The 144179-nt window shown below is 37.1% G+C and overlaps 1 protein-coding gene across 1 annotated transcript; it reads right to left on the reverse strand.

The window, feature by feature from the left end:
• Positions 1–18402: 18402 nt before the first annotated feature.
• Positions 18403–117938, reverse strand: FGF10 (fibroblast growth factor 10). The gene is made up of 3 exons (XM_055422083.2): positions 116785–117938; positions 25628–25731; positions 18403–21375 (listed from the first exon to the last, which is right to left on the reverse strand). Exons 1-3 carry the CDS (start codon positions 117107–117109, stop codon positions 21178–21180), a joined length of 627 nt encoding a protein of 208 aa, XP_055278058.2. The 5' UTR covers positions 117110–117938; the 3' UTR covers positions 18403–21177.
• Positions 117939–144179: the final 26241 nt, after the last annotated feature.

The raw sequence follows: 144179 nt of genomic DNA on the forward strand, positions 1-144179 counted from the left end.
ATGGGATTTATTCAGATAGTAAATATATAATATCTATTGTCTTCTCGGACTTTGTGGATGTTAAAGCATCTGAAGATTATCTTCAAAATGTAAATTCAAAATATCAGCATTCTACACAATTTTTATGTAATCAAACAATAGTGAGGAAAGGTAATATACTATAATATGATTGCATGAAAAAGGGAAGGAAGAAGTGATTGCAAGAATCTACCACAGGGATTTAATGTAAATATTTTAAAAATAATTTTTTGGTATGTAGAAATTAAATGGACCCAGAACATGAAAAATGCATTGTGATAGAGGAATTAATAATAGAAAGTACTGCATATTTGAAAATGTGGAGGCGACATTATTCATGGCACTTTCAGATTGTTGCTCAGTCGCTCAGATGTATCCTGCTGTTTGCGACTCCATGGACTGCAGGATGCTAGGCTTCCCTGTCCTTCACCATCTCCCAGAGCTTGCTCAAACTCATATCCATTGAGTCAGTGATGCCATCCAACCATCTGATCCTCTGTCATTCCTTTCTCCTCCTGCCTTTAATCTTTCCCAGCATCAGGGTCTTTTTCAATGAGTCAGCTTGTCACATCAGGTGAATAGTGGCCAAAGTATTGGCGTTTGAGCTTCAGCATCAGTCCTTCCAATGAATATTTAGGACTGATTTCCTTTAGGATTGACTGGTTTGATTTCCTTGCAGTCCAAGGGACTCAAAAGTCTTCTTCAACACCACAGTTTGAAAGCATCAATTCTTTGGTGCTCAGCCTTCTTTATGTTCCAAATCTCACATTAATACATGATGACTGGAAAAACTATAGCTTTGACTATATGGGCATTTGTCGGCCAAGTAACGTCTCTGGTTTTAATACGCTGTCTAGGTTTGTCATTGCTTTTCTTCCAATTAAAAGAGTAAGCGTCTTCTAATTTCATAGCTGCAGTTACTTTCCACATTGATTTTGGAGCCCAAGAAAATAAACTCTATCACTATTTCCATTGTTTCTCCATCTATTTGCCATGAAGTGATGGAACAAGATACCATGATTTTAGTTTTTTGGATGTTGAGTTTTAAGCCAGCTTTTTCACTCTTTCATCTCCATCAAGAGGATCTTTAGTTCCTCTTCGCTTTCTGCCATTAAGTGAGTCGCTCAGTCATGTCCGACTCTTTGAGACCCCATGGATGGTAGCCTACCCAGCTCCTCCGTCCATGGGATTTTCCAGGCAAGAGTACTGGAGTGGGTTGCTATTTCCTTCTCTGTGGGATCTTCCCAACCCAGGGATCAAACCCCGGTCTCCTGCATTGCAGGCAGACACTTTACCATCTGAGCCACCAGGGAAGCCCTTCTGCCATTAGGGTGGTGTCATTTGCATATCTGAGATTATTGACATTTCTCCCAGCAATCTTGACTCCAGCTTGTGCTTACTTCATCCAGCCTGGCATTTCACTGAGGTACTCTGCGTATAAGTTAAATAAGCAGGGTGACAATATACAGCTTTGACGTACCCTTCTCCCAATTTTGAACCTGGTGTAAGAGGCAAGTTTGGCTTGCTGCATTTTATACTCCAAGGGGCACCTTCAGAAACCTGAAATAAGTTCATTAGGGCTAGGATCTATGTTTTGTTTAACAGGACATTAAGGATGATTCCATGCAGATATAGAGCAGAATATTATGACTGATTTATATTTTGATTTATAAATATTTGTGTGATCACAGACTACATATTTCTTAAATAACAATTAGTAAATTAATTTTAAATTGCTTATCAAAATTTAAGAAGTTTAAGAGTAAGCTTGTGTTATCTGGGCATTTTTTTAGTTAGAAACAAATATTTTTATAGATCCAGTATAAATGATAAGGAAAACTGAAGTTAAATAAGAAACATATTCTACTTTGTTTTTACTGAATCATTTATTAATACAACCTTAAAAGATTCATAGCAACATTTTCCAAATAATGTTAGTTTGGCTTTCAAAATTCTTGGTTCCCTAAGAAAAATAGATTTTGCTGTAACACTATTCACTGTTTGATAGAATTCACATAATGCTGTTTGACTCTTCATTTATTCGCTAGTTTAAGAAATAGTTGTTAAGGACAGACCTTGTGTCAAGAATGACCTATATACATAGGAACTGCTGATCTGTATGAATAATTGTGGAAATAATTTAATAAATAATTTTCCATGATTATTAATGGTAACAACGAGTTACCATAAATGGTAACAATGAGTTACCAAGACACAGATAGGTTGTTAAAAATATTTTTTTAACGTTCTGCAAATACGAAGTTGGTGAGGGTATGTTGTGATGAGAACACTATGGGAATGTAATTATTACCATAGTGTGAAAACCAATTAAGTAGTAAATGTTCATTTCCCAGCAATTTTGCTCCTAGGTGTGTGTATACTGGAAGATATGTTTACAGGAGCCAAAGACCGAAATAAGTAAACAAATAAAACCAAGTCCTTTACTACTAGAATAAACAAATAGTGATATCTTCATAAAACTATACAACAATGGATATGAATTAACTGTGGCCAATTTATCAACATGGATCAATCTCAAACCGAAATTTGGGGGAAAAAGTAAAAAAGTACATACAATTTGGTTCCTTTCATAGATCAAAAGTAAGCTTAACTACACAATAAGTTGCTTGGAGATACATTTATATGTGGTGAAACTATTGGGAAAAATGAGGCCCTGATTATCCCAACATTCCCTTAGATTTTTTCTCTTCCTTTCTTTGGTGGTACTGTTATTCTTTTTGCCTTTCTTCTTTCTTTTCCTCTAATAATAGCCTGTTCAAATCTTACTTGTTTTTAATATCCTTTCACTATATTCCAGAATCTATCCAGACTTTTCTGTAATAAGTCGTTATATAATTATTTATCACATTATATCTTTTGCAAGATTGTCTTGTTGCCTATGGTTTATTTATTATTTTTATTGCTACTGCCTCAAAGACAGAGATCATAAGGCCTTAATTTTGATTGCCTCAGAGCCTTTAGCAAAGGATAGAGAATATATACAAATGCTGATACACTTTTTATTGAATTATATTTTGACTGAAAGTCACTTATAAAATTATAAACCTTTAAAGAAAGTCTCATAATGAAATTACAAGTGGGAAGAATTCTTTGTTGTGTGTCTTCAAAATTTAAAATATAAAGAGAATTATATCAGAGGTAAAGGTATGAAAGTTAAAATAGTGAAGATGGAATTAAGAAAAAGTATTCACAGTGTATGTGTCTATGCATATGAGCATGACTTGTTAGAACTAAGTATAGAAATTTGACATTTGTTATCTTTATTCTGAAATATTTATAAAAATAATTTAAAACCACGTATCCATCTATTAAAACTAGATAATATAACATGTAATTTTACTTAATTGGCCACTTGTAAATTCTACAGTATGCTAATATTTTAAAAACAAATACATTTTCAAGGTTTCACTGTCCATCTTATTTCTCTGAGGGCACCCTACTTTGTAAATGCTTCTGACCATTGGACAAAAGGCACTGTGGAAGGTTGACAGGGTCTGTTAGATATTAGGAAAGCTCAGTTTCTGTTTTACTTTTTCATTTAGAAGATATACCACACAGATAATTTTGTGGCGTGTATGCCCACTTTTGAGAGCCTTTGAATCACTAATCTAGTGATTGTCAATGGAAGATGGGGAGAGGAGGAATCACCCAAGAAAAATTTTCAGAGTTGATATGCACATACCCCACCACTCCCCTTGGTGAGAATTGTGATAGTAGATTGTAATGGTCTTTTACTCATATACAGAGAAAAAGAAAGTTCCATAAGTGTAAAGATAATTATCTATCTAGACCTGAAGATTATAAAATACAGTAATTCCCCCCAAAGAATATACTTTTTCTGTATTCCTTCAATTCCATTTCTTCTTCTCTCACTTATTATAGACTTTTGAAAAAATCTTGCAAAATTATATGTAGTCTATAATTCCAATACTTGAGAAGAAATATCCACATGAAAAGACTTGGGAAAAATAATATCAAAATATGAAAGTGCTATGTCATAAAATTATGAATTTTGCCTATTATGAACTTTTTGTTATAACTGTAAAGTCAGGCTGCCAACATCTGATACCCTCCATTACTTAATTTCTCAGAGCCTCCGTTTCATTCCCTCTAAAACAAATGAGTTGAACTAGTTGATCTTTAAGGTATTCCAGTGTTATCATTACAGTAAGTTGTATGTGTCTGAAAAATTTAGGGGCCCAATTTTTCATTTGAAACAAACACTGGTCAAAAAAATAAAAAAACTTTCAGGTGTTCTCAGAATTCTTCTGATTTTGTATTTACTGAGCTAGGAGTTTGCATGTATTATTTCCAATCTTTATAACACTATTCAAGAACAGAATTACAACCCCTCTTTTATTATAAGTTAATTGACATTCAGTTCAGTTCAGTCATTCAGTCGTGTCCAACTCTCTGCGACCCCAAGGACTACAGCACACCAGGCTTCCCTGTCCATCACCAACTCCCAGAGCCTACTCAAACTCATGTTCATTGAGTCGGTGATGCCACCCAGCCATCCCATCCTCTGTCATCTTCTTCTCCTCGCACCCTCAATCTTTCCCAGCATCAGGGTCTTTTCAAGTGAGTCAGTTCTTCTCATTACATGGCCAAAGTATTAGAGTTTCAGCTTCAGCATCAGTCCATCCCATGAATATTCAGGACTGATTTCCTTTAGGATGGAATGGTTGGATCTCCTTGCTTTCCACAGGACTCTCAAGAGTCTTCAACACCACAGTTCAAAAGCATCAATTCTTCAGCACTCAGTTTTCTTTATAGTCAAACTCTCACATCCATACATGAAAAACCGTATCTTTGACTAGATTGACCTTTGTTGGCAAAGTAATGTCTCTGCTTTTTGATATGCTGTCTAGGTCATAGCTTTTCTTCCAAGGAGCAAGTGTCTTTTAATTTCATGGCTGCAGTCACCATCTACAGTGATTTTGGAGCCCCCCCCCCCAAAAAAAGAAGTCTGTCACTGTTTCCATTGTTTCCCCATCTATTTGCCATGAAGTGATGGGACCAGATGCCATGATCTTAGTTTTCTGAATGTTGAGCGTCAAGCTAACTTTTCACTGTCCTCTCTCACTTTCATCAAGAGGTTCTTTAGTTCTTCTTCGCTTTCTGTCATAAAGGTACTGTCATCTGCATATCTGAGGTTATTGATATTTCTCCCTGCAATCTTGATTCCAGCTTGTGCTTCATCCAGCTTGGCATTTCACATGATGTTCTCTGCATATAAGTTAAATAAGCAGGGTGACAATATGCAGTCTTAACATACTCCTTTCCCAAATTGGAACCAGTTTGTTGTCCCATGTCTGGCTCTAAATGTTGCTTCTTGACCTGCATACAGATTTCTCAGGAGGCAGGTAAGGTGATCTGGTATTCCCATCACTTGAAGAATTTTCCACAATTTGTTGTGATCCATACAGTCAAAGGCTTTGGCATAGTCAGTAAAGCAGAAGTAGATGTTTTTCATCTTGACGTTGAATTCAGCTAATAAATGACTGAGCAGGGATTTGAGTATAGGTATGGCAGACTCTAATGTTTATATTCTCTCTACTACTTTGAGATTGTTGAGGTTAGTTCTTTAATTATGTGTATGTGGTCAGTTGTGTCTGATTCTTTGCAACTCCATGGATTAAGCCTACCGGGCTCCTCTATCCATGGAAGTTCCCAGGCAAGAATACTGGAGTGGATTGCCAGTACTCCAAGGGATCTTCCCAACCCATGGATTTAACCTGAGACTCTTTCATCTCCTGCATTGGTAGGTGGGTTCTTTACCATTGCACCACCTGGAAAGTTCTTTAACAAGCCTGTAAAATAGATTATGAAAAACTGTATTCTCTTACTTTATTTTGGATGTGTGTGTTGGGGGCTAATGATGAGAAGAGGCAAAAAATGGTAATGATTTGCATCACTGTGCAGTATACAATTACATTACTGAAAGGAATGAAAGATAGTTCTTTCTCAAACTTGGCTACCAAGTTTGGTTTTAGGCTGACCTGCATACAAGTAACATGAAAAATATTTCCTACAGGTGTTTTTATTTTCCTGTATCTTTGTAAACTATTGTGTATGTATGTATACTCTCATATGTATTTGTTTTTGGATCTGTAATTCTACATCAGTTCAGTTCAGTTCAGTTCAGTCGCTCAGTCGTCTCTGACTCTTCGCAACCCCATGAATCACAGCACACCAGGCCTCCCTGTCCATCACCAACTCCCGGAGTTCACTCAAACTCATGTCCACAGAGTCAGTGATGCCATCCAGCCATCTCATTCTCTGTCGTCCCCTTCTCCTCCCGCCCCCAACCTTTCCCAACATCAGGGTCTTTTCCAGTGAATCAACTCGTCGCATGAGGTGGCCAAAGTATCAGCCTTAGCATCAGTCCTTCCAATGAACACCCAGGATTGATCTCCTCTAGAATGGACTGGTTGGATCTCCTTGCAGTCCAAGGGACTCTCAAGAGTCTTCTCCAGCACCACAGTTCAAAAGCATCAATTCTTCGACGATCAGCCTTCTTCATACATGACCTTCTTCTCACATCCATACATGACCACGGCAAAAACCATAGCCTTGACTAGACGGACCTTTGTTGGCAAAGTAATGTCTCTGCTTTTCAATATACTATCCAGGTTGGTCATAACTTTCCTTCCAAGGAGTAAGCGTCTTTTAATTTCATGGCTGCAGTCAGCATCTGCAGTGATTTTGGAGCCCCCAAAAATAAAATCTGTCACTGTCTCCACTGTTTTTCCATCTATTTCCCATGAAGTAATTCTACATAGGTGGCAATAAATATGTTGCATATTTCATGCTCAATTAAAAAGAAATCTTACATGACTCCATGTATTATGAAAAGATAGACATCTGTCCCCTATTTAATTATGTCCATCCTGATTATGTTAAACATGTTCTGGCCCCTGTTAAGAAAATCTTCTAAATATACATGAAGAAAAACCTTGTTAAAAGTGAATTGTCAGCAAGGACAAAGGAATTAAACAAAGAAATTCTAAGGAAAGCTTAACAGAGAAATATCTCAAATCTGAATTCTTAGACTGAATAAAATAATAAACTTTCCCCTTCACCTCTCATGACTAATCCATACCAAAATGCAAATGTAACTTGAAACCAATTGTTTTGGAGGCTTCAGAAGTTTGGTTAATTTTTCCTTCCTGTTACTTTTCACTTAGAAACACCTTTTGGCTTCTGGAATCTGACTGGAAATAGGAGGGGAAATGCCAAAATTCTATGGGGAAGGCTTGTTTTTTGGGGTAATTTAGACCTGACTTGAGGAAGTTAACTTTTGTTATAAATTTTATGTTAAAAAACTGTGAAATTTCCAGGGGGTTGAAAAAATGCAGGAATTGCAGATAATAAAACAAAATTTCGATAATAATGCAAAAGTAGGAAATTGTCAGAAGTTTCATGAGGGTGAAGGGTGCAGTTTAAGCTTTAAATCTTAAAGCTTGGGTTCTCCCCTTTGTTTACCATTAATTCTGCTATTGTTTTCAAACTTTTCCTCTGAATTTTCCCAACTTAAAAATACGAAGCAGGAAGATCTCTTCATGCCCAATCATTAAGGATATACAAGAATTTTAAGGGTGTACAAATACTTTTTTCATTCCATCAGCAAATATTTGCTTGCCATCTACAAAAATGAGGGTATGTCCCAGTTTGCCTGGGACTATTCCTGAGACTTATGCCTATGGTCCAGGTATAATTGTTTATAATGTCCTTTTCAATTTCAAACACTTTTTGGTTTGGATGAAAAATATATAATGTAAAGTCATCCTATGTAAGTAAGATAGGTGGATCTAGACGTAAATAGAGATATCATTGGCTATCCATATTAAAGAGAATAAAATTTTATCCATATTTGACACTAGAAATATATTCCATATGAACTGAAAATCTAAATATGAAAGAAATCTTCACAATTATTAAAAATAATTACGAGAAAAGCTTCACAGTATTGAGGGGGGTGAATTTCTTTAAAATGACATGAAACCACAAACCACATTAAAATTTAAAAAAAAAATTTCTTTTGAAGAAACTTTAGAGAGCAACTTGACAATATGTGTAGAAGTTCAGAGATGCTCAAACCCACCTCCAGATACACAATGAAGAGATCTTTTGACCTTGTGCTCTAAGGGACATGTATGGCAATAGTTTGAAGATGGATAAATATGTTGTGGTATTTTCATAAAATGGAATGCCATATAGCAAATAAAACAAAAATACCAAATAAAACAAATATACCAAATAAAATTTTGCACACAATTGTATAGGAGAGGGATATTTGCTGGTAAACTTTGCACAAAATTGCATAGGAGGGGGATATTTGCCTTTTGAAATTGACTTGGTCACTTGTTTCTATTAATACATCTGCATCCCAAGGTTGCTGAAGACAAATGCACATCTCATGAAACATTATTTTTGTGAAAGTGAGAAAAAAGGGGCGTTGTATACGTTTTTATTTTAAGATCTATTAGCAAACTCAGAATCAAGAAAAAAACTCTGCCTATAGCAAGTAGTATTTTAGCCACCCAAGGATATCTTAGATATAACAAAGAGTGAGGTCTTCAAAAAATTCAAGGGCACATATTAGAACTTAAAACATTGCCAAAATTGTTAGCTTATTCTATGTTGAACTCATTAAGCAGTATAAAAATATAGTAGTTCATAAAATATTTTAGAGCCTCCATAAAAGAAACATTGCACATATAAGGTGAATTAAATATATACTAAGTTTTCTCGGATCAAACTGTGAGTTGTACCATGTGACTACATCTAAGACTCGTTTTAATCTAAGTTTATTTTTACATCAAAAGGCTTTGTAATCCCTATGTCTATTTCTGGCTTTTGCTTATTGAAATATTTCCTCTAATCCATTAAATGAATAAATCCATTAAACTAATATTTACCCTTGGTCTCATGGAGGGTTGTGTATTTCCACTGGGCTTGAGGAGCCTTTCGATTTTTCATCTTTGGTTTCACTACTGGCCGCTGTAACTTTACCTCAGTGTTAAAACTGCCTAAAGGAATTTCAGTCCTGAAGCAAATCATTTGCTTCGTGAAATTGGCAATTTGAATTTGAGGAACCAATCCAAGGCCTAAAACTCAAGGATCTGGGTCAGTATCTAAGGTGAAGGGGAGTGGTGGTCTTGTTCTTTGTCAGTTCTCATTTTGCTTCTTCATCTCTGAGCTGAATATCTGTGTCATGTGTCCCCTTGTTCCTCCTTTGACCTCTTTTCCTGCCCCACAGATGGTTGGGTGGTAGAGTTAATGGGAGGGCCTTGGGGCAGGGATGATGGTGATGAGGATTTTAGTAGAATAATTAAGGACTTATTTCACTCTATTCTCATTGAAATACTTCATATTTCAATGAGAATTGGATTATATTGCTGATACTATGAATGGTTCTTTTTGAGACCAATTTGAATAATTTCCTTAAACATGTCTTCCATAGCAATAACCATACTTTGCATGTTATTCTGTATTTCTTCAGAGGCGTGCAGGGTATGCTCATCAGAATATAAATATAAACTGACAAATACCAACATGCTAAATAACAGTGTGGAGTGCCCTTTGACTTGCGAGAAGCGCTGTACCTCATTTCTTTGACTGGCTTTTGCTGTGTGGTAATTGTTACGGAAACATCTGGTTACTGTCACATATTTTAGTATCCGATCTCATTGCATGACATTTTGTTCTGTGACATTTAGTTCCCACTTGGGACTTGGAACTGGAAACCTAAAATTAAGTTTCATTTCCAACATAATAATAGGGAATTGTCCTGGGTAATGATGTTTGAGGTTACCAGTAATGGAATTTCAACATAGCATATTGGAAAAAATAATAGTAAATTGTTATCAGTGATTTTCTTTACAAAGATACAAATGCTTACACATGTCCAGAAACTGTTTGGAGGGGCTGCTCTGAAAATTTTCTTAGTATTGAGGCTATAATCCTTGGCTTTTTGAACTCATAGTAAATAGAAATGAACTCTCTTATGGTAAGGTTCATATACCTACATATCTATATATGGACTTTTTTTTTTCTTACTGTAAGGAAACATTTAGAAATATTCTTTTTGAAGTGTTTGAGTGTATTTTTCTAAGCTTTAGGTTTTCCACAACAGAATTGTGTCTATCATCCTTTCTTTCTGCTGGTTCTTTCATAAAATAAAAAGACTTTTGACAAATGCCCATTTTGCCTCTTCTCAATTTTGGCAATTCGCTTAGTACCCATGTGCCTCTAGTTCATACCCTGGACTTGATGTGAAACCCGTTCTTATGTTCCTATGCTGTTGGCTCAAGCTGGTTCTAAACTTTGCTGCTTCCCTCCTCAATTTGTTCCTTGTAAGTGTTGTGTGTCCTTCACTATTGGACTTACTAAACTCACATGTTATTTAAGTTAAACTGATGCAACCATATTTCAGAAGAAGGGGTAGCTGGTTTGTTGATAGTTTTGTCAAATAGTCTATACCTTGAAAACAAACAAAATGCACTGACAGATATTTTAGATCTGGTGGCAGAAAAAATAGACTCTGTGATGGAGAATTGCATGTAGGGAGTTCATTGGGGCGTGTTCATGGGGCATCTTTGAGAGGTGAAGGAAGCAGGGTTAGCCAGAGGGGAAAAATGTTGATCTGAGATGAAGTCACAACAAATGTTTCAGCTGATGACCTCATTGAATTATTCCAAATTGAGCAAGAGGACAAGATTTTTATATTTGCATAGAGCTGTCATTGAATGTGGCTGCCACAGTGGGGGCAGGCAACTTGCTTTCAGCAGCTGGGGAATGAGTGCCTAGGTACTGAGAAAGGGTTCGTGGCAGTGCACCACTCATTCACTGTGCAGGTTCTAAAAGCTGAATTGTCTTGGAAAGATGATAGGCATATTTTCCCTCATTTCCCAATTATTTGCAAAAGTATTAAGAATTTATCAGGAGATAAGTGACTACACAGTGCAGAATATGTATGATATTCTTATGTTTGTGTGTGTGTGTGTGTGTGTGTGCATACCCTGTTCCCTAACGTTTAAGAGCTATTACTTTCACTTTCTATGAAAATGAGGCTTTGATGGGGGAAAATACTGAAATATTGCTAAGCTATTGCTAATACTTTGGCCACCTGATGTGAAGAGCCGACTCAATGGAAAAGACCCTGATGCTGGGAAAGATTGAAGGCAGGAGGAGAAGGGGATGACAGAGGACGTGATGGCTGGATGGCATCACTGACTCAATGGACATGAGTTTGAGCAAGTCCTGGGAGATGATGAAGGACAGGGAAGCCTGGCATGCTGCAGTCCATGGGGTCGCAAAGAGTCAGACACAAACTAAACAACAACATTGCCATACTAAGATATATATGACTTTTCTAGACACTTATGCTCACAGTATGTATTCTTACTTCCAAATATTTTAATACATCAGTCCTTCTTGATTCTTAAACCAAACTTCCCACAGACAGTCTCATCTCCAAAACTGAATTAAGACAGCTATGTCCATGCTTAAGTTATCTTGGCCTCCTTTGTTCTGATTCCTCGGATAGCCCATCTTTCCAGAGGAGAAAATTGTGATTTAAAATCAAAGTACCTCCTCATGAGCTTGCCCAGGGCCCGGTAATCCACGGTGCTGAGAGAAGCAAGATTTTGGTGTACATTGATGGTCCAGTCAGTGGTCAGAAAACAGTTTTCTGGGAAGAAAAAAATAATACTCAAACCAAACCTGAAGTCCATGTAGTGAAGTCATCTCTTGAGTAAACGTAGAGATCTTGAAGGTGACACAAACATTTTTTAACACACAAGGAAATTTTTTACAAATGTTCACGATTGACCAACAAGAGGGCAGAAAATCAACATATACTGAGTATTTATGACTTGCCAGTCATTATACAAAACAATTAACTAATATAGTAGTATTCAATTCTTACTATTGTCCCAAGTGTATGAATAATTATCCACATTTTTTGTTCATTCATTTTTATCTTAAATGAGGTAACTTTTGTACATTGATAGAAAGTGGCAGAGCCAGGATTAAAAAACTGATCTCTTTGATTCAAAAGTACCTGCTATTCCCTCCTAAAAAGTATCTATGAAGAGAGATGTGTCATTTAAAATAAAACACCTTAGAATTTCATTTCTGAAAATAATTGAAAAATAATATTGGGCTGTAAATGGTGTGGTTCTGATTTTAATTTTTTTAAAAATTTTGGTAACATGCCAATGTAATAGAGGGAAGCCCTGGAGTATAGGAAATGGCAATCCACTACAGTATTCTTTCCTGGAGAATCCCCATGTTCAGAGGAGCCTGGTGGGCTTCAGGCCATGGGGTTGCAGAGTCAGACACGACTGAAGTGACTGAGCACAATAGAGGGAAGAGTAATTTTGGAATCAGGAGACTTTCTTTCATTTCCTGGCAGTCAGCTCTGATAAAGAAAATTAACTTCGACTTTATCACTTATAAAATTAGGATGTAAAAGTAGTATGTAAATGTAGAATTTAAACTAAGTTACTACAGTCAATCCCTTCACAAAGCTTGAGCAAATCAGAACTATGATGTGTCCCAGAACCGATCTGTGATGTTTTGAATGTTAAGTACTTCTGTGGTTACATGAATCACTGGGTTAGCACTGGGTTATCCCATAGTGATTTTATCTCTGTAGCAGATGTCTATTTTGTTGAAGGCTGTTAGCTCCTTGCTTGTTTGTTTACTAGTTGTACAAAAGAAGACAGAAGTTCACTTGGTAAAGAAAGCAGGATAAAATACTGAGCTCTGTAGAAATCCTGGATATTATTGGCTCCAGTGGTAAGAGAGCAGAGAAGGGAGGATAAACAAGTGAAAGAAGGATTGGCAAATGTGACTGTAGTTACAAAACATCCTTGTTGTTTTTTGGTGCATAACACAAATAGTCCATTGTTTTATACATCATTGGTTCTAGAGATGGATTTACTAAGATTTTTGGAAATGGGATCCCTTTTACCCATCAATCTTGTAGTTGCATACAAGTAGGATGACAAGAACAAATTCAGTCATGGATTTGGATTCAAAAGTTGATTCTGCAGTTCTACCGGGAAGATTAAGATTTAAAAATGGAAGCTAAGATTATAAATTAGTATGCATCTAGGTAACAACCTCTGGTGTAAACTGCTAGGATAGCATGAAACAGAGTCACTTGGAACAAAACATGCTCTGGAAGGAAGTAGGATCTGGATAAGAGAACAGCTGATTTCTAAGGTGAAGAATGTCATTAATATAAATATAGTCTCCTGAACTGAACTGAACTGAATGTTCTATTCTGAAGTGAGCAATATTCCATATTCCTTTATATATAGAAATTTTGATATATTAGCCAATTCCATTATTTAATAGTCATATCTCCTTTAGAGTTTAATTCCAGTTTTTTTGAAATAAATATAATTATGCAGTTGTTAACTCATAAAATTTGTTATAAATTATCAGGAATTAATGGAGACTAGCATAAATAGGTTTATATTTGTATGTACTAGTTTTTTATTGTCCATTTAGTTAGAGGGTGTCCAGATTTAAATAATAAGAACTCCCAGTAGAATATCTATTCATCATTATAGTTTTGGCCTACATCAGACTCATCTAAATTGCATATTGAGACTTAAATCAGATATAGTTATTTGATTTCTGTCATATCTGGGGTAATTGAGCAAACAATAAAATACATTTTTGGAGAAAACTGTGACATGATTCTGGGGTTATTACAAAAATCTACGGGTTAAGTAAAGATTTACTAAGAAAAACTATATGTTGGATTTTGTGGTGATATGACTTAGGAATTTGCTGTTTTGTTGTGATGTGAAGGTTAGAGTCAAACAATTCTGTTGTATTGTTATGATTCCCATATGTGCCTGAGCACCTCCTAAACTTGAGCTCTATGGGTCTTAAGTTCAGACTGTGTTAGTTTCCTCTGGCTACCATAACAAAGTACCACCATCCTGGTGTATTAAACAACAGAAATTCATTGTCTCACTGTGCTGAAGACTAGAAGTCTGAAATCAGGTACTGGCAGAGTTGATTCCTTCTGAGGTACATGAGAGAGAATAGCTTCTATGACTTCTTCACAAAAATTGGTGTTTCTTGACTTGTAGACTCATCACCCCAGACTCTGCCTTCATGTTCATATTGTGTTCTCTCTGTGTGTGTGTCTGTGTTCAAGTTTCCTGTTTTTATTAGGATAAAAGTCATATTGGGTTAGGTGTCCACCTTAGTCTAGATTGACTTCATCTCGACCAATCATATTTGCAAGGACTCTGCTTCCTAATAAAGCCACATTCTAAGATACAGGGACTTCAACCCTTCTTAGGGCCTATGTTTAAATTTTATTTTCATTTTTTTCCCAGTGGTAGGAATGAACAACTCAGATTTCTCAGGACTATTAATTTTTCACTAGGGAATGTTTGTAAGCATGAAAGAAATGTAACTTAAAAAACATAGAGGAATATAACAATAATTTCAGGTACTCTATATTAATTGCCTCCAATAATCTCTACTAATTTTACTGTAGAATCTATACTCATTTGATACAGTTGAAGTAGGTATTAAAGTCCATACTTTGTGAGTCATAAACTGCTGCAGTTGAAATGTTGTGATTTGACTGTTTTTTTAGGAGATCCTGGAGGTCGGAAAGCAGAACTTTCCTAGGGTAGGATGAGGAGGAAGGATGGCAGATACTGACTTTAAAATACTAGTATTTAAAAAATAATAATACTTAATTTCATTTGTTTTCTTTAAGAGGGTAAGCTTGCATTGTAAAATGCATTTTATTTCAAATTTTCAATTTATCAGAAAAGCAAGTAAGATGTTTGCATATTTATTTGCAATACCATTTGTCAGTGTTTCTCTTTCATTTTTCCCAGTTGGAAATCTCCCCAATAAACAGACATTTTTATATCATTTTTATAGTTATTGGCTAAATATCATTGTGTAACATAATGATCATGTCTCTGAAAAAAAAAAAGGTAGCTGAAAAGTCTAGTGTTTTGGAGAAGGAAATGACAACCCACTCCAGTACCCTTGCCTGGAAAATCCCATGGAGAGAGAAGCATGGTAGGCAACAGTACCTGACTTCATTTTCACTTTTTATTCACTTAAAGTGTAATTTTTACTGCTTTTGCCCTTCACTTTATAAATTTAAAATAAAGATACTTGATTAAAAAAAAAAGTCTACTGTTTAAATACCAGAACTTAAAATATTTATGATGTTGAGTTGACAAGTGACCCCTCACCTAAATGCCTCATGTAGCCATAAAAAAGTCTTTTTTTGATTTATAATATCTCATGAAATACTGATTTTAATTTTCTGCTCCTTGAAAGACCTCTCCAAGAATATTTTCATTGTCAGCATCTTAAATTGACCCAGAAATGATCATTAAATAATTTAAAAAATTGTAAGACTATCTAGGCGTTTAAGATTTGTATAAGGTAATTAAAACCAAATTTTAGGAGGATTAAGACCCTACCATAGTTGGTTATTCTACAACTAGGGTCACTGCCTGGGCTTCCCTGGTGGCTCAGAGGTTAAAGCGTCTGCCTCCAATGAGGGAGACCAGGGTTCGATCGCTGGGTCGGGAAGATCCCCTGGAGAAGGAAACAGTAACCCACTCCAGTATTCTTGCCTGGAGAATCCCATGGACGGAGAAGCCTGGTAGGCTACAGTCCGAGGGGTCCCATAGAGTCGGACACGACTGAGCGACGGAACGGAACGGAACGGAGGGTCACTGCCTAAGTTGTACAAAGGCATATGTTAAGTTTACAGTTGTAATAAGGAACATGAAGTGAATTGAAGTTGCTCAGTCGTGTCCCACTCTTTGCGACCCTGTGGACTGTAGCCTACCAGGCTCCTCCGTCCGCGGGATTCTCCAGGCAAGATTTCTGGAGTGGGTTTTGAATGTTTTAATTCTTCATTTGCTTCATATGGCTTTTCTCTTTGTGTATGGAATTGTTACTCTTATCAGCACAGCCACTATCCGACTCTTTGCGACCTCGTGGACTGTGGCCTACCGGGCTTCTCCGTCCATGGGATTCTCCAGGCAAGAATACTGGAGTGGGTTACCATTTCCTTCTCCAGGGGATCTTCCCGACCCAGGGATCGAACCCGGGTCTCCATCATTGGAGGCAGACACTTTAACCTCTGAACCACCAGGGAACCCCCATCATGGAAGAGGCACATGCAAATATTCAGTATTAGTCACTTAGAAATGAGACCAGTTCCTCTGATCTCATTAATTTGATCATGATTATTCCATTTTAACGTGGCGTTTGTAAAGGTGTTTTCAGTAGGTTGTGCACTTGCAAGGGCATTTTGTGTTTTATTATTTTCTAATCATGCGACGAGTTGACTCAACTGGAAAAGACTCTGATGCTGGGAGGGATTGCGGGCAGGAGGAGACGGGGACGACAGAGAATGAGATGGCTGGATGGCATCACCAACTCGATGGACATGAGTTTGAGTGAACTCCGGGAGTTGGTGATGGACAGAGAGACCTGGCGTGCTGTGATTCATGGGGTCGCAAAGAGTCAGACACGACTGAGCGACTGAACTGAACTGAACTGAACTGAATCAACAACAGAAAAGAAAAATTCATGTTATAAAGCTTTCTTTTCTCTTATATTGAATATACATAAAGCCTAATGAGAGATACAGAACAGGTTTTTACTTTTGTCCTTTTTTATTTTACAGTTTTTGAAAATTGAATGACATTTGAGTTTCAGATTTTCCTCTTCACATTGATATATTTGAAAATACTAGTACATACTCTTCGGATAAATGTAAAGAAATATTTCTCATGTTATGCTGTTGTAATATAGACTGACACTTAGTATGAGAATGACGTTTTGACTCAGTGCAAACTTGGGTTCATCTCAATGACCAGTTGCAGAATTATGGTGAGCATGCCTGTATTCAGGACCCTATTCTTGGCTTTGATACAAAAAAAAAAAAAAAAAAAGACTGCTATTTCTACCTTTTAAAAAATGCCTTTAAAAATCTTGAGATCTCTCTGATTTGAAGAAAAAGATTAAGCCTAGTTAGTATTAGCAAAAAATGCAAGATTAAGCTAGTAGTCTCATTTAGGTAGAGGTGGCTGAGAATTGTTTTGCTTTTGCATGTGCCCAGCACCACCCTTTTCTGGTACACCATTTTTCACCAGTTCCAGTAGTATGGGCTGCCAAAATCCACACCATGGAGCTCTGAGTCATGTGACTACAGCTTGGCCAATCATAGTGCCCATATGCCTTGTCCTACTGATTGCTCTAAAGGTTCCTACCTCACCCAAACTTGGCATACCTTGGATACTTCCATTTTGGAATCTTGAGAAAAAGAGATTTGGGATTTGGGGTCTTTACAATTAGAAAGAAATAAAATGGAGACAGGCAGTAGTCAAGCAAATAAAGCCAATCAGAGGTAAGAGGAAATGAGTGTCTAGGAGGAAGAGGACTTAAGTTGCTTCATTTCTCAGTTCTGGTGGAACAAAATTGCCCTTTTGTTTCCAGTATCTTTCCAAAATACCCCGTTTTCCCCCTTAATTCTTACTTTAAGTTAAAAAGAGTCCTGTCTAGTGAAACTGACAAGAATCCTTAATTACAAAACTTAGATAAGCTAAAATCTTCACTGATAAGGCAAAGGCAATTTTAATTTTTGCTGAATGATCATAAAACCTGAATTAAGAAACATCCAAATTATATTTAAATGGTGTCCATAACCTTGCTTGGAGCTTCCCTGGTGGCTCAAATGGTAAAGAATCTGCCTGCAATGTGGGAGATCAGGGTTCAATCCCCAGATCAGAAGGATATCCTGGAGAAGGGAATGGCAACCCACTCCAGTATTCTTGCCTGGAGAATTCCATGGACAGAGAAGCCTGGTGGGCTACAGTTCATGGGGTCACAAAAAGCCAGACACAACTGAGAGACTAACACACACACACACGCATACACACACATACACACAACCTTGCTTGGATCCTGACCCCAACTTGCAATATTATGTATTTTTCTCTCTCTACTTTTCAAATCAAACTCATTGGCTTACTCCATCCCCTTGAAATCAGATTTTGCAGGCTCCTGGCTTTCCTCCAAAAGTCTTTCATTGTTTCACAAGCCATCCTTGTTTTCAATTCATCCTTCTTTATCCACTGTGTAAACTAGGTGGACCTGAATACTTAGAAAAAATCGAAAAGCATTTGGTTGTTATTAGAGTAAGGATAGCTGACTCACACATGTAAAGCATTAAAGAAACCTTACAAATGTTTAAGTGACTTTTTTTCTGTTGTTGTTTGGGGCTGTGGGGCATTTAACCACATCCTGCCAAGCACACAACACGTGAGCGTCTCTCTTAATTACCAGGTATAGTTTCAGGCTAATAAAACAAACAAGGACAATATTTTTATTTTCTTTACCCAGTATTTTTATTGATTTATTTAAATGTAACATACTATACACTGTTCAGCCTTTTGGGAGGTAGGAGGAGGGAGGGAATCTATATCTTTATGAGGAGTCTCCTTGAAATCGACACTCAGATGGATACACATTTGTGGCTGATGCCCCTGGACATTGTAGCCAGGGCTCACACTTCCTACACAGGCAGAGCTACCAAAATCATGATTAAAAAAAAAATACAAAACATTCAGGACTGGAGCCGCTTTTCCTTCAGTAGCACAATCCAGCTGCGAGGGGGACAAGAATTCTATCTCAATATCAAGAAAAGATGCCATTTTAAATGCAGGAGAATCTCATTACTCTTTACCAAACTGTTTCTGTCTTTTTTTCTGTCCATGTGTGTATTCTGGGGGTGAGGCAGGGGAGAGGTAAAGGAGATGTTTTCTATTTTTGGCTTCTGCAAGCTTTGATACATTTTGCTAGAAGCTGTTTTAGTGTTTTGAGTACTATGATGATGACTGTTTACACATAGTCTCTTGGTAATCTAAATGACTATGTGAAATATGAATCCAGTTTGTGCGTTATTTGCTGTTACCATGGTCATCTAATACTATATTTGTCTCACCAAACATTTAATTTTGGTTGCGGGTGGTCCATGTTCATGTGTCAGGTGCAATTATTATTTTAAAATAAAAAAACAAAGATAATCTAGTTCTCATAGGAATGCATTACAGTATAGCTTTCAGACTCAGTTACCAATTAAATTTTAACATACAGATTCCAACCACAAAATTAAACATTTTTAGAATCCCATTTGTCAAAAAGCAAGTTGGAAGCCAAGTACCATAAAATGCAAGTTTAGCCATAAGCCAAAACATTCCGCCTCAAATGCATTTCCTTTGAAATCCCAACTTTTTTAAGGAATGAGAAAAATATGATCTTTAATGGAATAACTTTACGGGAAAGTTTCTTAATATAATTTTCAATAACAGATTAACTGGAAGTGATTAAGCATTGACACAATTAAGTTATTTGAGAGGATGATAAAACACCAGACTTTCTAGAGCTTAAACTTTAGTAAAAAGACACATTTAGTAAGTCTTTCCTTTGTACCAAAATACTGTGTCAAATAATAAAAATAAACAGACCTTTTCAAAACAAGAAATATTAAGATAAAACTGCAGTATCAATATAATCTTATAGTTATCACTTAAAGTATTTAGAACAAATAGTATTTTTCTACACTTTTAAAAATCACTATAGACACTGCAAATAAGGTTTAAGTATTTATTTAGTGGAATACAATGTGGTGATGACTGGTATGCTTTTCTGTACTGTTTCCTATACCTGCTCTAACAAAATGAATTTCAATAAGGTTACATTATGGAACCTTCCAAAGCTCTTTAAATTTACAGAAAATAAGTTTTATTTGGTTTTGTAAAGACTAGATCGTACCATGTGAACAAATATCAGCATATAGTTACACATATACCAGGATATATTTGCTCAGTTTAAGCCCCTGTGGGGGAGGGGGGTTGCACTTCATGCCAAATTCCTTGATAGTTCCTATGGGGGAGATGCACTATGTGAGACTTGTAAAGTGTTCTTATACAGGCAGACAGCTTCTTCATCATTTACCACTGTGACATATGGCAAAAAATCATTAGTAAATAACCAGCCTATGCTACTAAAATGTAATTGACAATTAATTTTCTTTCTTTTACTATACTTTTGGAGGCCCACTGATTGATTAAAAGAGAAGAATTTGGTTTTTTGGTCTCTTGCTTAGGAAAGGAAGCCTTAGGAGTGATGTATGTTTTTAAATGATGGCAGATATCTCTCACTCAGGCCATGTCGTCATATTGTCATGTTTATTGTTGATGGTTCTTATGGCAGAAGTGCAGATTAAGTCAACAGACAGCACATGGGGCACTCACATTCTTTTCCCAATTTTATCTCCTATTCTTGAAGTGTTTGCCAAGTTTCAAAAACACTTTGTCATGAATATGTGTGTGGTGTGCGAAAGAAAAAGAAAAGGTAAAATAGAGCAGCTGCTGAGGACACTCTTTAAAACCCCAAAGATATTTAACATCCTATTAAATAAATAACTTAGAAGGAAATAGAAAAGGATGAAGGCAGAATGCACAAGCATACCATTACTATTTGGTTAGAACAGTTTTACACTACCATGTTTATATTTTTTAATCCTATCCAATTCTTCCATGACGTCACGCGCAAAGCTCCTTTGGTTGTGCATATGATATGACCCAAGTGCTTTCCAGTAAATGCCTGCATGTCTTACTGCTCATTGAATCATTAGGCTTGAATGAGCAATGAAAGTCTTTGAAATGAGTTCGTATTCCATAAATAACTTTCCCGAAGATCATTCAACAGATTGTTCCTTGTCCTTTAAGTTCTATCTCAGAGGATAAAAACAAAAACATAAACAAAAACTTATCCCCAAAACTCAGCCACAATATTGTTCACTTGGGAATAAATTCCATCCATTTGATCTGCTTATACTGTGATCACAAGGCAGGACACAGAACTAATTAAGAGAACATCATATGTCAGTAGAGAGTACAAAAACCTTCAAAGGCTTCCTTTCTTTCAAGCAAGCAGACATTTGCAATGTGTCTTTGCCTTGTGAAGTACTGTCTTCATAAAGAATACCAACTATGCCTCATAAAGAGCCTTTGGTTATACTGCATCTGCAAACACTGCCTTCTTCTATGAGTGTACCACCATTGGAAGAAAATGAGCTGAGGTGTTTTTCCTTCGTGTTTTCTGTCCTCTTCTAGGAGCTCCTTTTCCATTCAATGCCACATACATTTGCCTCCCATTGTGCTGCCAGTTAAAAGATGCATAGGTATTGTATCCGTTTTCCTCTATCCTCTCCTTCAGCTTACAGTCATTATTAAATTCTTTCTGCAAGGGAAAAAGAAAATCTTTTATTCCTGTGGTGATGACACTTGATTCCATTTTACACAAAGCATCCAGAGAACTTCACTTCCTGGGTTTTATTTGCTTTTGTTATCTGTACATAAGTTGTGTGCTTATACAAAACATCAACATCAGAAGAGTAAAACAAAAGGACAAAACATTCTACATTAGAAGGCACATGATTTACTTTAGTCGATCATCATAACCACATTTGGGGCCCTTTTAAGGAGCTGATGTGCTTTGAATATGACATGTTTAAGTGCCTAGAATGATTATTAAGAAACAAGCATTCTAGTAACAATGCTTATGATGAACGAATAATAAAGAATGTTATTATCATCCTTTTTTTTTCAGAGTAATAATTGTGGTTACATGGGAAAAACAGAATTACAGGGAAAAGGTGGGCTTATCAAGTTTGCAAATTTTATTTACCTATAAATCCACAGTAAATATACATACATTGTTAAGAAAGCAGATCTTAAAACAAAACCATAATAGCTCTAGATAAATAAGAGACCCTGGGAGTGAGGGATATAATTCTCTTTTCCAAATACCAGATTTCTCAATTTTGTAAATTATTCACAATTTTCCATAACTTGGAATTTTGACCAATTTTACTCTGTGGTTTAGGAATAGTTGAACAGTAGGACATGAGACAACCTTGCTTTGTGAATTCTTGTGTCAGAGAAACTACAAATCTGGTGACTAGCACAGCTTATATAGTATAAGTCTAAAGACTTGGACCCTGAGAAATTCCACTTTATAGCCATAGTCCTTTGGCTTCATTTCAAATGGCAAAGTTTTTTAAGGGGATCTTTTGTGACAAAGATTGATATCTCATTCATTTTACAATTTCATTGTAGAAATCCAAATGTTCTCTCAGGAGTGAATAGCAAAAAGGAGATACCTTACTAATCTCAAAACTCTGACTTCAGAAGTATTCCTTTTCCTTTATATCCAAACTAAAGCAGTTAAAAAGGAACTGGGGCTTTTTTTCTTCCGGGTCTATCTTCTCTACGGAAACCAAGGGCATCTATATCTACATCTATATGGAAACTATAGGCATCTTTCGGGTGAAACCTCTTCTGTGCAGTTCAGTATTTCTCATTTCAGGACTTTTGGAAAATTTGACTATGTGTATATTTAAATAATTCAGGTTTCTGCAGACTAGATCCTAATTGTGAACATCATCAGCACCATAATGAGCAGGTATAGTTTAATGTTATCAGTTTAAGCTTTGTTTTCTGGAATCTATCCTCTATGCTTCTCCTCTATGAAGAATATTTAAATGTAATGTTCAAGTGATGACTTATTTGGCTGAAAGTAAGAAGAAAAGGTAAATTATTTAAGGTAATGATTTTAACATAACAAAAAATTATCCATTAGAGATGATCTGAATACTTAATTTGAGTTTATTTTTTCTCTTAATTCATCCTAGTCTGTCTGAAACTATATGGATTTAAAAGCAAAGAAGATTTTTTTTACATGAGCAATTATATTTTTTCAATAAAGAAAGTATAGTTTAGAGACTATGGAAGAATTTATATTGAAATGGAGCTATATATAAAAAAGTATGAATGGATGCTAAATTTACTTTTCCTTAAAAATTAATTTATAGAGAAATGTTTCTGAAAGTGAATTACGCTTGTATCAGACTCCTCATTTCTGGTGTTTAGACCTTCGAATATTTAGACCATTGGTCAAATTTTTCTGTCAGAATCTCTGGAGGAGTCCTAGGAATCTATAGCGTTTAGGTGAATAATAAATATTAAAGGTTTTTAAAAAAATCTAATCTAGAGCAAGATCTCAAAAGTAGAGTTTTGATAGTTTAAGAAAGATTTTTAAATTTTCTCAGGATTACCTGGGAAATTTCTTCAGTTTTTAAACCATGCCCTAAACGCGCTTATTCTATATAATTCAGTTTTATAAACTATCAGTATTTACCTAAGTCCATCAGTCAGGAGAAAACTCGATATACAATATAATACAATAGACACATTGAACAGAAGGCAAATAATGAAAATATAAGGGGGACATATGTTTCCCAAAAGGGAATCAAGGAAAGTATTTAAGAGAATAGAATTTATAGAGTTGGTTTAATCAATCACTTTGGGCTTTTACCTAATTGCTATTTTCAAGAAGGCTATGGAATCAGTGGAAATTATCTGGAAAAAAATACAGAGGGATTACAAGAGTTGTCACTTGATGAAAAGTGAAAATGAAAGTTAGTTGTTCAGTCATGTCTGACACTTTGCAACCTCAGGGACTGTCGCCCGCCAGGCTCTTCTGTCCATACAGAATTATATAGAACGTGTACTCATGAATAATTTTGGTAGCTCCTAGTCCTATTCTGCCCTGAATAAAACACTGAATTTTAGTAGATTTTTAATTTAGTTTTGAACAAGCCATACTTTTTTACTCTTCCTGGTGATAATGCAAAATAGAAAAAACAGTCCACAATGGTTAGAGAAAGAGCTCATTTCTGAGACAGGCTAAAAGTGGAGTGTGTTAGCTGTGATGAGTTGAACTACTTGGAGAGGTAGTTAGGTTTGTGCATTGTACTATCTGTTTATTGTATGGTTCCAAGTGCTGAAAAAATCAAACCTTGTCCTCTCAAATTTCACAATCTACTCTGAGAAGACAGTTAACAACAAGCACATTATTGAGAGAAATATTGATAAACGCTATTGGAGATCATTAAAAGGGTATGATGTGATAGAAAGCAACTGGGCATCTATGTTAGAAATAGAGAATGAAATAAGTCATAGGCCTTAGAGCTCAAGAAGAGGCATAGACTCAGGGCATGACTGTGCTGGAACAGAAGAAAAAGTGGGGGAATGGAAGGAAAAGTACTAAATATTTTTTTATTTGAGAGTTATCCATTTTTCCTTTATGTCACCTTTTAAAAGAAGTATACTTTATCAGTTAAAAATCATTTCAATCTTTTATTGTAATTAAAAATTTTATATTTCTCTCTCAATCTAAATTTTTATTAGGTTTTACTTCAAAGCATTGGTTTTGACTGTGTATTAGTATGTCTTCAAAGAATATACACCTGGACCTCTTGCTCAGTAATTCTGATATAGTAGATTAAGGAGGGAAGGGGGCTCTGCATGTTTATTGAAAAGAAAAATAAGAATATCTCCAAAGTGGTTATGCTATGAACTCCCAAATGGAGCCTCATTTTTAAATGGTCCATTAGTCTTCTAGGTTCAGTAGTAGAGCTACATACAATGGAAAAATTAAACTAAAATTTTTCTGACCCATTCACCCAAAAAGCATTTACTGTAATCAAAGAAATTGACCCAACGTATGCCTGATTCTCCAATGATAAGTGGGTTTTACAGGAATGAAATACAAAGCTATTGTATATCCAGAACAATGACAGAACTAATTTCCAATGATTCTCAAACTGTGGGTACCAATTGGTAAAACTTGGAAACTCATTAGAAATGTAAAGTCTTACAGACTTAACTGAATCAGAAAATCTGGGAATGTGTTTTAACAAATCTACCAGGTGATTCTGACACTCAAGTTTGAGAGCTCCTGGCCCTAGGCAGGTACTGCAGTCATCCTTATACTAATCAACAAAATAAGTTTATTTACACATTTTAAAGTGATATTCCCTGATACTTGCTATGGACCACAGGGGTGTATGTACACAAAGCACTGGCTGGGTATCAGCTCCATCAGTAAATTAATAATTATTGTTCAGATAAATAAAATTCTGAAGTTGATTGAACAGCACAGAAAATTATGAATTTCTTGATTATCTTTCCATTTCATATTTTAACAGAATACAAAACACTTATGCCCCTGTTTTACCTCTTGCTATAACACACAAACATACATAGCATGTGGTTTTCTGCTCAATTCAAGATCTTTATTTTCAATGATTCTTCAAGTTGTCTGCAGCAACCATGGCAATTTGGCCAAATGCTTCCGTGAGAGTCTGACTCGTTAGCTCAGAACATTCAGAATGTTAGCATTCAAAACTTTGACTGATATGAATGCCAGCAACTGCCTGTGTGGCAGACTAATGAGTGAACGACAGAGGAGATTATAGAGTTGGAAGAGCTGCCTTGCCAGCCCTTGAAACTCTTGGTGACCAGCCCTCTGTGCTTCTATTTATTAGCAGTAGAATGATAACAAAGCTATTTAATGTCTGGGGAAACATTGCAAAACTATGGTAATAATTTACTGAACTGGATTTTTCAATTAAAAGCAGAATACTTACTGAGCCATAGAGTTTCCCCTTCTTGTTCATGGCTAAATAATAGTTGCTGTTAATGGCTTTCACAGCAACAACTCCGATTTCCACTGAAGTTATCTCCAGGATACCTAAAACATACAATTTAAAAAGGCTGAGCTTAAAGAGTCACAGATACTTAATTGAAAGAAATAAAGGTCAGAAGAAGCTATTGTTCATTTTTAATGGTTCCAAAATAAAAAAGATGGGGTGGGGAGGAGTGGGAAACACACCTTTTCCACTGTGCCTAAAAACACAGTCACTATATGGGAAAAAAAAATAGTCTTTAAATGAATTCCCCTGCATTTTACTCTGAGCATATAGGGGAAAATATTGTTTTAATTAAAATACTTCCTTTGCTAACTCTGCATTTTCAACCCTATAAATATTGAAACAACTCTACTCATCTTAGCCTAGATTTCACAAAAAAATTATCAGAGCACACATCTGTACTATGGTATTAAACTAAATCTACAGCATATGTCAATAATATGTCAGATTTACTTCAATCTGTAAAAACACTGGTAAACTATTTCTTCTTTGTAGGACTCAGATAAACTAAATCTCTTGGCTGCATTTAACTGATAAATTTATTTTTGGCAAATGTGTTGACATTCTAAAATACAGAGAGACTAATCCCAATGTCCATATTGTCTTTAAAATAGCAGAATTACTAGTCTGGGTTGGGAAGGAATCCATCAATACTTTTGAAAGTTTTAGTTTCTGTTTTTCTTAGAAAGAATAAAAAACTAAGGGAACTGGGAATTGATAGATAAGAGATCTTTTCTCCGAATACACAAGTTTTGGTTAGTGCATCTAAAGATAGTTTTCTCTGAAAAGTTGGTAGCTAAACTATCTACTTAAAATGCCACTCTAGCTTAGGTAAAGAGACCTCAGGTACTATACCTGCTTCTTATTTTTGAACTCTTGGGAAAGCTGTCTCAGGGAAGAGAAGTACACTGTGATGAGCAAAGGCCTCTGAATCCAGACTGCATTTGAAGCCTGGTTTTGCACTTATCAGTGAATGGCACCAGGAGAAGTCAGTGAACTGCCTATGTCTCAATTCCATTTGTAAAATGAGCAGCATATTAGTACCTCCTTTCTAGTTTTATGAGGATTAAATGAGAGTACATATAAAACAATTAGAAATTGCCTAGAGCTCAGTGCCTTCTTAATTATTATGAGAGGAAAGTTTTCCTCTAACAGAGTTTGAAACTTCTTCTTCAACAGGCTATGTAAATCCTGAGTAAGACACACAAATTCCCACTGGCTTAGCCCATAAAATCAGAAAGCTGATACAAGTTAGCATTTATCCTGTACTTCCTATCATTAGAAACACCATCCTAAATGTGGTCAACATATTGTGTGCTTATACTTTTCCCAAAAGGATAGAGTGTCCTTTAGACACGGACACCTTTTTTTCTTTCTTCACATGCTGACAAGCCATGTTATGCCCCAAAGCAAAGTTGACATCACTAGAGAGACTTGGGCCAGACTACTTGCTGTAGACCATTCTGTTCTTATATCCTATAGGAAGCCGGTGACCTAACACAGCACACCTCCTCATTAATAGAGTAAGACAGATCTCTTTTGGCAAGCTCAAACAAGGAAAAAGTGTGACAAGTGAGGGAGACAGTATCTGTACTTCTGTTTTGTTTTATTGAAGTGTAGTTGATTTACAATATCATGTTATTTTCAAGTATTCAGCAGAGCGATTCATATACATATGGTGTTGCAAAGAGTCAGATACGACTTAGCAACTGAACAACAACAATATATATGCATACATATGTGTGTGTGTTTCAGATTCTTTTCCATTATAGGTTATTGTGGGCTTCCCTGGTAAGCCAGGCAGTAAAGAATCTGCCTGCAATGCAGGAGACCTGGGTTTGGGAAGATCCCCTGGAGAAGGAAATAACTACACATGTACATGTGTGTTTTTCAGTTTCTTTTCCATTATAGGTTATTACAAGATATTAAATCAGTATCTGTATTTTTTATATCCCATTCCTTATGCTAGTAGTTGTCCTCAAGGGACAAACATACATTTATTTGCAAATGCTAAAAAGCACTTTTTTCTACTTTATTTAATTTTCACAGTGGTCATCTAAGGAGGCTGGATTATTCTCAATTACATATGAAAAACTGGATGATGATAATGAGGTTTTATAACTTACACACAAGGTGAGAAAGTGACATAGGTCAATTATGAGGGACCCAACACCTATGTTGGGCTTCCCTGGTGGCTCAGAGGTTAAAGCGTCTGCCTGGAATGTAGGAGACCCGGGTTCGATCCCTGGGTCAGGAAGATGCCCTGGAGAAGGAACCCACTCCAGTACTCTTGCTTGGAAAATCCCATGGAGGGAGGAGCCTGGTGGGCTACAGTCCATGGGGTCGCAAAGAGTCGGACACGACTGAGCGGCGTCACTTTCAATACCTATGTCCTCTCACGTTCAGGTTGTTTTCGTTTGTCTCTGACTGTGTTGCCTCTCCATCATATTTCTTGCTTCTTTCCTGTTTCCACAAGGGAATTCTGCTGGAAAACCAACTGACAAAATGACTCATCAAGATAACAGTCTTTAACAACTTAATAATGTGCTTTTCCTCCCAAGGATTTGGCATGCCATGGAGGATGATGTCTGAGTCTTAGGGAAGGAAATCTAATATGCTTTATTTATGTCACAAGCAGAGGCTATAGAACAAGGCAATGATAGGAATCTGGGGCAAATATTTAGGCTGCTATTTGTTTTACCTGCCAAAAAGGGCAAGTAAGTACTATTAGTAAATTATATGATAAGCCCTATGTATGCTTTTTAACTGGAAATTGTTGGAATGAAAAAGGTTGATTTCAGCAAAGAATTAAAGATTTTTAAATGAGAACCAGTAGAATTAAACTATAGTAACAGACTGAGTTGGCAAAAGCAAAAATGTTCTGGTGAAATAAATATTGGCAAATCCTCGACTGATTATTTCTGAGAGGGCACTGCACATGGTAGATTGTATTTATGCTCACAAACTCTTGAGTTTCTCTCTGTTTTGCACAAAATAGGAACACAATATTCAAAGAATTTATCAATCAGCTAACCATTTTTCTTACTCTATAATCAGTTAGGGCTAGCTTGAAAAGCTTCAGTATGCTTCAAAATACAAAGAGGAAGACCTGGATGATTTAAGTTCTTTTGAGTTTAAAATAAACTTTTGGATACATCATATATCAGTAAGTCAGAATTCCATAATTTTGTGGGTAAAGGACAGTTCAGTTCAGTTGCTCAGTCGTGTTCAACTCTTTGTGACCCCATGGACTGCAGCACGCCAAGCTTCCCTGTCCACCACCAATTCCCGGAGTTTACCCAAACTCATGTCCATTGAGTTGGTGATGCCATCCAACCATCTCATCCTCTGTTGTCCCCTTCTCCTCCCACCTTCAATCTTTCCCAGCATCAGGGTCTTTTCAAATGAGTCAGTTCTTTGCATCAGGTGGCCAAAGTATTGGAGCTGCAGCTTCAGCATTAGTCCTTCCAAAGAATATTCAGGACTGATCTCCTTTAGGATGGACTGGTTGGATCTCCTTGCAGTCCAAGGGACTCTCAAGAGTCTTCTCCAACACCATAGTTCAAAAGCATCAATTCTTCGGTGCTCAGCTTTCTTTATAGTCCAACTCTCACATCCATACATGACTACTGGAAAAACCATAGCTTTGACTAGATGGACCTTTGTGGGCAAAGTAGTGTCTCTGCTTTTTAATATGCTGTCTAGGTTGATCATTACTTTTCTTCCAAGGAGCAAACTTATTTTAATCTCATGGCTGCAGTCACCATCTGCAGTGCTTTTGGAGCCCCCCAAAATAAAGTCTGTCACTGTTATTGTTTCCCCATCTATTTGCCATGGAGTGATGGGACCAGATGCCATGATCTTAGTTTTCTGAATGTTGAGCTTTAAGTCAACTTTTCACTCTCTTTCACTTTCATCAAGAGGCTCTTTAGTTCTTCTTCACTTTCTGCCATAAGGGTGGTGTCATCTGCATATCTGAAGTTATTGATATTTCTCCTAGCAATCTTGATTCCAGCTTGTGCTTAAAGGACAATGACTCGTTATGAATTTCTTTGAATGTGCGAGTGACTTCCTAAACTTTCAAGTCTAAAGGTCTTGTCTATTTTTTTTTAAGAAAGAATCTCTCCCATGTTCTCTGTTCTTTGTTAAGGATGATCAAGTTTGCCTACAAAATACTTTTGGAAAGTATGTTTCAGAGTTGTTGCATTAATAACTTATAGTTCTACTTGTGTATGTTTTAATGCAAAATTGAATGCCAATTGGACAGCCTCCTACGGAAAGTGAGAAACAAGGCAGGAAGTTGTAAGAAGTAAGGGTGGGGAGTTGTCAGAGTCAAGGTATCAACCATCTTGTACTGACTCTAAGGATTCTGGCAAATGGGAAATGTTTTATCTAAAAATATGTAACAGTTTAAAGAACATATTAGAAAAAGCTAATTTTAAAGCAAACTCCTTTAAGTAAATAATAGCAACATATGGTTTGAGTGATATGTGAAATCTTAATAAAGTTTGATAGTCTAATAATAGTTATTGTGACAAAAAAATTAGCTCCTGTTAATTGGCAAATTCTACCTAATGATGCAGCATCATTGTAGTAATGGGGAGGATTTTGAAAACTGATGAACTACAAATGGAAATAATCTGGACATCATAATTTCCATGCAAATCATTTTTTTTTTAATTTAGGGCAAGAGTTATGTTTTGATGAATCACTGAGTTGTCAATCTCAGGATGCAGCCATTCAGAAACATTATTCCCAGTTTCTGTCTCTCATCCATCTCCAGAAAAGAAGCATCTAACCTGTTTTTTCTCCAGCAATTACACTGGACCAAGATTACTCTTTTTGGTCCATGAGAATAAGCAAGCTATTGGCCTAGATGGTAACTTTCTCCTTAAATAACTTTTCATGGATATAACAGGAAAAGGAAAGTAAAAGTGATTTATTAATAACAGAATGGATATAAACAAGGGGGCAGTGAAATGCAAAAAATGGATGCAAAATCTGATTATCCTCTCCTGGATAAACAGAACTTGCATATATAAATCAATCCCGGAGATTATTTGAGTAAATTAATTCTGCTAGAATGTTCAGTTCAGTTCAGTCTCTCAGTCTTGTCTGACTCTTTGCAACCCCATGGACTGTATCACGCCAGGCTTCCCTGTCCATCACTAACTCCTGGAGCTTGCTCAAACTCATGTCCATTGAGTTGGTGATGCCATCCAACCATCTTATCCTCTGCTAGCATGTACTAAGCACCCATGTGCAGGACTTGTGATAGCTGTCACTATGGAGGATGAAAAGACAGATGAGAAACAATCTTTACCTGCAAGGAGCTTTAAAACTGGTTAGGATAAAGACAGGAAAAATTTAAGTAATTACAAGACAAAATAAAAATGTTAAGTGCTCTATTAGAGATAAAATATGCTGCCATGGTTTTTAGTAAAGAAGTCATCCTGAAGAAGATGGTTGGTATTTGAGATAAACCTTTCGGGGGTAGGATTTTAATAGGTGGGAACTGAGAAGTTGAGGGGAACATTTTAGGGGGAGAAAAGTGAATGAGTGATGAAAGGCATGGAGGAGCAGAAAGAGCTCAGTGCGTACCTGAGCCGCTGTGGGTGCTCCCCACTGATTGCACTTTGTGGGGGACACTCAGTACATGTAAAAGTTCTGCTTGACTAGAAGTGATGCTCTCCTGGATGAGGAATGGGCTTTTCAAAAAATGATTTGTGAAACGTGGAAGCAGCTCAATAAATGTCAGAGACTTATGAATTCAGAATTAGTCATGTATAATTTTTTTCTAAACATTTTAACACAAAATAGGTCATAATGCTGTATATGTAGTTTGATAGTTTTAGTCAATGTGCTGAAAACATGTCATGATTAGTATGTTACACAAATCCCATCCTCTCTAAACTAAATCTGTCTCTTTCTTTCCCATAAATTGTTCAGTGGCCCAGACAGATCTATTATATCCTACTGCAGAAAGACCTATAGACCTCCTTGGCTTGATACCACATTTATACTGTATATCTCTGAGATTATGAGCCATACCCAATAGCATGGGCCGAACTGGCTCCAAATATGGTATTCAGTTTAGGATCAGTTTGGGTCTATCTCCTTAACTGTGTATCTTACTCAAAGAATCATAGCAGTCATAGTGATCTTTTTTTAAAAAAATTATTAGAAAAGTATATAGTTCATAATATATATTTAATATGTATTTATTGAATGAACAAATAAATCGTAAGTGGTTAGTCCAGTACTGGCTGAGTAGAGTAAAACTGGGTATTTATAAAATATATTTTTTCTTTGACAGTAATCTTTGTGAAATCTTGAGATGAATTAGTAATTCCATATCCAAATAAAAAGAAAATAAAAGTTAGAGGATGTGCCAAAATGTATGCTTCAAAGGAAAAATTGGAGAATTATAAAATATAAATGTTTAATATTACTTTTAGGCAAATTATAACAAAGTCAACAATAAAGGTTGTTTTATCTATTTAGATACTTTTCTCCATATTCTAGCAAACACTCGATTATGAGATTTCAAAAGTATTTTAGAGAAGCGTACCATTTAGTATGCACAAAGGAATTTACTTCCATATAGAATAATTTTCTTGATAACTAGTTTTCTTGATAACTTTATTTAAAAAAAACTTGGCCCCTATATTTTCATGTTCTTTCATTTCCTTCTTCATATTTGGAGATTGTGTGTGTGTGTGTATGCGTGCGTGCTCAGTCTTGTCTGATTCTTTGAGACCCCGTGGACTGTAGCCCATCAGGCTCCTCTTCCGTGGGATTCTCTAGGCAAGAATATTGGAGTGGGTAGCCATGCCCTTCTCCAGGGGATCTTTCTGACCCAGGGACTGAACCTGCGTCTCTTATGTCTCCCGCATTGGCAGGCAGGTTCTTGACCACTAGTGCCACGCCAGGCAGTGAACACTGGATAGATATTTACTGTCTGCTGAGTCAGAATGGTGCCAAGTTAACTAGTTTTTACACCTGTAGCTCTAAAACTTGAGGATATACACCAGAATCATTTGGAAGTCTTGTTTAAACACAGATGTTTTGGATTTTTGATTTGGTGGATCTGGGGTAGGACCAGAAAATTTAAATTTCTAGCAATTTCCCAGGCAGTGCTGATTTTGCTGGTTCCAGGACCACACGGTGTTCTATATACTCAGAGACAGAACAGGACTCTGATATATATATTTAAAAAAAAGCATTGATAGAAACACATGCAGAGAAACAAAACTTCAAAATAATGGCAAAAACTTAACATCAAAGCAAACTGTTAAAGAATGTGGAAAGAAGTACTGGGTTTTTCTTTTGCTTGTTTTTGATCAGTGTTGGATTCAATGTCTGCATAAGTGAGATAATGTGGATTTACAATTTACAAACAAATATAGTATACTGTTGCCTGTGGTCAGTTTTTTGAAGACTTATAATAACGTTATTAGCAGAATCTTTACTTTCTTCTCCTCAATAAGTGTTTGGAATGCTGGTGGAGACTTAAGTGCCTTCAACTATTCCTAAAGAAGTATTTTATAGGCATTTTCATAGGGTGATTATGTTGACATTGGACACTCTTAGAATTAAATGATTGTATTGTTCCCTTAAAATTGTGTTGATGGCCATGAAATTGTTACAGATCTGTAGGGATCCCCTTTATTTCCTATCCTCTAGAATAACCTCACTACCTTTAAAGGGATGATACCAGAGTGGGCTGCTCATTGATCTAAAGCTGGTCCACCTTGTACTATTATAGACTCTGGCTGCCTTTTCAGCATAATGCAATAGAGGTATTTAGTTTCTTTATCAGCCACAGTTCTTTCAGATATCCTTGACATTCTTTTAGAATTGCAGACAGAAACAGGACCTACATTAGCAGGAAATCCTTACCATCCCTATATAATATAATGAGATATACCTTTGCCAATTTGCTACAACACACAATGACCTTTTAGATTCTCAACTGGTACTTCAAGTCAGAGGCTAAACTCAGTGACTAGCTTGGTCTGACTGATGAGTATGGTGGCAAATTCTAAAACTTTTCTCAATTTAAAGCTATATTTTAATTGACTTATGCTGTAATTTAACCACTGTCACTGACCTAACATTAAAAGTATCAGAAACAATACAATCTAGATACTTTATTCCCTAGTTATAAATAAATGTTAAAGTGTGTTAAAGATTCATCTCATTATGGTATTTTTATTACAAATAAAACATGACTCTGAAGTTTTCCATATTGATCATAAATCAATAAATATTTGCAGATGACCATCTAATGTGGCTCTTCATGACACTGTGCTAGATCAATAGATTTAGTAAACTTAATATTTTCTAAGTTTTTCCCTCTCTAGCAGAGTTTTTTTGGTTGTTCTTTTAACTATTGAACTGCATCAGGACATAGATAATTATTAATATTTTGTGTTTTCAGATATTACCTTCTGTGTTCTTAGGGTAGATCTATAATGAGATAAATTATGTGTTTCTAAGGATAAGAATTTATTTGAAATTCCTGAGTATTGTCCATAGTAAGTACTGATATAAATTAAACTAATTTTCAATATGAGGAAAAATAGTAAGCCTAGTAAGCCTAATTTTGTGTGAAATAAAGACCTAGAAAAACTTGTGGGCCCCTTGCTCTACTTCCAACTGCCAGTAATCCTGGAAAAAGAACGCTGGAAATACTTACATGTTTGAGTCATTTGCTGTGACCCAAGATAATTGACACTGGATCCCATTTTACAATGGAATAAATGGTGGGAAATAGCATAAAACCAAGAGTTTATGAAAGGGAGGCTGAAGATACTCTCAGGAAAATCCAGCACAATTCATTTGATTGGTAGGTAATAAGTCCATAATAAGGCAAAGAGTAAATATGGAAAATATTTCTTCTTGAAAGGTAAACTTTATTTCTCTGTCAGAAAAAATATATATAAAGTTTTATAAGGCTATTTATTTTTTATTTTTTCCCCATTTCCTTTAGTAAACTAATTCTTCAAAAAAAATTCTAAAGTGCTAGAATTCCTGATTTCTTGCCTGGGCATCCAATCACACCCTACTTTGGCCGTACTCTATTGTGTCTCCTACATTTCACATTTGGGGGAAAAGCCTGAGGGAAACCTCATGTGGATTATGTCTCTTCACTGAGCACTGGAGGGAAGGAAAGTCTGTCATTCTGTGTAGAAATGTTGGTCTAAACACCAACCATATGAAAATAAAGGTCAATCACTGCAATCTTACTGCTGCTGGATAAATCTACGGACAATGTAAAATAATACTAGAAACATGTTATGTACTAGAAAAGGCCAGCCAACTCCCTAAGTTAGATCTATTACAATAAGGAGGCTTTGATAAGCATATCAAATGTGATATTCCCTTCTCCCACCTCCCAGATGAATCATCATAGATTATTTTGAGAAATATTTTTGGTTCAAACAAAACTTCTGATTAGTTTAAAGATTTTAAAGCTTCAAAATTGGCTAAAATTACTAAATAAGAAAGCATCATGTCATTTAATTTTGTGAAGAAAGTTCAGGTCATTTAAGGCTTAAGAAAAAGCTAGGTCTTAGTAAATTGTAGAGTCAGAGAAGAGCTTGATGAAATCTAGAGATTGTCTGGTTTATCTCTTTCCCTCTGTAATAGATGACACCAGGGGACCTAGGGATATCCAGAGACTTATCCAAGCACCTCTAAAAGATTACTTAGAGCCTGAAATAAATAGTTAGTACATGTTCTTTCTACTACAACATGAGGCTCCTATAAACATTTAAAAACTGTTGGCAGCCAGGCAAAAGTTTTCTATCTACTTAATGTTTTATAGACTAATTTATCTTGCTCATTACACAGAAACAATTCATTCTAGTTGAGCTTGAACACTGCATTTTATTTATAAAGAAAAAATTTAAAAGCCGACATAAAGGATTAGAGGAATTGTTCCATGACATATTTTGCTAAATGATCACCATGTCAATATAGGTAATTACTCTAAAGTTATTCCTATAAAATGTCTATCACATTTACTAAATTTAAATAATTTTCTTTAATACAGCTAAATGTAATATCTAAATATCTTTTTCCCTCAATTTAACGAAAAGAATAAAATGGGTTAGTAGAGCACATCTTAATGTTGGATTTCTAGTAAGAAATAGTCTTACTTGATGCATCGAAGTGTTCACAAATTTCAGTTCAGTTCAGTCGCTCAGTCGTGTCCGACTCTTTGCGACCCCATGAACCACAGCACGCCAGGACTCCCTGTCCATCACCAACTCCCGGAGTTCACTCAAACTCATGTCCATCGAGTTGGTGATGCCATCCAGCCATCTCATTCTCTGTCGTCCCCGTCTCCTCTTACCCCCAATCCCTTCTAGCATCACAGTCTTTTCCCGGGAGTCAACTCGTCGCATGAGGTGGCCAAAGGATTGGAGTTTTAACTTTGGCATCAGCCCCTCCAATGAACACCCAGGATTGATCTCCTTTAGAATGGACTGTTTGGATCTCCTTGCAATCCAAGGGACTCTCAAGAGTCTTCTCCAGCACCACAGTTCAAAAGCATCAATTCTTTGGCGATCAGCTTTCTTCACAGTCCAACTCTCACATCCATACATGACCACGGGAAAAACCATAGCCTTGACTAGACGGACCTTGGTTGGCAAAGTAATGTCTCTGCTTTTTAATATGCTATCTAGGCTGGTCATAACTTTCCTTCCAAGGAGCAAGCGTCTTTTAATTTCATGGCTGCAATCAGCATCCGCAGTGATTTTGGAGCCCAAAAAAATAAAGTCTGACACTGTTTCCACTGTTTCCCCATCTATTCCCCATGAAGTGATGGGACCAGATGCCATGATCTTTGTTTTCTGAATGTTGAGCTTCAAGCCAACCTTTTCACTCTCCTCTTTCACTTTCATCAAGAGGCCTTTGAGTTCCTCTTCACTTTCTGCCATAAGGGTGGTGTCGTCTGCATATCTGAGGTTACTGATATTTCTCCCCCGGCAATCCTGATTCCAGCTTGTGCTTCTTCCAGCCTAGCGTTCCTCATGATGTACTCTGCATATAAGTTAAATAAGCAGGGTGACAATATACAACCTTGACGTACTCCTTTTCCTATTTGGTACCAGTCTGTTGTTCCATGTCCAGTTCTAACTGTTGCTTCCTGACCTGCATACAGATTTCTCAAGAGGCAGGTCAGGTGGTCTGGTATTCCCATCTCTTTCAGAATGTTCCACAGTTTATTGTGATCCACACAGTCAAAGGCTTTGGCATAGTCAATGAAGCAGAAATAGATGTTTTTCTGGAACTCTTGCTTTCTCCATGATCCAGTGGATGTTGGCAATTTGATCTCTGGTGCCTCTGCCTTTTCTAAAACCTGCTTGAATATCTGGAAGTTCACGATTCACATATTGCTGAAGTCTAGTTTGGAGAATTTTGAGCATGACTTTACTAGCGTGTGAGATGAGTGCAACTGTGCGGTAGTTTGAGCATTCTTTGGCATTCCCTTTCTTTGGGATTGGAATGAAGACTGACCTTTTCCAGTCCTGTGGCCATTGCTGAGTTTTCCAAATTTGCTGGCATATTGAGTGCAGCACTTTCACAGCATCATCTTTCAGGATTTGAAATAGCTCAACTGGAATTCCATCACCTCCACTAGCTTTGTTCATAGTGATGCTTTCTAAGGCCCACTTGACTTCACATTCCAAGACGTCTGGTTCCAGGTGAGTGATCACGCTAAGAATAAATAGCTTTGAGTAGCTTAAGCTATTTACTGTACAACAAGTGTAGAGTTCAAGCTCATGGCTCACTTTGAACATGTATTTTGTAAATTAATAAAGCTTTTGCATGATATGGAATAGTATATAATGTTTCTTTATTCTTTCAAAGTTTCCTCCCATAGTTACTTAGATAGTGGATAGTTATAATACTAAGAAATACAAACATGACTAGTATGTACACTTTTATTTGATTATGCAAAAAACATTTTACCTATTTATATATACCTGTCGAATTGAAACATTGATTCATTTGTGATATATAAAATTATGTATTTCTGTAACTCGTCATATTGCAATAAAGAATTCTGGCTTCTGCTGAAAAGGGAAAGTTTAATCAAGATACTCAGGGAAGATCATGGTTCTCTGGACTTTGACCAAAAGGATTGTTTTTTTTCTGGTCATGTACTAAGGTGGTGGTGGTGGTGGTTTAGTTACCAAGTCATGTGCAACTCTTGTGACCCCATGGACTGTAGCCTGCCAGGCTCCTCTGTCCATGGGGTTCTCCAGGCAAGAATACTGGAGTGGGTTACTAATTCCTTCTCCATGTACTAAGGTAGAAGTGATTTTATCTCCAAAGTTCATGAAAATACCCTGTTATTTTCCACACAACTGGCAAAGAAAACAGGTCTCTCTCTGGTTGGAAATAGAGGAAGACAGCGTCACACATTCATTTCTAGTCACTGGTAATGCACACAGCCAGTATTTTGCAAAGTACATTGGAAGGAATACTTTCATATAAATCAATACAAGGGAATTCCTTGGTACTTAAAAAGAGTATTTTGAGACAGCATAAAAATAAAAATGAGCATTAAAGTCAGACACAACATGGGAAAAGCAATATTGGGCTAGAAAGAGATGTTTTAAGAACAGATATACCTTAACCATGTTGAGGAGTAGATTATTACTCCTTTAGTGAGATGCATCTGATAATTGATATTAAAACCCAACATATATCCTTTCTTATTCTTTGTGTTTATACATGGAAAATGAAATATGTAAGGTTTTTTAAACTCTACTTTTATTGTTTCACTGTCTTAAGTTAACAGGCTATCTATAAAGGTATTACTAGACAGGATAAATTTTACCTGACACATGATTTATGTTTTCCCATGGTTGACAAAGACCAGGGATTATCTTAATATATATCTTATTTCAAAACCAATTCTTAAATTGGTTTAAAATAGTATACTTTTGAGAAGGAACACACACCCTTTAAATGAAAACACTATCTGATCCAAGTTTGAAAGTGAAAACTGTCAGATAAGAGAACATTAAATGTAGGTGCTGGCCCCAAATAAGCAGCAGGACCTTGTAAGAGAGTTTTAAAAAATGTCGAGAGGCAAATAAGTGAACTAATATATAATGTTTGTATGTATAATATATATGCATTTCAGACAAGTGTTGTTTCATAATCATCTTGATGCAAGTCTTAGTAAACCGTTCTGAATGAAGCACACTGAATGTTCAGTATTAAGTGCAGATGATAGATTATAACTACTATATACTTAAGTTTTCATGCATATAAGATATGCTTTCTTGTATCCAGATTACAGGAGACAAAAAAAGAAAATAAAGACTAAAAGTTAATAGAGAAAAACCACAGAATTAAAATTATTGTACTGACTTGATTTTCTGTATCTTGCATTAAAATACATATCCAAACCACGCTAATTGCAAGTAGCTCATTTTATTCAATTGAATTTTATCCCAAATTGTTAAAATCTTTAAAAAATTGGAAAAATTATTCAAATAAAAGTTAACTTAAACTTCTTTGTAAGGACTTCCCTGGTGGTCCAATGGTTAAGACTCTGCATTGCCGATGCAGGGGGCACGGATTCAATCTCTGGTCAGGGAACTAAGATTCCACATGCTGCAAGGTGTGGCCAAAAACTTGAAAAAAATAAATTATGGGTACATTTAAAAAAAAAAACTTTCTTTGTAGTATCCTTCAGTTCAGCTAGATGAAATTCCATATATTATAGTTTGAAGAACTGTTTCTACTTGATGTTTATTTGCTGAAATTTGAAAGCATATTCCCCAAAATAAAGACTTATGATATTATTTAATTCATATACTCAATTGCAAGGAAGCATTTGAATGGATTTGCTCAATTCTGACTAGCTTGTTTTGTCAAATAATTATTAAATTCAACAGAAATAAAATAATTTATAAAATGTAAGGTAAAATTTTAGTGCATGGATATAGGTAGAGAAAAAACAGACGCTTAAAAAGACAATACAAATTTGAAAATAATTAAGTCAAATTGTCATCAGATTGGCAAAAACACATTTAGGTAAACTGGTTGGTTGTTATTTAGCAAGACAGGTTAATAAATTACTGGAAACATCTATAAAGAATGATCAACATTCAACATTTTCATACCATTTAAATTCTATTGTAAATGTTTCTTCTCCCACTAATTCAAGGTCAGAAAAAATAACATGATTGTAATATAATTTGATTTAGAACAAACACTTAAATATTTCACTGTATATTATTCTTGAGAAAAATTCAAAGTAAACCTTGTTTATTTGTTTTCATATAAGAATTTTTATAAATCATGTCCAAATAGATGTCAAACTTAGAGTCATGATTTATGAGGGCATATATTTGATGCTTCCATATTTTACCAAAACAGACTCAGAAATTCAAGTGCCATGAGATGATACATATTTCATAGTAACTGTTATTTAATAGATAAATGAATAGAAACTTATATCTATTTTATATAAATAAACCAGTTAGAAAAACAATTTTTTAAATTTCAAAAAGCTAAAAACTAGCCATGCCCTTAAAACGCTTGAAAATTTTGATTAAACTATGGCAGACCATGGAAATGGAACTCAGGATTAGAACTCTCAGGAAATTTTCACGTATGGATAGGTTACAGTCATCACGGAACTGAACTTATTTCTTTATGCATTTTGATACAAGGACTAGGCATGTCAAGAAGTTCAGTATGCAGATGAGAACTATGGTGAAGAAAGAGAAGAGTGCCTTTGGCTGGAGGTAGAAAGAGCTTTAGCTTGCCCTTAATTTTTTGAAAGCGTGACTCTTCTATTTCTCCAAATGGGCCACATCTGTACTGCTAGCACCTAGTCCATAGCAGGTATCAGACATATAATCATGGAAAAAATTAGTAATTTATCTGAAGCAACTCACGTGCAAAGTACCAATCTCAACTTTGGCAAACATTTTTCTCTTGAAAGAGGAAAAGAAAGTTCTTCTCCATTGGCAGGTATTCTCTCTTTGAGTATGCCAACTCTCCATAGGTTAAACAGTGGGGTAAAATCACAGGCCAGTTCATCTTCACCTTCCATGGCAGGAATAGAGAGGAACACACCATCCTCTGCATCCCAACATCCTGCCCCAATTTGTCTTCTCACCTCAGCATGGTCTCTATCCCGGAGACTGATTCCTCACATTATTTTTGGATGCACATTCAACAAAGTAAGGCACAGGTACCTTGAGGGACTAATTACCACATGTAATCCTATGAAAATCACATCGACAAGTATTTGATGTTTTCTGTGTATGTATGAACATGTATGATGTTCTGTGTATGTATGAACATGTATGTATGAACATAAAAAAAGAACCACTGTCAAGAGTAAAATGGAATCCGAAGCCTAAATTCTTCTGCTCAATCTTTTCTTACTAAATTTTATTTGCTTCAATCACAGCAAAGCCAAAGATTTCTCTGTTGTCTTTCCCTTCATAGGTGTACAATCATGGGAACCTTTTTAAAAGCTAAAAAAAAGACGTCCCTTTACCACAAAGTCCAGTATCTCAGTCCATAACCTGGATGTTTTTTTGCCTCAAAAACTTGGTCAAGGATGTTAAGGTAATGAGGTTTGCTGCAAATGTCCAAATATAAACAATTGCTTGCTGACTCTACAACCCTGAGTGTTTTCATCTTGAGTGCTTAACAGCCTTCTGGCTGGCGTGATAGGAGATCCTATCTTTATTCTTCCAGCCAACAAAAAGCCGTCTCATCCCTCTTTGCTTCTCAGTCAACACTTGAAGTCTGGAGAGTTTGACAAAGTCTTTATGTTGAGAGTTAAAAGCTACTGAGAAGAGTACAACCATTTCATGCCCTTCCTCTTTCATCACCATCAGCTCCTCTTTTTATTGTTTCTGTAACCTGCCAGTTGACAAAAACAGCCGTTAATAATTATGTTTGTGGTACTAGGCTATGTGATCTAATTGCATAGACTTGTGCCACATGTCTTGTCCTGTTATACAAACTTGATTTTCAAAATGAGAGTTTCAGAGACATTTTCTTAGCTGTCTTTCCACTCACAAACTTCAAGGGATATACACACTATGATGTTAAATGGCTATCCTTGAAAATTATTTTCACGTTTTTTTTCTTTCACCTTCATTCAACCCCTCCAAAAATACTGGCAACCCTGTAGAGTGAGCAGTGTACTATTCTTTGGAATCTGATATTTTTCTTTTTTCAATTGCCCTTGCTAGCTAACTACTATGTATGGTAATCACATGAAAAGTCAGAGATATTTTTGACCTTTAAATTGAAGCAAAATATTTACACACTAACATTTTTGGTAGACAAGATTTTCTGGCAAATTTATTATAGGCAGAAAAAAAAATATTATATATATATATATATATATATCAGTTACTTGCTTTGCAAGATATTTTTTCAGACAGATTCTTTAGATTTCATTTATTTCTTACTACAACCTGAAAATTTCACCGATGTTAACAAATAATTTTTAAAAGTCTAAAAAGGAAAAAAAAACACATAAGGAAAATTATTTCCAGTAGATTTTTATCCAGAATAACTTGACATAATTGAGGAACTGATATTATTGATGAAGATTTTGTTCTCACTGTTGGCAAATAAGTGCACTGGATTGATTTCTTATATGATTTGGACCATATCTAATTTTCATTGTTTGTTGAAGCAGATCTCTTCCTAAATGACTGACACATTTTGATCATTGGCTTTTAGCTTGATATCACTGTCCTCTACTTTGATACTACCAATCTAAACCAATACCCATAACCAATGATAATTCAAATGAAAAATATCACAAAGTGAGCATGTGCGCAATATCAGAAACATTTGCTTTGACATTTATGGCTCAGACCTTCTAAGTAGTTCTGGCAAACTTACCATCTAGTAGTCTCCAACACAAAACAGCTGTTTTAGGTGGCAAAATCTTGTCAAGTTAAAGCACCCAACCCCTAAGAATAAATAATTGGCAAGATCTTGTTCCAATTCATCTTTAGTCTCTACTGAATCTGGACAAACAACTGTAAATTTGTGCCAAATTCTTCTCCCTAAACTGGGCAGCCTGGCTTCCCACGGAGACATAGAGTTTCAGAGCATTAGTGTCCCCAGGGTAACTGCTGGTACAAAGCTAGTCCAGGATAAGCCACATTAGTAGCAGTTTCCTCTTGTCATTCTTAAGTTGTTTTTTTATATTTATGAGCTCATCCATAGGAGTTAAATGTTTCGCATTTTTTTGCTCCTTCAATATTTATCTGATACTTATTAAAAAATGTAAGGTGCTTCACCCTTTAGTAAACAACTTTTCAACATTTCCCAGAATATTGGATTTTCAAAAGAAAGTTGGCTAAAAAAACATTATAAACAAGGTGAAAGCAGACACTGGTAGTTGATACTTCTCTTTCTCAACATATGGCTTATGTTACAACTGAACATGTTCCCAGCTTTTATTTCTGAGAGCTGTGAAGTTGACTGCTTATAAGGTCTCACTGCCTAATTAATCTTTACTTAAAATTCACCTAAGTAAGTCTAACATGGATAGGAAGTTGGTTTCTGTTAGTTGTTCCACCTTTCACCCTACCACACATCTGGGAAATATTCAGTTAAAGATCAGATCCAAGCCTTTTGGCATTAAGTACCTCAAAACATTAAGATATCACCAGCAATTTGCCTCTGCTTCAGAAAATTAAAAGCATATTTGAGATATAAACATGAGTATGCTACTAATATTACTGGCAATAATTGAAGGCTATTATTTAATTATAATGTGAAAAAGGATATTCTCAGATAAAATAGGTAAAGTAAGTGCAAATGGTAATATTAACCTCCTAAAATAATTGCATATATATTTTAATATGAATACTAAAATATAGTCTATTAAATGTTACTGATTTTATTAATGGTTTTTGTACTATGAATGGTAGAGAAAATACATATCCTATACAAGTAGTATATAATTTGTTTATTCCTTAGGAAAATCAATATTACAATTTAAGTTGTTTAAATTGCAGATTATGGATACTAGCTCACTTGATCAGACATCATCTTTCTTTTGCTAAGATAATTTCCTTTTCAGTTTAAAATGGGAAGAACAAAACCTACTGTTCCAATCTTAGCAGCTATGTTTTGGAGTCATATTCTGGATAATTTAAGTGAACTTGTGGGTAACTCTCATAAACAATTATGACAAAGTTATAACAGTTGATTATGACATCATTTGTATACTGTTGCTAAAAGTAAGAGAAGAGATGAGTAAATAAGGATTCTTAAACATTTATTTGGGAGCTAGATTTAAATTTCTTTGACAAGGCTGAAATTGAATAAGATTGGAGATTACTTAAAAAATGTATGCTGTTATTTTTGGAGCACTTTAATTGCTACGGTTACTCCACTGAAACTTTGCTTCACCACGTTTTCTATCCTGGAACTTTGCTCAAAAACTTAACCTTTGTCTAAGAAACTGCTTGTTTTATATCCATCAACATTCAACTGCTTATGAATAATTATTTTAATGTGATGTTGGTTTTTATTAAATAACTGCAGCAACAAGTTAGAGAAAGAAAAAAGGGAGAGGAAATTGAAAATGTGGCTCTTTGTGCCTTAAATTGGAGATTCAGAAATTCTTCTCATGCAATTTCCATGTTTAGCTCAATGTTTTCTAAAAAAGCTATGACATTTAAAGCATTCTTTTAAAGGTCATTTTGAAGACATGTGAGACTGAGGGTGTTGTATGTGCAATTAGGGTTCCTCTTTCTGTAAAGCCTTTCCAGCTTATTAGATGAATGAGGATCCACCAGTTCAGTTTTCATCACCTTCTGTATCTCTGGGTCTGACATAATGTTGTTGATCCTATTTTGCATGCAAAAAAACATATGGAATTGACAATTAAAAACAGTTAGCAACTAAGCTATTATAACATACATAACTAAAGACCACCAAGGGTAGAAATCATGCTAGCATCACACTAAAAAGAATGTGAAACTGTGCCATGAATATTACAGTTACTCAGTACTTAGTGAGTGGTTGACATTTACATGTGGACATTTACATGTGGACACTTACAGAACTGGAGCTGGAGACATCTATGCTGCGTTCTGATGGTAGTACAACTGAACATAAATAACCGAAGAAGAAAAAAAGACAAGTGCCTCCACTGCTATCCCCTCCCTCTAAAGAAAACGACAGCAATGTTAAACCCATCATCTGGGTACAGCACAAGTATGAACTTCATTTTACCATGGAATACTACAGAGATATGTTTTGCATCTCGTTAAAATCTTGTTTTACTCTTGGTAGGGAGTCTGTTGGTAATAGTTCCAGATTTGGTTTGGCAAATTGTGAGCTGTATGAATTTGAAAGAAGCAGTTAACCTCTTGGAGTATCCTTCCTCATCTGTAAAGAGGTGGCCCCAGAGGTGATTATCAAAGCCTTTTCCTGGTTTACAGTTCTATAATCTATGAAAGAGAGCCAATGTTACAATTTTGGATTTGGCACCTGATTTTATACTATGCTAGTGTCATGGAACTGCTTATTTCGTTGATCTCACATGTTGAACTTCTCTGTGGAACCTGGTTTGACTTGGTTGTTTTTCCTTTAAAGGAACTAGGCATACTACCCCTTTGGCAACTGCAGGTAGTTAAACTTTTAATTATACTTGGGGAAATACATGCAGTGCCTAGTGGTGTGCATGTCTTACTGCCCTCTAGTGGGTGAAACCATATCTTCCCTAGGCTACCCACAAGATAGGCTAAAGAAAGAGCAGTTCAAGCTTTATGTAAATCACCTGAGGCTGGGTGCCAACTTCTGCATTACAAACTCCCAAGTGATTTCAATGCTGCCAGTCCTAGAACTACACTCTGAGTAGCAAGAGTTTAAGTGATTAGTGTCCTTTGGCACATACTTGGTTGAAGTAAGGAAGGAAGTATGTTTCTAGTTAGTTAGAAGAGAAAGAAGGACAAGGAAAAGGAGGCAGAAAGAGAAGGGCAGGAAGATAAGGAAAAAGGATGAAATCAGTCCACCAGACTGAAAGGTCTCATGTGGCAAAGCCACACTGCTCTTGATCTGGCCATCTCTAGGAAGTTTCTAAGTCTTAATATGATATTATATGCATTTGGGTGTACATAGTCTCCCTTCTAATATTTTATTGTATTTAGGTTAATTAGCAGATAGGCCTATTAAAAAAACTAGAACTAGTGGAACTTCAGTCAGGATTTTCAATTCTATAATTATGTGAAAACACACATTAAAGTCAGTCTAGACAGAAAATAGTCACCATATTTGTGTAATTTATTACAGAAGTAAGCTGTATTGATGGAACAATGAGTACATATGGGCAGATGAACTAAACTCTTGCATAGTGGGATTTCTTTCCAGAAAGCAAAGTGGTCTAAGTTTAGCAGCAAAAAACTACTTACATTTAAAGCACAGTGCTAGGTACTAAGAGTACAGACCTGGAATCAGAGAGACAACAATGGTGTTTTGTCCAAAAGTTCATTTCATAGAGAGGAAGAAAGAAAATGAATATGTAACTATGATAAAGTTAAAACTCATAGCTCCAACTTATAGGGTATCCCCTTGTACTGGACCCTACGTTTAGAACACTGTGGTCATAAACATTGATGGCTCCATTATAGATCATGGTATACACAAGGGAAGCTAAAATTGAAATAGCTTAGCATTAAGGTGCAAACTGTTATATGACATCAAACATGCAGATGCAGACCCTTAAGCACTAAGTGATGTTGTGTTTTATTGGTTTTCAAAATGTTAACTAACAGACTCCCTCTGTGTGATTTGATTTCCATATTGTCAACAGCTGCCTCTTGACTCTTTTAGCAATGGAAGGAGATAATGCTGAGGCTGCCAGTTTGAATAATAAAAGCTGTGTGTTGGATTCCACTATCTCTATGTTTGTGTTCTATGTGTGGGGCGCGTTATTGTTGGGAGAGGAAGGAGCTGGCAGGAGGAGGGAAGGCACAGCCCGACACTCTCATCTTTGTTTCAGCTCTGGTTTCCCACTCCATCAGAGCTTTCCTTCTCTTACAATAATTCTTCTGGGTCTCACTTTTTTTCAGAAACTAATGGTCAGCTGGTACAAAAGGTGATTCTCATCTCTCTTGCTCTTTCAACTAGGGAATGTGGCCCAAAGCAGATGGTAAACTCCATTAAAGCTAAATACCAAAAGGGCACTATTTCCTTTCAATAATAGTAAATGTTACTTCCAGTTTTTTTTTAACCAATATCTTGCTTTCAGTAAACCTCAGTTGCTCGAAACTTTGTGATGCTCTAAATCATTTTTCTGAATGAAGACATAAATGCCTTATTGTTATATTTACAACTTCAGTCTTTCCATCTTCACCCATTTTAACTTGTTATCCTTGTGTTCTAGAGTGAGAATCCATTTGAAAGATACTGCTTCCACTGGCCTTTCTTCAAGTGTGTTGGAATATTCCTAGGCCACCTCTATAAAAATTTCTTGAAACCCAGCAAGAACAGAAGTTTTCTCCCAATTCATTAAAAAGGAATGCCTGTCACTGCCTCACCCCAACTACAAAGGGGAATGTGGTCATTTCATACAAAATGAACTGAATTCAGTAATGTGCTTATCAATAGACATGTTATTAGAGGTCATATTAAACAATGTTAATAATTTGGATTACACAGAATGACATAATAGTTAAATGAATTATCTGACTTCACACAACTGATGGTTAGCACAACTGAAATTCCAATGCAGATTTTTTTCAATCCCAGCTAAAATCTTTTCCACCAGCTTAAGAAAACAAAGGTGCTCTGCAAGGTAGCTACCATCTGAAGTGGCAATGCCAGGCAAACAGGAGTGCTAATGCCTGGTATTGCTTAGTTGATTAGAAAATAAAGATACGGTCATAATCAAACCAGAGAAAGCTCAGTGGAAATTGATCATAAACACTGAGGGTAAATAACTGTTTGTGAGGAAAATCACTATAGCAAAGGGGACCTTTCCTCACTTGAATCATTCTCACTTCAACATTCCCCCCGTTAACAGCAGAAGATTTTTAATCATATAACATTGTATTTGGTTTAATTTAATCTCTTTCACATAGTTCCAGACTCAGAATTTAACTTCAACATAAAGAATAATGAATAGCAAAGGGATAAGTTAAAGATCGAAATAGCTTGTATTTTTCTTACCATAAGTTATAAGAATATACCCATAGGTGGGAATATGTAGATCACAGCATGATAAGAATTTTTTACAACAATGGTCACTCACCAGAGTTACTTAGGCATCTTAATAAGAGGAAATTACCTACTCTATTTTCTCTTTAAGTAAGTGCTATCCCACTGGAAGAGTTTCCAGATTTCTTTTTGGATCAAGAAGTGTCAAAAATAACAATTGTAAAGCCTCCATTTGGCTGCATCTCCAATCCTGTTCATAGGTAGTGTTCTCCTTACTATATATCTTAGCACATAATAAAAACTCTTTTTATATTAAGGATACTTATATCCTTAATAATATACTTATTATATTTATATCAAAATAAGATTTAAACAAAGGTCTTCTTGGGAATTTTACTGGGAAGAAACATTCAGATTTTATGATCCCAGAGCTACAGGCTAAATATAACTTTTGGCATGCTAAATTCATTCAGTGATCTACATCTTGAACATCATTAATAGAAATCAATGAAGTTCTATTTAGGTCACTATTTTAATTCATTGCATAACACAAGCTAAGCATGCAAAACAAATCCTCTATACAAATTTACATTGCAGTTAAGTTATATGTTTATACTTTGCCTGTATGTTTAGTTTTAATTTACTGTTTTCTTCCCTATTTGCATATTGAAAGAGGACATAGTGTGAAAATGGAAAAAATTCTATAAATAAACACTATAGAATATTCTATATTACTTATGCATACCAACTTAAGAACTCATATAACTGTTCACACTCTTGAATACTGTCAGAATATAATGAATATTAATAGTGATGAATGACTTCAACACTAAAAATGACCCTCAAATGTCCTTAGGACCTATATTATTCATCACCTGATTCAAACTGAGGAAAGGTTCTATTTTTAATAAAATACTACCACTACTACCACTGCTACTGTAAAACAATTTCTCCAATCCTAAAAATGGCTCTAAGATCTGACGGTTATACTTGTGAAAGTTATTAAATATTCTAAAACATGTTAACCAATTTTGTATTAATTCAAATTTATTTTGCAATATATATATATATATATCTGATGCTGAAATATGATGAAGAAACACAAAGCTACCATTGAATCATAAATAAAATACTAATTAGCTGATTTCAATAGTATAGTACAAGAAGATGCCATTATGATCAAGTGAGAGTTATTTAGCAATTCAAATATAGTTTGATATTAGGTAAACTAAACCTGCCTGGAATAACAGGCAAATTTGACCTTGGAGTACATGATGAAGTAGGGCAAAGATTAATAGAGTTTTGCCAAGAGAACGCACTGGTCATAGCAAACACCCTCTTCCAACAACACAAGAAAAGACTCTACACATGGACATCACCAGATGGCCAACACCAAAATCAGATTGATTATATTCTTTGCAGCCAAAGATGGAGAAGCTCTATACAGTCAGCAAGAACAAGACTGGGAGCTGACTGTGGCTCAGATCATGAACTCCTTATTGCCAAATTCAGACTTAAATTGGAGAAATATCAATAACCTCAGATATGCAGATGACACCACCCTTATGGCAGAAAGTGAAGAAGAACTAAAGAGCCTCTTGATGAAAGTGAAAGGGGAGAGTGAAAAAGTTGGCTTAAAGCTCAACATTCAGAAAACTAAGATCATGGCATCCAGTTCCATCACTTCATGGCAAATAGATGTGGAAACAGTGTCAGACTTTATTTTTTTGGCCTCCAAAATCAGTGCAGATGGTGACTGCAGCCATGAAATTAAAAGACACTTGCTCCTTGGAAGGAAAGTTATGACCAACCTAGACAACATATTAAAAAGCAGAGACATTACTTTGCCAACAAAGGTCTGTCTAGTCAAGGCTATGGTTTTTCCAGTAGTCATGTATGGGTATGAGAGTTGGACTATAAAGAAAGCTGAGCGCAGAAGAATTGATGCTTTTAAACTGTGGTGTTGGAGAGGACTCTTGAGAGTCCCTTGGACTGCAAGGAGATCCAACCAGTCCATCCTAAAGGAGATCAGTCCTGGGTGTTCATTGGAAGGACTGATGTTGAAGCTGAAACTCCAATACTTTGGTCACCTGATGTGAAGAGTTGACTTATTGGAAAAGATCCTAATGCTGGGAAAGATTGAGGGCAGGAGGAAAAGGGGATGAAAGAGGATGAGATGGTTGAATGGCATCACTGACTCAATCGACATGAATTTGGGTAAACTCTGGGAGCTGATGATGGACAAGGAGGCCTGGCGTGCTGCGGTTCATGGGGTCTCAAAGAGTCAGACACAGCTGAGTGACTGAACTGAACTGAAACTAAACCTGTTGACAGAACTAGTATTTACCATTAACTGAGAAGTTCAGGTCAATGCAACACAGCAAAATTAAACAAAGATTAGAAGGATATGTATTGAAAAGAGTAAACATCATCACTACCTTTGAATGATAGGATTAGCTAACTTAAACAACGAAACCTACTGAAGATCTTCATAGTTCTTTAATTTGGATCATTATAAAATATTTATAATTGATAGTTTTTAAATATTCCAGCCACTATTCAAAAAGAAAATGAAAATAATCCCTTTGTAAAATCATAAGAAATAAAAAACAAGAAATAATCATAAGAGACATATGCAGAATCTATAAGAAAAAACAAAATTGTTGGGAGGTATAAAAGATGAGTATTAAAGATAGAAATATTGTAAACATTTCAGTTTTTCATTTATTATTTTTTTAAATTTTATACAATTTAACTACAATTTCAATGTTTTAATTTAGCTAAGTGGTCTTATACTTCATTAGGAAAAATAAATAATTAAAAATAGTCAAATATTACCTTTAAATATATAATTTTGAGGAGAAAATTTTATTTTCAAATAAAATATATTTTATAGATATAATACTTTTCAAAATGTAAGTAGTACAGTGAAATTGATGGATGGAATAAATGGCTTAAACACTAACTATTGTATGTATAAAAATTTCCTCTAAGAAGAGGAGACATGGACTTCCATTCAGAAACTTGGCAGGACCCTTTAACACTCTTCTATTTGCTCAAGAAGATGTCAGTTCTCCTAACTCTTCAAATTGTTAATTCTTGTTCTGCCCTCAACTAGCTGGATTCACTAGTGGCCTCCCACTGAGGCTGAATACTCTTGAATTATGGCAACTCAATATCTGTCAAAAGCTTGTATAAGAGTATCACTGGTTATGAGGGATATGAAAAACACTCTTAGAAACATTTTTAAAACTATACTTGAATTAAACAAAAGCCATTGGCTTGAAAATAGCAAGTTAATATAACAAATTTTTTTTTGAGTATTGTTCTGTTTATTATAAAGATATAGTAAAAATGTATTTCAGCACAGTACACAATTTCTTCTTATTGGTTTCATTGGGCAGATAATTTGTTATTTTTTAAAAAATTTGTGATGTTTAAGGTAATTAGTTTTTTTAATATCTGTGAATTCTGAATTCCCTAACACACTAAGCTTGTCTCACTAACTTGATAAACCTAAGGGGCACAACTTATGGTCTACTCTTTGCATAGGTATAACATCTGAAGGCAGAAAATTTGTGTTAACTCAACCTTGAATCCTAAAGGAGATCAGTCCTGAGTGTTCATTGGAAGGACTGATGTTGAAGCTGAAACTCCATTACGTTGGCCACCTGATGCAAAGAACTGACACATTGGAAAAGACCCTGCTGCTGGGAAAGACTGAAGATGGGAGGAGAAGGGGACGACAGAGGATGAGATGGTTGGATGGCATCACCAACTCAATGAAGATGAGCTTGAGTAAACTCCGGGAGTTGGTGATGGACAGGGAGGCCTGGCGTGCTGCAGTCCATGGGGTCTCAAAGAGTCAGACATGACTGAATAACTGAACTGAACTGATTCTTGACTCTATGATTTCATTTTTTTTTCTTTGCTTCATTTTATTCTTTTTGACATTTTTTATCCTTTATATTTCTTAGTAAATAATTTGAAATGACACAGTATAAAGAAAAGTAACAGTATATCAAATATAGTTTGCAATTAAGATAGTATATAAATTAGAAATGGACTCATTACATTTCTAATAGATAATTAGATAATTACCAACTTGGTAATTACTGATTTGGACAAAAAAAAGAGTGATTGGATCTTTTTATCTTAAATCAATAATAAACTCCAAGTTAATGAAATATTACCTATGCAAAACAATATTATAATATAATCAGAAGTTAAATTATAGGAAAATAGTCTAATCTCAGGTTATGAGAAACATAAAATACATGGACAAACTCTCAAATTGAAAATTCTGAATTTGAATATTAAAAATTAATGATACTCTACATCAAAATACATAATAAAAATAAAAGATTGTTTAAAACAGAACATTTTCTACCACACATTTGACAAGGGAATTAATCTAAATCTTTTAAGCACTCACAAAAATTGGTGAAAAAATAATAAACTAAAACAACAGAAAATTGAGAAAATGACATAAAAATACAACTTGAAAAAAAATACAGGTTTTAGGCAGTGGGCTTCCCAGGAGGTTCGGTGGTAAAGAAGCCACCTGCAATGCAGGAAATGTGAGTTCAATCCCTGGGTTGGAAAGATTCCCTGGAGAAGGAAATAGCAACCCACTCCAGTACTCTTGCCTGGAAGATCCCATGGACACAGGAGCCTGGTTGGCTACAGTCCATACGATTGCAAAAGAGTCAGACACAACTTAAGGACTAAACAACAATTAGTGAAATAAATCCAAATTAAAACAAGATAAAATACTTTGCTTATCAAATGAGCTAAGATGAAAAACTATGATGATAGCCAGTATTGATGTGGATTTGGTGAAACTGCTGTTTGGCCTGTGTGTGTGTGTGCTTAGTCGTTCAGTTGTGTCTGACTCTGAGACCCCACAGACTGTAGCCCGCCAGGTTCCTCTGTCCATGGGGATTCTCCAGGCAAGAACACTGGAGTGGGTTGCTATGCCTGTAAATTGGAACATTTTTAAAACAAGCAGCTTACTAGAATAACCTTCAACCTTTTCCTTTAACCAAATAATTTTAGTTTTAGAAATCTATGCTGAAGTAATGATTACAGTTGCCAAAATCAGATTTATGTGTTAAATATACATTGAAATTATTATATAACACTGACAAACTGGAAACAATCTAAATGTCCAACTAAAAGTGTTCATTAAGTCATTTTTCTAACTTAAAAGGATGTGTTTTATTTCCACTGGCAATCGTAGAAAATGTCAGAAAAATGTTAGGGATACCATTACTTACTGATTTGAGGAATTGCTAATAATGTACTCTTTAAATATGGTACTATATGATCACAGTTCTATAAAAATGGTAATTTGACATATAACATATACATCAGAAAGGAGGAAGATAATCTAAAATAACTGATTATCTGAGTGATGGCCTTATTGGTGATTTTTATTTTTCTTTATAATCTGTATTTTCTACAACCAGTATTTACAATAATGTAAAGTAATTAGCCTCCAATTAAAATAAATAAATTAATAAAAAACCTTTTTTTCCCAAGCATAAAATCAATTTTCAGAAAAGATGACTTAATAAAGTAGAGGGATACTAAAAGAAACAGAAATTATGAAGTTCCATGTAGACCTTGTAGAGTTCCTGCAGTGACAGGAGCTCCTGTCTGCCTTTAGAGGAGATACGGACCTTCACAGGAAGGCAGGGCACAGATACCATACAGGCTGACAAAAGCTTCGGTCCAGCATGCTTAGCTTCCTAAGGCTTTGACCTGTTTAAAAGATCAGCAGAGCTTCCCCTTTGCTTTCCCTCACTACAGCACAAGTTCAAAGAAACATTTGTTATGAAGAGGCTAAATTGCAACAAAACCTCTCTCTAGTTTTGAATTACAATGTAAAGTTTATCCATAACTTTATTTATCAGAAATGCTCCAACAGCTGAGTTAGAGCACCCTATTAATTTTCATTAGCCACTTGTAATTTATGTGTTCTGTTTCAAGTATGAAAGACAAATAATAGAGACATTTTATTGTTCTTCTGTGAGGAATGCAAGAAGATAACATAGAGAATTAATGTAGAAAGGAAAGATATATTTAGGTTGAGATTATCTAACCAGCTACTTAATAATAAAGCATGTTAAAAACATCAATTAGAATTTGGATAGATGTTCACGTAAAGCCAAATTAATGAATCTAATTTCCTGTTTTTTAGGACCAAGTATATTTAACTTTGAAAAGCCTCTTTCTGTTTACTATTTTTCTTTCAAAAAGTGACCCAAGAAAACAATAAATATGATTTAAATATGGAATTTTTGAAAATTTCCAAAATATCTAAAGTCTCAAAACTGAGATTAAAATCCAAGCACATAGAACATTTAAAAAATTAAACATTTTTATTTGAAGCCTGTACGTCTAAGAGTCTACATGTTGCAAAGTGGTGATCAGAATAGATAAATCGTTTTAGAATTTAGTAATACAAGTAAATGTAGATTGGCCCACCCTTCAAATATGTAACACATAATTTGAGTACTGTTTAACTTAAATGTACAAATCATTCTGTCCTTAAAATATATTAAATAAATGTGAGGGTGGGGAAAATAGAAAAACAAAACACAAAATAAAAGTTTCATATAAAGCATTCTATTAGGAAAAGTATCTTTTTATATGAATGGCTCTTGCTGTGCTCCAGCAAGAGAATTTTCCATATTGTGTATTTGCAAATGATCTAAAATGCAGTGATAACCTACTATAAACACTCTATATGTGAAACTGTAACTTACTAGGCCCATGCTGAGAAATTTCACTTATTTCTTCCTTTTACACTTTGAAATTCACTGAAAGGTGGCCTTTTATCTGAAAGGCCTCCTCTGATCAATTGACCCCTATCTTTAACACCGTGTTTTCTGCTCTTTGCTCTTCAGCATCCCACTTTCTCACTTTGACTGCATTCTCCTCCTCTTCAGTTCAGTTCAGTTCAGTTCAGTCGCTCAGTCGTGTCCGACTCTTTGCGACCCCATGAATCATAGCACGCCAGGCCTCCCTGTCCATCACCAACTCCCAGAGTTCACTCAAACTCATGTCCATCAAGTTGGTGACTTTGACTGCATTCTCCCCCTCTTGCATACTACTTATTATTTTGAACAGAAGATTCCACTTCCAGTCATCTGCTCCTATTCTTTTTACTCTCCTAGCAACACCTATCTTTGCCTCTGAAGACTCAGGTCTCCATTCTTACACACTCTTTAAAATAAGGTCAAATTTTTTCATTTCCCTTACCTTTACATGTCTTTCTCCACTATTTGGTTGATAGGACAGAAAATGGTTAAGAAATCAGAATTCAAGGGAAACTGGAAGTAAGAAGTTTTAGACTGTAGTCAGACCTTTGCCCCAGTTCACCAATTGCTGGTCTTGTGAAAGTAACCATAAAATTTTCCACTTTACACACATTCCTTGTGGCTCAGCTGGTAAAGAATCCACCTGCAATGCAGGAGACTTGGGTTCAACCCCTGGGTTGGGAAGGGAAAGGCTACCCACTCCAGTATTCTGGCCTAGAGAATTCCAGGGACTGTATAGTCCATGGGGTCACAAACAGTTGGGCACGACTGAGCAACTTTCACTTTCACCACTTCATACAATTAAGGAAGAGTGGCAATAAAGATGAGAAGGATATCTTAAAAATGACAGTAGCAGTTTGAGACCTATTTTGTAGGTGGCTGGAAAAAGCAGAAGTATGCATGAACACAGAATTGGAAGGTGACATGAGAGTGATCCAAAGAACAGGAAAGACATACCTTAGATTAGTTTCTTTTCCAATTTCATCAAGGGTTACCTGAGGGTTATAAACTTGAGTAAGATTTATTAACCTTTGAGGTCTACTCTCTATCCATACGGTGCTCATCTTTTAGGTTGGTAATCTCCTTTAACTTAAAAAAAAAAAAAACATGCCCCATTCACCTAATATCAAAATATTATGAAACAATAAAATTTTGAAAGTTTAAGAACATATCATATACAGGCATTAAGACAAGGAATGTTAACCCCAGGACACAGTTTCTTTATCACACTGGCAATAGGTATTAACTTTTGTCAATGTGATAGTTTTTCTTTTCATTATTCTAACAATATTAACATATTGACTGCTAGCCTATAGAATTTATAACTGGAGAGTATCATAAACATGAAATTCATTTAGGCTCCAAATGAATTAGCTGTCCTGTGTGTCCTAAATGGAATAGCTGTCCTGTTTCTATGATTTAGGATCTACCATCTTGAGTAAATTCAAAAGTACAGAAAAGAAAACAGAATTAGAATACTAAATAAACAAATTTAGTATTCTCCCTTACTGAAAAGGGAAAAGAAGATTTGGAAGTCAAAGGCAGAATCAGCCCAGGAAGAAGAAAACGTACTTCTGTATATAAATCCTAGAAGTTAATATGAGACTCATCCAAATGGGTATATGATGATCTGAAATATATTGTCCATCTAACATGAGAAAAATTTATTCTAAACAATTCTTCCTTTGCTCTTATTTTTCAGCACATCTGGGTTCTGTATGATCTCTAAGGTTTCAGAGCAAAAGTTTGTACCTAAGTTCCAGGTGAAATAAATGGCAATAAATGCTTATTAATATGATTGTTTTTGTTGTTTAGTTGCTAAGTTGTGTCTGACTCTTTTGCAACCCATGGACTGCCAGGTTCCTAGGTCCATGGGATTTCCCAAGCAAGAATACTGGAGTGGGTTGCCATTTCCTACTCCAGGGCTCTTCTTGACCCAGGGATCAAACCTATTTCTTCTGCATTGGCAGGTGGACTCTTTACCACTGAGCTACCAGGAAGCCCTTATTAATATCATAACTATTATGTAATATATGTAAAACATAACTATTATGTTTTATAATGAAAGGTATCAATACTTTTTTCTATTTATATTATACAGATTCATTGAACACGTGTTCTTGGAAATTTAATATATGTAATATTAGGCTAGATTAAAATTAAAATTAATTGGATTTAGCTTTTTTTGCCTGGAGAATCCCAAGGACGGGGGAGCCTGGTGGGCTTCCCTCTGCGGGGTCACACAGAGTCGGACACGACTGAAGTGACTTAGCAGCAGCAGCAGCAGCAGCTTTTTTTTAGAAAGAAGCAAGAATTAAAAAAAAAAAAACAAACGATATCACTCAGTTCTACTTCATTAGGTTATGGATCTGATTTACCAAATAAGTGAAAGATCAACAACATAGTTCATCATTTTACATATCTAGGTAGGTATATGAATTAATAACACAACATTTAGCAGAGTTTATAACTAAATAAATTATTTTAAAACTCAAGATTTTGGACAAAACAGTGAAAGCTCTATGATGTCCACATTACAGACCAACCCTATACTATAAGAGAAGAGATTTCATACCATTATTAGAAGACCTAAATCAATGAGGGAACTGTTAGCATTGCTCAGTACAGTCTGTATTATGGAGGACTAGTTACAGAAACCATTGTGGATGCTGAAATCTGCAGATGCTCAAGTCCCATAGTTGGCCCTGACAGTTGGGGGCGATTGTCCTGCCATTATAGGACCCCAAAAGAAGAATAGAAACAAGTGTGAATATGACCTGTAGTGACTGGGGGGAAATCATGGGATAGGGGATTGAACACAGAAATTAAAATCAGATAGACCTGTCTGCTTTTTATTATTTTGGGTGATATTAAACAACCCTACAACAGGGTGTACAGAAGAGAAAAAATTATTGAATGTATGCAAAGTGTTCCACAAATACTGGATATTCTGATTTCAATATTATAACTGATCCGGTGAAAGTGAAACTATTAGTCGCTCAGTTGTGTCCCACTTGTTGCAACCCCATGAACTGTAGCCCACCAAGCTCCTCTGTCCATGAGATTTTTCAGGCAGGAATACTGGAATGGGCAGACATTCTCTTCTCCAGGGGATCTTCCCAACCTAGGGATCAGATCCAGGTCTCCTGCATTGCAGGCAGATTATTTACCATCTGAGCCACTGGGGAAACTGATTCAGTAGGTTTTGCAAAATTACCATTTGGTGATGACAAAGGCAGATCTGCGAAGGCAGCATGGTCTAACATAGACTTTAAAAACTAGGTATGCAGAAGACAAACTTCAGAAGCATTCTCTCAGCAAAGAGAAGACAAAGGACAGAGTGCAGGACCAGCAATAGAGATCTACATACACATATAATTTGGTAGACAAACCAGAATGGATAATTAAGACAGAGTTGAGGAAAATTTTCCTAAAGATCAAAGCCCAGATTAAAAATGCTTACCATGTTCTGGAAGAAAAAAAATGATAACAAACATATAACTATACTTGTCTAAACAAAATGTGTTAGTAGCAAAAATGAAGTACAAGTGGTTTGAGCACTATAAGAAAAGAACAATGACAAACAGATTTTCTGCAAGAAAACAAAATCAGGCCTCCTTTAAATTTTTTTTCTGGAACACAAAATACTGAAAGATGATGGAGTAATACCTATGGAGATGTAAGGAAAATAATTCTATTTTATTTAAGAAGTATAGCCAGGAAAGTTGTCTTTCATGTATAAAAGTATTATATTCTTAGAGATGCAACATTTCAGACAAGAGAACACTTATGCATTCTTCCTTTAAAAGCATTGCTTGAAAATACAGTATTAATAAAACTAACTCAGGAGAAGAAATTTAATACCTCCTGAAACTATAAATGAACCTCAATAAGTCATGCAACTAAATAAACAATCAATAAATCAAAATAAATGTTAAAAAAAAAGAAAAACTAGGTATGTATTTCTTGAAAGTGAAAGTTGCTCAGTCATGTCTGACTCTTTGTGATCCCATGTACTATACAGTCCATGGAATTCTCCAGACCAGAATACTGGAGTGGGGGCTGTTCTCTTCTCCAGGGGATCTTCCCAACCCAAGAAATGAACACAGGTCTCCTACAGTGAAGGTGGATTTTTTACGAACAAAGCCAGTGGAGGTGATGGAATTCCAGCTGAGATATTTCAGATATTAAAAGATGATGCTGTGAAAGTGCTACACTCAACAAATCAGTAAATCTGGAAAACTCAGCAGTGGCTACAGAACTGGAAAAGGTCAGTTTTCATTCCAGTCCCAAAGAAAGGCAATGCCAAAGAATGTTCAAACTACCGCACAGTTGCACTCATCTCACATGCTAGCAAAGTAATGCCCCAAATTCTCCAAGCTAGGTTTCAACAGTACCTGAATCAAGAAATTCTAGATGTTCAAGCTGGATTTAGAAAAGACAGAGGAACCAGAAATCAAATTGTCAACATCCACTGAATTATTGAAAAATCAAGAGAATTCCAGAAAAAAATCTGCTTCATTGATTATGCTAAAGCCTTTGACTGTGTGGATCACAACACACTGTGGAAACTTCTAAAAGAGATGGAAATATTAGACCACCTTACCTGCCTCCTGAGAAAACTGTATGCAGGTCAAGAAGCAACAGTTAGAACCAGACATGGAACAAGGACTGGTTACAAATTGGGAAAGGAGTACATCAAGGTTGTATGTTGTCACCCTGCTTATTTAGCTTATATGCAGAGTATATCATGTGAAATGCAAGGCTGGATGAAGCACAAACTGGAATCAAGACTGCTGGGAGAAATATCAATAACCTCAGATATGCAGATGACACCATCCTCATGGCAGAAAGCAAAGAGGAACAGGATACAAAGAAATGGAAATCATATTCTAGCATATAGATCTTTTAATTCACCACTGTAATTCACTGAACAGTGTATTGGGCACATTCTGGCAAAGGATAAAAGAATTTGTGAAAAGTTCATAAATATTAGATATAGATGTCCATCTGTTATGTATAGTGAAAGTCACTCAGTCAAGTCCAACTCTTTGTGACCCCGTGGACTATAGAGCCCATGGAATTCTCCAGGCCAGAATATTGGAGTGGGTAACCTTTCCCTTCTCCAGGGGATCTGCCCAACCCAGGGATCAACTCAGGTTTTCTGCATTGCAGGCAGATTCTTTACCAGCTGAGTTTTCAGGAAGTAATATATAGGATGCCAAGTAAATTCCAAGTAAATTGCATAAGCAAAAACTTCACTAGGAATTCAAGAGAATGAGAATTTTGGATTAGGAAGCTTATGGAATGTTTTATGGGAAAAACAGAATCCATTATTCAGAGTATTTACTGATTGCCAGCTAAGTCAAACATTCTTGCAAAACACAGGCAGAAGGAGGGAGGCAAAGGACCCCTAAGGTAAAGGAAATGAAAATATTATGAAATTCTTTACTACCTCACACAGGTTAAAGTTCGTCTACATTTTTTTCAAATATCAATTATATACTTTGAGATATTTCAAGGATGTTAGGTTAGGGACTGTTTCTTCTTAGAGGAGTTCAATGATGTCTGCAAACTTAATGACATCACTTTTTATTTTCTAAGAGTAAAATTGCTGCTGTGTACAGATAAATCAAGGCAAGGCTATGATCAAGGAATCAGAGGTGGAAAGATACAAATCCAGACCTAGGGACAAACAGGACGAGCTAAGTTGGGTGGTCAGAAATCTGGACAGAGAGCAAAGGGACAGCCAAAGAGAACAATGAGAGAGGTGAGCATGAAAACACAGGAAAGGTCTGAGGCTCAGGCAAGTGGCTTTCTCAGCCTAAGTACGTCAATACATTCCATTGTCATAGTCCAGCTTTGAGGCTTAACCAAACTTCATCCCTGCATGGTGATAAATTCAGGCAAATATGACAACATGTCCAATTTAAGACAAACCATTAACAGAACAGCATTTGGAACAATTGTACTTCACACTAGATTTGCTATAAAACTACAGGATATATGATTGGAAAAATTTAAAAATATGACATGAATGGTTTTTGTTTCTTAATAAAACAGTAAAAATGACAGATTTAGGGTAAAAGTTCATTTTTTTTTTCTTTTTAACAAAATTAGAATTTTATAGGTTTTCTTTCTTTTTTTTTTTAAGTGACTCCCATTCCTGACTGACTTCTGCTTCTAGGGACAAATATTTTGTATTTTCAATACTTAGGATTGAGAGATTGCAAGTTTTCCTCTAAGCTTTTCTTTGAAGCATTTGCTAATAATAACAGTAAGTTTCAGCATTGTTCTGATTTTATGGTATGTACTGGGTCAGTGGTTTCTAAGGGTCAGTAAAGGAAAGGAAGTTTTTGGACTTTCAAAGGATTTCATTTGAAAAATAACTTTTTGAATTTGGATAAAAGCACTCACATACTCCTAGCAACTTCCCTGATTCAGGCTACAGCAGTATATATAATTATATAATTATTTATTGACTTCTTTTCATACTGTATATAGTTTTGTCTGTTTAGTTGCTAAGTTGTGTCCAAATCTTTTGCTACCCCATGGACTGCAGCCCACGAGTTTCCTCTGAACATGGGATTTTCTAGGCAAGAGTACTGGAGTTGTTTCCTTCTCCAGGGGATCTTCACCCAGGGATAGAACCCACATCTCTTGTGTGCCTCCTGTGTTTGCAGGCAGATTCTTTACCACTAAGCCACCTGGGAAGTCCTGACTTCCCTCCAATATGTGTGCCTAAAGTATTTCGGTTTTTATGGTCAATGATCACATTCCACATTGTCTATAACTTGAAAAAGCCTCATATCTAATGGATATACACTATTTTTCAAATACTTGTGGGTATTTTGCAGTGGTAAAAATTTATTTTAAAGCATACCTACTAGCTTTCCATCATTAGGTAGTTATAAGATTTCATGTGGGAGTCCAAAAATATTTTATCCTTAAATATAGTCTGCAAATGATAAAAGGTTGTGAATTACAATATATTATTTGATTATTGAAAATTAATTAATGAGAAAATGAGAAAATTTGAAGATATTTTGGAGAAAATAAGCAAAGTTAAAATGAACTAAGATTATATTGTCTGAGAACATTAGATTTCAACCAGATATTTTTGTTTGTTTGCTGTTGTTTAGTCACTAAGTAAGTGGAGAGTCGGACACGACTGAGCGACTGAACTGAACTGAATGCCCAAGTGTTTTGCAACCCCATGGACTGTAGCCCGCCAGGCTTCTCTGTCCATGGGATTCTCCAGGCAAGAATACTGGAGTGGGTTGCCATTTCCTTCTTCAGAGGATCTTCCTGACCCAGGGATCGAACCCAGATCTCCCGCATTGCCGGCAGACGCTTTAACCTCTGAGCCACCAGGGAAGCCCTAGATTCCATGCCGCTAAATCCCAGTGGTCTCTTCTAGGTTCACCCTCATTTGCATTAGAAATAACTGTTCTTCCACACTTCTAGAAACAATTTCACACTTGTCTTCCAAGAACTCACTCCTGGATTTTTCTTCTATCTTTTTGGCACTCTTTCTAAGTCATTGGTGTAGCTTCTCCCCTTGCTTTACTGAATACGGAGATAACTGGGTTGACTTTGGACTTAGACCCAGCCAGGTATTCTATGCCATCTCCTTGGGGATCTCTCAGCTTCATGACTTTAAGTTCGGTACATGTGATAATGATGCCCAAACATACTTCTCCAGTGCTGACTTCTTTCCTAAGCTCATAAACCTCTAACTACTTGCCAGATGCTCTTAAATTTTAATAGTGATCTGAATATCTCCAAAATTAAACAAACAATTTTTCCACCCAAAGCTGTTCCTTGCTCCCACAGATTTCTTCATCTCAGTACAAAGCAATACCAATCACTCTCTCTCATCTCTTCACCTTCTGCCCCCATTTACTGTCAAGCACAAAGAATTGTTTGTTCTTCCTCCAAATTGTGTCTGGATTCTACGACTTCTCCACAGCTCTGTTGTTAGTGCAATTCAAGGCACTAACATTTTTTTCCATCAACATAATGCTTCCATTTTCCCTCCAACTATTTCTTGTCCCCAAAATAAAGTGATTAAAATAACCATAAATCCCATCATGTCGTAATGTATATTAATTCCTTCATTGGCTTCCTCCTAAGTTAGAATAATTGTCAGACTTCCGAGTATGGTCCTTGGGAACCACAGTCTACTTTTTAAACTTCTCCCACCACTCTGTCCTTCACACACCATCCTCCAGTCCTGCTGGCTCTCTTTCTTGAAAATATTGATTTAATTCTTCAGGACTGTTGCACTTGCATCCTCTGCCTGAGCTTTATTTTCCCTGATTTTGACATGGCTGACTTGATCCCCTCATTCATGTTTCTGTACAAATCACAGATAAATACTTTTATGTAAAGAAACTGCTTTAAGGTAGCTCCATCCTGAACTTTCTGCAGTGACAAACGTTTGATCATCTATATTGTCCAACATATTAATATAAGTGAGCACTTAACATGGGGCTAGTGATATTCAGAAACTTAATAATACAATTTTCATTAATTAACCTGAATTAAGATAGCTACTTGTGGCTAGCAGCTCCTGTATTGAATAGTGCAGTTCAAGCACAGAACTTCACTCTATTTTTTAAAATATAATTTAATATCATAGTATTATTTTTAAATTTATTGATATACTTTTGAAAAAATTTTTTCTTCTATGCAGTGTAAGCTTCACAGAATAGGAACAATTGAGTCTGTTTGCTTAGTGTACTCAAAGCCCAGAAGAGGGCCTAGCACATAGTAAGTGCTCAATAAGTATTTGTAGAAAACATAAATAAATTAATGAATGAACCCATACCCTCTGTTTCTGGCTGAAGTTAGGCCTGTGGTATAGTGTCTTTAGTTCAGACTATTGGTAATAATGTCCTCCCTGGAACCCTCATTCCACTTCTGCCTCAGCTTGAATCTCTCCTTCATGTCACAAAGTGATCATTTTGAATTACTTCTGTGATCAAGTGATGCACTCCTGGAAGTACTTTCTGGTGGAGGTCACTATCATGAGCATCCCTTAATGATATGGTGACTTCTACATACATGGCTCTCCCTGCCTCTCAACTAACACTCAAGCAATACTGAGGAACTAGCAGTTTTCACACATCTTCAGTTCAGTTCAGTCTCTCAGTTGTGTCCGACTCTTTGCGACCCCATCAATCACAGCACGCCAGACCTCCCTGTTCATCACCAATTCCTGGAGTTCACTCAAATTCATGTCCATCGAGTTGGTGGTGCCATCCAGACATCTCATTCTCTGTCATCCCCTTCTCCTCCAGCCCCCAAATCCTTCTCAGCATCAGAGTCTTTTCCAGTGAGTCAACTTGTCGCATGAGGTGGCCAAAGCATTGGAGCTTCAGCTTCAGCATCAGTCCTTCCAATGAACACCCAGGATTGATCTGGTTGGATCAATTGGATCTGGTTGGATCTCCCTGCAGTCCAAGGGACTCTCAAGAGTCTTCTCCAGTACCACAGTTCAAAAGCATCAATTCTTCGGCGATCAGCTTTCTTCACAGTTCAACTCTCAAATCCATACATGACCACTGGAAAAACCATAGCCTTGACTAGACGGACCTTTGTTGGCAAACTAATGTCTCTGCTTTTTAAATATACTATCTAGGTTAGTCATAACTTTCCTTCCAAGGAGTAAGCATCTTAGGCTGCTCTAAACAATCATTCCTTTTCATGTTTGGCAAATCCTCATATATCCTTCAAAAACCCAAAGAAATGTTTCAATTTGGGTGATGACTTGCCCACGGCACATGTTGATTTACCCATGGCAAATCTTCCTTCTCTTGCTAGGACTAGCTCTTTTGTGTGTGTGTGTATCTATATTTAATACCCTATTGGTGGCTCAGACTGTAAAAGTGTCTGCCTACAATGCAGGAGACCTGGGTTTGATCCCTGGGTTGGGAAGATTCCCTGGAGAAGGAAATGGCAACCCACTCCAGTACTCTTGCCTGGAAAATCCCATGGACAGAGGAGCCTGGTAGCCTACAGTCCATGGGGTCGCAAAGAGTCGGACACAACTGAGTGACTTCACTCATGCTTTTCTGACTACATGAATATACGGTATTTGGTCAGGGACTGTGCTTTACTTTTATAGCCTTAGCACAGAGCAAAATTCTAGCTGTAGCACTTAGTAAGTGCTCCACTGATGGTTGTTAATTAAATTCAGCTGATGTCTTTATAGCAGGATTCCACTGTACTGATGGGTGGGACTCAGTGGCTCTGACTCTAAGCTTTTGTTTTTTCCCACAGAAAAGTAATTTCTTTCTTTCCATTTTTATTATATAGAACAATTATTTTTAGTGTCTGAGTAATATGATTTTATGTATGTTAGGGCTGTATTATATTTTTATTGAATGTAGAAGGTAAATATAGGAGTCTTCCATACAACCACTCTGCAGTATGTCATTTTTTCTCAAGACTGTCAGATTTTGGTATAAAATGTAAATAGAACCTGTCAAAGTGAAAATATTTTACAAATATGATGATAGTTAACAGAAGATCTCAAGAATTCTACCTGCTTTGTAGCTGTACCAAGTGGATGAAGTGGTTAGTAAGGCACGGATAGTCTTGCAACATTTCTTTAAGAAAATGTGTGAACTATTCTGAAGGTGTGTCAGCAGTTAGCTATTAAAAATGTAATTTGCATATATGAAATAACTGGTGATAGTAGGATGAAATATTCTGTGAGTATTAAACAAAACTAATGCTAATAAAATGCACTATTGGAATAATCCTGCCACAGTGAAAACAGGTTTAGAGACAGAAAAAAGGATACTGTCTTACTCTGGTCAGACCGCTAACAAAACATTACTGCCTGGATGGCATGTAAACAAGAAATTTGCTGCTCCCAGTATTGGCAGCTGGAAATCTGAGATCAGGGTGATGCTAGTGTGGTTGGATGAGGGCCCTGTTTCCAGGTTACAAACTTCTCATGTCCTAACATAAGCTAGGGATCTAGCTTATGGATCTTATGATCCTTTTATAAGAGCACCAATCACATGAGTTTGAGTGAACTCCGGGAGTTGGTGATGGACAGGGAGGCCTGGCGTGCTGTGATTCATGGGGTCGCGGAGAGTCGGACACGACTGAGCGACTGAACTGAACCGAACTGAACTGAATCACATTTATGAGGGTACCACCCTTATGATCCAATCACCTCCCAAAGGCCCTGCCTACTAATGCCATCACCTTAGGGGCTTAGGGTTTCAATATATGAATTTTGAGGGGATACATTCAGATCATAGCAAACACTTAACATGGGATCTGTACTTCACAATAGTTTTGACACTAACTGTGCATATTTGTGTTTGACTTAGCCTCTGAATTGTAGAGAAAATTCAGCACAAAATTCTATCACTCCTGTCCCAGATAAGGTGGAACCTGTTATCCTTGCTTTTATCTCTGGAGGTTATTAGGAGTAGGTTGCAGATTTAGTTAATAAAAACACGGAATACTCAATTAAATATGAATTTCAGATAAACAATGAATGACAGTTTTTTAGTGTATACACATCCTGTGCAATATTCAAGGCACATTTATACTAAAAAAAATCACTCACTGTCTGTCTAAAATCCATATTTAACTGGGAGTTCTTATTTTATCTGACAGCCTTGCCTGGGGAGGAGGCTGGGTGGTGGTGACTTGCATTCTTCGTGACCTATAGCTCTAAATTCTTGTTTGCACTAAACTCTCAATCTTATGTACCCACTAAAAGTTTAACCACACCTTCCATGAGTCTTCTCTTCTTTATGCTCACATCATTTGTGTATGCTGTTTCACACTGTGAAACAGAACTTCATTTCTGTAATGTTCCTCTAAACTCAGGCTTTGCTTAACATTTGCATTTGCAGCTAGGGAGAGGATACAGGTCTTAGTTTAAATACTTTAAGATTAAATAAAAGATGTATTTATTCTTCAGAATATTTTAATCACACTTTCTATCCATCTGCGTTCCACTATGACTGGTTGCTCACTAACCACTTGTCTCTATAGTCTTTTGTTTCCTCTTTTGTTTCACCTCCTCTTTAATTTCTTAAGCCTTCCCTCCTCTCTTGCTACTCAACCCAGTAGTGATTTCTATTAAGTTCACATGCAAGGTGATTTCACAATCTTATCTTTTTCACAATCACTTTACAGATGACTTTTTTGTGGCTATGGTATAGGTATAAGTCAGAATCTCATAGGAGTCTTAAATTAATATTCATGAATATTTTAATGATATGAAAATGTATCCATAAAAAGACAAAGTTATAACCAGGATAAAATATACTATGTACAGTATGATATCCATCAGGGATATCATGTAATATAGAATTATGTAATCATAGATACAGAGAAAGGATGAAAAGAAGCTGACAAAAACCACACAGTAGTCACCTATGGATTGTGAAATTATGAGTGATTATTATTTTAATACCTTGTTCTATATTTCTAAAAATGTACATGCAATAACATTAGCAATAAGAAAATCATATATGTGTATGTATAAACATATGAATAACATACATATATGTAATGCAAAAGGGAGGATACATAATATATACATGCTCTTAAATTATATATAAGAAATACATTTAGTTTAAAATCATTAATAGAGATTTTTGAAAGAAGAGTATTTTAAATTTATCCATGGTTCATTACATGAAGAAAGTCATGTATTTGTTTAGATACTATAAGAGCTTATTAAAAAACTATAATGATTTCTGAGTTTGATTCATGCTTTAGATGGCAGTGAAGTTTTTTTTGCAAGAATGCTTTTACTAATTTATATGTTAAGAAAACTTGTTTATATTTGCACTATTAGGAGGCTTAGAAAATAATGCTAAATGAAAACTGTTGTATGTACTATATAACTCCAAGTTTTTAAAAGGACTTAAGTAAATATCCATTAGTTGAAATTAATCTTCTCAAGTCAATTGCTTAATCTGGTTGTTACATTAATAATAATAAAAAAAGCTACTTCAATTAAGCCCATGCTGAAACTTGAATTCTCTTTGATTTTAAATATCTTATTCTCTTTACCTTAAGATAATAATCTATCATTCAGTTCAGTTCAGTCGCTCAGTCATGTTCTACTCTTTGTGATGCCATGAACCGCAGCACACCAGGCCTCCCTGTCCATCACCAACTCCTGGACTTCACCCAAACCCATGTCCATTGAGTCGGTGATGCCATCCAATCATCTCTTCCTCTGTTGTCCCCTTCTCCTCCTGCCCTCAATCTTTCCCAGCATCAGGGTCTTTTCAAATAAGTCAGCTCTTCGCATCAGGTGGCCAAAGTATTGGAGATTCAGCTTCAACATCAGTCCTTCCAATGAACACCCAGGACTAATCTCCTTTAGGATGGAATGGTTGGATCTCCTTGCAGTCCAAGGGACTCTCAAGAGTCTTCTCCAACACCACAGTTCAAAAGCATAAATCCTTCGGTGCTCAGCTTTCTTTGTAGTCCAACTCTCACATCCATACATGACCACTGGAAAAACCACAGCCTTGGCTAGATGGACCTTTGTTGGCAACGTAATGTCTCTGCTTTTTAATATGTTGTCTAGGTTGGTCATAACTTTCCTTCCAGGGAGTAAGCATCTTTTAATTTCATGGCTGAAATCACCAGCTGCAGTGATTTTGGAGACCAGAAAAATAAAGTCAGCCACTGTTTCCCCATCTATTTGCCATGAAATGATGGGACTGGATGCCATGATCTTAGTTTTCTGAACGTTGAGCTTTAAGTCAACTTTTTCACTCTCCTCTTTCACTTTCATCAAGAGGCTCTTTAGTTCTTCACTTTCTACTATAAGGGTGGTGTTATCTGTATATCTAAGGTTATTGATATTTCTCCTGGCAATCTTGATTCCAGCTTGTGTTTCATCCAGCCCAGCATTCCTCATGATGTACTCTGCATATAAGTTAAATAAGCAGGGTGACAATATACAACCTTGACGTACTCCTTTTCCTATTTGGAACCAGTCTGTTGTTCCATGTACAGTTCTAACTGTTTCTTTCTGACCTGCATACAGGTTTCTCAAGAGGCAGGTCAGGTGGTCTGGTATTCCCATCTCTTTCAGAATGTTCCACAGTTTATTGTGATCCACACAGTCAAAGGCTTTGGCATAGTCAATAAAGCAGAAAAAGATTAACACTCTTGCTTTTTCGATGATCCAGTGGATGCTGGCAATTTAATCTCTGGTTCCTCTGCCTTTTCTAAAACCAGTTTGAACATCTGGAAGTTCACGGTTCACGTATTGCTGAAGCCTGACTTGGAGAATTTTAAGCATTACTTTACTAGCGTGTGAGATGAGTGCAATTGTGCAGTAGTTTGAGCATTCTTTGGCATTGCCTTTCTTTGAGATTGGAATGAAGACTGACCTTTTCCAGTCCTGTGACCACTGCTGAGTTTTCTAAATTTGCTGGCATATTGAGTGCAGCACTTTCAAAGCATCATCTTTCAGGATTTGAAATAATTCAGCTGGAATTCCATCACCTCCACTAGCTTTGTTCATAGTGATACTTCCTAAGGCCCACTTGACTTCACCTTTCAGGATGTCTGGCTCTAGGTGAGTGATCACACCATCATGATTATCTGGGTGGTGAAGATCTTTTTTGTACAGTTCTTCTGTGTATTCTTGCCATGTCTTCTTAATATCTTCTGCTTCTGTCAGGTCCATAATATTTCTGTCCTTTATTGAGCCCATCTTTGCATGAAATGTTCCTTTGGTATATCTAATTTTCTTGAAGTGATCTCTAGTCTTTTCCATTATATATTTTCCTCTATTTCTTTGCACTGATCACTGAGGAAGGCTTTCTTAACTCTCCTTGCTATTCTTTGGAACTCTGCATTCAAATGCATATTTCTTTCCTTTTCTCCTTTGGTTTTTGCTTCTCTTCTTTTCTTGGCTATTTGTAAGGCCTCCTCAGACAGCCATTTTGCTTTATTGCATTTCTTTTTCTTGGGGATTGTACAATGTCTTCACCTGTACAATGATCCCTTACTCCTATACAATGTCACGAACCTCCATCCATAGTTCTTCAGGCACTGATGATCCTGTGCAACGATCCCAGACCCCTGTACAATGTCACAAACCTCCATCCATAGTTCATCAGGCACTCTATCAGATCTAATCTCTTGAATCTATTTCTCACTTCCACTGTATAATCATAAAGGATTTGATTTAGGTCATAACTGAATGGTTTAGTGGTTTTCCCTACTTTCTTCAATTTCAGTCTGAATTTGGCAATAAGGAGTTCATGATCTGAGTCACAGTCAGCTCCTGGTCTTGTTTTTGCTGACTGTATAGAGCTTCTGCATCTTTGGCTGCAAAGAATATAATCAATCTGATTTCGGTGTTGGCCATCTGGTGATGTCCATGTGTAGAGTCTTCTCTTGTGTTGTTGGAAGAGGTATTTACTATGACCAGTATGTTTCTTGGCAAAACTCTGTTAGCCTTTGCCCTTCTTCATTCTGTACTCCAATGCCAAATATACCTGTTACCCCAGGTGTTTCTTGACTTTCTACATTTGCATTCTAGTCCCCTATAATGAAAAGGACATCTTTTTAGGGTGTTAGTTCTAGAAGTTTTTGTAGGTCTTCATAGAGCCATTCAACTTCAGCTTCTTCAGCATTGCTGATTGGGAACAGACTTGGATTACCGTGATATTGAATGGTTTGCCTTGAAAATGAACAGAGATTATTCTGTCGTTTTTGAGATTGCATCCAAGTACTGCTTTTGGAATCTTTTGTTGATTGTGATGGCTACTCCATTTCTTCTAAGGGTTCCTTGCCTACAGTAGTAGATACAATGGTCATCTGAGTTAAATTCACTCATTCCAGTCCATTTTAGTTCACTGATTCCTAAAATGTCAATGTTCATTCTTGCCATCTCCTGTTTGACCACTTCCAATTTGTCTTGATTCATGGACCTAACATTCCAGGTTCCTATGCAATACTGCTCTTTACAGCATTGGACTTTGCTTCTATTACCAGTCACATCTACAGCTGGGTGTTGTTTTTGCTTTGGCTCCGTCTCATTCTTCATTCTTTCTGGAGTTATTTCTCAGTAGCATATTTCTCCACTATTTCTCCAGTAGCATATTGGGCACCTACCAGCCTGGGGAGTTCATATTTCAGTGTCCTATCTTTTAATCCCATAAACATAGTATGACAAGGCAAAAAGATAGCTGAACAAGGTATGCTTTCAAGATGTGACAATTTCTAACAATATTCTTACATAAAAGAGTGGCTTAGTTTATCATCCAATAATATATTAGAGCATGATACAGAGATGGATAACAGATGAGTCAGTGATTTGTTCTTATACTTGAATGCTTAGAGACTATGCCCAATGAGATATAGTCTCTGATTTATTTCATTTGATATGATCTAAACTTGTTTTTAAAGCTAGATGGTTTCTGAACTATTTAAAAACAAAACTGTTTGAAGAATTGAGAACTATAATTAAAACTTGAATTAGAGAATCACAAATACTGTGTGCACTTAATTAAACAGAGTTACATGCTGAAATGAGTGCTTCCCTTCTGAAAACAAACATGTAAACTCTAGGCTAGGTTATCATTGGAATCTTATCTTCTCTAGGAAGGAAGCCTTCCAGGTTACCAACGGCTAAATTTCTATGCCATTTCTGTTGATATTTTGCTATTACTAATAGTTTGGTATTTTGGAGGTAATAGGCTAAATAAGGGCTTCCCTGGTGGCTCAGACATTAAAGACTTTGCCTGCAATGCAGAAAAACCAGGTTCAATCCCTGGGCTGGGAAGATCCCCTGGAGAAGGGATCTTCACTCCAGTATTCTTGCCTGGAGAATTCTAGACAGAAGAGACTGGCGGGCTACAGTCCACGAGGTTGCAAAGAGTCAGACATGACTTAGCAACTAACAGACTGAATAATGTAAATTTCAATTTTTGTGCATAAGATTTGGAGGAATAAAGTCAATAATATATTATTCAACCAAATCAGTTCAGTTCAGTCACTCAGTCACATCCAACTCTTTGTGACCCCATGAACTGCAGCACAGCAGGCTTCCCTGTTCATCACCAACTCCCAGAGCTTGCTCAAACTCAAGTCCATTGAGTCAGTGATGCCTTCCAACCATCTCATCCTCTGTCATACCCTTCTCCTGCCTTCAATCTTTCCCATTATCAGGATCTCTTCTTCACATCAGGTGGCCAAAGTATTGGAGCTTCAACTTTAGCATCAGTCCTTCCAATGAATATTCAGGACAGATTTCCTTTAAGATTGACTTGTTTGATATTCTTATAGTCTAAGGGACTCTCAAGAGTTTTCTACAACACCAAAGTTCAAAAGCATCAATTCTTTGGTGTTCAGCTTTCTTTATGGTTCTATGCATGACTACTGGAAAAACCATAGCTTTGACTAGACAGACCTTTGGCAGCAATGTCTCTGGTTTTTAATATGCTGTCTAGGTTGGTCATAGCTTTCCTTCCAAACAGCAAGCATCTATTAGTTTCATGACTGCAGTCACCATCTGCAGTGACTTTGGAACCAAAGAAAATAAAGTCTGTCACTGTTTCCATTGTTTCCCCATCTGTTTGCCAAGAAGATTTAACCTAATAATGTGTGCCCAAAGATGCACAATGGGTATATTCCTTCCTTCAGCACACATCATTCATGTAGATAAATAATCTAGAGCTAAATATTTATTGGTCTTTTTTTTTTAACTCTAGGGTGTATGATTTAAGTCTTTTCTTTTTACTTTAAATGTGAATTTTCCAAACCATGCTTTAGTACTAATTCAGTAGTAAAAATTTAGAAGCTAATGAGTGTTTGTAGAATCAATTAGTTTATTAATAGTGATTCCTTCTCAGTCTAAGCAGGGCCAAAATTTTTATAGTCCATGTAAGAAGGGTGCACTGTGATACACTGATGTGTGATCCATAGGTGTTATTCCTCACTGGCTACAACATCGGGCTTGATAACAAAGAGGACACCATGCTACTGACCCATTTAGCAGGATGAGGGCTTTGGCTTTAAGTAGATATTCTGAAGTTTCTGATGCAGAAGTGCTGGGTGTGCTGGAATCTATTGTCAGAACTCAGAGGTTCAATAAAAGAACTACTTGTTTACAATATAAAAGCTGTCAGAGCGAAAACTCATGACTGACATTCCATGCCTCCATTCAACACCCAGACGAAGGTGGCATAACTCTTTCCTGGGCCAGGGTCTTCAGTTTTGGAAACAAAATATCAACTGTGCATTTCCGGAACTCTACCTGCCTCTTCCTGAGCTCCTAACTGAACTTCGACTGATATGACTGATGTTTGAAATCAGTATTTTAAAGTCCCACAGACCCACTACTGCAATAATTCAGATCAACAGGAGTACACGATTTGGACAGAGCCCAAGGAATGTTTAGGTTCTGCAGTTATGGAAACCCGGGCCAGGTGATCTCTCTGTGACTCCTTTTTGTCACCATTAAAGTAGGGATATTGATAGTATTTAATGTAAAGATTTTTCTAAGGTTTGATTGAGTTAACATATATAGTGTGTGCTCAAGAATGCATGTTATTTTGTTACTATTAAAAATAAAACTTTCAGACTTCTTACTTAGGTTTTTCACAAAATTGGATAATAGAGACTTTCTTAGAAAAAATGTTTGGGATTTAAGAAAAAAATTCTAATGTGACATAGTGCCATGTGTAGGTAGAATGAAACCACTTAACCTTGGTGATTTCCTTGGAGATAATACTACTCACCTCATAGAGATCTTGTGATGATTATAAATTAGATTATTCAGCTAAAGTATCTAGGTCGAGTCAATGCTCTCATCACTTATAGACAGTTTTCATACCTGTAATCTAGTTTCCCTCTTCAGTATTCACAAAAGAATCCAAAACCAAGAGGTATACTTACTGTCCAGATGACCTCTGTGTTACTGATGTGGTGGTGGTGGTTGGTAGTTTTTTTTCTGTTTGTTTCACTTTGTTTTTTTGTTGAGAGCTATATGCTTTATACTGTTTTTTCTTTAATTTTAATAGGCTTAGAGTGAAACGTTACATTCAATAGCAAGCCCAATCATAGTTTCTAATAAAACAATAGCAACTAAGCCCTTATTATATAATTCTTATATATTTTTATTTCCTTATTTTAGTGGGTTTGTTTTGCATTTGTATTTTATTTTAAATTACCTCAAATCCTCTGGTAATTAGGTAGGAATAATAATAAAAAAAATCCTGAGGGTACTTTTCAAATATCATAATGAGAGAGTCTCAGATACCTTCTAAATTTGAAGATTCTGTTCATAAAATAGTATGTATCTGGAAAAATTTTCTCTAGCAGAAGTTGGGGAGTAACATGTAACAAGTAACATGGTGAGTTACCTTTGTGGAGGCTCTGCAATCTTTTCCTATTAGCTTTCGGATTAAGTGAACTGTCTACTAAACCATCACTGGGGGAGAAAACAGTAATTTATCATGAAGAAAAAGGCTCTTGTTTCCCTTGTTAGAACGCAGCTTAACTCGAAAGGGGTACTTCTAGTTTACCCAGCTAGCTCATATGTTTCCATTTATGAAATAAAATGAAATTGTAACAAATGCACTTATTCCATAAATAATTTGAGGATTTTCCCCCTCTATCTTTGTCTCTCATACTGGAGCAATAAGACCAAGTAATAAAATAAAGAACAGGCTAAAATGGTGAATAGCAAGCTATAGCTCTCTGGGATTCTTTTCTTAGTTTAGATGGATTAGAGTATGTTGAATTTCCTTTCTTATTTAATGTTAGAGCTTCCTTTTTCTTAGAAGAATACAAAAAAAAAAAAAAAAGAAAGAAAGAAAGAAAATAAAACAAACAGACTGCTTAACAAAAAACATACAAGATTCTTAAATTGCATCTCTAGTAACATTTAAATCTTTTCAAGTAAAACTCTCAGTGGGTGAGATGTTAAACATCTATGTTCTCAGGTATTATATATTTTTGTTTAGCATACATATTACCTAAATATTGTAATGAATGGCATTTCTCAGAATGGCTGAGGAAGGTACATTCTTAATTAGAAGTGCTTATTAAATATAAATTAAATATAATCTGTACTATATTATGCTTAAAATATCTTCCCTGACTCCAACTACCTCATACTAAAGGGAAGTTACAATTAATTTGTTGTTAAGTCTAATTGTATCTGAAGACCTTAGGAGCTCTCAAATTTTGCTCATTGTCATTGCAGAGCTGTAAACATCACCTAATGGATGCATCTAAACTTTTCATCCGGTTTAGAAGGCGTCCAAACAGACTCTGGTCTTCATATAATATTAAAATCTCTAATAGTGGTAGTATGTTTGGTTGTAGCACCAGATTCTGTATGGGAATTTGTTGCATTAGAAAGTTATAATGCAGCTGGCATTTTAATACTAAATCTGTGATGGATAAAACCCAGGGCTACTGGTTCGGCTACTGCCTGCCCTGAGTCACACTATCTCCTCTCCAAAACACATGTAAGACATTAACAATCCGATAATTAGTGCACATTCCTGACTGCTCCTTAAAACCTCACTCCCAGATGCAGCTTTGGTCGGATCTTGGTTTTATTAGCTTTCATGATTCACTACTGTTGTAAGATTAGTTCCCTTTTCCATTCATTAGGCTTTCTATCTGGCGAGGCAGTGTTGATGTAAACTTAAACCTTAAAAAGGCAATGACTTCATCCTCTTTGCATGTACCCAGTCTCCAAATTATGTGTCCATATAGTGCAGAACTATTGTCTCAATGGCATGAACAGGAAGACAGGACTTAAAAGAACATTTACTTCACATGTATTTAGAGTTGGAACCATGGGAGCTAGGAGACAATTGATTCAAGAAGCATAGTTACTGCCTGTTAGACTCCTTAGGATGTGCAAAGCCTCATCCTACTAAAAGACTCTGATGTATGTGGCCCCAATCTAACATTGCAAATGATCTAAAACGGATATATTTATAGAAAAATCAAAGTATATTCCTTTTCTACATGGGTCTTTGTTGTAGATATAATAAAAGATTTAACAGAAAGAGAAAACAACTTACAAGGATCTGATACAAACAGAACCAAGCAGAACAGAAAATTTGCTGAGGACTCAAAAGTGTGGGATATTCTGGTATATAGTTACAATCTAGTGATACATTAAAATGGTACCATTTACCAAGAAAGTAGAGAATTAACAAGCATCTCAGATTCCTGAATTCAAAAACAAAGAATGACTTATCAGGTATTAGTGTACAAAGGTAGCAGAAAAACAAGGAGAGCCCAATGGTCCATATTTTCTGTAATTCGTTAACAACACTAACATGAAAACAGTAAGCACAACATAGCATAGAAAAGAAATCTTATATATGAATCAACATGCCTATTTTGAGATTAGAGTGTGTTTATACTTAAAACATCATGATTTTATTCTCCTAATCTGAATTCTATAGTAGGATAAATTGAGATAAATTATCTTATGTGGTACTTTGAGCCAAATATTCAATGCACATCACCGCTTTTCCCAAGAGGCTTGTACCACTAATGCTTTAACAAGGGAATGCTAATCATACAACTCTCAGTGTCATAAAAGGGTGGGAGGTAAAACTATTACAATCTCCCCTAGGAAATCAATGATTGGAATATAAAGATTTAATTTCACCTCCATCCTAAACTTTCACCAACTCCATTGTGGCTCAGAGTCCAGAAGTCAGCCAACAGGAACAATAAAAAATATTCTTTGCCAACTTCATTTTAACAAATTTGAGAATCAAAATCAATTAGATAGATGACCATCAGCAATTCAGTTGAGCTTGGCCAACTAATCCCACCGAAAAGGAGTTTTTCTCATGGGCAACGTCTAGATAAGAGATCTCACCCTCTATTATCAAGAAAAGTTGGGTATGTTTCAGCTTATCGAAAAATCAACTCTCTTTGGCCCCTTTGGGGGAGAGAATTAAGCCCAAATTCAAGTTAGATTTAAATCTAAAGTAATTTTATTAGCTGATCTACCTAACACTTTATTACACAATACATTCAATGTTGTAAACATGATTTTTGGCAATCTCTTACTTTAGCTCAAGAACTGAGTTGGAAAACACTGGACAACATTTGGATAATGACAATCTCATCTTGTCTTCTTTGGAGAGTAATAATGTAAACAAAATGAGCTCTTTACTGGCAGCCAAGTTCAGTGGAGTTTGTGTCTGTTCCTTTTCTAATATCAATGTCTCAGGGATATTTTCTGCGCATGTTTCTGGAGACAGAAATGTTCCATGTCTTTATTCACTAAGGAGATCTTATATGGCACTATCAACTGTTTCTAGTGAAAAGAGTTTCTCAAGAAAATCATTAATTTATCTGCTATTTTTAAAAGCAGTTCTAAAGTTCTCTGATACTTTAATGGAGGGAGTGTCCATGAAAAGGTGTCCAGGATGGTTTTAGTTGTTAGGAAGGGCAAGTGAGCCTTATCAAACTCATGCAATATTACTCAACTGCTACTCTGAAGAAGCAAGAATGAGGTGAGAGAGAAAAGAATTATACACTTCAGACTAACCGGGTGACCTTATAACCCTTTCCCTGCAATATACTTTGCTTTCACAAATCTAATGTTTCACTTCTTCCTGCTTCAACTGCCAAAAACTTAAAAAAAAAAAAGATTGTTACAAAGCAAAATAAAACATTATGTGTGGGTAGGTTAGGGGTGCCATTTAGATCACTAACACTTACCTGTAATTTCCTAAGATTTTATGAAAAAACAAACATTCTAATGTAACTTGGAAACATGATGAGTTATTTTGGCTGGACAATAACACATCTCTCAAGTTGGAGTAATTGGACATTAGACCTGAAAGGGGCCATAGACATAATCTATTTCAACCTCCTCGTTTTACAGTTGAGGAAACCTGAACCTCCAAAGATCAAGTAATTGCATCTTCACACAGCTCGCCAGTACTGGGATAGGGCAGAAACTGTAATATCTTGACATCTGTGTCTGTTCCTTTTCTCACTAGTTTACAGACATAAAAGTATTGGTATATATGTGAATTGAAATAGTGAACTTGATATCAGAGAAGTGGGTGAAATTGAAAATTTCCAGTTGCAATTATGCTTAAAACAAAACTATATAACATAGATCAAGTCATTTAACCATCTAACAGTCCACTTAGTATCCTTCTTTACTGAGAGTTGACAGGCACCTGAGGTTCAATAATGGTGCAGTGGTAAAGAATCCACCTGCTAATGCAGGATACACAAGAGATGCGGGTTTGATTCCTGGGTCGGGAAGATTCCCTGGAGTAGGAAAGGGCAACCTGTTTGAGTTTTCCTACCTGGTAAATCCCATGCACAAAGGAGCCTGGCAGGCTATAGTCCATGGGGTCACAAAGAGTCAGACAGGATAGAGCAATAAAGCACTGCACTGCACTGCACTGAGGTTCAGTGATATGCCCGAGGTCACATATCTCATTAAGGTGAAACCAGGATTCAAACTCATCATCAAAGCCAGTGTCCTTGCTCTTAATCGTATGGTATTTCACCTCTCTTATAAAGTGCTTAAGTAGCTCAATGACAAAGATGTCAATTGAGGGCAAAATTTTCCTGCTTTCTCAACATCTTCGTGGATATAGGTTTCTCTTTATAGCTAAGTACAGCACCTTTTTCCTTATAAAGTTATTAGGACCCTAAAGCCTCCTAAATTTTTTCTGTCATGGAGGTTCTTAGGAAGACCTCTTGCTGCTGCTGCCAAGTCACTTTAGTCGTGTCCAACTCTGTGTGACCCCATAGACGGCAGCCCACCAGGCTCCCCCGTCCCTGGGATTCTCCAGGCAGGAACACTGGAGTGGCTTGCCATTGCCTTCTCCAAGGAAGACCTCTTAGGTAGTAATTATACTTAGTTAGTAATTATATATTTCCCTTCATTGACTTCAGAACTTACCATACCCACCAAATTATAAGATAATGAAATGGAGACCACGTGAGGAAAAATGGAACTGGTATATGACAGAGGCTGAATGACTTCAAAAACAGGAGGCTTGGTGGAAGACAAAGGTATTTCCAGGTCAGCTCAGACTACTGGGCCCTCACTGCCGGTTTGTTTTTCTTACCCTTCCTTTGTTTGAGACCTCAAAGAGTGTTACAGATAAGTGGATTGTGACTCACTGAGAATTAGAAGGCTTTTACATGGCAGAAGTTCCAATAGATAAGGCAGAACATACTCAAGGGAGACGATCTTTAACCTATGCTTGTTGGCTAATTACTTTATAAAACTTCTGCAATTTAGAAAGGCTCTCAGCACTATACTATAAACTTTCAAGTTTTGGTAATCACTGGGATGCTTTCCCTGTGTGCAGTGTCCTGGGGCACATAATCTTAAATTAAGAACTGTTCCTTGAGATGGAGACTTTCTATTCAAGATTTTGATCCCCTTGGCTCTTCATTATTTGGCTCAATAAAGCATACATTAAGCAAACAGGAAGGCTATTTGAGTCAGAAGCTCTAAAAAACAAAAGGACATTATTGAACACAGACAGCTAGCTGCCTTCTTGCTCTGCTAATAAAGGATCCCTCCAGATTGTTTATTTAGTGAGCACAGAGTGTCAACTGATGTAAATTGTCCTGGAAACTTTCAGATGTAATTAACCTCGGTAGCCTCATAAGGCAGTTTCACCTATAATCCACAGCCCAGTCTGTACCCCCAGAAGAATCTCACAGTTAACTCACCCTAGGATTGCAACATTTCATGAAGACTTTGTGATTAAAGCCAGACATATAGACAGTAAGAAACCATGTGGTGTATATTATCTCCACACATCAATTTTAATGGTGCATGCTCTCCCCATGACAACACTAAAAGTACATTTTATCTTAAATTGATATATCTATTTTTAAAGCCATGAAAAATGGAATTATATAATTAATAGGAGTAGCTCTCAAAAATACAAAATTTCAGGATGATGTTCTTCAAGAAAGGCTGCTTTTGCATACATTTGTTTTCCATGTGATGCAATGCACACAGCCCAAACCTCCAAACCTCAGTATGCACAAAGGCTCAAGGCTTCTACTGGCTGATTATGTGCAATTTTTTTATACCCGAGTGAGAGCCTCCTACTAAGATTTGAAATCTTGTAAAGGTCAGGGTACTATCTTACACTGCTTTTGAACCATCCGCAGTAACTTGCAAAGTGTTTATGTATATTTTATGTGCTAGTAGAATCTTAAGATCTTCTTCCTGCTATTGCTCCTGCTCAGTCTCTCAGTCATGTCCGACTCTTTGAGACTCCATGGACTGTAGCTTGCCAGACTCCTCTGTCCTTGAAATTTTTCAGGCAAGAATACTGGAGTGGGTTGCCATTTCTTTCTCTAGGGGATCTTCCTGATCCAGGGATCAAACCTGCGTCTCTGTGTCTCCTGAATTGACAGGTAGATTCTTTAATACTTGCCACCTGCGAAGTCCAAGTATGCTCTGAACATGCACATTTTTACATAAAGGATCTTGCGATGAAAAATTATATTGAAACACACTGGCAAAATAGTATTGCAAAGTTTAGATGCATATTGAAAAACACTGACATATGATATTCTGGATCTCCTAAGGAAAATAATCCTTAATTACTCTATGTGGCATTGTATAGCTTTCCAAGGAAATCACAAAATCTTCCACATTACCTGGGAGAGGGGAAGTCTCTTAGATAAGGCCTTTTTGGGCCAGTCCTACCGACTGAATCAGAGGAAGGGTGTTGTTTACTGGACTTTTAAGTAGAGATCTATCCAACGGCACACATAATCATTTGCATCTGGACACAGATACTCTTTAATGATTGGTTACTTTATCCCTTATTTCCCAAAGTACCTTGTGCTGGATAAGCAATGGTGGTCTAATTTGATTGAACTGGAAAATCTAATTCCATCTTGAAAATTTTGTGATCTACATTTAAGCCTGTGATTGTTTAGAAAGTGCCACCTTCCTGGACTGAATCCCCTTCTTGGAATACCTGGATGCTTTTATGAACCCTAGGAGTTTCCCTCTTTAAATTATCCCCATCCTCACAATCCTGAAAACAACAAAAAGGCTTACGATGACCAGCATTCATTTGGTGCTTTGGACTATAGTGATATATCATGGCTTCATGGGACGATGTTTCTCAAGACACATGTGAAGAATTTTGAAGTCCAAATGTTACAATTCATTGTTCCACTATCAGTTCAGTTCAGTCTCTCAGTCATGTCCAACTCTTTGCGACCCCATGGACTGCAGCACACAAGGCCTCCCTGTCCATTGCCAACTCTTGGAGTTTACTCAAACTCATGTTCATTGAGTCAGTGATGCCATCCAACCATCTCATCCTCTGTCATCCCCTTTTCTTCTTGTCTTCAGCAGGAGTCTTTCCCAGCATCAGGGTCTTTTCCAATGAGTCAGTTCTTTGCATCAGGTGGCCAAAGTATTGGAGCTTAAGCTTCAGCATCAGTCCTTTCAATGAATATTCAGGACTGATCTCCTTTAGGATGGACTGGTTGGATTTCCTTGCAGTCCAAGGAACTCTCAAGAGTCTTCTCCAACACCACAGTTCAAAAGCATCAATTCTTTGGTGCTCAGCTTTCCTTATAGTCCAACTCTCATATCCATACATGACTACTGAAAAAACCATAGCTTTGACTAGATGGACCTTTGTAATGCTGTCTAGGTTGGTCATAACTTTTTAATATGCTATCTAGGTTGGTCATAACATTTCTTCCAAGGAGCAAGTGTCTTAATTTCATGGCTGCAGTCACCACCTGCAGTGATTTTGGACCCAAGAAAATAAAGTCTGTCACTGTTTCCACTGTTTCCCCATCTATTTCATCCCCATGAAGTGATGGGACCCGATGCTATGATCTTAGTTTTCTGAATGTTGAGTTTTAAGCCAACTTTTTCACTCTCTTCTTTCACTTTCATCAAGAGATTCTTTTGTTCTTCATTTTCTGCCACTATATAAAATGACATTATCTTCATCCTATGAAGATCATCTTAATGAAAACAGATTACATTTAATTGTTTAAAATACTCCATCAAGAAAAGTGGTTTTGAAGGTAAGAAATTTAGTGTATTGACTGAACTTTCCTACTTAGCTTCATATTTGAGTTTTCCTGATGCCTCTTGACCATGATGGCTACTCTATTTCTTCTAAGGGATTCCTGCCCACAGTTTTTCCAGTGGTCATGTATGGATGTGAGAGTTGGACTGTGAAGAAAGCTGAGAGCCGAAGAATTGATGCTATTGAACAGTGGTGTTGGAGAAGACTCTCTTTGGACTGCAAGGAGATCCAACCAGTCCATTCTAAAGGAGATCAGTCCTGGGTGTTCTTTGGAAGGACTGATGCTGAAGCTGAAACTCCAATACTTTGGCCACCTCATGAGAAGAGTTGACTCACTGGAAAAGACTCTGATGCTGGGAGTGATTTGGGTCAGGAGGGGAAGGGGACGACAGAGAATGAGATGGCTGGATGGCATCACCGACTCGATGGACATGTGTTTGAGTGAACTCCGGGGGTTGATGATGGACAGGGAGGCCTGGCGTATTGTGATTCATGGGGTCGCAGAGTCAGACACGACTGAGCGACTGAACTGAACTGAACTGATGCCTCTTGGTATGCTCATCTAGCTTTTCCTGCCAACTTCCCACACTCCTTTCCCCATGGCAACTGGTCATTCTCCAATAAACATCTGTCCTTGATCCCTGATCATCCCGGCCACATTTCTTCTTGAGGCCATGGCCAATACCTTAAGGCCCTTGCCATCTCAGACACTTGTCTAGATTGGATATTTCCTTCCAAGAAAGAGCACCTTATGAGTGTCTGCATCTATGGCTCCTTCATGCCTGATTCTCTGTTGATTTTATATACCATTCCATTTGTACTTAGTAATTAGGAATTTTTATAGGTACTTATTGCATTATAAACCTTATCTTCTAAACTAGATGGAAGACTCTTTAGTGTGGGGGCTGGAATATTATGCCTCTTTACCTTACACCTGCAGTCATTATTATCACTGCCCCTAAAAGTAGCAAGACACCTCTAGCAACTCCATTACCAATTGACAGATTGTCAAAGAATATTAAAGCTATGACTTTCTTTAGAAAATATTCTGTCTTAATGATATTTCAAGATTTAGATCGAAAGAGATCTGCTGCTGATGAAAAGATAGGTGAATTCCTAATTCTTCTTCCAACTTTTTCTGAATAAATGACCTCTTAGTTATCTCATTGGTCCAATACAGAATGCCCTGAAACGTCTACATTAAAAGGTACTCCATGGACTTACAAGCAATAATAAAAAATTTAAATGGAAAAGACTGCCTTGCAGAGGCAACTCTGTGTCAAGATTATTCTTCAGTGTTGAAATCTTGACTGGAATGATGACAATCAGAGTTTGCTAGTTCAGCTAAAAAACGGCTTCTTCTGTCCCACAGAAGCTCTATGGGCCTTTTTAGCTTGTAGTTTATTGCTTTCTGAGTTCAAATTTTTTTTTAAGTTGGAGAAATAACAGCTGAGATTTTTCAGACACTCACGAGAGACTTCTATTTTAATACTGAGGCATTCGAAGGCCACTCAAAGGGTCCACACATCCCTCTCCTCCCCAAGGGCAGTGTCATAGATCTGAGAATCTGACAGTCTCCAAGAACTACTGGGTGCATGGAGATGACCCATAGTGTTAATTAGGAGAGTAAAGCTTGGTGCATCACCCTGAAAACCCGATGGAGAGTAAGAGTTCCACTTCAGATGACTGTTCATCAAATAAGAATTTGGAAAGGGTCAAAGCATCCGGAATTATCTCTCCAGATAATAGCTCTGTTTAGGAGCTGAGCCAGGGAGGAGAGAGAAGTCTGTCTTACATAGTCTGGCAAGGCTTAGAAATGTTGGGCTTCTACAGATTCTTTGTGTCTTACAAACTCATTATTATGTTGCACTTAATAAATCTGCATTTGATATTTTCTGTAAGTTTACTTGAAATTTCACTAATTTTGGTTTGTCTGCTCAGCATTTTTGTAATATCCATTTCCTAAGCACCTAGATACTATTTCTCATTCCCTTCATCTGAATTTTCAAAAAATTTCTTAAATATACATAAATAACATATACACGCAAAGCCACCTCCTATCACTCCCTCAATTGCTCCCTTTACTAGAAAAGCGATCTGTATTTATTTTGTTCAGACAAATCCCAGACTTTTATGCCTTCTGCTTCCATTCCCTTCATGTCCCTTGAGAAGACTACAATCTCTAAAATACCTTAGTAACTCAGGTAATACACACAGAGAAAGGGTAATTTTCCATAATGTTTAGATTTGTGCAGATCAAGTTTGATATCACGGCGCTGATGCTCACTGCCCTCATCTCACCAATGATCCTTTAATTCTTTTGAAAAATGGGAAAATATCAACACTTCCATGTATTTTTGATAGAATTAACCCAGATATATGTAAAGTTCCTGTAAACCCAGAATACAGCATAGTAGCTATTCTTATATTTCCTCATACTTGATAATACTAATACTATTTAGTAGCCAATCTTGTAAACTTTTTGTCATATTCTCTATTGTAGGTAGAGATACATACCTGAATACAATGAATACTATGTGCTAGAGGATAAATACTAAGGCATTTTTAATTTTCCTAGATATGAAAAATTATTTCAGTGCTATCTTCCCTTATATGAGCTATTCTCCCTTTATTTATAATGCCTCTAATATGTTGGAGATATTCTATACAAGCTTTGTGCTTGTGTGCTCAGTCACTTGAGTCCGTGTTTGATTCTTTGCGATCTTATGGACTGTAGTCCACCATGCTACTCTGTCCATGGAATTCTCTAGGCAAGAATACTGGAGTGGGTTGCCATTTCCTCCTTCAGGGGATCTTCCTGACCCAGGGATCGAACCTGTGTCTCTTATGTCTCCTGCATTGGCAGGCAGGTACTTTACCACTAAAGACATCATCCTCTACTAAAGAGATACCCCCTCAAGAAAATGGAATTAACATTACTGATTTTTTTTTTATTGGAGGCTAATTATTTTACAATATTATATTGGTTGGTTTTGCCATACATTGACATGAATCCACCCTGGGTGTACATGAGTTCCCCTTCCTGAACCCCCCTCCCACCTCCTTCCTCCCTGTGTCTTCCCTCTGGGCCATCCCCGCACACCAGCCCCGAGCATCCTGTAACATGCAACGACCCTGAACTGGCGATTCATTTCACATATGACAACATACATGTTTCAATGCCATTCTCCCAAACCATCCCACCCTCACCCTCTCCCACAGAGTCCCAAAGACTGTTTTATACATCTGTGTCTCTTTTGCTGTCTCGTATACAGGGTTATCATTTGTATCTTTCTAAATTCCATATATATGCGTTAGTATACTGTATTGGTGTTCTTCTTTCTGGTTTACTTCACTCTGTATAATAGGCTCCAGTTTCATCCACCTCATTAGATCTGGTTCAAATGCATTCTTTTTAATGGCTGAGTAATACTCCATTGTGTATATGTACCAAAGCTTTCTTATCCATTCGTGCAGATGGACATCTAGGTTGCTTCCATATCCTGGCTATTATAAACAGTGCTGCAATGAACATTGGAGTACATGTGTCTCTTTCAATTCTGATTTCCTCGGTGTGTATGCCCAGGAGTGCGATTGCTGGATCGTATGGCAGTTCTATTTCCAGTTTTTTGAGGAATCTCCACACTATTCTCCATAGTGGCTGGACTAGTTTGTATTCCCACCAACAGTGTAAGAGGGTTCCCTTCTCTCCACACCCTCTGAAGCATTTATTGCATGTAGACTTTTGGATAGCAGCCATTCTGACTGGTGTGAAATGGTATCTCATTGTGGTTTTGATTTGCATTTCTCTGATTATGAGGGATGTTGAGCAGTTTTTCATGTGTTTGTTAGCCATCTTTATGTCTTCTTTGGAGAAATGTCTGTTTAGATCTTTGGCCCATTTTTTGATTGGGTTGTTTATTTTTCTGGAATTGAGCTGCAGGAGCTGCTTGTATATTTTGGAGATTAATCCTTTATCAGTTGCTTCATTTGCTATTATTTTCTCCCATTCTGAAGGCTGTCTTTTCACCTTGTTTATAGTTTCCTTTGCTGTGCAGAAGCTTTTGATTTTAATTAGGTCCCATTTGTTTATTTTTGCTTTTATTTCCAATATTCTGGGGGGTGGGTCTTAGAGGATCCTGCTGTGTTTTATGTCAGAGAGTGATTTGCCTACGTTCTCCTCTAGGAGTTTTATAGTTTCTGGTCTTACATTTAGCTCTCTAATCCATTTTGGGTTTATTTTGGTGTATGGTGTTAGGAAGTGTTCTAGTTTCATTCTTTTACAAGTGGTTGACCAGTTTTCCCAACACCACTTGTTAAAGAGACTGTCTTTTCTCCATTTTATATTCTTGCCTCCTTTGTCAAAGATAAGGTGTATGTTCCGTGCCAAAATGCTCTAAGGCTGTGTTAACTATTCCCTCTTTACTTTGCCTCCACTGCACTGTTCTTTTCATTACTTGTATTACATGATTATGTGCTTATGTGTCTGTTTCTGGTTCTAGACTGTGAGTTCCATGTGGGAGAGAATAATGCCTAATTTTGTTGTTCCCAAAATATTTCACAGGGTTTGGAATAATAGGCAGTCAATAAATGTTTGTTGAATAATGAATGTACTCCTGAATAAGTGTGCTTTGTGACTCTTCCAATTTTCCACGACAATATCAATTTTTCTGGACTTCATTTTGGGGAAAAACAATAGATAAATATAATGTGCCTAAAAATTAAATATTATAAAAATTTTTGTTTCACTTGCCTCAGATCTCTAAATGCCCATCATTTAATGCACTATTAATATAGTTTTCAACTTGCAATACAAAAGATAATGGCTCTTCAAGTGAAAACTTTCATTAAATAACTGGTATATCTCAAACATAATTCTTATTTAACAGCTAGTTGTGACTGTCACCAGGATACTTAGATAAGTAGAAGTAATGAAATGGGTATTTAGCCTGTCTTGTTCAGTCACTCAGTCATGTCCGACTCTTTGAGCTCTATGGACTGCAGCATGCCAGGCTTCCCTGTCTTTACTATCTCAAGGATATAAAATTATTACTTTCAGTGAACCAGCAAGATTTAGCCAGTAGCCATTCTCTAAATCAATAGCAAATTTCAAAATATAGATTGGAAGCTTTTAAAGACATCTCAAATAAAGCTTGACTGCTCTAAATTTTGTGTGAGGACTTGGGGGCAAAGCAAGTTTCACAGAGTTTGGAATTTCACATCAATTATCTTATACACTCAAGGAGCACCAAAAAAGATGTTTGTTGAAAAGTGAAAAATGAATGTAAAAGGTTTGTCCACTTTAAATGTGATTTTCCCAATGAGGTCATTGACACTATATTTCTTCACTGATTCATCAGATCTCTTTACAATATGAAGGAAATAATTTTTGGCAATCTAAAATTTGTCTATGTTATTAGAAAATTTATTATTGACTTAGAAGATAGAGTGTCACTGACTACATATTCACTTGAAATCACTCAAAGTATCTACACTTGCAGGCTATAGGAAATCTTTATTCTTTGGGCTTTTGTTAGTTATTTTCTAGGTCACCCTAGATAAAGTTTTCCTTCACAGTTTGTCTCTTCAACTCTTTCATATACCCCTACTTACACAAGTAAGATAGCCCTGGAACACACAGTGATGAGGCAAAAATTAGCAACTGGTAATAAACACAACTTACTTTTGTTTGAATTGTAGAATTCACTGTATATTAATGTGTCAGCAACAGATAGCTTCAGTGCCTTTGTGCGTGCTAAGTCACTTCAGTCATGTCTTACTCTTTGCAACCCTTTGGACTGTAGCTCACCAGTCTCCTCTGTCCATGGGATTCTCTTCTTCAACCCACTGGAGTGGGTTGCCATGCCCTTCTCCAGGGATCTTCCTGAACCAGGGATCAAAGCCATGTCTCTTGTGTCTCCTGCACTGGCTGATAGGTTCTTTATGACTAGTGCCACCAGGGAAGCCAGTAGTTTCAGAGAGTACTGCAAAATGGAAAGAACACTTCAGGGCTCAGATCTTGGCTCAAATCTTGGCTTTGGAGACTTTCTAAGTTCATCTGAGTATGTCTTATTTTTTTATTGTTTAAACTTTTAAGAAAAACCATTTGAAGTAAAAAAGCTTACTGTGACTCTTTCTAAAGTAAAAGATGGAAAAATACTTTAAGATGGGAAGCTAAAGCCTTTAGAAATATTAAGGGAAGGTACAGGATTATATCCTCTGTGACTGGATAGGTACTCATCATCAAAAGACAACTCAACAATCCTATCAATAGTAATAGAAAGATACACAGATACACATGTCACATATAGGAAATTTCATGATACCTAACAGTAATTGAATGCAGTTATTCTCAAGATAGGATCAGGCTGTCAGTCTCCTAGCCCATGGACTATGACAATGACAATTTTTGATTGTCACAAATGGGAGAGGAGTATTACTGCTATCTAGTGGGAAGAGCCGGAGAAGGCAATGACAATCCACTCCAGTACTCTTGTCTGGAATATCCCATGGACGGAGGAGCCTGGTGGGCTGCAGTCCATGGGGTCGCTAAGAGTCGGACACGACTAAGCGACTTCACTTTCACTTTTCATTTTCATGCACTGGAGAAGGAAATGGCAACCCACTCCTGTGTTCTTGCCTGGAAAATCCCAGGGGCGGGGGAGCCTGTTGGGCTAACGTCTATGGGGTCGCACAGAGTCGGACACGACTGAAGTGACTTAGCAGCAGCAGCAGCAGCAGTGGGAAGAGCTCACGGATGCTGCTGAGCATCCTACATCTCATTGGGCTGCCTCCACAGCAAAGACTTAACCCAACCCAAAATGTCAGTAGTGCTGTGGCTAGGAAACCCTATTCCAGCAGAAATATAATAATGCAATGGAATGATTATTAATTAGTAACCACAGGAAGCGAATCCTGGCATAAATACAATATGGTTAGTTTTTCCACATATATAATAAAGATTACCACCTACCCTGCCTAATTCCAAAAGGTCTTCTGAAAACCAAATAAGATCATATATATATACACACACATATACATATATATCCTATAAAATAAATAAAGTATTCGAATGAATTCAGCCACAATATGAGTGAATCCTTTTGATTCAAGGAAATCAAGATAGAAAACTGGCAAAATAATCATGAAACACTTTCAAACTGAAAATGTAAAGTTGCAGGATACAAAACCAACATACAAAAATCAGTTGTGGGAGGGGACAGATGTATACCTATGGCTGATTCATGTTGATGCTTGGCAGAAACTAAAACAACACTGCAAAGCAATTTTCCTTCAATTAAAAATAAATAAATTTTTAAAAGTTAGATGAATTTCTATACACTATCTACTGACTATCTGAAAAATAAAATGATTCCAATAAAAATAGTACCAAAACAATAAAACATTTAAGAATAAATTTAACCAAGGAGAGGACTGCAAATGATAGAACATTAATGAAAGAGTTGAAGACACAAATAAATGGCAAATGTAAGGATTTTAAGTAGGTCATTGTAAAGATGTTAAGTAGGTTACTCAGTTATCTCTCATGATCAATGAGAAACCAAGACAAAATGAGCTAAAGTTAAAGAACCAGAACTTTAAGATAAAACATTAATATACGTTCAGATATTACATCCAAACACTAGAATGGGCTATTAATGAGTGTTGCAGATTCTCTAATTATGGTGATTATTGTTAAATACCAGTGTGGGTGTGAGATATCTAAAATGACTTAGAATGTGTTTTGTAGAGCGAGACTGGAGGTGACATAAATGGCCTCAGAAAGCTTCTTCCATACCTCCAACCTCCACTCAGACTTTATAACCCAAGATAAGCTGTCAACAGGCTCTGGCTGATGGTCTTGTAGGATTCCAGACACTGCCACATTAGGAAGCTCTTCGATCAATCGACTCCCTTTTGCCTCTTGTATTCCTTTCCTGGTGGTCAGTCTAATTCTCAAACAATTGGCCAAAATAAAATGCTTTCTTTTTGTTATTTCTTCCTTTCTTCATAAATCCTAATTCGGTAATGCTATTTTAAAAATACATTTGGAAGGAAACTCAAAACTTTCTTCTTGCACCTCCCCCCTCTTGCTCCATAAAATTCCTACTGCACTGAGCCATGACTAACATGTACAGTATGCTTGCAATGAAAATTGTTTTTTCCCCCAAATGTCCTAACTCCAGATTTTTATTTTATGACTCTAAGCCTTGATTAAGACATATGTTAAAAGTAAAAATCCATTTCATCCTAGGAAGTTTTCATCCCATTTCTAGGTTCCTTCCTTTGTCACAAAGGCACTTGACAGGAATATCTAATTTTACTAAATATTGCAGATAGTTTCAGCATGGAGAACCACAAACAGACAATGCTATTAAAAGGGGAAAATACACAGGATTAGAAGGGGGAAACTAACTATAGATATAATTAGCCAAAATTGGGTGGGCTGTATATATCTGGACAATAAGAGATAACATTTGACTCTCCCTCAAAATTACAGAATACATTAATTAAAAATGTTAAAAGTAATATAGCTTGGGCATAATTGCCCACAGTTGGACAATTTCTGGAAGAGCAGAATCAATATAGAGTCTTCCCCTTCCTCCTATTACTATTATAGCAATCATCTTTGAACTGATCCTTTTGAAAACTGTTCTTCTATCACTCTGACCATAGTATTTCCAGATTTTTGCTAACTATAAAAGTTCACTTTCACACCCCTGTAACAATTATTTCCTATTTTGTCCTGCTTTAGTTTTTCCTTCCTCACATAATGGAAACCAATTAGGACAATGAGGGCAAAAGGTTATATATACATCTGTCCCCCTTCAATTAACATCTTGGTTTATCTTTTATGTTTTGTTGAGAACAATGGAGAGAGGTGGGCAGAAATACCTCCTTGCATATATTTTCAATGTCAAAAAAAAAAGAGATTCTATATTTTGTACATATGTAACATCTGAAATGACTCAGACATGGCAACATTAAGGAAATCACTGCTTCTTAGTTTCATGTTTAATTGTCAGAGCCAGGAAAGAAGGAGGTGAAGAAAGAAGGCAGGACTTGCATGAGCTGACACTCTTTGAGGGACTGGTCTAGAGAAGGCATGGCTTTCATTATATTTAAGTGAATTAGTCTGTTTCCTTTAAACAGGAGAGATGAACAAGCCACCAAGGGCTTGCTGTGGGATTCTGACACTTTTAGTGGCTTGTGACATATGATTTGTGAGTATCAATTCATCTTCAAAAGCAGAAAGCAAAACTACCATTAGCATAAGGTATGTCAAAAGCTGATTCTAGGTTGGTTTGGTTGAAATTCATTAGGAAAGACATTTTATAAGATGAGAAAATAAATATTTTATTTGATTCAATATTTGGGTCATTTTAAGTTCACCTTTGAGCTTAAAAATAGCTACATGTAGATGTAGGAGTTTAATATGGATGATTTTCTTTAATAAAGAGAATACTTGAAGTCTTGTTTCTTTAATAAAGAGAATACTTCAAGTCTTGAACTTGGGAACTGTTGAGACATTGAGTAAAAGGGAAAAGATCAGCAATTCTAAATAAACTTCTCTTAATATTTTGATTTCTCAGTGAAAGAGAATGTCTTCAGGCAGTTTGGCATTGAGACAAATATTTCTGAAACTGCAAGAAAACAGAATAAATATTTTATTTTCATATGTGATTAGATCAGAAGTATCATCTTTGATATTAAGTGAATGATATAAAGAATTTTAAGCTGAGAGAATTGATAGAGAAAATAAATGAACTCATACTACAAAACTTTATTTTTGAAACATTTCCAGTTTATCATTCTTTAAAAATGTTACTCCTAGAAAAGTTCATATATTTCTTGATCTGTTTCTTATTTTAGTCATTGTAAAGATAAAAGTGATCACAGGCAAGATTTTTGCAGCCGCAGGTACAAATTTGGCCAGAAGATATATTTTTTGGTCTTAATGCAGACAAAGTTGTCAAGGAGTATAAAATACTATGTAAGGCTTTTCCAGCTATAAAATGTAATTTGCTGATGTCACACAATGTTGTTCACCTCTGCTTTATTAAAGGATTTCAAATGGGACTAGTTATAGTTTATATCTTATTGAAGAGTACAATATTATAATGATTGACTATATGTGCATGAGAGCCACTCTACTAGGGCTCAAAGCCTAGTTCTACTACTTATTAACCATAATACTTCAGTGATGTTACTCAGTCTCTTAGTGGCTTCAGATTTTTTCACCTGTAAATTGGGATAACACTAGTATCCACACCTTAGGGTTGTTTGAAGATTAAATGAGTATACCTGTGGAGTACTTAAGACTAGGTATTCAGTATCATTACCTGCTATTATGATTTTATCTCATTCTAATAACAAAGCTGAAATGATATCTAAAACCATGGAGCTTGATATCAATAGTTGAGGATATTCACCCAGTTTGCATCAATCATTCAATGCTGCCTAATAAAATCCCTGCGACATTAAAAAAAAAAAACACCTTTACCTGTTTATTCAATGGATTCTGCTGATGTCCAATATGATTTGTAAAAAAGCATGATGATGTCATACAAAGAATCCATATGCTAATTAAAACTGAACTGCCTCACAACATTTTCCATGGTCAAATAGAAAAATAAAGATTTTTATGTAGTCAGATTTTTAGAATATTACTGAATGCTTCATTTATTTTTAATGAAAACTAAGAATGAAATTAATGAAAATCAAGTTCTAACTTTTTCTAGTATTCAACTCTGCCCCATCAAAAAACTTCACTGTTACTAGTTAAAAACATTGTTAGTTCAATTAAAATGTTAGTCACTGAATAAAGACATGAAACGGTAAGGAGCTCTAGAACAATGTGCCTTTATTCTATAATCACTGTCACCATAAAAGAAAATAATATGACAATTGATGGTGAATAAAATCAGCAGTGCTTAATTTCAGATTCTTTAATAATTTAAATAATGTGATGCCTTCTTTTGAGCACAAAACATTAGGGCAAAAATGCCTTGGGCCGATTGCTTCATATAGCACAACAGGATATAACAAATAATTTCAAACCCCAGGAAGTCTTTTTGGATTGTGAAAAGCCCAACCATACTAGTTTAGGTTGCTCAGAACAATAGCCATCTCAAACCAATAAATTATGATCAGTGTCACTGGTTATATACTGTTAAGTTTGGCTGAACATATTCTGATTAATCTTATTAAATGACTTTGAAGCCTTCAGTACAAAGAAAAAATACAAAAAAAAAAAAAAATGGAGGAAAAAAAAGATGTGTTGATGGGTGTGCTAGGTAATCTTACTCTTTATTGACAATTCCAGATTCACATTCTCTGTGACTTAGCGGAAGACATTCAATTTACAATCCACATGGACTGGAAATCTTGTCCAAGGTGTCTTTTATGATATAAAGAAGTGTCACTGGCGCCTGGAGGAAACCTAAAGTCTGCACACTCTGGAACATCCCAAGTGGGCACAGTCTCTTTTACTGTAGAGCCAGGCTTAGATATACGAAGAGAGGGTCATATACAGGAACTGAAATAAATGTACTTTCCACAGCTGAAAGAAAAAATCTCCTCCCGATAAAGAGAGAAATTCCTATCAGTAACACAGAAGACTTTAAGGAGCTATGTATGTTTGGATGATCATTCCTGAGGAAAGTACAAAATCTCATCAATATTCCCTTTTCACATGTTCAGCTTTGGAAGCTGTGCTACAAGTGATTACTTTGAAGGCAGTTTTCTGCCAACACTCTTAGGATTAAAGGTGCTGGTGAACAAATTCCTGTGGCTTAAGAAAAAAAAAAAAAAAACAAGTGAGAAGGAGCCCTGAATCTCTAAAAGTTTGTTTACTCAATTGTCATCTGGTGTAGCCTCCCCAGCTCTCCCTCATAAATAGTAGTGGCAGAGCATTCTGACATGCTGAGAACACAGACAGCTTTACATGGGTATGGGGTCTTCTCTTCCCTCACCCCACATGTAGCATACACATAGCTCACACACTTCCTGTAGTGAACTGAAAACTGACTAACCTCAGGTCTATCAGAAAATCTTCTACCAACCAAGGGGGATTTAACATTAGCATATGTCTTAACTTTGAAAATACTTTCTCTTTACAGAATACATTATCGCTTTCTTCTTTCTGAGAAGATGGGCAAAAATGGGAAACATGCAGACAAGGAATATGCCCATGAAATTCATTCTGGCAAAATTTTCAGATTATCCAAAACTCAAAACACCTTGACCTTTCATTCCTCACCTCTGCACTAGGCATAATGTCACGCTTAATTTTTTTGTTTCCTAGAAGTTCATTGACATTAAGAATTGCTTGGGGATGTTTCTTAAAGTTCAAATTCCTGGGTATCTTCTCTTAGCCATCCCCTCTTCCCTTGTGCAGTATTTCTGGAACAGGACTCATAATTTGCCTTTTGAGCAAACATCTGGTTCATTCTCATCATGTGGTCCATAGGCTCAGCTTTGAAAAATACCTAGCGTTGTCTATTGTTATTAGCTGTTTGAAACCGGGCCTCACCTCTTGCTTCAAACCTCTTTTCTAAGGATTTATTAAAAGGTATCTTATTTTCATTAAGAGAATTAGGTAGAGGATGGATTTCAAATCATAACTCACAACTGTCTCTGTGGCCATTCTATTGTTACCAAAGTTTAAGACTGTTGTCGATTTATACGGATCTGTATTATTTGCCTGGTTTCAGAGACTACAAGTTAAATCTTTGCTGCCAGGGCTAATGGGATTGACCCTCCCCTCTAGCATACTCACTGTGCTCAAGAAAGTCCTGGGTCAGATCTTATCCCCAGTTTTCATGCACTAGTGCCCTATTCCTAATTGTACGCACCATTTCCATTTCACCATTATTACCTCTCTTCTCAAATTACCGTAGCCCCAGTTAACAATGCTTCCCTGGTGGCTCAGATGGTAAAGAATCTGCCTGCAATGCAGGAGACTCACATTCAATCCCTGGATCAGGAAGATCCTCTGGAGCAGGGAATAGCTACTCACTCCATTCTTTCCTGGGAAAATCTGTAAACAGAGGAGCCTGGCTGACTATAGTCCATGGAGTCACAAAGAATCAGACATAACTGAGCAACTAACACTTATTTATGTATTCAGTTAGCAATGAGTACTAAGGATAAAAAGGAGTAAGCTCCATAACCTCTAAATTAGGAGATGCCACTGTCAGCTTCCACTTGGAAAAAGTCCCATTATCCTAATCAATCAATTTGATTCAGTCGCTCAGTCATGTCTGACTCTTTGTGACCCCATGGACTGTAATACACCAGGTTTCCTTGTCCATCACCAAATCCGACAGCTTGCTCAAACTCAGTTTATCAAGTCGGTGATACCCTCAAACCATCTCATCCTCTGTCATCCCCTTCTCCTCCTGCCTTCAATCTTTCCCAGCAACAGGGTCTTTTCAAATGAGTCAGTTACTCGCATCAGGTGGTCAAAGTATTGGAGCTTCAGCATCAGTCCTTGCAATGAATATTCATGACTAATTTCCTTTATGATTGGCTGGTTTGATCTTCTTGCAGTCCAAGGGACTCTCAAGAGTCTTCTCCAACACCACAGTTCAAAAGCATCAATTCTTCAGTGCTCAGCTTTCTTTATAGTCCATCTCTCACATCCATACATGACTATTGGAAAAACCACAGCGTTGACTAGACAGACCTTTGTTGGCAAAGTAATATCTCTGCTTTTTAATATGCTGTCTAGGTTGGTCATAACTTTTCTTCCAAGGAGCAAGCATCTTTTAATTTCATGGCAGCAGAAGCCATTTTCAATGATTTTGGAGCCCAAGAAAATAAAGTCTTGTCACTGTTTCCATTGTTTCCCCATCTATTTGCCATGAGGTGATGAGACTGCATGCTATGATCTGTTTTGAATGTTGACAATAAAACATTTATCTATTGTCTACCACTTCAAAGGGCTTCCCTTGTGGCTCAGCTGGTAAAGAATCCACCCACAATGCTGGGTTTGATCCCTGGGTTGGGAAGATCCCCTGGAAAGGGAAAGGCCACCCACTCCAGTATTCTGGCTGGCAGAATTCCATGGACTGTATAATCATGGAGTCCAAAGAGTTGGACACAACTGAGTTACTAAATATCATTTCACAGCTTCTATGATTGTGACAGAAATTAATTTTCTGGAAGAGGAAATGCCAATTTTAGCATCATATGTTCCCAGGCCTTAAAATTTCAAGATATAGAAACAATCATGATAATAAAGTTAGAGTTATACTATTATTGAAACATTTTGAGATGTGAGAGGCTTAAACGTGGACTGTTATATGAATTCTATCCCCAGTGAAAGAGGATAGATGATTCAGGGTTAAGTTTCAAGGAGAACACAAGTTTAGTATGTTCAACATATTGAGACATTGAAATATTTCATAAAGTACCACTTGCTTACATGTTAATTACATGAGATGGTTGGATGGCATCACTGACTCAATGGATAGGAGTTTGAGTAAACTCTGGGAGTTGGTGATGGACAGGGAGGCCTGGCATGCTGCTGTCCATGGGGTCGCAAAGAGTTGGACACAACTGAGCAACTGAACTGAACTGCTGCTGCTGCTGCTATGGCACTTCAGGCATATCTGACTCTGTGCGACCCCATAGATGGCATCCCACCAGGCTCCCCCGTCCCTGGGATTCTCCAGGCAAGGAACTGAACTGAACTGAACTGATCCATTTATAAAATAGATCTTCTATTATCCTTAACTATAAGCTGGGAAGGTTCTCATGGGTTTAGCAAGCATCTTCAGGACACTGGCTCTTGGACCAGTGAGGAGGAGGAAAACAAACATTCTTTAATCCAGATTGAATTTATAACCCAACGGAAAAACAGGCCACCATTATAGCCTAGTTCTGCATCAAACATTCAAAGCTCTTCTTTGCCTTTGGTAGTGCCCAGCAGTCAAAGTACTAGATGCAAATAAACAATATTTTTAAAACAATGTTTTATAAATATATAGTCATTTAAACTTGTCATCAATTTAGATTCAACTAAAATTTGGAGTTCCATTATAAGTCTAATACTTTGCTTGATTCTTTTACATAAATTATTTTAATCTTCATTGATCAGTTGAAGCATGAGAATCTCAGAGACGTATTTCAGTCACACAACTAGTAAGTGGTGGATGAAATGTTGTACTTCACATCTATTTGAGTCAATGCTTAGTGCTTTCTATTACAAGATACTCTTTTTGTCAAATCACCATTAATTTGGGCCACATAAATCTGTCAGAGTTTACTGTATGGTTTTCCTAGGGCTGCTGGAATAAGTTAGCACAAAACTGGTGACTTAAGACAACAAAAATTATTCTCTCACAGTTCTGGGAGCCAGAAGTCCATTATCAGTTTCACTAGACTGAAATCAAGATGTGAGTGGAACCATATTCCCTCTGAAGGCTCTCCAGACAGAAACCATCCTTACCTGTTCAAGCTTCTTGAGGCACATTTCTTGGCTCATGGCTTTTCCTCTGTCTTAAAGGCAACATTATAGTATCTTCAGATCTCTCTCTGCTTCCATCATCAAATCAACCTCTACATTCTGTGTGTATGTAATCTCCCTATGATTCTAACTTATAAAGACATTTGTGATGGTATTTAGGACCTACTTGGATAATCCAGGATAATTTCAGTCTCCTCATCTCAAGATTTTTCATCTAATCACATTTTTAAAAATTTATAACATTCACAGGTTTCAGTGATTAGGTCCTGATATTTGTGTTGGTCATTATTCAGCATACTACAATACCTCTAGACAGCACAAATTTACATCCATTTCATATGTAAAGTATACTCTACCCCAACACCTCCCCAATTTCCACATATCACAGCATGGATTTCAGTCCAAAATCTCATCTAAATATGATGCGCTTAAAAATTGTAGCATGTATTTTATCATAAGTGACCAGTCCAGGTTCGATGCATAAATTTTCCTCTGTTCATTTCTTTGCATTTGTGCTTTTTTAATAAAAATACTTTTAACTGTAAAAAAATAAAATAAAATAAAATGTTTTAGACTAAAAAAAAAAAAAAAAAATCCCATGTCTCATCACCAAACTAATCTAAATTAAGTCTCTGTGAGACTCTAGGTATGATCCTGAAACCTAGAAAACAAAATATCTATGCCCAAAATACAGTAGTGGGACAGGCATAGTACTAGTTTTATAGTCATTCCAATTACATAAAAAGGGAAAGATAAAAACGGAAGAAAAGGGTCAAGAGTCCCACCTAATTTCAAACTTCAGCTCAGTTCAGTTCAGTCGCTCAGTCGTGTTTGACTCTTTGCGACCCCATGAATCACAGCACGCCAGGCCTCCCTGTCCATCACCAACTCCTGGAGTTCACTCAAACTCATGTCCATAGAGTTGGTGATGCCATCCAGCCATCTCATTCTCTGTCGTCCCTGTCTCCTCCCGCCCCCAATCCCCCCCAGCATCAGAGTATTTTCCAGTGAGTCAACTTGTTGCATGAGGTGGCCAAAATATTGGAGTTTCGGCTTCAACATCAGTCCCTCCAATGAATACCCAGGATCGATCTCCTTTAGAATGGACTGGTTGGATCTCCTTGCAGTCCAAGGGACTCTCAAGAGTCTTCTCCAGCACCACAGTTCAAAAGCATCAATTCTTTGGTGATCAGCTTTCTTCACAGTCCAACTCTCACATCCATACATGACCACTGGAAAAACCATAGCCTTGACTAGATGGACCTCTGTTGGCAAAGTAATATCTTTGCTTTTTAATATGCTATCTAGGTTGGTCATAACTTTCCTTCCAAGGAGTAAGTGTCTTTTAATTTCATGGCTGCAATCAATATCTGCAGTGATTTTGGAGCCCCAAAAAATAAAATCTGACACTGTTTCCACTGTTTTTCCATCTATTTCCCATGAAGTGATGGGACCAGATGCCATGATCTTTGTTTTCTGAATGTTGAGCTTCAAGCCAACCTTTTCACTCTCCTCTTTCACTTTCATCAAGAGGCTTTTGAGTTCCTCTTCACTTTCTGCCATAAGGGTAGTGTCATCTGCATATCTGAGGTTATTGATATTTCTCCGGGCAATCTTGATTCCAGCTTGTGCTTCTTCCAGCCCAGCATTCCTCATGATGTACTCTTCATAGAAGTTAAATAAGCAGGGTGACAATATACAACCTTGACGTACTCCTTTTCCTATTTGGAACCAGTCTGTTGTTCCATGTCCAGTGCTAACTGTTGCTTCCTGACCTGCATACAGATTTCTCAAGAGGCAAGTCAGGTGGTCTGGTATTCCCATCTCTTTCAGAATTTTCCACAGTTTATTGTGATCCACACAGTCAAAGGCTTTGGCATAGTCAATGAAGCAAAATAGATGTTACATAAAAGGGTAAAGATAAAAATATAAGGAAGAAAAGGGTCAAGAGTCCCACCTAATTTCAAACTTCAGCAGGGCAAATTCCATTAGGTTTCAAGACTTGGGTTTAGTCCTTTGTGGTTTGAAGATTCTGCTTCTGTACTTGTGATTCTGCCTTCTATGCCCAAAACTCTGCCCTCACCATGATCCTTCCTTTCTTGAAAGCTAATTTGTGTTTGTAGCTGAATGGTGTTATCAGCCTGCTCGTAGAATCTGAGGAGTCTGACAGCTTCCCTTCATTTGGTCTTATTTCAGTTTCTTTCAGTCCAAGCAGGCAGTGTGTCTGCTGACATAACATTCTCAAAAACTTTGTGGGTCTCCTGTGTATTTGTCACAGGCATTCATGTAAATAAACAAAAGGGTCCTCCCCAGATCTTTGAAATCCTCTATTCTTGGGTTCTGTTAAGATGGCTAAGGGAACTCACGTCACATGCACTAGCATAGGCTGTTCAGTCACACCGTTAGCCTTTTCTTTAGAAACTACTTGTCAAACACTGAATCCTTTAATTTAGCATCTTTTGCCATCTTGATAGACTGAGAAGTTCCAAATCAAGTACTGGCTCCATTTCACCTAATAGTTCTTTCTGCACTTTCTCTCTCTCCTCCCACGTTTTACTGTAAGCCACAAGAAGAAACCAGATGGCACCGTCAACACATTTGTTAGAAACTTTCTCATTTATATTTCCAAGTTCGCCACTTACCGCTTTCCACACAACTATATGACACAGTTTACGTTAAGCATCTGCCACTATACGACATGAATTGCCTTTCCTCTAGTTTCCAATAACATGCTCCCTATTTCCTCTCTCTCTCACCAGAAGCAGTTTTAATATTTATATTTCTACCAACATTCTGTGAAGATACATATATTCTCTGAGACGATACAGGCTTTCTCTACTGTGCTCTTCACTTGCTTTGGAGTCTCACCAAAGGGCTTTTACTATCTATATTTCTACCAATGCTACACTGAAGGCAATCAAGGCTTTTTCTATCGCATTTTTTCTATCAAAATTCTTCCAGTCCATACTCATGACCCAATTTCAAAGTCATTTGCACAATTTTAGGTTTTTGTTACAGCAGCACCCCATTCTGCAATATCAAAATTTGTGTTGGTTTCTTGTAGCTGCTGTAACAATGCTGTAACAAGTAGCTGCTGTAAATTTGGTGTCTTAATAGAGATTTACTCTTTCATAGTTCCGGAGGCTAGAAGCCTAATATTAGTTTCACTGGAGCTAAATCAATGTATTAGTGGGGTCAAGATCCTTCCATGGGCTCTAGAGGAGAAATCTGTTTTTCTCCTCTTCCAGCTTCTATAGCCACATCCCTTGGCTCTTGGCTCCTTCGTCTGTCTTCACAGCCAGAGCACTGTATCTTTAAATCTCTCTTTCTGTGCTTCCATCATCAAAGTGCCTTCTGCTGTCTATGTGTGTCTAATCTCCCTGTCTCTCTTTTACAATAACAAGTGATAGCATTTAGGACCAACTTTGATAATGCAGGATAATTTCCTCATCTCAAGATCCTTAACTTTATTACATCCGCAAAATTTTATCATATAAATGTAACAATCACATACTCCATGGATTAGGACCGATATCTTTGGGTGGCTGTTATTCAGCATACTGTATTTATTATCTTTCCTAAAATAAATATGCTCTTAGCATCTGGTCCTTAATCTAGGAAATGGTCAGACAAAAATATTTTAATAATTGTATTTAGTTTAATACCCTCATTTCACAGATTAAGTTTCTGAGGCCAAGATAAAGTAAATGATGTGCCTAAGATTGCATAGCAAATGTTTTGACATAGCCAAGACTATGAACCATATCCCTTTACTCCCATTTTTTGCAGTACTTTCTTCTTCTCTAAATGAATTACCAAGAATTGCTCATTTCTTGTCACCAAACTACCCCAGAACACAAACACAACTCTGAAGCCATTAATAACTATCCCACAGTCAGCATCAGTTTTAAAAGAGAGTAAATTTATCATATATATCCACTGAACACAGTCAATAGTAAACTTAGGCAAATTGGAAAAATATGGGAAACAACCTATTTCAAGGATTACACAAACTTGTATTCAGAAGTTTGTATGAATGTATGTACTTAACACTTAGTTAAGTAATGATGCCTCATTTTTGTCTAAGTTCTCAGAATTGCAGAACTTAGAACCCTATGGAAATTAGAAGATAATTTACTTCAACTATATTTTTCAAGAAGGTAATATGTTAATCACACTTTCCAGACCAGGTGATGAAACCAAAGAAAGGCTTAAGTATATTGACTCAAGGACATGCAGTTAGAAAAAGAGTTTTATCTAGTAAATATTAATGAGAAGACCCATTATATGCTAGACAGTATATTAAGGGTTTGTATGCAAAGGTCAGTGTGATGCATATAGTGCTCACCCTCAACAAGTTTTCTGTGTATAAGGAAACTAGATGAGTAAATTAATCAAGTATAAGATTGTGTTCAAATACTAAATACAGGGTGTCTGGGAGTGCAGGTTTCGTGGAAACAACAGAGTGGTCAGAAAGGTTTCCTAGAGCTGACATCTAACTGGGACCTGAAAGAAAGGGGACTGGGGCAGGAACACCACTCCAATCAGACCTAGGAGGATGTGCAAAGGTTTCTTGTGAAGAACAAGGCATGTTCTGGAACTAAAATCAACTTAGTGTGTCTATAATGGGGCATGTATTAAGAAATTAGGTGGGGCTGGGGTGGTCAGTAGGCAACAATCTTGAGGGCCTAAAATGTCATGCAAAGAAATTAAGATATGATTCTGAGAACACTGCAAACAAATGGAAGTATTTGAGAGGGAAATGGCTTGTGCTGATTCGTGCTTTACACAAACCAGAATGGCCAAGACTAGGGTGACTTTGCAATGAAGTACTTTGAGAGTGAACAAGAGTGCTGTTAATAACATGCCAGAACAAGAGGCACATACTGAGACTGGTCCAGGCCAATCAGGATGGAAGGTCAACCTAGCTAAGACTGTCCTAAGTTCAAACCCTGACTCACTTCTTCTAACAATATAACTTCAGTCTGGCACCATAACTTTTAGACTCAAATTTGTCATTTAAAGATAGTAAGGTGGCTTGGTTGGTAAATTGCCCACAATGAGGAAGACCCAGGTTTGATCTCTGGGTTGGGAAGATCCCCTGGAGAAGAAAATGGCAACCCACTCCAGTATACGTGCCTGGAGAATTCCATCGACAGAGGAGCCTGGTGGGCTACAGTCCATGGGGTCACAAAGATTCAGACACGACTGAGTGACTAACACTAAAAAAATTAAATATTTATTTATCTATTTGTCCGTGACTTTTATGTTATCTTTGCTTTGTCTTTTGGGTGGCCGAAACTACATTGAGGGTTGAACACTTTTAAGTTTTTTCCCCAAAATCATAATGATGATATACTTTATTGATAAACAACTAAAGTCCTGAATTCGAAAAAAAAAAAAAAAAAAGATGGGCTTCCCAGGTGGTTCAGTGGTAAGGAATTCTCATGCCAATACAGGAGATGCAGATTCGATCCCTGGGTCAGGAAGATCCCCTGGAGAAGGAAATGGCAACCCACACCAGTATTCTTGCCTAGGAAATCCCATGGACAGAGGATCCTGGTGGGCTATTTAGTCCATGGGGTCATGAAAGAGTCAGACACAACTTAGCAACTAAACAATAACAAAAAAGATAGTATGGGGGTAACAGTGATCCATTTCACAGAATTTTTCTGAGAATCAATTAATGAAAACATTAAAATTCTGTATAAACTATAAAGTGAAGTAAGGTGGTGAAAAGTCAATGTGAAAGTGAAGTCACTCAGTCGTGTCAGACTCTTTTTGACCCCATGGATTATAGCCTGCTAGGCACCTCTGTCCATGGAATTCTCCAGGCAAGAATACTGGAATGGGTTGCCATTTCCTTCTCCAGGGGATCTTCCTGACCCAGGGATAGAACCCAGGTCTCCCTCATTGCAGGTAGACGCTTTACTGTCTGAGCCACCAGGGAAACCTGAAATAAGGTGGTATAATACAGATTTTCTATTTAAATTTATTATCCTATGACTTAGAGATCTCTCCAGAAAATGGGAAAATTAAAAACAACACAGTAGTCCTAGCATAAAATAGTAATAGGAGCTAACATTTTTGAGCTCTTAAAATATACTGAACCTATATTAGTTTTAGAAAAGGCAGAGGAACCAGAGATCAAATTGCCAACATCCGCTGGATCATGGAGAAAGCAAGAGAGTTCCAGAAAAATATCTATTTCTGCTTCATTGACTATGCCAAAGCCTTTGACTGTATGGATCACAAAAAACTGTGGAAAATTCTGAAAGAGATGGGAATACCAGACCACCTACCTGCCTCTTGAGAAACCTGTATGCAGGTCAGGAAGCAACAGTCAGAACTGTACATGGAACAACAGACTGGTCCCAAATAGGAAAAGGAGTACGTCAAGGTTGTATATTGTCACCCTGCTTATTTAACTTATATGCAGAGTACATCATGAGGAACGCTGGGCTGGAAGAAGCACAAGCTGGAATCAAGATTGCCGGGAGAAATATCAATAAACTCAGATATGCAGATGACACCACCCTTATGGCAGAAAGTGAAGAGGAACTCAAAAGCCTCTTGATGAAAGTGAAAGAGGAGAGTGAAAAGGTTGGCTTGAAGCTCAACATTCAGAAAACAAACATCATGGCATCTGGTCTCATCACTTCATGGAAAATGGGGAAACAGTGGAAACAGTGTCAGACTTTATTTTTTTGGGCTCCAAAATCACTGCAGATGTTGATTGCAGCCAGGAAATTAAAAGACGCTTACTCCTTGGAAGGAAAGTTATGACCAGCCTAGATAGCATATTAAAAAGCAGAGACATTACTTTGCCAACCAAGGTCCGTCTAGTCAAGGCTATGGTTTTTCCCGTGGTCATGTATGGATGTGAGAGTTGGACTGTGAAGAAAGCTAATCGCCGAAGAATTGATGCTTTTGAACTGTGGTGCTGGAGAAGACTCTTGAGAGTCCCTTGGACTGCAAAGAGATCCAACCAGTCCATTCTAAAGGAGGTCAATCCTGGGTTTTCATTGGAAGGACTGATGCTGAAGCTGAAACTCCAATACTTTGGCCACCTCATGCAACAAGTTGACTCACTGGAAAATACTCTGACGCTGGGAGGGATTGGGGGCGAGAGGAGACGGGGACGACAGAGAATGAGATGGCTGGATGGCATCACCGACTCGATGGACATGAGTTTGAGTGAACTCCGGGAGTTGGTGATGGACAGGGAGGCCTGGTGTGCTGTGATTCATGGGGTTGCAAAGAGTCGGACACGACTGAGCGACTGAACTGACTAAACTGATGTCGAGTTTACACTTATAGTCTCACATTTACAAACTTATCCTTCCAACAATGATGAGGTCGGTGATATGATTATTCTCACTTAACAGTTAGTTGCACAGATCAAGTCCCTCCTTGGAGTCCTTTGTCAAAGCCATGGGTGAAGCTTCACAGTTTCAGAATCCAGATTCTGCATCATTAAGTTTGTCTGCAAAGCTCATGATCTTAATAGTGGGTGCAGTTGCATATATGCTGTCAGCATCCTGCTCCTTTAGAAATACTTAAGTTTACTCTTTTGCAAGAAAAAGAGCTCTACTCAATTTTATTTTTCTTCCTAATCGCCCAAACCAAGTAACTCTAAGACAATTTAGAACAGCAACAAGAAAAAATATACAGGTAGAGCAAGTAACATTCAGTAGTTCCCTTTGGACTAAGGACTAAAGCCTTCCCTGGTGGCTCAGACGCTAAAGCATCTGCCTACAATGCCGGAGACCTGGGTTTGAACCTAGGTCAGGAAGATCCTCTGGAGAAGGAAATGGCAACCCACTCCAGTACTCTTGCCTGGAAAATCCCATGGACGGAGGAACTTGGTTAAGTTACAGTGTGTGGGGTCACAAAGAGTCAGACATAACTGAGCAACTTCACCTTACCTTACCTTAGAGCAAGTAACATTGAGGTTTCAGTAGTTCCCTTTGGGAATCTGCTGTGAAATTGCAAAAATCTCTTCCCAGGGGTGGGTACAAGTCAAGACGTTCTGTAGGAGAAGCTATTTAAAATTTTTAAGTAGCACTCATTTAGCAAATCAGGAATGCTAAAGATGATGCCATTTGGTGTAGATCAGAACTGCTTTTTCCTGTGCATGAGTGCATGCTAAGTCGCTTCAGTGTCCAACTCTTTGCGAAACCATGGACTGCAGCCCACCTGGCTCCTCTGTCCATGGTATTCTCCAGGCAAGATTACTGGAGTGGGTTGCCATGCCCTCCTCCAGGGACTTTTTCCTGTACCTAGTACAAAAGTAGTTCAGAGCTTTCTTATTTTTTTTGGCAGATTAACTTACTGTTTTAATATTTTTAGGTTGTGTCAAGTGTACTATAATTCATACTCTTTTCAAATATCTCTGCTTTCTGTTTCTTTCTTTATTTCAAAAAATAAAAAAAATATAAAATAGAGAAGGCCAATTTTAAATGCAAACTATGTAAATGTAATATTTTAACAGAAAACCTAGTCCTCAAATCTAAGGATATTTACATATTTCCCTCTCCCATGATGTTACATTCTGGCATATTTTGCTTGTATATCATAAGATACCCACTGATTTGCAAATTCCGCTCCACCCCATTGACCTGCCTGTTATTTTCTAAAAGTCTCATGTCAGGTTCTGTGGTTCCCTGCCTTCTTTTAGGATATTTCTTACTCTGGTTTTCTTATCTAAGTCTATCTGGAGTTCCTTTTCCTCAGTGTGACACTCCCCTTGTCATTCATCCCTCCCTAGTTACAGGCTACTGTTTACTTAAGTTCCACCCTGCTCCTTTGGAATTTAGTGTAAGCTGCCTTGTGTTGCCTTCCAACTGTCTGCGAAGATCTCCTGTTTCCCCCTCTAGATTGCAAACCTTTTGAGGGTATGGGTCAAAAAGGTCACAGGCATGGGATGAGAAATAGAAGCTTAACTACAGAATTTCCTGAGAGTTGAGCATCTGGGATTATCCTGATTCAAAACCACATCATAACTTAAAATGTAAGATTTGTTGTGGAATATTTAAGAACTGAGTCACTTACTTTTCCATTTAATGCAGTCATCTGTCTTCTAATCTTTATGGTTACCTGTTTTTGACTCACTAGAAAAGACTCTGATGCTGGGAAAGGTTGGGGGCAGGAGGAGAAGGGGACAACAGAGAATGAGATGGCTGGATGGCATCGCCAACTCTATGGACATGAGTTTGTGTGAACTCTGGGAGTTGGTGATGGACAGGGAGGCCTGGCGTGCTGTGATTCATGGGGGCTCAGAGAGTCAGACACCACTGAGCAACTGAACTGAACTGAACTGTTTTGTCCCTACTTTTTTTGTTGTTGGTTTCCTTTTGTTTGTTCTATTTTATTGTTGTGTCCTTGAACACAATTATTACCTTCTTTACTCTTTATTTTTAGCTCTTCACTCTCTCCTCAAGTTATCTTCAATTTTATTTATTTTTTATTTATTTATTTTATTTTTGGCTGCACTGGGTCTTCATTGCTGCCCACGGGCTTCCTCAAGTTGCAGAGAGTAGGCTCAGTAGTTGTAGCTCACAGGCTCTAGAACTTGGACGCACAGACTTAGTAGCCCTGGGGCATGTGGAATCTTCCTGGACCAGGGATAGAACCCGTGTTCTTGCATTGGCAGGTGTATTCTTAATCACTGGACCGCTAGAGTCCTCTTCAATTTTCAGATGTCTGCTGGTCTCTTAATGTGCCTAGTCTCTTAATGAACCAGACTTCTAGGCTTTTCCCCAACCTTCAGAACATTATGGATACTACAATTCCAAATCTTGAATTACTTCAGATGTTCTAACATTTCTGCCTTTAAAAAATGCCAAGTGCATTCCTCATCCCTTCTTCTTTCTTCTATTCTATTATTTTTAGCTCTCATTTCATCAAATAATCTGCTTCTTGCTTTCCTGATACTTACCCTTGCAATAAAAGGATGCATCATACTTTTTCTTTGTATAGTACTCATTTGATGAGGGTGCCATTAAGCTCTTACAAATACCAGCTTCTCCAATCTTCTCATTAAATCCTGGGCTCAGTGTGCATTTTCTGTACTTCTTGGAAGAGGCACCAAACTCTCTCCATTCTTCACCCATCTTCCTACCTCTCACATTCAACAGGCTTCTCTAGCCTGGAATAGTTACCAACTGTTTTCTGTTAGAGTAGCATGCTTTCCATACAATTACCCCAATTTTTCATCATGTATCTGTTTTTTTTTTTTTTTTGATACTGTCTGTAGAGTGAAGCTCTGCAAGAGCAAAACTGTCTTTGTTCAGCATGTATTTAAGTGTCCGATAGTATCTGACACAATGCAGGCACTTAAGACATTTCTGTTGAATGAATAAGTGATCTCATTTCATCTTTACCATGGAGAAAAGAGGGAGGTATTGTTACTACCCTTGTTCTACTGATGACAACTTGCCCAAGTGATACACTATTGTCTGGCAGTTTGGAGCCTCAAATGCACCCACTTCTGTGTCTACAAAGCTTACTTTTGATCCAGGCCCATAGCTGTAATCATTTTTAATCAAAGCCCACACTTTTAACCCCTCTACCCTTTTGCCTCTTTAATAGGAACTCAGATTTAGCCTTCCTTACTCTGATACCATGGCTGCGATTACTTCTGTGGGATTCCTTTTAGATCGCAGGTTCTCATTTCAGTTAATTTAACATCCTGTCGAATGCCAGGGATTGGGTTATATTTCCCTCACACCTTTCTTGTCATGTCAGCCCTTTTGCAGCGCTACTCATTAGCTTGATCTCCTTCCTGAGAGTTCAAAACCCTCGTCTTCATCACTCCAGCAAACCCTCCCCTCTTCCTTTCACAGTCTGTGTCTAAACGCTGTATGGACTCTCTGCTTTTCCTCTGGCTTCGAACATTCCGTGTTCTTTACTATCCCTCTTGATTCAGCTTTGAAGCATTTAGGTAGTTTCATTCTTCAACTTCTTATGTAGTTTCATTCGTCAACTTCTTAATCTTAGGGATTAATATCCCTAGCACTTTTTCTTTTCATATTTCATATTTGAGAAATCATATCTTTCTACAGAGATGTTCCAAAAAGTGCCCTAGAAATCTGGTAATTTGGCATGCTGCAGTTGATGGGGACCCAAAGAATTGGACACAACTTAGTGACTGAACAACAACCTTGTTAAGGACTGTTATTAATCACATTGTAAATATACCTCACTTCAAAATGTAAATAGTATATAAATTAGCGTCATGTTTCCTCAAGTTGCAGAATATTGATTTGTCTTTTAATAATTCTATCAGTAAATCAAAGCTATTTAGGCTTTGGGAATCCATCTATCTATATCTGCCTATCTATATAAGTTGAAACTAATTGTAGAAAGAAGCTTGGCTTTTAATTATTATTATAGTAACATATCAATCTAACATATGTAAACAGTCAGATTCTGCATATAATAAAAATAAATCTAATTCAGCAATCAGTGCCAAAAGTTCTTTCTTGAGAGAAGTATGTGAATACACATATGCTATGAATTTAAATTTTAGCTCCTATCAGCTTCTCAGTATTTTTCTAATAAAGCTATGTGCATTTCTATATTTGGTCAACCTGAAATACAAATGCACATACATTTTACATTTTTCTTCTTTGATAACCAGTATTAAAATGAGAACATGGGTTTCATTTTAGAGAGCTACAATTGGCAGGGTTTTACAGAGGAGCTTTATAATTTAAGTAAAATTCTGGAATTTAGAAATATAAAAGACATCCCCAAGGGGCTTTCCAGATGACGCTAATGATAACAAACCCATCTGTCAATGCAGGAGATGTAAGAGATGTAGGTTCAATCCCTGGGTTGGAAAGATCTAAAGGAGAGCATGGCAACCCATTACAGTATTCTTGCCTGGAGAATCCCTAGAAAAGAGGATCCTGGCAGGTTACAGTTGATAGGGTCCCAGAGTCAGACACTACTGAAGTGATTTAGCACAAATTCATACACACAAAGACCTCCAAAATGGCATTCAACTTTTTGAAGTAAATGATGATTAAAATATAAGTAATATTTGATTTCCTAAATCATCTTTACATTCTCTTATAGGAATCCAGACAAAAAGGAAAAGTTCACAAAATTGACAAAATAGTAAATGTTTAAATTTAAATTTAGTAAATTCTAAAACAATTTTTAGAAGATCGGTAAAGTGAAAATGTAGGGAGAGTTACTGGGATAGAATATTTAACCTGAAGGGAAAATGCAGATTGATGACTTAGTAACCAGACAATTACCATCCATTCTCAGAAGAGATTTGCTCACTTCACTAATGGCAAAGCTATAAGAAACTGGCCTGAATGCTGGGATAATGGAGAATTCATTGAAGATTCAAAGTGAGAAGAGGCACCTGCTAGAGTATGTGGAATTTGCATTGCTGAAGACTTTTATGCATAGAATATAAATTACATGTTTTGGATGCTATACATCCAAAAATGACTAGGCTACTGGCTCTAAACATAACACAGCATGCTAAGGAATGATGATGGATGACTTTCCCTTGCTTCAGTGAAATATAAGGGGTATAGAAACCAGGGAAAGGGGGGAAAAAAAGAAAACAAAAGAAGGAGGAGAAAACAGTGAAGTAGTCAAGGGGTGATAATGTATCAAGGATTCACAATATTATTTCAGATATATAACTGCCTCAGTATAGAAACATTAGAAAGCAGTTGATGGGCCTTGAATTGTAGACTTTATGAAAAGGAGTCAAGTTATCCTCAAACAAGGCCAGTGCCTCAAAGAAAAGTTAAGGATGAACTAACATATATTTATTAATATATTAATATATGTTGATTAGAAAACATGTTAACATAAGGTTCTTGAAAGAAAATAATAATGATCATAGAAAAATACCTGTTAAAAAATTCTTAAGTTTGCCATTACGATTAATTAGAATTTACTTTTAAAGTTCTTAAATTTTGCTATTTAGAATTAAGTTCTAGTTAGCCCACACTATTCATAATTAAGTTGTAGCAAAATTTTACCTCATCTATTATGGTTAGTTAAATGATTCATTAATATCTTAATGTCATTGTTCATTGTAGGAAGCATGCTAAACATTTGAAAATTCCTCATTAATGATAACACACATAGTGACAGATTAGATATAGGTAAAGGTAGACAGGTTTAGGTTGAAGAATTATTAGGTGAATTATAAAATGAGGCAATGCTTTACTGCCAGCACCATGAATCTATCAAATGGTAATTGGATGCACGTGTTAGCAGCAGTAAAAAGTCACTGTCCAGTTGTCCACCTTACATGGGAATCTACTCTGAGTGTCGTCTTTGATTTATTGTTCCAATTAGAACATAATGTTCAAAGAAAAGAACATAACTAACCTGATTTAAAAGGAAGGGGACCTTTCAAGCCATTATTTTGTGGGTGACCCGGCTCCCTTTTAGATATCCTGGAACATTCTATTTGTGCAAAATCTGACTAAATCAATACTTGGTTTTAAACTAATTTGGTAAAACATCAACACTTTTTGTTTATTAATTGGGTATCAGAGTGTTACTAGTGGCTTCCCAAGATGCTGGTATATATTCTTACACTGATTTTAAAGGCATGTTTCTAGGTTATCACTTGTTATAACTGACTAGCACAGGTAGAGGTAATAGGCACTGACAAAAAAAGAGTGCCGATTATGAAAAGTAAGTGCTTTTAGTATGCAAAACCAAGCAACAAACACCATTCTTCAAATGGCAAATGTAAATGATCTTAATACTTTGCAACATACATGAAAAACTGAGATACTTCTGCGTAAAACAACTTAAGACAAAATGAGGTTCATTACTTTTCTAGATTGTAATAAAACTGTGTTAAAATTACAGTTACATAAATTGTATGCCCAATTTTACTGGAAAATTAAAGGAGAACTTTAATTTCTGGGAGGGAAATGCTAATATTTTACTTACATTAAGCAAACATCAACTATTAATCCTGACAAATGTTGGAATAGTAATACTAAAAATGTCATCTGAATTATTCTTCATTGCAAAGTTCACAGAATTAATGTTAAGATAGATGAAAATCACTTTGAACTAATACACATGTATTACTTTTCCTTCTGAAGCATAATAAAGAAATATCATTTGTACTCAATTTTGGATAAGCATACAGACATTTAAGGCTTAGGAAAGATGGAGATATTCATACACAGCTCATAAACGTGAGGAATATTAGCTCCATTTCAAATGAGCCGTCAACTTTTTTCCAACATTTTGGCTTGTGGAAAGTCAGACATTTGAATAATAAATGGGGTTTGCTTCTGAACATTAAGGTAATTGTATAGGAATTTAAAATGCTCATTCAGGTTTTACCATAAATTTATTTAAAAAATGAAGAAATTACCTGGATTGATGCTTTTCTCTCTAAATTGAGTAGTAAAAAATGTAGAAGAAAAATGCATGCAGTGGGGTTTCCTTCATTGTATAAAACACAATTCTTCTTTTAAGTTCTGTGCTTAAACAATACATTGAAAAAACTTATTTTTAAAGAATGATACATACTTTTTGGTACTAGATTATTAAACTACCCAAAAACCTGGAGATTGAGGTCTCTAAATTCTCATACTCCATTATTAGTATGTGATTTCTGCCAACTGTTCTCTTCAGTTTCTTCTAGTAGATGGTTATAAATCAGGTTTATAAAGAGGAAACTCTCTGTAATTGTGCATTTTTAATGGGCTTATGATAAATCCATCAAAGTGGAGGGTCCATATGGTAGGAATGCAGTAAAGGTAACAGGACAGTGTCATGTAAACATTAAATAGTGCCTTCCACCTTCATAAATCCTCAATCCTCATGATTAAATGCTGCCAGTTATAAATTATGCGACCAAATTCTAAAAAAAAACTACAACTTAAATAAGTTATCAGTGGAAATAATAAGCTGTGTATGTTTTCTTCCCAGAAAACTGTTACATATTTATTAGGAGATAATATTCGAGTCCTTATTTTCCTCAAAAATGATATCCTTACCTTATTTAACTTCTTCCTAAAATAAGCAAGAACACTGGAGTGGGTTGCCATGCCCTTCTCCAGGGGATCTTTCCAAGCCAGGGATTGAACCCAGGTCTCCCACATTGCAGGCAGATTCTTAACCATTTGAGCCACCAGGGAAGCCTACAAAATAAGCTCTAATCCTGATGAAAAAAATCATAACATAAACCTTGATTGAGTACAGGGCAATAATCTATCATTTCTATGAGGTGAAGTACCTTTAGATTTGCAGTCATTTTAAAACTTTAGGTCGCTAAGATTTGCTCCTTTTAGAGTCACACATCAGAAGTTTCTTCAACAGCCCAATTTCACACTTGTATTTACAATCAAATTGTTTTATTACATGTGGAAACCATGAAACATTTGGTCCTCAGCTGTAAACTATTACTATATTTAATGATATTCATGGATTTTTCTTAGTCATGTATTTCTAATGCCTTCTGTGAGATGGATGTATATGTATATTGTGTGCCCTAAGCAATTATATTCTCAAACATAATATCAAAAGCGATATTTCACACAGAGAATGCACTAACATTGTCTGATACCATGTTGCCACCTGCAATGATAACTTTAACATAGTTCATTCTGCTCCACTGTCATTTTACTCCTCTTTCAACTTCCTTCTGATGAAAAACTGGTGTACATAGCAAGAAGCAATTAAGGACTTGGATAATTTGTTTTTTAGAGTTTCGTGTGGCATCTACTTCTGATATATTGACATCAAAGTTGCCAGTAGTAGAGAGGTAGAAGAAATGTCATGATAAAAGCAAATCAACTTTGGCTTGAATCTGGTTCTGTCAATTTCCAGTTGAATGGCCTTGAGAGAAATTTACTTTTCCTGAGGGTTAGTTTTCATATTTGAAAAGTTTGGATTTATCTAAATCATAGAATGATTATGAGTGTCAAATGAGGAATATATTTAAGAAATAGGGCACAGCCTGCATACTCAATGCACACTGATTTCTCTAATATCTTCCATACTCCTTTCCTGAAAATACTACTTAGCGGTATGGCTTTCCATTTTGAAAATATCTATCTTCGACTTTCTCAAGTTTAGGGATGCATTTTCTTTTCACTAGACTCCCCTTGTCTATAAGTGACAATCATGGGAGTAGCCCACAGCTGTTTTATTCACATCCAAAAATAAGACCGCCAGTCCCAGTTGCAAGGGCACCTAACAGCTGTATCCAGCCTTTCTAGTAGGCCAGAACTGGAGCTGAGTGGTAATGTTTCAAGGGCAAAGCTCTAGATGTAAAGAATGATAAAACAAACCTAAATGAGCCTGAGCATATCTAGTGACAGATACACCACAGCTATTCTAAATTATTCAGGCTTTCTCAGACTTCTAGCAGGAGAAACATAATTCATCACTGCTCCCTTTATTCTACTCTCACATAATGGCAAAGGAGCAAACAAAAATTACCCCACCGCTAAAAAATTATAATGATCACTTGAAATGGAGAAGAGTTTCTCTAGCATACGTAATATTTTTAGAACCATCCAATTTCTGGGAGCCAACTTTGGAAGTAGAAGCTAAAAATGATTTTGTAGTGCTAATGGGTGATTTCCTTACTTCTCTTTTGTTAGCATTTTGCTGGCAGAAAGCCAGTGAAACAGTCATTTAATTACTCAGGACATCACAAACATGTAGCCTCTGAGATAAGCTGTTACTGTATTTTAGCAGCAATAATACTAGGGTCAAAAGTAACAAAGAAAATTAAGCTTCAAATAAGCAAACCTTAAAAGAACAGCTTTGTACATTGAGAATAATTAATAACTTGTTCAGGAAAATGTTACTGAAATGCGGTTTTGGACAAGGAACTTCAGAGGTTAGATACCCTAATATTTAACAGGCTACCATTTGGTGGGCTGGCTGGCTGATTACCCTGTAGGCATGGCAAAGTTTGTTCTCATGTAATTATGCAACATTTAGACAATATCTTAATGATACCATGTAGTTCAGCTGAATCAGTCCAGCTGGAAATTGTAGCAGCATTCTGATTACCCAGCCACATGTGAAATTAAAGCTTTTTCAACCTCTACTATTCACTTGTTATGTCTTGATACAGATGTTCTTGGAAAGCCTAAATTATTTATGGTTTGCCATTAACAGAGCAGGCTCCACCTCCTTTCATTTCAACCATTGATTAGGATTGCATTACTATATAAGATATTAGAAGTTTAACAAGGACTATCAGTTATAATTTGTCACACGGAGTATGTATTTAGTGAACTTTAGACAGTTAGGGGAAAAAATTTCCACTTGTTTTTATGTGATAAAAATCATATACTTTTCTCTTTGCAGATAATTCTCACTGTAAAAATATATTTTAATGTGTACCCTGGAAACCATCTTACTAAATGGTTAATCACACAGTGTACATTATTTTAGAAAATAAAAATTTAAGACCCATAAATAAACTACTATAATTGGTCCTTACATCACATTATAAAGACACTTAAAATACAGCAATAACGTTATTTGTAAAAAAATGTTGCTCAAGAATAACATTCTGAAATTTTATTATATTTCTTTTGAGTTATTTCCATGAAATAAAAATACAAAGAAAAATTTCAGTCCCTGTCCCAGCTTACTCTTCAGTAAGTGTTGGACCACTTCTTCCCCATCATCCTACCTGGATGGTACCATAACTATTTTGTTTTAGAAGTGAATAAAAATATTAAAAATTTAAATCAATAACCTAACATCTACATATCATATCTAATAAATTCATGTAACAAATTATAGCAAAAAGAGTCATCATAACTGACTTTATTTCAGTTATTTCTAATGAATAAGAGCAGGAAAAATATAGATAGGTAGTGGAGTACAGGTTCATCTCTGGTGATAAACATAAGATGGAATACTTTAAAACACTTATACAAATATTTTTATTACTTGTAAACATATTGCTAATTTTAGTACATGGAAATAGCAGCTGAGGAGGAACAGAAGTTAATTTTGAATGTGAGTCCCCAAATAAGAAAAATGTCATATTCTTATAAATCTTTATTTTAAAAAGATAATGCTAAGTTCTGGTTAACTGTCTTTCCCATTAATACCAGATACTTTCTGGGCTAAGGAATCTGAAATCTATGACTCTCATATTTAAGTTAGCTAGCAAATATTAATATACACTTGGAATTCCCAAACAATTGACACAAAAACGTCCCTTGAAAAGGTGACTTGTAAGCACCATGGAGATAATGCTAAATGGTCATTAAAGATGTTTAAAGTCATTGTCTACTGTCTTCAGTGTGCCATTACATAGCCTCAGGATCCTTTCAAATTGCAATCAATAGAGGATGAATAAGTCTCACCACTTGAAAGTAAGCAGGAAAGGAAGCCAACAGAGTAATCTGGCTTTGCTGGACTGATTCAAGAAGAGACACAATGTCCCCCCTCCTCTTCTAGCTCTCTCTCCCCCTACCCAGCCCACATCCCTGCAAGAAAGAAAGAAGAGAAAGAGCTAAGGAAGGAAAGAAAGAGGGAAGGAGAAAGGAAAAAGGCAAGAAATCAAAAGATGGGGGCATACTTTGTACTGAGGAGGAAACCTCATCCTACGGGATACACTATAACCATGGAAACAGACTTATGACTTTTACTTTGAAAATAAAAGAATGACAATGAAATTTGTGTGAGGTCTGTGTGACTCCAGTCCCAGATGTTTATAGCACTGTAGTACTATGCCTCTGCAATATGAGAGGTTTCAGAAGAAACGAGTACAACGGGACACCACAAAGCCCCGCATATGCTATTGACAATGCAGACATGAGCATCATGTTACCAACAGAGAAGGCAGGCAAAAGACAAATAGCAGCGGTGGTGCCTGAAAAGCGAACTTCATGGACTGCAATCACTCAAACCAACAAGAGGGACCAACGACAACAAAAAATCAAAACCAGAAAAATGTTTTCCTCCTATCCAGACTGGTGGTGGGTAAAGAGATTGGGGTGGGGAGACAGTGAATTTGACTTTTCTCTCTTAAATAAAGTTTCCATAAAGTCCCTACAATTGACAGCGGATAATTATTTTCAGCTTGAGGAAACTGTCCTGAAACTCTTAATAAGATTGCCAGCAAAAAGAACAAAATGTGTTTACTCGAGCCGTTTCCAGAAGGGAGGGAAAGGAGACCTTGGGGGTGAGGTGGGGAGGGACGGTGGAGACAGAGAGGGACATCTATGCACTGAGGGAACTCCTGGGCGCCCTGCGTGGTCCCGCGAGTGACAAGCCCAGGAGACAGCGCAGATGGGGCGGCAAACAGACTGGGGGGTGTTGGGGGAGCCTGCGGCGGGGAGGGGGTGCGGCAGCACAATGTATACACGGGGCGGGGGGGGGTGATTTAGTGTGAAAGTATTCCACTTAATCATTTTACAGGAGTTGGGGACGTAAATATTTAGCTGGCCACATCTGGAACAGATTTTACCCCCCTTGCGGGGTGGGGGTGGATAATTGGAAGGAGGGGAGCGCGCATTTGTTACTTACTGTACGGGCAGTTCTCCTTCTTGGTACCGCTGACCTTCCCGTTCTCAATCTTGAGAAAGTACTTGGTGAAAGAGAATAGCTTTCTCCAACGGACATCCCCTTGGAGGTGATTGTAGCTCCGCACATGCCTCCCCGCACTGGAAGGAAAGGAGACGGACGAGGAGGCAGAAGAGGAGTTGGTGGCCCCTGGTGACACCATGTCCTGATCGAGGGCTTGGCAGGTGACAGGGACGGAAGACACCAAGAACAGCAGCAAGAAGCAGCAGCAGCAGCCGGACAGGTGGGGAAAGGCGGAGGCACAATGTGTCAGAATCCATTTCCACATTGTACTGAAACTCTCGGCACTGGAGATTGTCTCATCAGAAGGAACATACTGGAAGGGTAAGACCTGGTGCGCGGCAAGGAGACAGCTGGAGGTGGCGGCCACTGGTTAGCTCCCTCTGGGCTCGGATCTGGCCAGAAGTGAAAGCACCAACATCCATAACTCCGCGGAAGGGCCGGCTGCCTCTCCTCGCTCCGTTCTCGGATCCGCCGCCGCGCGCGCCCCTGGGTCTCCCGGCGAATGTGGACGTGGGTGGCCGCAGTAGCAGGCGCTGGTGGCGGCGGCGGTGGCGTGGGTCACCCTCGCTGCTCACTCCCCCAGGAGTTTACTTTGTTCTCTTCTTCACTCCTTTCTTCACCATGTTAAATACAGAAGAAGAAAAAAAAAGTCTGAAAAACAGATGACAGCACGGTGAACAAAACCCGAAAGGGCTGGGGTGGGAGGCCGGGGGAGCTATCTGCGCCCCGGTGCGGTGGGCAGCGTCTAGTCCCTCTCCGCACCAGCCCCCGTTCGCTAGCCAGCTCTGAAAGTGCGTCCCTCGGAGTTGTCAGAACCGGAGGCGGCTGCCCGGCTAGCCGTTGTTTTCTTCCCCCTGTTGCTTTCTCTTTTTGGTGGTGCCTGTTGATTTGAAGCCTCCAGAAAGCCACTTCTTGTTTGGGGTGGCGGGGGGGATGGCGGTTGGTGTTTTGTCTGGGACTCTTTCCCTCCCCCCCGCACCCCCCTTCCTTTGGAAAGCCCGCTTGTAAACAGGTTGAAGCCTGGAGTCGAAATGTCAGTGATTCGAAGCCAGAGGTGGGCTCTGCCTCCGTTGGTCAAACCTCATTTGCAGGGGTGGAGAAGCGGAGGTGGGGGGGGACGGGGGGGTAGGAGGGAGGGGGTCAAACGGCGGTGGGACATCTGAAACCCTCGGCTGCTGGGAACGCCAAGGAGAGGGAGGGGGAAGGGGCTGGGAGAGCGGGGGAGCGCAGGGGAGCCGGGAGAAGGGAGCCTGATGCCTCTGCCCGGAGCTCGGGGGCTGCGGGACCCTGCCCGGCCCCCGGGGCCGCCGCAGCCTGCAGCCTCCGCCAGCGCCTGCAGCTCGGGCTAATTGCAGCGAAAGCGTCCCTGTGCTCGGCGCGCGGGTGCCCGGTGCGAGCTGTATCCTCGCGCTTTCCGAATGTTGCTGCTTTCCTGTCTGAACCAGTCCCCTCTGGGGAGCCCCTTTCTCACTTGTTTTCCAGCGTACAATTTTTTTTTTTTTTTCCTTTTGACAGTGAAGTACTTGAGAGCCACCTGGAGCCTGGTGCTTGGCTGACTTTTTTTTTTTTTTTCCCCTCGCTCCCAGAAGGAGGGGAGGGTTGAGGGAGAAAGCAGAAGATGCTGAGGATAAACCTTTTAAAGCAGCAGATTATAAACTGGTGGGACAAGCAGAGAAAAGGAAGACATAATTAGCTTCCTTTCCTCCTCTTTTGCCAGCTTCCAAGGAGGTCTCTTGCTTTAATGAATCTCTGATTTCTCGCTTCCGTTGCTGAAGTAAAAAGTTCACACTTTGGCCCTCTCTGCCTTTTAAGCTCAGGGAGATTTATCACCACCCTTAAAAGTCTCCCCTCTCAGCGCAAATGAAATCAGGAACCGAAATGACCGATTTCTAATTGCTCACAAGGGTCATTTACAGAATAACGCGTGCACTTCAAAGCGAATTCGCCTTTATTGAGATTGTGAAGATTTAACCGTACGATTTGGCAGAATATTCTGTTTTGGTAGGCAATTTCCTTTGCACTTTGCCATGAAGGGGTATTTTTTTTTTTTCTGTCTTCAATTTTAATGTTTAAAAGGCTCTATTTTACAATATAACTGCACCACCAGGCACCCTCTTTTTTTTCACACTCACCACCCTGCAACTCCTTCATCGCTGACAGACTTGCTCATGTCTCAGGTACAGACGGAATCAAGTCCCAGACTAGGAAGCCTTTGCCAAGGATTAAGAGGCACAAAGAAGGAGATACTGTGATAATCCTTTCAAATCTGAGTGAGAATTCCTGGAGATTCTCTTCAAGAACGACTCTAAACTAGGGAAAGCTTGACTGGGAGGAGTCACTGAAGATAAATCATATAAAGTATTTATGTAAGGCAGTTGGACACACGAAATTGCCAATATTTTATGGTTTTTGACCTTCAAAAGTGGCAATTTCATATGGTTCAACCTAATTTTTAGGCAGTTATTTTAAGAGGGAGAATCACTTCAAGATGAACTTGGGAGTTTGACTTCTGTAACTGTAATTTGGAGCGAATTAATCAGGCGAGCTAGTGTATATACTACAAACCACAGCATCTACAGTGTACATTTGGTCTCAGTCTACACTGAACAGGAGAAAATGCAAAGAAAAAAATCTAGCTTTGGAAATGGGATTTAGGAATATAGCAAATCATTGTTTGGTGACCTGATAAATGACTTTACACACGTGCTCTTCTATTTTCCTGTGCATTCAGGATCTTTGAAACAGAACATTTTAATACTAGAATCAGGATTTTAATTGCATTATTTAAAAAAAAAACACTACAATGCTTATTTAGAAGACTTTGACAATGTGGTGGACACAGTAGATTTTCATATTTAATATAATTAGCTCTGATTTCTGTAGCTCTTAATTAGAGAGTTAAGCAAATAAAAAGCCTGTGTCAAACAAGTCTGGTTCTTTCATTAAAGCCTGATTATTTAAAAAATAAGCTCATGGTACTAATTTCAATTTTCTAGTTCACAGTTTTATACCTGAGCTGAAAAAAATGCCTGAAAACAGTCTAGTGTTGCTAAGGAACTAGAGTTTCAGTCCAGTTGTTCAGCAAAATCCAAATGTTTGAATGTACAACTAATTAAAACTACACTTTTTTAAAGGTTATGTTTGATGAAACCCTACAATAAAGATCCTGCCATGAAAAGTTACAAAACACAGGAAGTTGTTATTTTGAGGTTTCTCTGCACTGGAGATCAACAATATTGGTGCCAGTTTAAGAGACTTTAATTTTTTTTTTAAACTGACAATAGACATCTCCCCCCCACCTCCAATCTCAAAATAGCCTCTGTCTCTTTCACACAGGCAGCGCACATACAGACATCTATCAACTTTCTTATCCAGGAGAAGAAGCTGTTCAAACCTGTAAGCTAGAACTTTGTGCTTTTATTCTGTCTTAAATGGGAAAAAACACATCTTGAAAACTCCATATTAAAATCTGGTTGCAGCAGGTGCAGTGTTTAAAAGTTCTAGAGCCCTTTCGCAGCTCTTCTGTACATCGTGATGACAGGAAGGGCATTTAGGAAACAGCCCAAAGGAAAAGCTGACATAGCTTTTTAGATTATATCTCATTCTTCTTTCTCTTTTCTGTACAGCCTTTCTTTTATAGCACAGTTGAATCCCTAAATACTCCACTGCTTTGCATTGTTAGGTCACCTCTTAGGTTAGCTGGAGAAAGCCTGAGAAAAGTTCCACAGGAAAGATGCACTATTTAACGGAATTCAATCTCTCCCAACAGATTTGAATCACTAACATAAATGTATGAATGTAGATTATATCTCTGTAATGAGGCCTGAATCATTCTCAGTTACTTCAAAGGACTGAAATTCTACCTTCCTTTTTTAGCAGCAATAATCAGGTCTTAATGGATTCCTTTATTAATTGTTTCTCTGCAAGGATTGAAAAGGACAGTATAAGCTTCAGAATAGTGGTACCAACTAATTCTAAAAGGCTGTTTTTCTCTTTTTTCCAGCCTCTGGAAGGCATGCTTTATTTCTGTGCCCTAGAAATATCCAGTAATGTTAAACTAAATCTTTATTGGGGGAAATAGATGTGGCCTTTTGTTAAACATGATGTCTTGAGAAATTATGGAGGCTTTTAAAAGCAAGACTATGGCAGCAGCCATTGAGGAATCCTAAAATGTGGTTACTTAACTTCAGAGAAGCAGCTTGTGTGTTTGCTTCCAGATCCTTCAGTAGCTATTCTGTTGACACAGTTTACATTTTAAGTGTGTATTTCCTGAATTCTTTATGTTGCCTGGCACTATCTGTGGTTCACTTACAAGATGTGTGTTCTATTATGTGTGATGTTATTGGCAATGTCAGTAAGCTGCTTCAAATAATACTAAGGCAGGTCAAAAGTCAGAAAGGCTGTTTTACAGAGTAGACATGTGCAGGCCTCATTTCTAAAGTCTGTCGTGCAGTCCTTATGAGTGTGTGCTCCAGCCCATTTTTTCTTCTGGATACAGAAGATGCCAGTTTGAAGGTATTCCGGGGCTTGTGATCTCCGAGGTTGCAGTTAGAGATGATGTTAATAGTCATGATATTGGGGACATATAAAATAGTGATATGTTATCTGTTTTTAACTAGGAATTTCAGGTGAAAGGAAAAGAGGTCTTACCTCATGGAAAGTCATATAGCACTGCAGAGCCAGTGGGACTCTTAGCAGTGTTTGATACTCATTTTATAGGTGAATGAACATTGATGCCCAAGTCACTTAGTGGTAGAACAGAGTTTGGAACTCAGGTGCTAGGTTATGGGCTGCTGTCCTAATTTTTTGGTAACACCTGTTTTGTTTATTTCTCTTTTCTCCTCTCTGTTCTTATTCTCCTTATCACTGACCACTCATCACTCTAATTTCTGAGATACCAGCAAGGAAGTGATAAGAAGGACTAGGAGGCTTTACTTATGAAAAGCCAGTATTTCTTTGTTATAATAGATTAGCCAGAGAAAAATAATGAAATAGTTTAGTATTGAATTAAAGAATACCTGTTGTTTAGTCAAATAAATATTGATATATATATACATATATATCTATATATAGGCAAAGGGGGATTTTTATCTAAGTCTGTGAAATGAACACAATTGGAAAGCAATGTAGATATGTATTTCTAGAATATTCAAGGATATTTTAAAATATAAAATCTAAATTTATAAGTTAACTTCCAAGAAATTTCAGCATCTTCTAGAAAAGTAGATTTATAATTTTATTCTGCTTTCTGTATTAAATTTCCAGAAAGCAGTATGATATTTCAAATCATAGGTATTGGCTTAAACAATTTTTTTCAAAGTTTGAAACTAAGGTAGGAAGGAAATGGCAACCCACTCCAGTGTTCTTGCCTGGAGAATCTCAGGGATGGGGGAGCCTGGTGGGCTTCCATCTATGGGGTCACAAAGAGTCGGACATAACTGAAGTGACTTAGCAGCAGTAGCAGCAGCTTTCAAATAGACTTAATGATCTCTTATTGAGAAGAAAGAAATGGCCAAGATGGTAAAAAGTATCTTTAGAAGGAAAAAATATTCTATATAAGGATGTTTAAATCATATACTCAACCTCCAAAAATTCCTGGAAATTGAACTCTGCAGCTTGGCAGCAAATACAACAAACATATTTCCACCAAGCTGCTGTCTGTCTCCTCCCAGCTGATGGTAAACAGAACCTTCCTTTGACAAAGCTGTGAAGTCTCTGCAAAGTTCTGTTTGTTTTCTGTGTTCTCAGCTGTCCCTTTGTTGAGCCATGCCTCTCTCCACTTCAAGCTGTCTAGGTTTCTTAGTCCTGTATTCTATATCAAAATCTTAAACATTCCGACTGCCGTCATTTATGTCTGTGAATCAATTGGCAGGTCACAGTGTTTTCTTTAAAGCTGCAGTGTTTTGTAACAACAGACTTTTATAGTATTTTCATTTCTTCATTCGTTCACCAATTGGTTTTTATTCAACTAATGTTTATTGATACCTATTGTTTGCCGACTAGACGGCACACATCCTACATGTTGCAGGATTTTGCCAATAAATTAGACAGAGCAGCTTACCTTGTGAAGAACATGAATGAGTGAATGAATGATTGGATGAATGAATGATTTTAGGCACTTTTTTGCTGATGGACAAAACAGGGTTATTTTAGGACTCAGACAGCAAATGAAGAGAATGAAAACAGAAAGAAGAGCCCCTGAAATTGCTTTCTGGTTGTTTTACTCCTTAAAAGAAGAGCCAAAGGAAACCCGAACCTCTATTCTCTGACTTCGTGAGAGAGCCAGCCTCCATCTTTGGCTGTTTTATGGCCTTGGCACAATCCCTCACGGTGTCTCCTGCTCTCTGGGGGTTTTGGCTGGGTCCTTTCCACTAGCTAAACCTGACTCAATTTCCTTTCCTTCTGTCTTGAAACTCCTGGATGTATATTTTGTGCTTTCTATAGAGTGCATCATTTTAGTTTCTTCCCAATAAGAGTTCCCTATTCTCTCTGCTACCTTATGTTCCTCATGTTCAGTTCAGTCGCTCAGTCGTGTCCGACTCTCCGCGACCCCATGAATCACAGCACGCCAGGCCTCCCTGTCCATCACCAACTCCCGGAGTTCACTCAAACTCATGTCCACAGAGTCGGTGATGCCATCCAGCCATCTCTTTCTCTGTCGTCCCCTTCTCCTCCCGCCCCCAACCTTTCCCAGCATCAGAGTCTTTTCCAGTGAGTCAACTCGTCGCATGAGGTGGCCAAAGTATTGCAGTTTCAGCTTTAGCATCAGTCCCTCCAATGAACACCCAGGATTGATCTCCTTTAGAATGGACTGGCTGGATCTCCTTGCAGTATAAGGGACTCTCCAGAGTCTTCTTCAACACCACAGTTCAAAAGCATCGATTCTTCGGCGATCAGCTTTCTTCACAGTCCAACTCTCACATCCATACATGACCACAGGAAAAACCATTGCCTTGACTAGACGGACCTTGGTTGGCAAAGTAATGTCTCTGCTTTTTAATATACTATCAAGGTTGGTCATAACTTTCCTTCCAAGGAGCAAGCGTCTTTTAATTTCATGGCTGCAGTCAGCATCTGCAGTGATTTTGGAGCCCCAAAAAATAAAGCCTGACACTGTTTCCACTGTTTTTCCATCTATTTCCCATGAAGTGATGGGAAAAAAAAAATAAGTGAATGTGTGAAAGTGTTAGTCGTGCTGACTCTTTGTGACCCCATGGACTGTAGCCCGCCAGGTCCTGTGCCCATGGGATTTTCTAGGCAGGAATACTGAAGTGGGTTACCATTTCCTCTTTCAGGGGATCTTCCCGACCCAAGGATTAAACACGCATTTCCTGCATTTCCCGTGTTGGCAGGTGGAATCTTTATTATTGAATCACCTGGGAAAGCCCACATACACCTCTGCAACTAGTTACTTTTTTCATATGGATCAGCCAGGGTAAATTTTGTGTCTTAATCAGGACACTGATGACGGTATAAATCTTCTGTAGTAAGTAACCAGTGCAGAACACTATGGGTTTTGTATATATGCAAACATCCATAGGGTACTGTAATTTAATACAAAGTATGTTGAGAAGCATTTGCTTGATGTGCTATATTTCTTGAGCTGTACGAAAAATTATGAGACATGTCATCTGCCTTTAAAAAGTGTAGCACCTAGTGTTGAGTTTTGGTTGATTATTGCAGAAGTTTTTTGATTTGGTGAATGATTTTGAAGTTCAAATTTAAAGAGTAGAATGTTTTGGTTACCAAGTGTGCAATAAAATTGTTGTTCAGTCCCTTAGTCGTGTCCGATTCTTTGCAACCCCATGAACTATAGCACTTCAGGCTTCCCTGTCCTTCACCATCACGTGGAGTTTGCTCAAATTCATGTCCATTGAGTAGGTGATGCCATCTAACCATCTCCCCCTCATTGTCCCCTTCTCTTCCTGCCTTCAATCTTTCCCAGCACCAGGGTCTTTTCCAATGAGTTGGCTCTTCACATCAGGTGGCCAAAATGTTGGAGCTTCAGTATTGGAACTTTCACATAAATAACTTTAGAAAAGGAATTCAGTAAAGCATAAATTATGTAAATTATATGTATTTGTGGAAAACTGTATTAAAATGTCTATATTAAAATTAACTTTCTTCTTTTTAGTTTTGCTATGAAAATTTGAATGCTTTCTAATACAGATTTTTACTAAACTTTTAAAATCATTAATTTTTGTGAATAAATTGTACTGACTGCCCTTTGCTTATGGTTTATTACAGAAAGGAAAGAGGAGAAATTAGTATTATTGTTTTTTGGCCTACTTTGTTTTTATATAAAGATAATTCTTTAAGAATAGAGATATAGGCAACCTTGAAATCTACAGTTTGGCATGAAAGCTGAATATGGCAACAAAACTTCCAATATTAAATACATATACAGATAATTTTGTGGGTTGATCACTGTTTAGACAATTCCACAAATTTCACAGAAGTGTAACTTCTTACAAAAATCAACATAGCCTAGATTTATGGAGCTCAGCTCAAGGATTTCTCTTTTATTCTCTCATCTTATCACCCTGAAAATGATAAAACTTTGGAAACTTTATAGCTGGAAAAGACTTTAACTTCTTTAGGTCTTTACCTTACAGATTAAAAAAAAAAAAATGAAGAAAAAGAGAAGGCCTGAGATGATGAAGCAACCTGTCCAAGATGACAGTAATAAGCTAGTACATATGTTTGATACCTGGGCCAAGAAGATCCTTGTAGAAGGAAATAGTAACTCACTTCAGTATTCTTGTCTGGATGACAGAGGAGCCTGGTGGGCTACCCTTGCAAAGTGTCTGGCACAATTGCATGCATGCGTGTGTGCGCACACACACACATGCACACACACACACAGAGTTATACACTGAAGGTAGCAAATTGCAAGAATTTCAGCTTTCACAACCTTAATGGGTGTAATGCCCTTGCAGGAAGAACAGGGGCCCCTGCTAAGGTTATGAAACAGTGAGGGAGAAAAGGAACATTTCAGAATCTCCAGGGCATTTAACAAGTCCTTTAGAGAATTCTCAGATTTTATTCCAACGTGTGCCTTTAGAAAAGCATGCCCCTGTGTTTGAGAACATATGAGGTTACCTCTAAATAATCCTACCTAAGCTGATCACCGAAGAATTGATGCTTTTGAACTGTGGTGCTGGAGAAGACTCTTGAGAGTCCCTTGGACTGCAAGGAGATCCAGCCAGTCCATTCTAAAGGAGGTCAATCCTGGGTGTTCATTGGAAAGACTGATGCTAAAGCTGAAACTGCAATACTTTGGCCACCTCATGCGACGAGTTGACTCACTGGAAAAGACTCTGATGCTGGGAGGGATTGGGGGCGGGAGGAGAAGGGGACGACCGAGAATGAGATGGCTGGATGGCATCACTGACTCTGTGGACATGAGTTTGAGTGAACTCCGGGAGTTGGTGATGGACAGGGAGGCCTGGCGTGCTGTGCTTCATGGGGTCGCAAAGAGTTGGACACGACTGAGTGACTGAACTGAACTGAAGGGATAAACAGTTGGAATGACAATTCAAAATATGTCATTATAAAATTAATTTCTGCCTAAGAATCTTTAAGGGCTTATTCTTGTCTATGCCATTCTGGCTTTTATATTTCTATTCAGTTAATCATTGAGGAATCCCTTAGGAGAAATGGAGTAGCCATCATAGTCAACAAAAGAGTCCAAATTGCAGTACTTGGATGCAATCTCAAAAACGACAAAATGAGCTCTGTTCGTTTCCAAGACAAACCATTCAATATCACAGTAATCCAAGTCTATGCCCCAATCAGTAACGCTGAAGAAGCTGAAATTGAATGGTTCTGTGAAGACCTACAAGACCCTCTAGGACTAACACCCCCAAAAGATGTCCTTTTCATTATAAAAAGTAGGAAGTCAAGAAACACCTGGAGTGACAAGAACATTTGGCTTTGGAGTACAGAATGAAACAGGGCAAAGGCTAATAGAGTTTTGCCAAGAGAATGCACTGGTCATAGCAAACACCCTCTTTCAACAACACAAGAGAAGACTCTACACATGGACATCACCAGATGGTCCACACTGAAATCAGATTGATTATATTCTTTGCAACCAAAGATGGAGAAGCTCTATACAGTCAGCAAAAACAAGACAGGGAGCTGACTGTGGCTCAGATCATGAACTCCTTACTGACAAATTCAGACTGAAATTGAAGAAAGTAGGGAAAACCACTAGACCAATCAGGTATGACCTAAATCAAATCCCTTATGACTATAGAGTGGAAGTGAGAAATAGATTTAAGGGAGTAGATCTGATAGACAGAGTACCTGATGAACTGTGGACGGAAGCTCGTGACATTGTACAGGAGACAGGGATCAAGACCATCCCCAAGAAAAAGAAATGCAAAAAAGCAAAATGGCTGTCTGAGGAGGCCTTACAAATAGCTGTGAAAAGAAAAGAAGCCAAAAGAAAAGGAGAAAAGGAAAGCTATACATTTGAATGAAGAATTCCAAAGAATAGCAAGGAGAGATAAGAAAGCCTTCCTCAGTGATCAATGCAAAGATATAGAGGAAAACAATAAAATGGGAAAAACTAGAGATCTCTTCAAGAAAATTAGAGATATCAAGGGAACATTTCATGCAAAGATGCTCACCTAGAGCCAGACATCCTGGAATGTGAAGTCAAGTGGGCCTTAGTAAACATCACCATGAACAAAGCTAGTGGAGGTGATGACATTCCAGTTGAGCTATTTCAAATCCTGAAAGGTGATGTGGTGAAAGTGTTGCACTCAATATGTCAGCAAATTTGGAAAACTCAGCAGTGGCTACAGAACTGGAAAAGATCAGTTTTCATTCCAATCCCAAAGGAAGGCAATGCCAAAGAATGCTCAAACTACCCCACAATTCCACTCATCACACACGCTAGTAAATTAATGCTCAAAATTCTCCAAGCCAGGCTTCAGTAATACATGAACTATGAATTCCAGAAGTTGAAGCTGGCTTTAGAAAAGGCAGAGGAACCAGAGATCAAATTGCCAACATCCACTGGTTCATTGAAAAAGCAAGAGAGTTCCAGAAAAACATCTACTTCTACTTTATTGACTATGCCAAAGCCTTTGACTGTGTGGATCACAATCAACTGTGGAAAATTCTGAAAGAGATGGGAGTGCCATACCACCTGACCTGCTTCTTGATAAACCTGTATGCAGGTCAGGAAGCAACAGTTAGAACTGTTTGTTTGAAACAGACTAGTTTCAAATCAGGAAAAGAAATGTCAAGGCTGTATATTGTCACCCTGCTCATTTAACTTATCTGCAGAGTACATCATGAAAAATGCTGGGCTGGAGGAAACACAAGCTGGAATCAAGATTGCTGGGAGAAATATCCATAACCTCAGATATGCAGATAACACCACCCTTATGGCAGAAAGTGAAGAAGAGCTAAAGAGCCTCTTGATGAAAGTGAAAGAGGAGAGTGATACATTTGGCTTAAAGCTCAACATTCAGAAAACTAAGATCATGGCATCCAGTCCCATCACTTCATGGCAGATAGATGGGGAAACAGTGAAAACAGTGTCAGACTTTATTTTTTTGGGGGCTCCAAAATCATTGCAGATGGTGATTGCAGCCATGAAATTAAAAGATGCTTACTCCTTGGAAGGAAAGTTATGACCAACCTAGACAGCATATTAAAAAGCAGAGACATTACTTTGTTAACAACGGTCTGTCTAGTCAAGGCTATGGTTTTTCCAGTAATCATGTATGGATGTGAGAATTGAACTATAAAGAAAGCAGAGCACTGAAGAATTGATGCTTTTGAGCTGTGGTGTTGGAGAAGACTCTTGAGAGTCCCTTGGACTGAAAGGTGATCCAATCAGTCCATCCTAAAGAAGTTCAGTCCTGGGTGTTCATTGGAAGGACTGATGTTGAAGCTGAAACTCTGATACTTTGGCCACCTGATGCGAAGAGCTGACTAATTTGAAACAACTCTGACACTGGGAAGGATTGAAGGCAGGAGCAGAAGGGGACGACAGATGATGGGATGGTTGGATGGCATCACTGACTTAATGGACATTGGTTTGGGTAGACTCCAACAGTTGGTGATGGTCAGGGAAGCCTGGCTTGCTGCAGTTCATGGGGTCGCAAAGAATTGGACATGACTGAGCGACTGAACTGAAATGAATCATTGAAAATTTGGATATTTTGGCTTGATATATTTAAATTTTATGGGCAGAGAGAAAATTTATGGGCATGGAGTAAGCTATACTCTTCCTACTTTATAGCATTAGGTAGCAACATTTTCTGGTTTTATGTATTTATCTGGTATTGTTTTTACTATTTTACCTATATATGCCATGGTTAAAAATGGGGAAATATATTTTAGTTCCATATTTTCTTCACTTAGAAGCTTAATTTTGGGAAATTACATTAGTCATTCCCTCATTCCTATCATTTTACACACACACACACACCCCTTTAAGTATTTCTTATTAGCTGTCTAGTATTGTTTTGAATTATTGGAAAATAAACCCTGTCAGGTCATTTAAAATTGATTAGAAAATACTTTTTAACTCCAAAGCGTGAGGTAGGAAGACGACCAAGAATTAAAGTTGCTCATTTTCATTATTTTCTCTTTTCTTTTAGTTTTATTGAGAAATAACTGGCATGCAATTCTGTATAAATTTAACTTTTCTGTGTATTATACAATGTTAGCTATAGTCATCATAGTGTGTATTACTGCTGCTGCTGCTGCTGCTGCTAAGTCACTTAAGTCGTGTCCGACTCTGTGTGACCCCACAGACGGAAGCCCACCAGGCTCCCCCGTCCCTGGGATTCTCCAGGCAAGAACACTGGAGTGGGTTGCCATTTCCTTCTCCAATGTGTGAAAGTGAAAAAGTGAAGTCGCTCAGTCGTGTCCGACCCTTAGTGACCCCATGGACTGCAGCCTACCAGGCGCCTCCGTCCATGGGATTTTCTAGGCAAGAGTACTGGAGTGGCTTGCCATTGCCTTCTCCGAGTGTGTATTACACATAACATTTATTTTGTAACTAGAAGTTTATGCCTTTTGACTACCATCTTCTAAATACATAAACAACTTTTGCACTAGTTCAGTATTTACCTGTAGCATTATTATTTATATGAATTAGTACCAGATTCTGTGTATTAGAGACCAACTTCTAGGTTGACAGAAATAAAACTAGTTAAAAAATTGCTTAGTGGAGCAGAGAAAGTAGTTTGTTGTAATTGGAAAGAAACTATGAATATTTGGTTTATCAAAGAAAGTTAAACATTTCAGTAATAGAAACTGTAGACAAACTGAGTTCTTTGTCATCAGTGAATAAGATAGCAGAGGAAGTAGAAAGGAGTATTAACCTTAGAAGTACATGTTGAAGTCTAGGAAGGTGGAGAAACCTGCCCAAATGACAGGATTCCCACACAATCCTGTGAATAGAAAAAAGCACTGAGTCCCGAGATTGAGTGCTTTGAACCTCAGAAATGCCAGTTAGCAAAGTTTGAGGGTATCTGTTAGGAAGATCTGAGAGGTGAGGATGTTGGTACATTGCAGTATGTCTTTTTGTATTTTTCTCTTTCAGATACCTGCTTTTATTATTTCTTCCAGAAATTCAGGGTTCTGAACGTAGGCTCAAATGAAAGCATGTCCTCTGTTTCTTTAGGCCTTTTCATATTTTGAATTTATTTATTTAGACTGTGCTGGGTCTTCCTTGCTTTGCAGACATATCTCTAGTTGCGGCGAACACGACTATTCTTTGTTGCAATGTGGGGACTTCTCAATTGCAGTGGCTTCTCATTGCCAAGCATAGGCTCTAGGGCACGCAGGCTTCAGTAGTTGCAGCACAGGCTCAACAGGTGTGGGATCTGGGCTTAGTTGCTCTGTGGCATGTGGGATCTTCCAGGATCAGGTATTGAACCCGTGTCTCCTGTGTTGGCAGGTGGATTCCTTACCACAGAGCCACCAGGAAAGCCCTCTTTATTCCTTTTCTCAGTGTGGATGTTTGTTCTGCACAACTGCCTCTTCAGCTTCGTTCTTGACATTGTAGCAGTAAATGTAAAGAGAACTTTTTCCCCCTAACTTTTGGGCTGTGCTTTATGTGTCAAGTCATCCTTCTCCTTTTCCTCTTGGGGGCAGAGATCTGACTCCTGAACTGGCTTTATGCCAAGATGAAAAATAATTTGCTTATTTTGCTTAGAAATTCAAGGCTGGGTGACAGGACATAGATTTTACATAATTAGTGGAAAATAAAACTTTCAAGCTACTTGAGGACATTCCTAGTGAGCAACTGAAACTTCCAAAGATGAGCGTTCTTAGCACAAGGCCCCAATCTGACCACTGAAGATCTGAAGAATGAGACTAAATCATGTTTTCATGATTTTAGAACAAAGGGGGCCCTAGGAAAAAAATGTCCCTATTTGCTCATTGCTTAAGAGTTAGAATTTAGGAAACAAACACTGCTGCCATTTTCAACTTCACTTATGTATTTTGAGTTTGAATTGAGTTGCTTGAGTTGAATTTTTGTTAATGTACTTTTAAATTAAGTAGAACTTTAAATTGGAACAAACATGGAAAACCTAAGCACAGGATCTCCCATTATCAAAATCCAAAAGGAAATTGACTATGATGTTAAAAAATCATAACTTTCCCCATAAGCAAAGCCAGTGGGGAAAAGTGACTAGTTTATCTTTTGGTAAATAAGCAAGGGAAATGAAATACAGACAGCAAGGAAGCCACATATTTGGTAAAGATAGAAACCTCAGATTTTTCTTAAATAAAGCAACTTCCAGATTTAGCAATATAAAGTATAATTAGTTTGGGTACGTAAGAATGTTTTATTGATAAACACTACCCTTTAAGGCCTACTGAAAATATACAAGGCTGTATCCACATGACAGCAGATAGATGTTTTAGAAAGAAATTAATTGTTGTATAAAGTTTAGGGAGCCAGTTTCATTTGCATCATTTTTTTTGTCTTAAAAATATTTGCTTCTATCATTTGGAAGGAATCCTTTTTTTTTCTTTTTTCCCCTATTTGAATCCTGTTTATTACCAAGTAAATTTTCCAAAGCCATTCTGCCCAGTGACTACTAGGGAAAGTTGGAAATCTGTGCCTGACATTATGTCGGTTGATGGGGAAAAAGAGAGCTCTATATACTTCACCTTCCACCAGGAAAGAGTAGAAGGGGAAGGTGAAGTATTTTGTCACACAGGCTGCTCCCTACTAGGGCCCAGTGATGGGGCATAGAGAGCCCAACCACTGGGGCCCAGTGATGGCAGATGGAGAGAGCTCAGCCACTCGACTGTCTGGCATGCAAATGGAAGGGACTGTGATCCAGATACCAGCCTTTCATCAAAGCAGCCACAAGACCAAGAGCCTGAACCTTGGCACTTTCCTCTTTGGTGGCCAGAAGTTGACACACTATTCTCATGTCTAAGGGTGTGTGATTTTCCAGTGGACGGAGGGTGGGAGCTTAGGTAGGAACTCAACAGCAGGCAGTGGCTGCTCCTTTGGTGCACGTTGATCACGAGGAGAACCACTTAACATCCCTCACATAAACCATTATTATTCTCTTGCAGTGTTTTACTTTCAGCATTATTGTATAGATATTACTAAAGTTAGTGAAAGTAACATGATTTTATTTAAAAGGGAGAGAATCTTTTACCAGTCCATTTTAAATGAATTTTCATTTAGAAAAGTCTTAAAAATATACGGAATGAGAGAATAATGTGATTTAAATTGGGCAATGTATGGAAACTCAAATCAGTCTTTGCCTCAGCAGATGTTGTATATGCTATGTGCTGTTGAATGTTATTTGGGGTTTATTTTCTCACAGAGGTGTATCTCCTGGAACTGTCTCTTGAAGGAAAATATACAATTTCTCAGCCTTCGCCTTTGAGACTTCCATGTTGCTGGAGGCTGCCCAAGTCTGTTGAGATGGAAGCTAAATGTAGAATGGCAATTGCTTTTTAATCTCTTTTAATTGTGTATGAGCATGCTTAGTCCTGTCCAACTCTTTGCAATCCCATGGACAGTAGCCCACCAGGCTCCTCTGTTCATGGAATTTTCTGGGCAAGAATACTGGAGTGGGTACCCATTCCCTTCTCCAGGGGATCTCCCCAACCTGGAGATCAAACCCATGTCTTTTGTGTCTTCTGCATTGGCAGGCAGATTCTTTACCACTGCACCACCTGGGAAGCCCTGTGTTTTAATTATCTCCGCTAATAGTATCTTCTACAACATTCATGTAAGGGGAAAGAATAATTCAGAATATTTGTCAGGCTTTTGTATATTATTATATTTATAAGGGTAATCATTATAATTACTACATTTGCAAATGAATAAGAAAAGAGGGAAGGACACTAGACCTGGAAGTTAGAAAATCTAGATTGTATTTCTAGTTCTGACAGTAATGATTTTGAGGCCTAGGACTAATATTTAAGCAAAAAAGTAAATGTCTTTCAGCTTTAAAATTCCCTACAATGGGACCCGGAATAATGAAGCATGTATTTAACTAGTACTGCATTATGGCACCCGGAGAAGGCAATGGCAAACCACTCCAGTACTATTGCCTAGAAAATCCCATGGATGGAGGAGCCTGGTAGGCTGCAGTCCGTGGGGTCGCTAAGGGTCGGACACGACTGAGCGACTTCACTTTCACTTTTCACTTTCACACATTGGAGAAGGAAATGGCAACCCACTCCAGTGTTCTTGCCTGGAGAATCCCAGGGACAGGGGAGCCTGGTGGGCTTCCGTCTGTGGGGTCACACAGAGTCGGACACGACTGAAGTGACTTAGCAGCAGCAGCAGCATTATGGCACTAGTAGAAACGTATACCATTTAACATTGAAAGCCTGACCTTGTCACTTGAATTATTTGTGGAATCATAGAATATAGAACTCAAGGCCCATTTAATATCAAACTCTATTTTCATTTTTCACCCTAGAATTGCACAGGAGGCAACTATGGCCTAGAAAGGAAAAATTACTTGCCCAAGATTATCCAGCTAATTAGTGACAGAACCTGTAGAAGCTGTGTGCCCCAGTGTTCCAATATTCTGTTCTTTATACCCATCTGTTGAAACAATGGCCCGTAAAACTGCTGTTTTCAGAAAGATAGTATGAAATAGAGTGGGGAATATAGTGAGTAAATGCAGATAAAGGGAAACTCTGACAAAATAGATTTTTAAAAATATCTCATGAAAGTTACTATAAAGACTTTGGCATAAGTCCAGCTGCTTAGGATGGGAAGGAGTTGGCAATCAAGTCCTTGATACCTGATTAAAGATAAAAAAATCAAGAGTAACTGTAGGTTACCTTGATAGGATAAGACAACTCTGTTTGGTTACTTATTTGTAATTCTAATATTTTAGAGTCCTCAATGACACTGAAATTACCTACAGTTGAAAGTTCTTAGCCATTAATTCTCAGAATTAATGGCATTAATTAAAGAATAGTGAAATTAATTAGTTCTCAGAAATTAATTGACAAGAAATTATCAATGAAAGAATGAATGAGCAGGAAAAAAATGATATAATCTTCTGTCAGGTGATTTCTAGGAATTTATCTCCAAAAAATAATCCTTGGCCTTCACTTTCATCTGTGGAAAAATGACTTAAATTTTAATCTTTCTCTCTCTCTTGAACTAACTAGATTTCAACCTTGTGTGTTTAGGTCTTATCTCCTCTAGAATGCTTCTTTAAACACAGAAGTTTGCTTTTATCATTACTTTGTGGTTTTTAAGATGCTTTTGTTTTGCTTTTTTATTCTTGAGAAAACAGACTTTTTATAAAATCTTAGTCTAATGATTTCTCTTTATCCATTGATTTTCTCAATATGATTATATTCTGTTCTCTATACCTCCCCCTTAATATGGTCTCCTTATTTCTTTTATATCCATGCTTAGTGGGTTCATATGTTGAATTCTTAACACTAATCTCACTCTCATTTAAGTGGTTCTTCAGTTAGCTGGAAACAAAACTGGTTTTTGCATTATGAATTTCCCAATCCCATTTTCATAAAATTACCTAGTAATTAATTTAGCACCACATTGCACAATTCTGGGTCCCATCATTCCTGTGTTAGTCTATGTGAAAATTGTCTCCTGATATTTTGCAATTCATTTGCAATGCTGAGATTTATGTAGCAGACACTGAATGGCTGCCTATCTAAGAACTATTGCCAGCTTTTCTCTCTCTGACATAGTTGCTAATTTATTTGGTAAATCCACCTTCCTCCTTAGGGCCATATAACTCACTGAATCAAACATAATATACTATTGGTTTCGCTGGTGATTGGTTTTAGGGTGAGCATGTGCCATAGTTTTGGGATAAGGGAACACTGCTGGCAACCTTACTGATAAATAAAGAGATGCCTTTTGTCTTATGCCAGCCAGTGTCGTATGCAGATGAGGTCTCTGGAACAATGGCATTTTGTGTCTATGAAGGGAGGAGTAGACCACAGTAAGGAGCCATCTGCAATGACTGAAAGTCTGATGGAAAACCACAGGCTTTCTAGTCTGAAACACCAATATACAGAGTGAGGACCTTAACCATTGGAAAGTAAGGGGCAATTCTGGAAAGTGAAGAGCCAGAGAATGATAGTCCTGAGTTTTCTGTGTAAGCACTACATAATTATCTGACTAACCACTGAAACATGTGTGTGTGGAACAGGCCCTGCTGCTGCTAAGTCACTTCAGTCGTGTCCGACTCTGTGCGACCCCATAGACGGCAGCCCACCAGGCTCCCCCTTCCCCGGGATTCTCCAGGCAAGAACACTGGAGTGGGTTGCCATTTCCTTCTCCAATGCATGAAAATGAAAAGTGAAAGTGAAGTTGCTCAGTCGTGTCCGACTCTTGGTGATCCATGGACTGCAGCCCACCAGGCTCCTCCATCATGGGATTTTCTAGGCAAGAGTACTGGAGTGGCTTGCCGTTGCCTTCTCCGGGAACAGGCCCTAGCCAAAGATAAAATAACTCAGCTGAGATTTGAGCTATTGAAGAACTTTTACTTTGAATCCAATCAACTAATTAGTCAGAGGAATGTAATAGAATCCACAGCATATCATTTCTAATGTCTAATATATAACCCCAAATCACTGAACTTATGAAAAATTAGAAAAATATGACCCTTTCTTAAGAGAAAGAACAGCTAGCAGATACCCAAATAATTCAAAATTATCTATGCTATTTGAAATTAGCACAGAAGGACTTTCAGGAATTAATGAAGCAAATTAAGGTAAACAGAAATATGCTCACAATAACTAAAAAAGGTAAGAAAGCTTAGAGATAAAAACATTAAAAAGAAAAAAACCAATAGAAAATCTGGAGCGGAAAACTATAATATCTTTAATTAAAATGTCACTTAATAATAAAATGGAGATTTCAAGGAAAATTATCAGTGAGGCTGAAGTAGGTCAAGGGAAATTATCTAAAGAATATAGAGAAAAATACTTTAAAAACATAAAAGAGACTCTGGGGCTCATAGAATAATATTATTAGTTCTAATATATGTGTAATTGGTATCCCTAAGAAGAGGAAGGAGAAAATATGGCAGGAAGAAGGAGGAGGCAGAGGATAACAAGGAGGAGGAGGCAGAAATAGTGGCTGAAATTGTAAAAGACACAAATTTATAGATTTGCAGCAGTTCAGTGACTTATATAAACAAAAGCCTTAGATCTCTTAAGTAGATTGAGTTATTTTAAAAAAACTTTATCACAGAGTAAACTACATAAATCCAGAGAGTTTCACTGATAAATTCTAAGAAATATTAATAAAAAATAACCCAATATTACACTAAACATTTCATGAAAAAGAGGGCAAACCTCCCAAATTATGATGAGACAAAAAGTCTGATCAAGGGTGGGGGAAAAGGAAACTAAAGCAAATATTCCTTGTGAATATAAGACAAAAATAACTAACAAAATATTAGCATGAAAGGTACATTAAGTCTTGACTAATCAGAGTTTATCTTAGAAATGTCCATCTTAACATTTAAAATCTATTTTATTAACTATATTAACAAATTAAAGAAAGAAATCCATTTTAATAAATACAGAGAAAACATTAGGGAAAATTCGCACCCATTTATGATAAACATTCCCAGCAGATTAGGAATAGAAGAGAATTTCCTTACTCTGATAAAGGACACATAAACATATGCAACTAATATTATACACATTGGTAAAATATTTAATATTTTCTCCCAAATATTAGAAACAAGGCAAAAATACCCACAGTCACCATTTGAATTAAATGTTGTTTAGAAGTCCTAGTCATTGAAGTAAAACAAGAAATAAAAATTTCAAGATATAAAGATCTGATAAGAAGAAATAAAATTGCCTTTAATTCATGGTTGATGTGATTATATAGGATATTTAAAGAATATACAAAAATATGAGAAACAATGACTAAATTTAATAGTGACGCAAGATACAAACTTGACTTAAAAAGAGGAAAAAACTATTGTATTTTACATACTAGCTATAAAAAGTTGAAAAATAAAGTATTAAAAATTTGCATTTGCAATCATGTCACAATACACATAATACTTGAGGATGAATTAAACAGTAAATGTTTATCTACATATCTACAAGAGATATCTGCACTTAAAACAACAAAACGTTCTTGAGAGAAATTAAGAAGACCTATATAAAGAGACACCCATGTTTATGAATTGGAAGACTCAGTATTTTTAAGGTATTAATTCTCCTAAAATTGATGTTTAGATTCAATGCAATCACAATCATAATCTTAGCAGATTTATTTGTAAAAATCTGTAAATGATTCTGAAATATACATAGCAATGTAAAAACATTTAAAACATCTAAGACACTCTTCAAGAAGAACAAATTGAATGATTTAAAGACTTACTATAATTTTGGATAATTAAGACAGCATGGGACAGAGAAAAAGATTAAAAATGAAACAATAGAAATCTCAGATATAGATTAATATTTGTATGGCAATTTGATTTTCAACAAAGTTATGTAAGCAATCCAGTGGTAAAGTAAAATATTTTCAACAAATGATGTAATAACTAGGTATCCAGATTTAAAATAAAAAGAAACTTAGTTGAGATTGAGAGTTTTCAGTCCAGCATGTAAGCAATTTAGAAGTCACCACTCAGTCCTAACAACAAGCAAAAAGCTGAAGAAACTGAAAAATCAGCAATTTTTCTTAGATTTGTTAGAGATTATGGGGTCACAGTCCAAACCACTACCCCAAATAAAGAAGAGACAGGCAGATACACAGTCACAATTTATGGAAGCAGAAATCCATTATCAGAAATATCTACAGGAATAAGTGCCTGGATAGAAAAAGATAAACTGTAATTGACAAACTGCTGGATGCTCAGTGTGGATAACTATGAGAGTTAAAAACTCCATGGGGACCCGGCTATAGGAGTCCTCCCACATTTCTGGAATAAGTTTTACTTTCAGGAGTTCTACCAGGTCCTCAGAGTAAATTTTGGAGAGAAACCATATGCTTCTGCAGAGGGAAGAAAAAAGAACCATTTTGAAATAAGCCAGAGCATTCTGGTCTTATTAATGCGGACTTCTCATTGAGGAAAATCATTAATATTTTATCAGAGCCTAATGTTCTGGGTTTTATCATAATCTAATCTACCCAGGGAAAAGGAAATATCTAACTCTAGCTAGCTCCAGCCTTCCAGGTAGGAGAAGGGAAACACCCAAATCAGTTTTCCTCTATCTGTCCTGTCCCATCTAAGAGCAGGGGGCTGTGGAAGTTAGAAGTAACGATAAAGTTCAGAGCGTGGTGGCATAGATTCAGCAAAAGAAAGCATAGAAGCATAGAATGCTTCTTGCCTCCACACACAGAGGGAACTTCCAGATTTTGATAAAGAACATCTACCAAAAACTTATAGCGAGCATCATTCTTAACAACGAGAAACTTGAAGCTTTTCCATTAAGATCAGGAACAAGGCAAGAATGTCCCCTACTTCTGCTTTTCAACACAGTGCTGTCAGTTCTAGCTAGTGTAATAAGACAAAAATAAATAAATAAGTAAATAAATAAAATGCACACAGATTAGAAATAAATAAATAAATCTGTCTGTGTTGATAACATGATTGGCTATGTAGAAAATCTGAAAAATCAGCAACAGAGAAAAACCAGCCCATGGAGATTATAAGCATTTAAAGCAAGGTTGCAGGATAAAAGATTAATATACAAAAGTCAGTTGCTTTTCTATATGCCAGGAATGAACAAGTGAAATTTGAAATTAAAAGCACATAAAGCATCTCCCAAATAAAATACTTAGCTATGAATCTAGCAAAATATAGGCAACATCTATAAGGGGAAATCTACAAAATGATCATGAATGAAATCAAAGAACTTCATAAATGGAGACATCTTCCATGTTCATGGATGAAAAGACTCAGCACTGTCAAGTTGTCAGTTTCTCCCACTTGATCTATAGATTACATGCAATTTCAATAAAAATATGAGCACATTATTTTGTAGATACCAACAAGAAGTTGTAAGGTTTATGTAAAGAGGCAAAAGATCCAGAAGAGGCAACACAATATTGAAGAATAAAACAAAGCTGGAAGACTGACTCTACCTGACTTCAAGACTTTTAAAAAAGCTGACGGTAATCAAGACAGTGTGGTATTGGTGAAAGAAAAGGCAATATATCAATGGGGCAGAACAGAAAGTCCAGAAATAGACCCAAATAAAATAAATATAGTCAATTTATCTTTGACAAATAAGCCAAGTCAGTCAAGTGGAATAAAGATGGTCTTTTTTAACAAATGGTGCTGGAACAGCTGGATAAACACATGCAATTTAAAGTCAGCAAAATATTCTGAGACACTTTATTAAAAAATACATGAAAGAACAATAAGCACATGAAAAGATGTTCAACATCATCAGGCATCAGTGAGATAAAATTTAAACCTGATTTCTGAAATTTACTGTGAAATATATCAAATATAGAATAGCTGAATGGCTGGATGGGATGAGAAAAGAGATGGAAGCATATGTGATAAAGCAAGTAGAGTAAAATATTAATGGTCAAATGTAGGTGATAAGTACTCAGTGTTTACTGCAAAATTCTTTTCATTTTGTTGTATGTTAAAACTTTTCTTAATGAAATCTTGGGAAATGTAAGGACAAAAATGCAATGATAAGAATTTAACACAAAAATGATTTGCATTAAATTATAAGATATCCAAAGTGATCTAGAATATGTAAATTATACACTTTATTTAAATGTAGTAAATGCTATAAGAGAATAAAGTAGGAAAGAATATAAGGGTTAGGATGTGACGGATGATTAACAATTTTAAATAAGATTGTAATAAAGTACATTCTGAATTCCTGATCTGTCTTAAAAAGAATTACTCTAGACTATAAGGCAATAAAGGTAAAACAGACCATTTTGGCATCTAGGGCCATGGTCTGGAAAAATAAATAATAGCTTGGACTAAAAGTTGTAACACTAAAGGTAGTGAGTGAGAAGTGAATATATCCTGGATGCATATTAAACTATGATTTATCCTGATTTGCTGTATGTGTAGCATGAAAGAAAGAGCATAGTCAAGGACAGCACTAAGTTTTTGTGTTGAGCAAATGGAAAAATTAAGGAGAGGGGGAAAGAGGGGAGTGTTGCTGAGGTAAAAATGTCCTTGAGTAGGACGTGAGATTCAGTGCATGAATACATTGGCTTTAGAAAGGAGAATGAAGACATCATTTATATTGAGAAGGAGGATGTGATACATGATACAGATCCTGGACAACTGTAAATCTTAAATCTCTTTGAAGCAGTTTGTGAAGGTTCACTTCTGGGTGCTTCTAGTGAATATTTTCTCAGGAAAATGGGATGAAAGGTTATCAACTGAATTTCTTTTTAACTTTGAATATTAGAAGTCAACACACTCTTCGACCCAGGAATCCCACTTTTAGGTGTCTGTGGAATTCCCTGGTGGCTCAGTACTAATCTGCCAGCCAATGCAGGAGACATGGGTTTGGTACCTGGGTTGGGAAGATCCCTTAGAGGAGGAAACGGCAACCCACTCTAGTATCCTTGCCTGGAAAATCCCATGGACAGAGCAGCCTGGGGGACAGAGGAGCTACAGTCCATGGGCTCGCGAAGAGTCAGAAGCAACAGCTTGCATGCAATGTTATAGAAATAGCCACTGTTGTTCAGTTTCTCAGTTGTGACAGACTCTTTTGCAACGTCGTGGACTGTAGACCACCAAGCTCCTCTGTCCATGGGATTTTCCCAACAAGAATGCTGGAGTGGATTGCTATTTCCTTCTCTAGGGCATCTCCCTGACCCAGGTATCAAACTGTGTCTTCTGCATTGTAGGCAGATACTTTGCCCCTGAACCACCAAGGAAGCCCAATAGAAACAAAATACTCACATATAAGGATACAGGATACAAAATATTTTAATGTAGTATTATTTATAGAAACACCTTTAATGTTAATCATTCATAGGACAGTAATTTTCCATGTTATGAACATTTTCTCTTAGTCTGGTACAATGCAAGGGTATGAAAAGCAGGTTTCTCACCCTGGAATGGGATAACTCTGAGGTATAGACTCTCTTCCAGAGATCCCTGGTGGAGTCAAGTTGCATCTGTCCTCTAGGGGCAAAGTCTTTGCTGAAACTGGATTCTTACTTGGCTTCTCCCCTCCCTGTCCTGCTTTCCCACTCCCTTACTGGTCTTTCCTGGGAGTATTTTCTTCATAAATCACTTGCACATGTATTCTTGTCACTGAATCTATTTCAAGGAAATCTGATCTAAAAAAGGTATACTCAAAAAATACTGCTTTTAAATTCTCAACCTATTGTAATTAAACCTTCACTTTTTAGGCTTCTGTCTTTATATCCAACAACAAATTAAACTGTTCCAAAAGGGGCTTGATGACTTTGAGTTCTGTTAAGGTTCTTAGATGTTATGTAAATTTGCTGTTAATATTTGCTCATTGTCCAGCAATGACTTCAGTGTTTAAAATTCAAAACTCTATTTGAAAATTGAGGCAATAAAGAATATGCTTATGAAGAGCCAAAATCTATCAGCTTTTTTTCAAATGAAGTTACATTTGTTACCACTTATTTTACATTCCTAGGCATCTTCTCTGGTAAAATTAATTTCTATACTAGATAACTTTAAAGCCAATTTGTTGCTGTCTGTTCTGTCAAGGTCCTTTAAATATACTGGTTTATCTGCATTATACCCCATCTAGAACAAGAATAGCCAAAGGTCTTAGATCTTGGTCATTACCCCCCAGTTCTTAATTCTGTCCCATTGTTTCTTGGTGTGGCCTTGCATGGATTCTTGGCAATCTTCACTTTGATGATCAGGTTTTTGGGGTTTGACAGCACATTTGGACACATTTCTGCCAATTGACCTTGGCATCTCTTCTTGGAACACAAGTGGTGTTTGGATTCTCGCGCCAGGCACCACAGATACAAGCAAAGGCCGTTCTACCTTCTGAGGCGGCCCCTCAAACTCCAGCCAGCTGGGCCAGGTCCGTTCAGGCTTTCCTTCAGAGAGGAGACTTGGACACTTGCCGCTTATTGACTTTCCCAAATGTCATTGCTTAACCAGCGCTCTGAAGCCTGAGTTTCATGAATCTTTGGACTGTTGCCTATAGTTATTATTTAAAATATATCATCCTTATTTTTCAACCTTATTTTTATTTGTTTCCCAAATCTTGAAAATACTTATAATCTATTTATATTTGTTCTAATCTTAACTTCTGACTTGATTTTAAGAGAAGATCTATGTCAGTGAGGGACTTCCCTGGTGGCTCAGAGGGTGAAGCGTCTGCCTGCAATGCGGGAGACCTGGGTCCAATCCCTGGGTCAGGAGGATCCCCTCTAGAAGGAAATTGCAATCCACTCCAGTACTCTTGCTTGGAAAATCCCATGGATGGAGAAGCCTGGTAGACTACAGTCCATGGGGTTGCAAAGAGTCGGACACTACTGAGCGACTTCACTTCTATGTCAGTGAAATTGGGCTATACAGCCCCCAAGAATTTTTGAGTTCCAAGATGTACTTTTAACTTTTTAGTGAAAGAGACTTTGCAATCAATTCTAGGAGATTAATAGTTAGCACCTACCATAAGGTAGTTTGCAGACTATATAAAGAATATTGTGTCTGGTTTATAAAGTGACAAGTAGCTCTGAGCCTCAGAGCTATGCGTTTTTGATGAATAAACACAATTTTCTGAGTCTTTGCTCAAATTTTACCTCTCATATAGAATTCTTTAGCACCTATGCCTACTACATTGCAATTAATATTCCGTTTCATGTCAAATCTCTAGCAAAGATTCCAGAAGAATCAGAATTGAGGTATAAGGTACAACTGACAGGTAGTCTTTAGCAACAAGATTACCAGAACATACGTGTTTTTGAGGATTAATGAGTTTTCTTGAGGGTGGAATACTGTACTTTATCCATAGTGTTAAATGCATAAGTGCAAATAATGGTTCAGTAGAAGTCTCCAAAAGACAAGATATAAGGAGAACTTTGAACGCTTGCAGAAGTTTTCAGATTCAGCAACATGGACTGAAGAGTAGAAAAGAATGGCAGTTCTCAGTATGGCGTGGTGCTCAGCCCTAAAACGAGTCCCAATCTAACTACCCTGGAAGCATGTGTAGGGCCTGGGGACATGAAAGACTGACTGTGTTGACTGGAACAGCTATTCCACCATGTTCCGAAACACTGTGACCCGCGGAAGCAGTGACAGATTTTATTTTCTTAAACTCTAAGGGTCAAAGCATTTGAGTTCCTGAATGAGCAGATGGGAAATTAGAAACAGCAATATCCAAGTGCTAATATTACTGTGACCTAGGATATGTCATAGATTGGTTAGGCATGTGCGCTTTGTATTATGCTATTCTATAAACAGGCATAAAGCAGGCATTCAACAAGTATTTGAATCAAAAGATGAGTGAGAGCTGTGTTAATGACAACTGAAGACATGCATTGAGAGTTTTCTGGTTAATTAGATCTGCTAAGTAGATCCGCACTCTGCAATTTGGTCTGCTCTTAGCAAAACCTAGGCATTCAGATCACTCTAAATTTGTAAATGTAGTAATTGTCAGAACCTAACTACTCATTCATTCACTCAGGTGTTTAAAAATCTCCATTGATCATCTGTTCTGTGTATGACATAGTGCTAGGCACTGGTGATACATGGAAGATGGGGACAGTCAAAATCTCTGTCTTTACCTGGGGCTTATTTGCTAGTAGGAAAAATAGCATAAATTTAATAAATGAGGTGATAAATGTTGAAATTGGTATTATGTGGGAAATCAAAAGGATTCTTTAATAGAGAATGTCAGGAAATGTGAAAATGAGAAAG

The sequence above is a fragment of the Moschus berezovskii genome, chromosome 18, assembly GCF_049115385.1.
Source record: "Moschus berezovskii isolate FMDL1 chromosome 18, NW_MosBer_1.0, whole genome shotgun sequence".
Taxonomy (NCBI): Eukaryota; Metazoa; Chordata; class Mammalia; order Artiodactyla; family Moschidae; genus Moschus; species Moschus berezovskii.

Coding starts and splice junctions, on each gene's coding strand:
- FGF10 (XM_055422083.2), bottom strand. CDS start 117,109: ATGTGGAAATGGATTCTGACACATTGTGCCTCCGCCTTTCCCCACCTG. Junction 25,732..116,784: donor GAAGGAGAACTGCCCGTACA/GTAAGTAACAAA, acceptor TGTATGTTTTAG/GTATCCTGGAGATAACTTCA. Junction 21,376..25,627: donor AGGGGAAACTCTATGGCTCA/GTAAGTATTCTG, acceptor TTTCCCTTGCAG/AAAGAATTTAATAATGACTG.